This window comes from Anastrepha obliqua, chromosome 5 (genome assembly GCF_027943255.1).
Source record: "Anastrepha obliqua isolate idAnaObli1 chromosome 5, idAnaObli1_1.0, whole genome shotgun sequence".
Taxonomy (NCBI): domain Eukaryota; kingdom Metazoa; phylum Arthropoda; class Insecta; order Diptera; family Tephritidae; genus Anastrepha; species Anastrepha obliqua.
The window spans coordinates 55111177-55233072 of record NC_072896.1 but is presented as its reverse complement, the minus strand read 5'-3'; the positions used below and the strand labels follow the sequence as shown (position 1 = coordinate 55233072).

At 36.7% G+C, this 121896-nt stretch overlaps 3 protein-coding genes across 3 annotated transcripts; 1 reads left to right on the top strand and 2 right to left on the bottom strand.

Moving 5' to 3' along the window:
- Window positions 1-2191: 2191 nt before the first annotated feature.
- On the bottom strand, window positions 2192-3579 carry LOC129248441 (zinc carboxypeptidase A 1-like). The gene has a single exon (XM_054887989.1). It carries the CDS (start codon window positions 3547-3549, stop codon window positions 2263-2265), a length of 1287 nt encoding a protein of 428 aa, XP_054743964.1. The 5' UTR covers window positions 3550-3579; the 3' UTR covers window positions 2192-2262.
- Window positions 3580-11535: 7956 nt separating this feature from the next.
- On the bottom strand, window positions 11536-70177 carry LOC129248440 (lipase 3). Its single transcript, XM_054887988.1, has 4 exons — window positions 70088-70177; window positions 38345-40505; window positions 13994-14737; window positions 11536-12433 (listed from the first exon to the last, which is right to left on the bottom strand). Exons 2-4 carry the CDS (start codon window positions 38483-38485, stop codon window positions 12044-12046), a joined length of 1275 nt encoding a protein of 424 aa, XP_054743963.1. The 5' UTR covers window positions 38486-40505; window positions 70088-70177; the 3' UTR covers window positions 11536-12043.
- Window positions 70178-104533: 34356 nt separating this feature from the next.
- On the top strand, window positions 104534-113013 carry LOC129249018 (lipase 3-like). The gene is made up of 3 exons (XM_054888631.1): window positions 104534-104740; window positions 111650-112387; window positions 112460-113013. The coding sequence occupies exons 1-3, from the start codon at window positions 104642-104644 to the stop codon at window positions 112868-112870; spliced, it is 1248 nt and encodes a 415-aa protein (XP_054744606.1). The 5' UTR covers window positions 104534-104641; the 3' UTR covers window positions 112871-113013.
- Window positions 113014-121896: the final 8883 nt, after the last annotated feature.

Here is a 121896-nt window from a genome sequence, read left to right as displayed (position 1 = left end):
TCTTCTTCTTCTTCCGCGGTTACAGTAAATAGCGAGCATTACCGTGATATGCTCAACGAGTTTTTGTTTCCAAAAATTGAAGAGGATGACATGGACGACATTTGGTTTCAACAGGACGGTTCAACTGGTCACACTGCCAAAGTTACATTCGAACTTTTGGCTACCGTTTTTGAATTCCGATATCAATTGGCCGCCTCGGAGCTGTGATTTCAGCCCGTTGGACTATTTTTTGTGGGGAGCCGTTAAGGATAAATACAATGCGAACCATCCAGAGACGATTGATGCTTTAAAACACAAAATCGAAGTTGCCATTCATGAAATTGGAGCCGAAAATGTGCTTAAAAATTGGGTTGATCGAATGGCCTACTGTAAAGCCAGTCGTGGCAGTCATTTGAACGATATTATTTTTCATTCATAAATGACAATGTTCAATCTTCAAAATAAAAAAAAAAGTTTGAAAAAATATTGATAAGTTTTTTTTTATAGTTGATTCAAAAAGCAAATTTTACATGGCGCACCCTATATGTTTTCTAAGCGCGCGGCAGTCGCAGCGAATGGTAATTGTTTTAGCTGCTCCGTGTCGAGTGCGAGAAGATGTAGTTAGCTTATAAAAAGCTAACGTCTTCGACATTTTGTAGTATTGAAATTTTCAATTGAAACTTCTTTAATATAGTTAATATCTCTGTTTGCTTTTTCCTTTGCGAATCATCTGCTTGTTGTGATAGCGTTAAAGTGCCAATTTGGCCATACAGGGCCAGCACCTTGAACGTCAATTAGCACAGTTTATGGAAAAAAATTCAAAGTTAAAAAAATCGTGGTCCGTGTGATTTCTGGTTATTTAGTAAATTATTATAAAAAAAAAATCCCTCGGAATATCGTTTTGAGCCCACAGGAAAAATTCAAATCGTTGCGTGAACTCAACGTAGATTACGAAACCTCAAAACGTCTTATCGTACACGTCATATAGCACGCAAGCTAGGATTGGCGATAAGACGGCCCTTCGCTCGAATATGAAGGAATGATTCTGCTGAAGTTTAATGAACGCAATAATCGCAGACAAAGAAAAGATTATCGGCACGATGCTTGGACCGGCATAGGTATAGTGTAGCGAATAAATATCCAACGGCTCTACTTTCTTGGTCATGTTGTAGGGATGGATCCCAGTTATAGAGCAAGAGGAGTGCTAGATGTTGTAGCTGTGGATAGCAGCAAGGACAGAGGACGGTATTCTCCATCACAATAGAAGAAAAGAAGAGAGCAAAGCAATAAACTGCTGTGGAATATGTTTTAGCTCAAATTTGGTAAGGGTTTGACTGAGATTCTTCAAATAAAATAGTCGATAGATATCAGTCTGTTCAAAAGTTTTCATATTTTTTGATACTCAGCGCATACAGCGCGTAGCTGCGCGGTACTGTAGGATCCGTTAGAGGAGTTTAACCTAAAACCTTAAAACTTAACTTAAAAACTTAAAGAATGCATGCACCTTACTATATCAATGTTTCTTCATCATCATCATAAATTCCTAGGGTTCCAGTGTGGAACATAGGGCCACAACGAATTTCTTCCATTCGGGTATTTTTTGCGCCAATCTCTTAACTTATTCCAGCTAAGCTACATGTCGCGGATTTCTGATTCCCGCAGTCGTCTCCAGTCGGTATTCGCTGGTCTTCCACGCCTGCGGCTTCCTTGGGGATTCCAGTCAATGGCGGCCCTTGTTAAGTCACCAATTTCTCTGTGTAGAACATGCCCAATTAAACCCCATTTTCGCATTCGGATCTCTAATAGTATTGGCTTTTGCTGGGTTCTGGCCCATAATTTAGCATTCGAGTTAATATAATATTTGGCCAGAATATTTTGAGGATTTTTCAAAGGCATCTGCTTACAATTTTATTTATGTTTATTTATTATCGTCTGCATATTTAAAATTTCATTTCGTATAAGTTAGTTACTACTTTGAGGTGCGTGAATTTTGGTATGTGGACTAAAAGCATTTTTTGTTATGAGCAACTCAAAAAAATCAAAGAAAAAATCAAGAAACCCAATCTACGTCGTTTTGACGTATACTCCGAAGAAAACATGCTTTCGCTTCACGATCGATTCATCATGACTTCCCGAACCAACTGAGTAGTATATTTTAAATAAATAATATGATACAAAAGCTAGATTGCATTAAAATTAAAATGTTGAAATGTAGCGATTTTTAAAGAGCGAAAAAAAAATTTTTATTTGGTTTTATTTAGAACATCCACATTAAATATTTTATTACAACATTGACAAAGTACGTATTTCCTTGACCATAACCAACATAGAATCCATTACCTCCTCACTAGCAGGTATTATTTGTTCGGCTGGTAATCGGAATCCAATCCAGCCTTCTGAAAGCGAAGGACGCATTTTAAAGGCATATGAGTAGGGTATCTCCATCACGCCATAAGCCCAATCATTGCTGTCACCCCCAACTGGATTTACCTCCTCATATATCGGACCACCAGTATAATTGGTGCCATAACGTTTTGAAAGAGCTGCGACTCCAACATCAAAAACGCGCTTCAAGTCGTTGTAGTTGGGCGGCAGCTCACTGGTATACCCGTAAGGGTAGAGTAACTGTTGAGAATATGAATGGAATGTCAAATATAAAATTAATTTTCCCTTCAATGTGCTAATGTATTCAGCGAGCGCGCGCGTTTCAACCTCTGAGAAGGCTCTTGGTCCGGCATACATTTCCCCACAACTAGTATTGCTTGTACCAGCTTCATTCCAATGGAAGTCAAAATTACGATTGGGATCTGCGCCAAAGCAATCGTTGGCGTATGGCGTACGTGTTTTACGCCATATACGATCGGTAGTATGCGTATACACAAAGCCATCAGGGTTAGCATGGGGCACCACATACCAATCAAAACTCTCCGCCATCTTGCGCACATCCGCATTAGTGCTGGTGAGCAACTGATTAATGATGTAAGTTGGGGTAGCGCAGCTGATCCACTCACGGCCATGTGAGCCGCCCTCAATGAAAATACCACGTTTTGTTGCACCATCGACATTGCTGGCATACGAGATCTTTACGCCTAATATTTCACGCCCTTCATACGACTGACCGACAACAAATACACTCACTTGCTCAGGATATTTTTCAGGTAGTGAACGCAACCAAGCATATGTATCGTTCAGCTCATGATATTCCGTCCAAGTGTATTCACCGCTTGGTCGATTGGCATCCGCTACAAGCTCTTCCGTATCTAAACTGTTCTGTGCATTCTCGTCCACCAATTCATATGAAATATCGCTTTCCTTCAATGTAGCTACGAAATCGGTGACACTATGTGGCGCAATGAGGACATAAATTTTAGTATCCACATTATATTCAGGATCCACAAAGCGTAACGAGTCACTAGAACCATCAAGCGCCTTGATGGTCTCTAACTGAGCTGCCGTCTGCGGTTGCAGCTCATAGACCTTATAGTTGTCGTACCGCACGCGCTCTGCGGTCCCGTGTTGGATGGTGGCGGCCAAGCAGCTTAGAACTATCAGTACTAGTTGTTGCCACATGTTGCGTGCATCGAAGGTAAAAGAAGATTGAAGGTGGTAGCAGCTAGAAGCTGTTTTATAGGCGTACCTAAGGGCCACAGGTACATTTACAATGTAATAAGTATCGTGAAGCTAAAATGTGTTTGGTTGCACGAAGCAATTAGAGTTAAAATTTTATTTCGAGCAAACACCTCTGATGCCAATAGCGATTAGACTTGCTCATTTATGTATATGCAGCTATGTGGTCGAACTTAGGGATGTTCTGAATTTGAGTTCAAACATTTAAAATTATATAATCGCCTACATACTCCTTTATGCCAGTAGAGGATATACGTTGATTTTTTGTGAAAGCGGATCTAATTCAAATCATAGTGTAATGATGAAAAATGTGTCAGGTAGAATTGACATTCTATATTCGTATGTGGACATGGCAGTTACAGTCATTACTTTTTATTCTACCCCATTCTTCAAAAAATATTTGACCCATTTAATGCGTACGTTTTTAATGGTGCTTACGTCAAACTGGCTGGCATACTTTACAGTTGCACAGTTTTCATTAAAACAATGCTAATTTTTTTCGACACGTAATTAATTTTTAAGCCTTTTAGCGGCTACAAAGAAATGAAAAATTTGTTTGAAAAAATTTATTGATCGTTGATTGTTTAATCTTTTGAATATTTAGATTAATTTTTACTGCTTATTCTAGAAGCTGTTTTAGTGTAATCTGTTTTGTTGATTCAAATTACTTCCGCTTTTATACTTATCAAAAATTTTTAGATTTACATGAAGGCAAACTCTTTTCCTGCGACACATTTTTCAACTTACTTCCACTTACACATAGGTTATTTAGGTAAAGCAAGGGATAGTACATCACAAAATGTTGATGTAAGTATGATATGAGGACGGTTCACTAAGTATCCGTGTTTGATGACAGAGGGCGTTCCTGAAGTTCACGACATGATTCTCGCTGGTCGACGAACGAAAAAGCACGTAGTAACAGAGGCCATGGGTGTGTCGACCGGAACGGCAATTAATATTTCAATTGATAAGTTGGCGCTAAAAAATGGTCGGACCGATGGGTGCCACGATTGCTCACTGTGGACAACAAGCGGATGCGGCTGTTAACTTCAAAGCAGTGTTTAGAGCAATATCAGCGAGGTCCGAAGGAATTTTTGCATCGAGATGTCTCCGTTGATGAAACCTTGATTTATAATTATGCACCAGAAACTAAGCAAAGAAGACGAAGACACTTCCATCGGCCAGAAAGGCCATGACGACGATTTATTGGAATGCGAACGCCGTCGTCCTCATGGGTTTTTTAGAAAAAAGAAGATCGATCACTGGGCAATACTACAGCGAGTTATTGAAGGAGACACGGCTGCATTTGGCGAAAAAGAAGGTTCTGTTTCACCACGATAACGACCTGCACATTCATCGGGAATTGTCGCCGCCAAACTGCATGAACTGCGTTATGACTTGCTGCCGCACCCCCCGTATTCACCCGATCTCGCTCCTTGAGACTTTTTCTTGTTCCCTAATATGAAGAAATGGCTCGTGGAAAAAAATTTAGTTCAAACGAGGAAGAGGCGTATTTTGGAGAGTTCGATAAATACTATTTTTTGGAGAGGTAAAAAAAAATAGCCAGAACGTTGGGAGGTGTATCTTGAACTATGTTGAAATTTCAAAAAAATTTTGAAAAAATTGTGTCTTCATTTCTTACACAGGTACTTATTGAACCCGCCTCGTAGTTTAATTATTATTATTTTTTTTGCTGAATGCTGATTATTGTTTAATATAAGCACAGCTCATTGTTCTAACAAAATCTATATAAATCCCACTTTCTTAGCTTATACAAAAATTAGAGAAATTCTTCAAACTTTTCAACGTAATTAGTTTCACACTTTTTAATTAGAATCTATAGAAAAAATTGTTGATATGCATTTTTATGTCTTATTAAATTTTGGTGCAATAAAGTTCAAGTACAAAACCCCCGTTGATTTTGTTTTTAATTTCGCCCCTGTTGCTCATTTTCTTCATGGTAAAAAAGTATCGTTAATGTAGGCTGAAAACATAGAACTAATTATAACGCCACAGAATCCAAAATTTGAAACCAAATAAACGTAATTGTGGGCTTAACTGTACTCAGATAGGATTTAAAACTGTTTCTATTTTAAAAAAGGCAGACAACAACATTTGCAGCTCGGAAGTGGCATAAAACTGTAGGTCCCTCAATAGGTAGAAAACATTAAGACGCACGCCTCAAATTTCAGGAGAAACTTGGCCAAACATCTAACGAAGGAAGTGTGCGCCAATTATATATTATATTATCAAATATATTTCTAACGGTATTTTTTGGCATACTACAGCTGCAGCATGCAAAATGAAATGTCTCCCCTCCAATTTAAGCACGTGAATTAACCGAAAAATCTTAACTTTTTGTCATTGACTACCTTAAATTTTGTTGGTTTGTTCTAGTCTTGGCTGGAAAGTAATATCAACGTAAGCGTGGCTTTCTGTTATAATTATATCTCTCCGAATTTTCCACAACGTGACATTTTTTTAATTTTGTCGTGACATTAGCATTAGTCATGACTCAGCCATTAAAAGTTGATTTTCTAAAATTTTAATCTCCAGCACCCAGGGTTGTTTTCCAGAAGCAGAAAAAAAAGAGGTTGTCTGTAAAGTCGGTTTACTGACGATAGTTTAACGTGATAACGTCATAAGAAAATACTAATTGAATGGTTGCATTTTTCAAAAGAAAATTTTAATTTTATTTGTTTGATAGATATTTTGTATGGATATAGAGAATGAGTTAACATTAACATAACATAATACACTTTAACATAACATAACATAACATAACATAACATAACATAACATAACATAACATAACATAACATAACATAACATAACATAACATAACATAACATAACATAACATAACATAACATAAAATAAAATAACATAACATAACATAACATAACATAACATAACATAACATAACATAACATAACATAACATAACATAACATAACATAACATAACATAACATAACATAACATAACATAACATAACATAACATAACATAACATAACATAACATAACATAACATAACATAACATAACATAACATAACAGAACAGAACATAACATAACATAACATAACATAACATAACATAACATAACATAACATAACATAACATATCATACATAACATAATCACGTCAAAAAATAATAATAACATTAAAACAACAGGTATTATTAACAAACTTGGTTTTATTTTAAATTCTTCAAGTAAATCAAATTAATAATAATCAATAAGAAGGCATATGCAAATACAAATACAGGGTGGCTGATGAAAGCCGCTACCAAAAAAAAATTGAATAACTTTTTTTCTTTTTAAGTTATCTGTTCCATTTTTGTTTTAATTTGCAGATTGATCTTTAAAATTTATTAAAATGGATAACTGGGACTCGCAAACAAGAATTTGGATAGTCCGCCGCTATCACGCACTGGAGTCCGTAGTTTTGGTACAGAGAGAGTACAGGCGGATGTTTGGCGGCGATCCCCCGACCAGATGGACCATAATGAGACTGTTGAATAATTTTGCTGAGCAAGGAACAGTCGCAAGAAGGCCTTATCATCGAAACCCACCAGTTCGGACGGAGGAAACGATCGCTGCTGTAGCTGCAGCTATACAAAGCAATCCAAGGGTTTCAACAAGAAGCTTATCTGCTCAACTTGGTGTCAGCCGACAGTCTTTGCAAACAATAATGCACAAAGATTTAGACTTATTTCCCTACAAAATTCAAATGGTTAACAAACTGAATGCAGCAGACTTGCCGATTCGCTTGGAATTTTGCCAGAAGATCCTGCAAATGGTGGAAGAAGACCAAAACATGTTAAATTGCCTTTTCATGTCTGATGAGGCCCATTTCGATTTAAACGGCAATGTGAACAAACAAAATTGTCGAATATGGAGTACTTCTAACCCACAGATACTCCACGAGACGGAATTGTATCCTCTTCCGTGACAGTGTGGTGTGCGGTTTCTTCACGCTGTATTGTCGGGCCTTATTTTTTTGAAGAAAATGGTCACACCGTTACGGTTACTGGAGACCGTTATTTGAAAATGTTGAAAGAATTTTTCTATCCAGAACTACGCCGAAAGAGAATTCCTTTCAACTCTGTGTGGTTTCAACAAGATGGGGCAACGTCTCCCATAGCCCAGACTGTTATGACAGAGTTGCGACGAAAATTTCCCAATAAACTGATTTCAAGAAACTCCGAATTTCGTTGGCCCCCCAGGTCGCCTGACCTTATTGCACCTGACTTTTTCTTGTGGGGTTTATGTAAACAAGAAATTTATAAAACAAAGCCAACAAATTTGGATGAACTAAAACAATCCATTCGGGCAACAATTGCGGCTATTCCTGTCGCAACTCTCAAAGCAGCAATGAACAACTTTTTACTAAGATGCCGCACTTGTGTCAACGAGCATGGGGGGCATTTAAATTCAATTATTTTTAAAACTAGTTAAGCTATATTTAATAAAATTGAATGACCTTCAACTTGAAAAAAAATAAATGAATTCCATACATTAAAAAAAAAGTTATTTGAGTTTCTTAATGTAGCAAAATTCATCAGCCACCCTGTACGTGAATTTATATATGTACATATGCGCATATACATACACATATACGCTCACTTAAGTAGGAGAGGATGTCGAACGTTGCCGTTCGTTTGCTTTGTCGTTCGTTCCGCGCTTTCGCTTCCAGTTCATTCAAGGTAACGGCAATGAGCAAGGTAACACTAATAAGCAAGGTAACGACACATTTTTTCGTGCGTGCATCCTGTTAAATCGAATTATAAGACGTTATCACGTCAAAAAATAATTTTATCCTATTTCGTAAAAAGGTAGTGAAGCTACACGAAAAGGTATTTATAAGAATGCATAATGATACGGGGTGATTCAATAAGATTTTCTTTTACGAATTCAAATTTGTTTTAGTCTAAGGCATTTATGTATGAAATATAATATCTGTTGAAATCCCCACGGCTTTTGTGGCAATAGAGGATGCGAAAATTACAATTATCCATAACTTATTAGCAATGCCAACACAAACATACATTTACTTGTACATATATCGTATTTGACATTGGATCTTCCGACGTCTACTACAGCTGCCATGTAAAGGAGCGCAAATTCAGTGTTGGTTTTGTTGTGGGAGAGAGACTTCGTCGCCAAGTACTGTCGTTCACTCCGTTGGATGAGCGTTTCGCAATAATCCGCATCAAAGCGCGATGTTTTAACATCTCACTCATTTGGGCCCATGCCCCGACGGAAGAGAAGGACGATGCGACCAAAGATTCCTTCTATGAGCGCTTGGAACGTTCCTATGAGTGCTGCCCCGCCACGACATAAATGTCATGCTTGGCGACTTCAACGCCAGGGTGGACAAGTGGGAAATTGTTGGTCCTAAAGTTGGTCGGAAAATTCAGCCTGCACAACGAATCATCCCGTAACGGACAGAGGCTGATCGACTACGCCGGGGCCGAAATATGATAGTCATATGCCGAAATATGATAGTCTGCTGCAGCGATTCCAGCATAAGTAGATACACCAAGCTATGTGGCTGCCTCCTGATCGAAAAACGCGAAACCAGATCGATCATGTGATAGATGGAAGACACGCTTCTAATGTTTTAGATGTACGTACTATTCGAGAACCCAACATCGACTCGGATCGACGTACATCTACGTATCGCAAAAAACGTATCTACCTACGCAAAGAATGTTCAACAGCGAAAAGCTGCAATCACAACAGATAGCCAGAAAATTCACCACTCGACTCTCACTACTGCTCTCAGAGAGTACTACCCAACAAACCGGCATGCACAAGCAATGGAGTAAGAATAAATCGGAACCCGAAAAAGAAATCGGATTCCGACGAGGAAAGCCGCAAAAAGAAAAGGCTGCGATCGGGTGCAATGCGAGCCATGTGAGTTCATTACTGGGAGTTAAAAATGGAAGAGAGACGTATTATCAGAAAGAAAAACGAGATGTCGAAATACGTCAGTGCGAGGAGCTTGATATGCTAGCCAATAGGAACTATGCCCGAAAATTCTACCAGAAAGTTCGGCGGCTTACAGAAGGTTTTAAGACCGGGGCGTTTTCCTGTAAGAACAAAGACGGCGATCTGGTGACTGACGTCCAGAACATACTTAAATTATGGAGGAAACACTTCTCGAACCTGTTAAATTATAACAGCTGCGCATATCACAGAGAATGTGAAGATCCCGATACCCCAATCGTTGACGACGGAATTGCCGTTCCACTACCCGACCATGACGAAATATGGTCGGATGAAAGTATGCCTGCCGATTGGAATTTAAGTGTGATCTGCCCCATCCATAAGAAGTGTGATTCTGCAATCTGGGCCTATTATAGTGAGATTAGTTTGCCTATAAGGTTCTAGCGAACGCATTGTGTGAAAGACTGAAGCCCACCATCAACCAACTGATTGGACCTTATCAGTATGGCTTTAGACCTGGAAAGTCTACCATCGACCAAATATTCACAATTCGCCAAATCTTGGTAAAGATCCATGAAAGGAGAATCGACACACACCATCTTTTCGTCGACTTCAAAGCTGCATTCGACAGTACGAAAAGGAGTTGCAAGATGACGTTGCTCAACACCAGCAGCACCGTCAGAATTGGGAAGGACCTCTCCGAGCCGTTTGATATCAAACGAGGTTTCAGACAGGGTGACTCGCTATGGTGTAACTTCTTTAACCAGTTGTTGGAGTCGTACGAGCCGCAGAACTTAATCGCTCAGGCACAATATTTTATAAGAGCGTACAATTGTTAGAGTATGTGGATGATATTGACTTCCAAACTGGATAAAGAATGGGTCTGGTGGTGAAAGAGGACAAAACGAAGTACCTCCTGTCATCAAACAAACAGTCGGCGCACTCGCGTATCGGCACCCACGTCGCTGTTGACAGTTATGATTTCGAGGTTTTTAAAGACTTCGCTTATTTACGAACCAGCATTAACACCAATAAAAATGTCTGCTTTGAAATCCAACGTAAAATATCTCTTGCCAACAAGTGCTACTTTGGACTAAGTAGGCAATTCAGTAGTAAAGCCCTCCCTCGATGAACAAAACTCACACTCTACAAGATTTTTGGGCTTTTGCACGTTGGCGATGACGAATATCGCAGGCGATAGAACGATGAGCTGTATGAGATTTACGACGACATAGACATAGCGTAGCGAATAAAGGTCCAGCGGCTACGTTGGCCGGGTAATGATATCCGAATGGATACAAATGCCCCGGCTCTGTATGCGGTATCCAGTTGGTTGTAGCAGAGGAAGAAGTAGGTCCTCTCTGCGTTGGAAAGATCAGGCGCAGAAGGACTTGAAGGACTTCACTTGATGTGCCCGATTGGCGCCGGTTAGCACGAGAAAGAAACGATTGGGGCGCTTTGTTAAACTCAACCAAAGTCGCGTGAGCGGCTATCGCGCCAATCAAGAAGAAGAAGAAGAAGTCCACATCAGACGATTGTAAAAACTCTTATTAAACTTTTTCATTCATAGGTTTTTAGAACAGCGTTTCTGCAAGAAAAATCACGGCCACCTTAGGTATACTACACATAGTAAGTACTGTTAGAATATTTGTAAATCAATTGTTTTTAAAAGTTTTTATTCGCAGTTAATCACAGACGCGCAAGTGTAGCGGTCCAACACCTACACGAGCAAGTCCTCACACTTTACGTCTCCAATTACACGTAAATTGTAGCCATACATATATTTGTGGTTTAACAATTTTGAAGAATTTTGGTTTACAGATTTTTTATTTCTGCGCAAGTGCAACGTCCCCACATCTGCACGAATAAATGCACCCAACACCCACTTTCCTCAGTTTTCCGCCACGGCGCTTTGCAGGCAATCAACGGAAATTTACAAACAATTACAATTACTTTTTATTAAGAAAAAATGCCCGTTAAATCAACAAAACTTAATTTTTTGTTTATTTTATTTATTATTTACTCGTAAAAAGCGTTTCGTTTAGTCAGCGTAGGTACTTATAGCTAATTTTTATTGCACATCAGTGCATACAGTCCACACACACATATATATATTTATAGATATATTACTTTGTAATATTTAATAAACGTTAAATTATTGTCTAATTACTTAAGCGAAAAATTCACAAACCTTTGAGTATTTGCGTATATAAAACGCCATTCTTTTGTTAAGTTTTTGTTTTTTCTTTTTGGTTTCACAGCATATCGAAGGTACAATTGTATGTACATACATAAATGTTATTATAATTTTTTTTTTAAATAATATTGTTTTGTTTTTCATTCTCCTTTCTTTAAATAGTGCAATAATACTAAAATGCTAGTTTTAGAATAAAAATAAAAATATTTACATTCAGCACTTAAAGTAAAACTCCAAATATTATATGATATTTTGACTACGAGCCTGTACAAAATGAAAATCCAATTTCACAAATTCTCCATTTCATGCCTAGCTATTTTATCGATAATTCGATCGTTTATCACTTCTTTCACGTTGATTGACCACAAAAAGTCGTAATGATTCCAGTCTTCATAGGGTATGCGGTAGAGTTCTACGCAAGGCAACAGTGTCGCCAAATATTCTACATCCTCGACAGCGGACATGTAATCGTTGTCGCTATAGAACATATTTACACAACTGGAGATCTCATGAACATTGTATGAAGGAGGTGTCTCTTGCTGATAATATTTCTTATTCAACTCTATGCCATGGTCGTATTGGCGGAAATCACCCGAAGTGTACAGTTGCAGGTAGTGAATGATTTGGGTTGTGGAGGCACCGGCCGGATGAGTCTCACAAACGTGGGGCAGCAGAGTCTGAAGGGAGAAATAAAAGAGGGTGAAATTGAGAATTAGATACATATAATTTTAATACTTTTGTGGTATACACAAGTTTGATAGTAAAATTTTGAATTTATTGTAGTTCGGGTATAGAAAATATAAAAAAAAATATGCTGAAAAGCATCAGTTAGTCCCCTTTATTCTTTAACCTACTGCTTCTTATGTAAGCCATTTGTCCTCTTAGACCGGCTTTTTTTTGTCGGGACAACTAGCAAGTACATCAATTAGACACAATTAAGTTCATTATACTACACTCAGATTGCTTTTTAATTTTCTTTAAATCTACCCGACCTCCGAAGAAATCTGAGTAGATCGTGTGGTGCCAAGGAGTTAAGATGGTCGCTTCTTAACACTTCAGTGCCAAAGACCTCAAGCCTGATTCCAGCGAAGGCGGGGCTGATGAACAGAAAGTGGTGCGCCGTCTCATCTTCCTCTTCACAAGCTGGGCAAAGTACAATGTATGAGATGGCTACCATTTCCAATTGCTTCGCCCACAGAAAGTGGCCCGTCATCAGTCCAACCAGCTGTCTGCAGTCCCTTCTGCTTAATGACAGGGGGATTTGCGACAGTCGATCGGACATGACAGGTAACATCAGTCTCGTCCATCTCTCAGCCTGCCAAGCTCGCTTGTGGGTTGTAGTAACTCATTTGCTAGCCGGTGGTAAGAGATATTTGCCAAATTGCTCTCTCTGTCACTCATCTCAAGAGTAGAAACGTGGTTTCATTACATCCTCTACTCTCGTTATTCCCTACCCGAATTCGAGCGTTATGAATCGATTAATCTTTCCAATGTATGTTACATGCGACACGGCCCAACTTTACTTATTCATATTCTTATGCTCTTAACAATCGCCTGGGGTTGAAGTTGGCCATTCAAGTAATAGAGATGGCGTTAGTGTCTTTTCATCCTTTCAACGTATAAGGATCATACGATCGGCGATTTCGACCCCTTTCTCTACCAAAGCTACAAATTGGATTCTAATTAGTTACGATTGAGAATATTTACCCCATCTAGCCGCCGAATGTCCTCAAAAAATTTACGAAGCCACAATATCATATTTTTCTCCAAATTACGTTAGTTTGTTTGGTAGAGTCGGTTAAATTTCGTCTAGCACTTTGAGAGAAATGAGGTTCAACTTTTTTATTTATAGGTGTCCATAAATTTATTAGTGAAATAGCGCTCAAAAAATTTATATTGAATATAGAAGCCGTTCGCCAACAAAAGGCACGTTAAGTGAACATCTCGGAAGCCTATTTTTTAGAATATTCTCTCCGTTTTCCCACTTTTTTTCGTTGTAGAGGGTTTGCGATTCCCTTGACTATCTCCAACTAAACGAGTTGCACCGTTCTCACCCGGCTGGCTCGGTACATGAACTCAGGCCTACCACATCCATAGCGCCTTATCCCCTACAATCGGCAAAAATATAGCTAAAACGATGATAATTGAAACAATGAACGTTAGCCACGCTCGCTCACAGCCCGCCACAGTTCTCTTCGGATGCCTATACATATACATTTGCAGGTATTTGTACTTACATGATTCAAATGCCGCGTACCCCAACCGCCGAGAAAATCCAAAATCCCCGAACACAGGAACCGGAACGTGGACTCCGCCGAGCACACATATTCACATAGTAGCTTCTGTACACTGGTAATTGGCAGCAGTTCCATGCCGCCTAGCACCCAACTTAAGAACGAAGGGTAACCCAAAAAGAGTCCACCCAATTTCGATAGCATGAACGAATGATTGCGCATAAAGGCGATGGGCGCCAACAAATGCACCGTTTTCACCTTGTCATTATACCAAGGCAATGTAGACATGAGCACAAAGAAGGTGGTTGTGCCTTGTGAATGGGCGACAAAATGCACAGCCGTATCATTTGTCTCGACTAGCACATAATCCAACATTGAAGCCAAATCGTAGACGCCGATCTCATGCCAGCTGAAATTCCAGAAATCTGAAGAATCTGGATGCTTGTGTTTGTGTTGGCGTGAGTAGGTGTTGCCACGCGCATTACCGAGCCACACATCGTAACCGGAATCGGCGAACATGTACGCCAGCGATGTGTCGGGACCGTTGAGTATCCAATCGTCGGAGGCACAGAGGATGCCATGCTGGAGAAAGACCACCGGTTTGGAGGTGCGCGCAATGGCGGTTGAGTTGGGTGCGCCACGCAGCTTTGGTGAATCGGGTATTCGATAAATTGTGAGGATGTAATCATCTGGTGTGTGCACTGTGTGTTCTTCAACTGGATAATTGTGATTGGATATCATCTTGGCCTGGAAAATGGAAAAGAGAAAATTAATGAGAATTTACTAGGGTGGTGGCAAATTTTATCACTTTGGAACTTTACAAATAGCAAAATGTGTGTTAGTAAAAAATGCAAGTAAAAACATACCTAAATACATACATTAAAGATGCAGTTTGTTTTTTGAGTGGTTTCTTATATGGAGAAGCTTTTATTAAAACAGTTAATCTGGCAAATTATACCACCCTGTTTGTCAGTATAGTTTTATAATACTTAATCTTGCCAAAATTATAAAAAAATTTCAAAATCGGTATTCAGAAAAACTTTTTCACAGATGGTTTCCCCAATTGATGAGGTCGACTTCTGGTTTAAGCTGGCCACAAACAGGGCACTATTTCCTGCGATTTGTGCCTAGTCCGTAAGTAAGTTGTTAGGAAATATGGAAATGAGTGCTCCAAAGAGTACACAATTTTTTTCTTAACACTTGTAATTTTTCCGCTCACTTTTATCTCGGCGATGGTCAGTAAACAAATGAGAAAATCCATAAACTGCGCCACAAACTAGCAACAAATACCAAGTAAATAAAAATTATTATTACTTGGGATTTGTGCCCGCACTTCGCCATACACGATGGATTTTCTCCGAATTGTAACAAGTCGCTGGGAATTGTACCCTGTTTTTGGCCAGCTTTAGTGGCCTTTTTCACATTTGAACTGTTTCTAATTTATGTGTGAACGACTCCTCATTGTACACCAATTAGTAGAGTAGTGCCACAGATAAAGCAATGCCTTTATTAATACCCGCCAATAAAACGGATTATACGAGTAATACCTCCTGTTCCTCCCACATTTCCTGCATAAGCTGAGCTCAGTAGCATATAATACGTCTTCAGTAAAGAGCACAGCAAACCCGAAACTCTGAGAACTTTTATTTTGAAACTACGTGAAAGTTGCGAGCGCAATTGTCTGAGTGAATACTTCCCAGCAATATTTAGAACTTAAAGCTCAAAGCCGATAATAAATCAACAGGCGGTACCGAAATGCGGAGTTATCTCCCCGTTGTTGTTTGACTTCTAAATTTTGGGACAACACTACCTACTAGCAGGCTTTTTCTTGACCTCATATGTTAATGACTTGCTCGCTTCTCCATCGCTAGTAGCCTCACAGACTTAACTACAAAATCAACGGCTGCCTCATTCGCAAAATGGACGGAGTTCAAGGTTGAACTAAGTATCTAAGGGTACAGAAACTGCCATCAAATGTGGGCAAATGGGGCTGGTGATGCGAATACATAGCATATCCATCCCAAATGTCAACCTCACCTTCACGCAGTACTCCCTGTTTCAAAACTAACGAGGCTTTGACGACCGAGTATAGGCGGTATGACTTATCCTAGAGGAAATGATGGTACAAACAAAGCTGGCAGCACGTTCTTAAACTCAAACCCAAAAAATAAGTGTGGCCCTTTGTGTGTTTCGCGGAACCTATATACATATTTGGTATTTGAGCCAAAGAAAAATAAATCTTCTTGGCGAAATACAAGGCGATTGTTTGCCTGGTTTTATGTAAACTTTATCTTAGCAGCATCAATTCGATCGCTAGAGATTAACACGATGCAGCAGATGAAGCTGCAAACCCATTATAATAACGTATTAGGCCACCACGTGGGGTTCTCAGATGTTGGCTGAAGAGGAACTATAATATTTATAAGGAAGGCACCTGTTGGAAACTGAGCCACCTCCTAAACATATCACAGAAACCGTATCCTTGAGTTTAAATACTAGGTTCACTAATCGCACAGCCAAACGGTGAAGAATTCAGAAGGTGTTTTAACGAACATCAGGCAGTTAACCGGCTCTCAGTGATTTTGAAGGAATCAGCTGATTTGCTGACGTAACTTTGCTGATTTAAGTAAAAATCTACGCATCCATTGCTCATGCTACTGAGTAACGACTAATTGGACGAGTGTATTAAGTGGTCTAAAAATTTCAAAAAATCGATTTTTTGGTTTTTCGATATTTTGAAAGTATAGTATCTTAAGAATATACTGTGAAATTTTCATGCGGAAATTAACATTATTAAAGCTTTTATGGACCATTAAATGTACCTCAAATTTCAAACTATTTTTTTCGGGTTGGTATTGTCAAAAAAAAAAAAAAACGACTCAACCGAATCGTCTGCAATTTAAATGTGTAGTTCACAACATCAATCGCTATCGCCCGTACTAGAATCATATTATTATTTCAATTATTTCGTAATTTTTGATTAAAAAACTGAAAAAAGCCGACTTTTAGAGTGTCAAATTCAAAACCGCGCTATTTCGTAAATTTTTTTTATTCTAGTAGCGGGAGGAGCTACAGTCATACTGATTAATAATTTTTTTTGGTTTTTGTGTTTCAGATAAATAGAAGAGCCAAAATGGACAACACCGTCCAGGTCCAATTTTTCGGGAGGATCAACTTTAGCGTCTTTTTTAAAATTATTAAAATTAAAAAAAAAAAAACTTTTTTCATTTTTGTATGTAAAAGTAAAAAAAGTATGTAAAGTTAAATAAAAAGCTTTCAAAATTTAAATATCGTTTTAATTTTTTTATTGTAAGAAAAAAATCCTGAAAAGGCCCTAAATTCTCGAGCTCTACCGGGACCCCTTAATACGTGTGAAATGAACGGACAGAGTTTTGTCGTCGAGCCCCCGATGATGAGGCAGCTCTCACAATTTTGCTTCGGTTGGCCAAACCTTGGTTGGATCCGACGGACTATCGCAATTAACCGCATTCACTAAGATACAATTCATACCTCTATCAATTTTCGCCCTATGAATGCTGTAATCAGAAACTAACCGCAACCCATCTCTGGAAAAAGAGCTCGAGTTACCTCTTTAGAGCGATTAGACACTGGAGCAATTACGTTTTGGATTTGTAACAAATTAATTTCTTACCTTCCTCGGATAGACTCTGACATAGCAAATATAGGGTGGGCAATGTAAAATTTGCTTTTTGAATCGGCTATAAAAAAAAACTTATCAATATTTAATAAAAAATAATATCGTTCAAATGACTGCCACGACTGGCTTTACAGTAGGCCATTCGATCAACCCAATTTTTAAGCACATTTTCGATTGTTTGGGCTCCAATTTCATGAATGACAACTTCGATTTCGTGTTTTAAAGCATCAATCGTCTCTGGATGGTTCGCATAGCATTTGTCCTTACGGGCTCCCCACAAAATATAGTCCAACGGGCTTAAATCACAGCTCCGAGGCGGCCAATTGAAATCGGAATTTCGGCTGATTATTCGGTTTTCAAAAACGGTAGCCAAAAGTTCGAGTGTGACTTTGGCAGTGTGACAAGTTGCACCGTCCTGTTGAAACCAAATGTCGTCCATGTCATCCTCTTCAATTTTTGGAAACAACTCGTTGAGCATGTCACGGTAACGCTCGCTATTTACTGTAACCGCGGCTCCTCGCTCATTTTCGAAAAAAAATGGCCCGATGATGCCGCCAAACCAAAAACCGCACCAAACAGTGACTCGTTGTGGATGCATTTGCTTCTCTACAGTAACGTGTGGATTTTTTGAGCCCCAAATCCGACAATTTTGCTTATTGACGTAGCCACCGATGTGAAAATCAGAAAAAAGAAGAAGACTCACCACTTTGGAAATAGGTTTTCCATATTTTTCAATTTTGTTCAAGCGTATGGCGTCCCATTTCGTAAATTATGAACACATTTGACATGTCAGTTGTTTTACCATTCTCAAAAAAATAGGTGGTTCAAAAAGCAAACGCAATATGGCCCACCCTGTACATATCCAGTAAATGGAGGCGTCCCGAAGGTACTAAATACCTCTTGACATGCCCACCTAAGCCAAATCATCGAATAACTTTCTCGCTCTGGTCCGTATCTCCCTTGGTTAAGTAGTCTTCGCGAGCATACCCGTTATAAGCAATACATATAAATTCTCAATGAATCATCGGTTCACTCGAGTATCCAAAAAGCATTTACCTCTTAAGGGATTTACTTTATTTTTACTTATTTTTTTATTTCTATTATCATTTCAGACGTAATTTATTTGTAATAGAAGTTAAAGTAACCTTTGGGAGCGAAGTCCAGAAAATTAATTTTGCCTATTAACTTTTAATGAGAACATTAAACTTTGCAGAAAGTAAAATATGTCAATAGCCTCAGGTTGGCATGACGTAAAAATTATATGAGATTAATAATTTTAGTCTACAAGCGCCGCATATTTAGTCAAACATGAAGTAATAAAAAATACGATACAACAAAATATAACACGTAATGTTATAGAACTAATAAGAACAACTTTTACAAATTTCGCGTGAATGTATTTTTCGTCTACTAACATGTAATTAAATTGTTTTGCCTCCTCAGGTGACGTGAAACTTCACACAAAGACAAGGAATGAAAATTATTCTTAAAGTGCACTAACCTTTTAGTAACCGCATTTACTATGCCCCACTAATAAATTTGCGAATCACTAGACGAACTTTATGAAATGCTGTTCATGTCCCACATATCGTACGTAGCAGTGTATTGCTTTATGACGTGTTTACACGCACATGACGGGCAGAGATGATCGCCTGTAGGTTACGATACTTAAACTCTTTGAAATCTTTCTACTACATTTATTCTATTTGGCAAAAAGTTTTTGTACGAAAAAAAGTGTTACGAAGAAAGGCACCTAAAATCTTGTAACAAACTTATTATAAAACTAAGTTCTATTCGTAATGAATAGACAAATATTTCTTAATTTTCTTTACTTTTGACATATCACCTCTACTTCACGTAATTGTCTACATTTTTTTAAATAAAGTTGAAATATATGTGCATATGTACGCACATGTGCATATGTACTAATCGCAGAATGCTTCTATTTTGGAGCTAATCTCTCGTGGAAGGTTTTTTCGCCATAAATTACGTAAATTGCAAATGAGATGTGTCTATAAGCCAAAATGTGTTAAAAATTATAAAATTAATTTTCAAACTAGCAAAGATCAAAAATGACTCAACCCATTGGAGTATTGTTGTTTACCCATAAAACTTTGAAGTGTTTGTTATCATTCTGCGATAATCAAATTTATCAACTATTTCTTTTTACTATGAAAATTTGGAAAGCAAAAGAAAATATTTTTACAAAAAATGTAAAAATAAAGTTGCCTAGAATAAAATACAAAAAAAGCAGTCTAAGATAATTTCACTAGTTTATCTACAGAATATTTTAATAGAGCTATTCAGACAGTGCTCCAAAACAATTTCCTACATATGCACGATTTAATATTATTCTTTCTGACTTATTTTTTTCTCTTCTCGGTACAACCTATTTAAAATAATGACTGATAAATAACGTTAATTGATTTTAAAATGCAATTGGGATGAACGTAGTTGAAGTCCAAATGGGCTTTCAGAGAAATCCTTCTGTGCAAATCTAAAGGGTGGTTAAGTTTCAAGGGCAAGTGTTGATTTTGAATAAAATACAATTTTTTTAAGAAATTGTTGTCATTTCTCTTTATTATGATAATATTGGTATGGCTCAATTACGTATGGAACAAAATATCGGCCGAATGGCCGCCGCGGCCTCGGCGGCACACCTCCAACCGATGATCCAAATTTTCGATGACGCTGAGGCATAATTGAGGTTCTATGCCGTTAATGTGCCAAATTATCTCATCCTTTAGCTCTTGAATTGTTGCTGGCTTATCGATGTACACCTTTACTTTCAAATAACCCCAAAGAAAGAAGTCCAACGGTGTCAAATCACATGATCTTGGCGGCCATTTGACATCGCCGCGACGTAAGATTATTCGGCCATGAAATTTTACGCGCAAAAGAGCCATTGTTTCGTTAGCTGTGTGACAAGTGGCACCGTCTTGTTGAAACCACATATCGTACACATCCATATCTTCCATAAAAAGTTCGTTATCATCTCACGAAAGCGAACACTATTCACAGTAACTGCCTGACCGGCCTCATTTTGGAAAAAATACGGCCCAATGATGCCGCCGGCCCATAAACCGCACGAAACAGTTACACTTTGTGGGTGCATTGGTTTTTCGGCAATCACTCTTGGATTATCACTCACCCAAATGCGGCACTTCCGCTTATTGACGAATCCACTGAGGTAAAAATGTACCTTATCACTGAAGATGATTTTCTTCGAACGCCCGTTTTGATTTGAACGCCTGTTTTCATAATAAGCCTGAATAACTTTAACGCGTTGTTCGATTATCTATCTTTCCATGGTTCAAATTGAATTAGTCTGAAATTTAAAATTGTCAAATGAAATGCAGAAAAAATCTTGAAGTTTAGGTGTGGTTCACATTCAACATCGGCCCTTGAAATTTAACCACCCTTTATAACGGCATCAGTAGCAGGTGATGGGTTGGTGTCGAAATTCTGTATGTACAATATTCTAAAAACAAAATTCTGCTTTTTAAAATTCTGCTTTTCAAAATTCTGCTTTTTTAAATTTCTGCTTTTTTAAAATTCTGCTTTCTAAAATTCTGCTTTCAAAATTCTGTATTACAAAATTCTGTATTACAAAATTCTGTATTACAAAATTCTGTATTAAAATATAATGTTAACAATGTTAAAGAGGTAATGTAATTATTTAATTTATTATTATTATTTTTTTTATTATTATTCGAGATATTAAATAAAAAATAAAAATAATAATAATAATAATTTTTTCTTCAGTTTCGATAGAATCCACAGTATTTTTGCGTAGAACTTCTTTTCGCGTGGGCGGCCTTCGGCCGCGCTTCAAAAAAATAATCCTCATCAGTCCAACTCTAATTGGCTAAACTAAAATATTGTTATCGCTTAAACATATTCATATGTATATTTATGGAATAAATGTTTATTTTGTTACTTCTTGTATGACGAAAATCACAAAACTTGAATAAAGCAGAATTTTTCGCATTAAAAATGCAGAATTTTGAAAAAGTAGAATTTGGAAAGCAGAATTTTAAAAAGCAGAATTTTAAAAAAGCAAAATTTTAAAAAGCAGAATTTTTTTGCAATTTACAGAATTTTGTCACCCAGAATTTTGTAATACAGAATAATGACACGCTCCCGCAGCTGATTTGTTTTTGTTTTTCCTTTCGCCTTGCACATGTGGTGTTAGCGCTCAATGAAATGACGAAAAACCGTTCTGTTTTATTACTACTCTAGTTTATTTTGCTGTGAAATTCTAATGTACAATTAGTTGCTGTTGATCTGTTACCACCACCTTAAATGTGCAACCAACCACCTTAAATACATTCGCCACAACGAAGTAACAAAAGCATTGACTGCGTTGTTTTGTTTTTTGCTAATATCACCAATACAATCTCAGTTTTTTCGTAAACAAACCGTCGTCATATCCCCTTTTATGCCAACAAATCAGCAATCAGATTCCTTCAAATTCGCAGGGAGTCGGTAAACGGTGTGATATTGACCACACCTTCGGCATAAGCGGGTACTGCTCTCTGCTCTGGTGCCAAATTCTCTTTGACGTGGCAGCCGAAGTTACTCTCACAATTTTGCTTCGGATTGCCAATCATTGCAATCTGTTATTCTCGGACGAGACTATTGCAGATTTCCACAGATACTTTTCTGGGCAAATAGCATCACAAGAGAAAAATAAGTGAGTACTGGAAACTTATCGCGAGACTTCAAGAAAATTTCTTCGGCTAACAGTGCGTGTGGTAGGCATTTCAAAAATGGGTTGGTGCCCAATGAGCATTTGAGATAACTAAACATTTTTATTTAATTATTTATATGAAATATAATTATAACTAAATAACTGCATTACATTAGTAAGGCAACTAGCAGCTGAGGCTATCGGCCTGACGAACTAAATAAATTGTACATCTATGTTCTTTAACTTGTACTTTCAGTCTCTAATCCATTTAATATATACGTAATGTTTGGTCTATGGATAAGTTCGTGCGGTTTTACAACAGATGGCGTAACTTGATTATTATTCCATCGATCCACATTTCCAAACATTCATTGGAGAGCTACTGTCGTAATGCACAAACGTCAGTATAAGTTTTTTATTTGAAGCGTAAACAACAATATTTTTACCACACTTGAAAATGTCGAATTTCGTGCCAAATAATGTGTTTTTGCGGGGAATTCTTTAATATGAAGAAAAAAGCAGCCGAAAGTCATCGTATCTTGGTGGAAGTTTATGGTGAGCATGCTCTAGCTGAGCGAACGTGCCAGAAGTGGTTTGCACGCTTTAAAAGTGGTGATTTTGGCTTGGAAGACGAAGAACGCGAGGGTGCGCCGCCAAAGTTCATGGATACCGAATTGGAGGAATTGCTCGATCAAGATCCGGCTCAAACGCAAGAAGAGGTTGCAAAAACTTTGGGAGTTGATCAATCAACCATTTCCAAACGTTTAAAAGCCATGGGAATGATCCGAAATTCAAATTTCGAAAAAAACCGCACGAACTTATTCATAGACCTATTATTATTTTTTTTTTTTTTTTGTTTTTTGTAATGCATGATATTTCGAAAACGAGTGCGTTATGAAAATTTCCTAATTTTTAACTGGTAACGAAACATACATAATTATTTGGTTATGTTTTCGAAACTAAATCCAAGTTAGAAGAGGCAAGAATGAAAAAAGTGCACCAAGTTCAGTCAAATGCAAAGGTGTTACTCACTGTTTTCTTCGCTTAAAATGATGTGGTGTATCGAGAGTTCTTGCAAGAAGATTGTCTCAGTAAAAATTGCGTGGCTATAGGTGGTGTCAAGCCCCTTACATAAACCTATTTTTATGTTCTTATCATAAACACGGCTGTCATGGCAATAATGCAGCGAAATTTTGTTCGATTCCGACCATCGAGTTAGGCCGCTACTTGGAATATATGCACCTGCAGGCATACGAAACCATATAGTCGATGTTTTGTTTAAAATTATACAATACACTTACATATAAACATATTTCTTATTTACATTTGAGCTCAGTAATTCACTTACTGCGGTAAAATTTACGCTCAATTTTCGAATTATTCCACTAATGTTCGCGTAATATTTTTTTATGCACTACTTTTTGTATCAATGAACGTTCCACTGCCTTCGAACAGCCTCTGCCAGTTACAGGGGCAAAAGTTAATGACCTTGTAATTGATTTAAAACGTTCAATAAAAATCGATGAAGCGTCACAATTTAATTGAAAATTCACAAGCACCATTAACTTGTATATATAAGAATAAATATATGAATTTGCTAGCCCACTATTACAACATAATAAAATATGAATGGTGTATACAAAAAATTGAAGAAATAAGTAAACAAAATTCAGTCCAACTAAAAGTAACTGATACTGGAACTAATTGTATAATACAGCAAGAAAATCAGAGAAAAACTACAATTGAGGGGAACGAAACATTTTTATTTCACACTACGAGTATATATGGGTGCACATACAAAAATATTTTTAATTATTTATATGTATGTATGTTTGTGCATAATATTCGCAACAAAGGCGCACGCCGTAAATTGTTCGCGCAATAACAATTTCCCATTGCCGATTACTAATCAAAAGCAACCCAAGTGCGAAGTCTACGCAAGCAACAAAAATACGCCTCACATGGCGCGCTATATAGTATACGGAAACAGGAGGGGAGAGGGAGGGGGTTCGGCCAAAGTCCAAACAGCGCGCCATTAAGTAGATTATGGTAAAGGTGCCAACACGTTTGTAATAATTAAGGGGTAGACTGACGAAAGGCAGCCCCCATATGCGAGCTACCATATGTGAGTATGTGTGCATAGTCGTGTGCATGAATGTATAAAGGCGTAAGCGTACATAGCTGCGGATTTTTGACAAAACCACTGGAATTGACTTAAACTTAGACACTTGACAAAACTGAAGCTGTTAAAAATTCATATCGGTAGTTCAAGAATTCATGTTAATAAAAATTAAATGAAAATAATATTTATTTTCTATAAAATATTAGAATTTATCGATGTAAATGGAAGATTTATTAAAATCATAAGTTCTTTGCCAAATGTTCACTAATGCATTTGAATGAACCCTACAGTGCAAAGCTAAACCAGGCATTCTATTTAGTTCAACTGGTCTTTGGGAAAGAAGATAAACTAGTTCGAAAGGAACTATAGAATTGTAGAATTGAAACAGCTGGAAAATGACTAGTTAGAGGTGTATGCGACACAAATATTATTTCAGTATGTTTGCCGTTTACATCGCTGCTATGTTTTTAAAAAACAATTAATCAAAAAATGTGTAATTAGAGTGGATTCCATTTAATTTCGGTATAAATGAAAATTTGGGAAATGTAATTTTCAAAAATAAAATAATTTTAGTCGAACAACAAATGTAAAGATAAGACAACTTTGTGTAATATTTTAATTCATAATAAGTTTTTTTTTAATTTTAGTTAATTTTTTTTTATTTACTTTTCAAACTCCTCCAAAACTGATGATTTTGTCCACAAATCGGATTAGAATTTTTTTGAAGAAACACTTTGGTGTAATATTTTAATTTATAATACAAGTTTTTTCAAATATTTATTTATCAATTTTTATTTCCCTTTTAATTTCCTGGTGATTTTCGTCAAAAATGTGCGTTAATATTTTAATTCAAACACAGAATCTTGGAAAAGGTTTTTTATAAAGAATAGCGGAAGTGGCAAGGCTCCGTGTGCATTCCTGCTGTGAAACAGCTCCTTATAAAAACCATCTGCCGTTCGGAGGCGGCATAAAATTGCAGGCGCCTCCACTTGCGGAACAATTTCAAGATGCATGTCAGAAATTATATCGAGTATCTGTTAGGTGTTTGGTCGAGCTTCTCTTCCTATGGGTTTGAAAAATTTAAAGTAAGTCGCACAAACATTGATGACGGACAACATGCAAGGCGTCCTGTTGAGGCCACCACTGCGAAAGTATCGAACAAATTCATCAAATCTTGCTGGAAAATAAAAGATTGAAAGTGAGTGAGATCGCTGAGGCTACTGGGATTTTAACTGATTGAGTTGACTGTGAACCAATTGGGAGTAGTTAGGATACATTTTGGACAGTTTCGCAGTTCTTTGTGTGGTTAAATCAGGTGGCAGAGTTTTGATTGCGGCAAGGACTGGAAACTATACCTTCTAGCCTTTATATTCTTCTTACTAAATGTCAGCAGCTGCTTTGGCTAAGATCTACGCAAGGATGATCGATTTACAAGGTTTGCTTCTTAACTATAGTGAAAAAGAAAATTATGAGGGGAACTTCGGTTGACTCGTCACAAGGGAGATTCGGCAGCTGTATTCTACACGATAATTTCACATGTATTGACACACTCGTCCAATCAGTCGTTGTTCAACTGGCAACAATATGTCATTGGTTGATTTTTTCGTATACCACCAACACAATCTAGGTTTTTTCGTAAACAAACCGATTTATTATCCCGGCTACGTCAGCCCGTCAGCGCATGCTATCGAATTCGCTCAGAGCCGAATAACGGTCTGTTAAAGAGCACCATAAAATCTCTTCAGCATAAGATCTACAAATTGAAGTTCTAATTACAACTCAACCAGCATTTTCACCACATTTAGTTCCAAGCGGCTATCATTTGTGGCCTAAACTCAAAAATTGGTACGGAGGTGAATCATAATGAGGAGTCAAGTCAAGTCATCAAGTCATCAGGCTGGAAACTTCTCACCCCCATACGTTCATATGTATGCATGTACCAGTACACATTTTTTCAAAACTCACATACATATGTACATATATATGTGGGTATGTATGTGTATAAATCGATCTCTCTTATTGTCAGCTGCTCAGATTGACGATTTGCTCTGTAAGTTTATAATAATTTTAATTGAAATGCATTGCAGACCTTTCGCTCGCTATCACTTATCCAATTTTTATGAGGAAATTACTATTTTTTTCCTTTTCCATATTTTTTCTTACCATACATGAATATGTACTCGTATGCACGTATTTTTAAAACAAAGTGAGTAGTGCTTCCTAGATCTCCATTTTTGTTTACAAATGCTTCTCCTTGCTTGGAATTTTTCGTAGAAAATGCATACATACATACATACTCGTATACATATGTACATATGCCCCTCGCTCACTGCAAAAGTGCACACTTCTTGGCAGCGGATTCATACAAATCCATACATATTTTCTCTACGTGATTTGCGCAGAAATAAAATTCAATATCAAATAAAAATCAATATCAAGGAACCAACCAGAATTCGCCAAAAGAGATAAACAAATTAAAACTTTTGGTCTCAGCTGTTTAATTTCAAAGTGAGTTATTGCTGAAAAATATTTTGTATCTGTGTATGCTTGTACCACTTAACATATACATATGCATATTAATATACACATGCACACACATACATATTACGTACCTCTATTGAATTGTCGTCAGCAATCATCGGTAGACAAAAAAAATTTAAGTCTTTTGGCAAAATATCTTCTAATTTCTTAAAATAGATATCAAGTTTTCAAAAATACTTAGAGGATTGCCGAGGTTTTTGAAAATGGAAAAGTTGGACAAAAATATACATACATACATACATATAATATAATATACATAATATATCACCTAATGTTTTAAATACGAAATACAAGGAGACTGATATGGAAATAAGCTTTGCTACTGAAAAATCTAAAGGAACATTTTGAATTCATGTATCGGGTGCTTTTCTGTTCAGTAATGTCCAAAATGACGCTTCTAAAATTTTGCAATTTACTTCGAAAAAAATAAATCTGTTTATAAGGCATAAGTTTATAAGACATTGGCAGAATCATCGAATCTTATTTCTTTTGAAACGAGGAAGGAGCTGCCCTTTTTTATTTCCAAAAATTAATCATTTCCAATCAATTAATCAACATTGACCATACGAACAGATTTATTGGAAAAAAGAATCATTGGCAGAATCATCGAATCTTATTTCTTTTGAAACGAGGAAGGAGCTGCCCTTGTTTATTTCCAAAAATTAATCATTTCCAATCAATTAATCAACACTGACCATAGGACAGATTTATTGAAAAAAAGAGGTTGTCTGTAAAGTCGGTGTACTGACTATAGTTTAACGTGACAACGTCATAAGAAAATACTGATGGAATGGTTGCGATTTTCAAAACAAAATTTTAATTTTATTTGTTTGATAGATATTTTGTATGGATATAGAGAAGGAGCTAAATGGAATCGCAATGGAATAGGTCAAGTTACATTTACACAAACGTGAGAAATGACGAAACATTTATCAAATTCATGAAAGATATGTTCAATTTCGATTGTGCATTAGACGTTAATAAGTCAACAACACTAAGACGCACCATCATCGATTTGCCTTTTTCAAGACACATTACACTCGAAATACCCCCTTTCATTTCCTACTTTTCCTATCATCGTCTTATTCTCAACAGAGAAATGGTTCATTACCATGCACACAGGAAGAAGGCATATGCAAAGACAAATATGTGAATTTATATACATATGCGCATATACATACATACATATATATGCCTACTCAAGTAGGAGAGAGCCAGATGCCGAACGCGGGGGCCGATTGTGCCTCATTCCGCGCTCTCGCTTGCAGTTCAAGCAAGGTACATTAGCTTACATTTGCTTGCGTACAGAATAGATTCGTACATTTGATATGTCCATATGATTTGTATGCATCTTTACATATAGATTTGTTCTTTTTGTTTGAGGATTGCGCGAAATTGTATATATGCATGTTTATATGAATTGGCATAGGACATATGTATGTATATTAGTCTATGAAAATTGCACCAAAGTATATGTATGCATATATTATATTAGTATACAACATATCTTATAAGGTATGTGGTAAATATTACCATACATTTTTTCTTTCATATATAATAATAAATTAATAATAAAAACATTAAAACAAGAGGTATTATTAACAACTAGTCGTCACTAATTATAAATTCGGTATATATGTATACATATATCATTATTTATATTTTTATATTTACATATACCTACAAATAACCCATTATATAAATATTATTGTTATATTTATTTGTCCTAAACATAATAATAACATATATAAACATCATTTTTATATTTATTTTTATATAAACATAACTATAATATATAAATATAATAAACACATCATTGGTATGTATATAAACATAATAACGCACACGCTCACACACACGCACACAACCCAAAATATAACAAAACACAACATAACATAACATACCATAAAATAACATAACATAACATAATATAACATAACATAACATAACATAACATAACATAACATAACATAACATAACATAACATAACATAACATAACATAACATAACATAACATAACATAACATAACATAACATAACATAACATAACATAACATAACATAACATAACATAACATAACATAACATAACATAACATAACATAACATAACATAACATAACATAACATAACATAACATAACATAACATAGCATAACATGACATAACATAACATACCATAACATAACATAACATAACATAACAAAACATGCAGTTCAAGCATTAACGTCGCATGAGCAAGATAACGACGCATTTTTTCGTGCATGCAGCCGGCTACATTGAATTATAAGACGTTATCAAGTCAAAAGTGGTAAAAAATTGGACTGATCGAATGATCCATGTCACTCGTAGCCGCGGCGGCCATATGTATATGTACATATCATATCCAAAAAATAAATGCCATGAAATTATCTACCAGATTATAATACAAACAAATTCATTCCAATAATATTTCTGTTTTCTATTAACATTTTAAGTTCTCAAGCTCATAAAACAACTGATACAGGGTGCCAAAAAATTAATCACCTTATTTGACACTTACATATGTACTAAGCAGCTCCAGTATACAAACAAACAAGCAATGGAGTGCGTAAAAGTCAAAATAGAGATTTCCTAAAAATCATTTTTTTATTTAGTAAAAAACGTGTTCAAAAACAAAATTGGATGATTAATTTTGCACTACCTGTACATGAGATCATGATTTAATAGATTTACTTTGTACAGTTTTTGGGTTAAAATCGATGAAGAAAATACTGCTATGCACAGTGGCGTGAAAAGTAATAGTATCGCGGTTTATGACGAAGTTTTGACTACTTATTACTTTGTTGTTTCTTTTTCTTTTTTTATCAAAATATACATATTTCTTACTACAATAAGACTCATATAATTAAAAATTTCAAAATTTCAAGATTTGTAAAACATAAAAAAATAAAAATCAACCAATTTTCATGAAAATGTCAAATTGTCTATGCAGAATTTTTAGTAAAGTTCTTGGCCCATTCAATTTTGGTATATAGTACAATTATGTAAGTTTAATGTGTCTTAAGATCCGCGTAGATTTTTGGTAATTTTTTTTATCGACAGATTTATGCATTTTGTAGCATATAAGGAATGCCAGACATTTTTTTATATAAAATGCGCAGCACCGTCTACAACAAAGAAAAATCAATGGGAATTTTTAGCAAATTCAAGCTTGCATTATTTTCACCGCCACTGTATAAGTGATAAAACAATTTAAGTCTACTTAGGATATTTTACGTGCCAAGCATTAAATTTCATTGTTCTGGTGCAAAACCCAGAACTTGTTTTATATGGAAAATCCGGAATATTGATTGAAAGCTAAAACCAGCTAAAGTCAGATTGCTTTATCGAAAGTCTTAACCTCAAACTTAGAATCATGCAAGTGTCCTAGGTAATTCTAGTCTGCGTTTTTAGTTCTAATTTTCTTGGTAATGAGACAACAGATACATACCCACTTCTCGTACGATAGGTTTGTGAGAATGTGAGAATCAAATTCTTAAGTATTGCTAGATGTATCGTCATCATCGTCTCTAATCCCAAGGCTCCTTCTTCCTTCCCTTCTCCTTTCTCCTCTCCCATATATGGCACCACAACGGACGAATTTTTAGTGCCCTTAGCTAGGGCAGCCATTTAACCTAACCTAACCTAGATCTGTGGCGAGTTAAGACGCCTCAATAGAACTGAATCTCTAAACAACTGAGTTTTGTTAGCGGAAAGGACTGCGGTAATATATTCCTGTCTTTGCCAAATCGAGGGCTCTACCATCTTTGGGCTTGTTCATGAAAAATTATCCAGTAACTTGCCAGTAACTTAATTTCCGAGAATCCGCTCTTAAAGAGAAAAATATTTAGAAAAAGTAAGTGAACTAGTAATATTGCAAGTTTTACGAAAAAAGCGTAACGTTTTTTTCAGTGGAGCTACCTCGCATTAAATTTAAAAAAGTATAAAGCAAATAAAACTCAAAATAATGAGCTTAGGTTCACTTAAATTTTGATCTAAAATATATTTACTTACGTGCTCCATTTAATCGCCAGTTTTATTTAAATTTAGAACTTTGACTCAATTTGCAAATTCTAATTCGTGTTTATTTTTACTTTGCGATCAGCTGTTTTTCTCACTTGCATATTCTTACAAGTAAAAATTTATCCTGTAAAAACTTACAACTTCCACTCAAAATGATGCAAGGTCATTTTGCTCTCTCTATTTCCCCTACTTTGCAAGGTTTTTGGATACGTGAACACCAAAACTTAAATTTGAATTTGACTTGGTGCAAATTATTTGCTGCACGATTAGACCTAATGTTTTATGGTATTACAACAACAACAGTTGACCAACGAGGATGATAAATTTCTAGGTTTGCTTGGTAGCTATGGTAAAAAAAAAATCTTTGAGTCTCACAGGGAGTCTCCGATAGGCGAAGTTATTTGGTTAACCGATCAGTAGAAAGAACTTTAAGGCTTTGGTCCGGGTTAACATTAGGTTATTTACTGGTCATAAGGTGTTTTCCCATGAACCAGCTAAACTTTTATACAGAGAAGGAGTACTGACTACGCCTGGAGGCTGATGAGGCGTCTGAGCATATTTTATGTGAATTTCTGTTGTTGATCAGGCAGATATTGTAACTAGCATTTTATAATAACTCCTGTACAGTCCACACATCTTCGGAGCTTTTAACATTCATTAGGGGGGTTGAATGCCTCTTGTTTTTAACTATTAATTAAAATAATGTTAATATTAATAATGGCGCGTAGCCGACTGTTGCTTCGCGATTTGAATGCCTCTTGAGAACACTGGTTAGTGCCGTATTATGGGATTATAAAAAGCCTTATAGGTCGTGGTGCTACACTCGATTTTCTATTTACTTATTTACTTAACTACATATGTAAATTTTTAAGCTTTTGAAAACTTCTCAAGCATAATACATAGAGGGTGGCTGATGAAAGCCGCTACCAAAAAAAAAAATTTAATAACTTTTTTTCTTTTTAAGTTATCTGTTCCATTTTTATTTTAATTTGCAGATTGATCTTTAAAATTTATTAAAATGGATAACTGGGACACGCAAACAAGAATTTGGATAGTCCGCCGCTATCACACACTGGAGTCCGTAGTTTTGGTACAGAGAGAGTACAGGCGGAACAAAATTGTCGAATATGAACAAACAAAATTGTCGAATATGCAGTACTTCTAACCCACAGATACTCCACGAGACGGAATTGCATCCTCTTCCCGTGACAGTGTGGTGTGCGGTTTCTTCACGCTGTATTGTCGGGCCTTACTTTTTTGAAGAAAATGGTCACACCGTTACGGTTACTGGAGACCGTTATTTGAAAATGCTGGAAGAATTTTTCTATCCAGAACTACGCCGAAAGAGAATTCCTTTCAACTCTGTGTGGTTTCAACAAGATGGGGCAACGTCTCACATAGCCCAGACTGTTATGACAGAGTTGCGACGAAAATTTCCCAATAAACTGATTTCAAGAAACTCCGAATTTCATTGGCCCCGCAGGTCGCCTGACCTTACTGCACTTGACTTTCTCTTGTGGGGTTTATGTAAACAAGAAGTTTATAAAACAAAGCCAACAAATTTGGATGAACTAAAACAATCCACTCGGGCAACAATTGCGGCTATTCCTGTCGCAACTCTCAAAGCAGCAATGAACAACTTTTTACTAAGATGCCGCACTTGTGTCAACGAGCATGGGGGGCATTTAAATTCAATTATTTTTAAAACTATTATAGTTAAGCTACATTTAATAAAATTTAATGACCTTCAACTTGAAAAAAAAATAAATGAATTCCATACACTAAAAAAAAGTTATTTGAGTTTCTTAATGTAGCAAAATTCATCAGCCACCCTGTACATACATACATAAATGATATTTGGAATATATTATTTTTCAATACATTTTTTTTTTAATAATTAAATTTTTTGATAGTTGACAACAGTTGCTAACTGCGACTAATGATAAATATTTACATTTTATTTATACAAAATAATAAACAAAAAATCACAATTAATTAATTCCACACTAATGAGTTCTATGTACTTCCAAAGTCATCACGGTTGACATTTGTCATTTTCTATTAGTTAGCAAATATTTTTAATTGTTGTGTTTGTGTTTTTGGTTACCAATGATAGTATTTTGATTCGAGCAATTGGAACGAAATCTGAAGTTATTGTTAAGCTTTGCAAGATTACAATGCAGCAAATGTTTTCTTTCTTAAGGGGTTAGGTGGGTTTGAAAATTTCAAAAAATCGATTTTTGTTTTTTTGCCTCATTAAATAGTACAGTATGTTTAAAATACTCTCCTAAAATTTTAAGTCGATCCGAGTAAAATTCTAAGAGATAGACCCTTCAGAAGTTCCGCCAATTAGGCCACGTCAGTTGAGCGCTTCGCAGGTATACGTGTTTATCTCAAAACTCCATTTTTTAAGTCGGTGAACACGATATCTCGAAAAGTTATGAAGCGATTTACTTCAAATTTTGTACAAATCTTTGAAATAACATTATCTAGTTATTGAACGAAGGATTTTGTTTTTTATTTATTACAAATATTTTTTTGAGCCAATGTATGTCGAAAATTTCACTAAAAAATGTGTTTTTTGGTTCAAAGCATGTAAAAAATTCAAATTTGGATTTTTTTTTCCTTCGTATAGCAACGAGATTTATCCATGTACCCTCGAAATTCTTTTGGTTTTTTGATTTTAGATGAACCAATAATGAGTTATGCTGTCCACGGCAAGAGCATTTTTTTTTTGAGACGTCAAGGAAAATGAGGTACCAACGGCTGAGTTTTCGAAATTTTTAAACAAAAATTTCACAAGATACTGTTTATATATGTATCTTAGATATAGTGAATTGTTTAAATAAAATATATGATTTTCTATACTAAAAAAAATAGTCAAAATCTTCTTTTTTCAACCTCTGAGACCCACCTAACCCCTTAATTAAAAAAAAAATAACTTGCATGGAAAGCATTCAAAAACTTGCATTTGAAAAGAAAGTTAAACAATTCATACTTTTGTACTAAACTGTTTCATGTTTTCTTTATGATATAAATTTACACTTCAGTTGTAACAGTTTTGTCACGAAATTTTGCAATGAAAGTGCATATGTCTGCACGTTAATATTATATGTTAATTGGTTTTCTTCGAGCTATGTTTTCACATTAATGGTTTGTTTTCTACGTACACAAAAGCTTCAAATTAATCAATTGATTTTTGTTTTTTTAAAGAAAACGCGTTTAGCAATATGTTGGTAAATTTAACTTTCAACTTCACTCACATTCGTGATGCATATTTTTGATATTATATGACATATTCGTATACGAGTATAACTATATATAATATACATACATATGTGTACAAATATTTTCGTGCGGTGTGCGTAGACCATTCGTCATTCTGAGTAAAATTAATGCAGCTCGCCTTATAAGTTGGAAAAGGTTGGATAATTTAATTGTCCCTTTACATAAAGCGGTTCGTAATGTAAAAGATTATTCGGCAAAACATAGGAACTGTCAAATGGAGGGGTACTATTAAAAGATTATCGATTGCCCAGATGTTATGCACTAATATAGTGACAATATCCTAATAAGCAGGAGTGCACTCACACGGAATCTAAAGAGCGGCGAGCAGGCCTGAAATTTAGGTGTATTGGCTTGTTAGAAGTTGAGTAAAATACGTATGCAGTTACTTTATATCAATACTTGCAATGTGTCTGGAGATTAGGCCACTGCTGCTTTACGGTGGGTGTAACTTAGGCCGGGTCGATTTGTGGGAGGCAAAAAAATCGTCCGTTGCTCTGTGAAAATCATATTCTAGGTATCAAAATAAGAAGCTTTGCCGAAGGAACCATACCTCTAAAACGAATTCTGCTGTTTCCTAATTTGGGTCGAACTTTTTAGTTTCTTTTCTCATGTAAAGGCCAAAAATGGTGATATTTTGAAATGATTGTATGGGGAACCCCCCAGGGGAGTTTCAGGGGGTGTCCCACTGGCATGGGTGGATCGGCCGTCCAAAGTTAGTGGGGGTCGGTCATACATTTGGACTCGATTGGAGCACTCTAAATGGGTCAAAGTGGGATTTTTCGTTCGACCCAAATTGGGGGACATCAGAATTCGGTTTAGAGGTATGGTTCCTTCGGCAAAGTTTCTTATTTTGATCCCTAGAATACGATTTTCACAGAGCAATGGGCGATTTTTAAATCGACCCGCCCTAGTGTAACTACAACAATTCAGGGTGTTACCGCGACATAGAAGATTAACAACATAGAAGTTTTAAAAGCATTTTAAAATGAAATGATCATGAAATATGAATTTCCTTTTGAGTCGCACTCTCTCAGCATTTTAAAAGTCCATACAATCAAAGTCCTAAAATAAAATCGAATCACTACTTGCCAAGGTCTAGATTCAAATAATTTTACGCAGAAATAAATGGACTTTGAAATGCCGCAAGACGCAAATTAAGCGCTTAGTCAAAACATAATCAGCAGAAGGTTAAAAAAGTATTTCCAGACATTAGTTAGTGAACATCTGACAGTTAAGGGGTTATATACCTTGTGTTGGACTAAAAAATCGAAAATTTTTTTATGGTAGGTACATTCTAAAAGTACATCATCTTAAAAGTATAAATTCAAAAAATCATAAAGATCGGAGTACTAGAACGAAAGTTACAGACCGTGGAAGCGCGACCTTATCCCTAAATGAAGTGCACGCAAAACTTTAGACGCGATTATCTCGAAGTCGTGTTTTTTGAAAATTACCGTCGCGGTGATCATTATTTATCAAAAACTATTTGATCGATTTGCATAAACTTTTTTTTAATTATTCGAAGTTACAGCCTCGTTAACCTGAACGGTTCACTTTTAATAAATATGTCCATAGTTCGCTAGAATTAACTGTTTGTTTAATTTTTCAACCCCTCATAAATCGTTTTTTTGGTGCAAAGCGGTTTTCATATCGAGACAAATTTTTTTTGGGTAAATAAACCGTTCAGATTCACTAAAAAACATTTTTCTACAATAATCATTTAATTGTTTTGATTTCAGTTGAGCTGCTCATGCGCTACCGTGATCACCGCAAGCCTCTTCTAAAAAACGCTGTTTCGGAGGAGGGGCGATATCAACAATAAATAATAGCATTTTTTTTTTAATAAAAACACCAAATGTCGAGAGTTATCCTTCAGTATGATATATGCCTCATTTGAATAAAAGTTCTAAAACATATTTAAAAAAAATTATGACAATCGTCCATCCGGCTCACAAGGTATATAACCCCCTAACTGCTGATAAAGTTTATCCGAAGATGAGATTATAACCAACCAAAACCTGTTTTGGAAGCGGTGAAAGAAATTAATAAAATTTACCTTATTTCCACCCATCTCTTAATGATTAATACTCATACTCATATAATATAAGCTACGGGTCATTGAAAAGGTACAAAGCTAGAAAGCTAAGCTTAAAACAAAAACGAGCCCAAACCGAAGAGGAAATTACAAGATCGATTTTAACGAAAATAAAAGAAAGTTGGTGGATGTCATGAAATAATCCAGCAATGAATCTTGTAACAGGTACGAGGGTCGTTTGAAAAGCCCGTGCAAGGTCAGGGAGATGACACTGTTAGCGCATATCGAGGTTATGTTTAAAACTCTCTTAAAAACCATACACAAAGTTTCAGCCAGATCGGCCTATTTCTTTGAGTTTGGCATTCATCTGAATCGAGCAAGTCGAGTGATTTTCTTTTTTCATCACGCCATCACTCCACAGCAGTTATGGTCGCAAAATTATTGGAAATCGTTTCACAGCCTCTCAATTCTTCAAACTTGGCTCCCTCGGACTACTATTTGTTCCACAATTTGAAGAAATGGCGAAAAAAATTGCTTTCAAACGAGGAGGTCATTGCAGGAACGAATGGCTATCTTTCAGACTGGCACAAATCCTATTATTCGGAAGAGATTAACAAATTATAACAGCGTTGGATGAAGTGTATTAGCCTAAAAGGAAACTATGTAGAATAATAAAATCCCTCGTAGGATTATAGCTCACTGTATCTATTTTCTACAAGGTGGCGCAAAATTAATCCTCCATTTTTAATAGCTTTTTGATTGAGTTAAAGAAAACCCAAGATGAACCCAAGTTTCTACTCTCCCTAAAGAATCTTCCAACATTTTCACTAACGTCTACTTGCAAGGACCCAGAATTTTATATAATATGCATATTCAACTAATGTATCCTTGTTGTTATTGTTGCAGTAAGAACTTCGGTTTTGTTTGTCACCTTTTACCTGGAAGCCCCGATAACCAATGTATCACAAGAAAGTTTGTATTTTCAGCACATTTGCTAAGACACCGCATCTCATTTCTTTATTTTCTGACAGAAGAGTAGATACACAGCCCTCCGCGAAAACTGGTAAGGCGCCCGATAAGTTTACTCTTTTCCAGTTCATCTCATTTTGAAAGTTTTTTGCCTATCTTCAAGATTCATGATTCAAGTCTGCCTTCGCACCCACTCGAAAGCCAAATAGGAAACCGTTAATTTTTAGAAGTCATTACAATTTGTTTGCTTTTCAATACCAAGTAAATAATTTTCTATATATTGTATGTACTTTAGTGTGTTGCTTTTATGCATACCAATTTGGTGATTGGTATTGAAAATAGCGTTCAATGGTTTAATGCAAATGACCCATTGTGTTGCATTTCTAAAGACAAAATTAACTCAAGAAATGAAGTCTCTTGAAAACCATTAACACCCTGTAACTCACAATTGAATAGAACAAACAAAAAACAGTAAAAGAATTTGTTTAGTATGAAATGTCACCTTGATAATGAGCGTAAACTCTAAATCGATCACTACAGCCATCTACCGAGAAAAAAACTCTTCGCGCCTTACTACAACTTATTCCACTACAACTTTGCTTCTCAATTATCTACAACAATCAAAATTCATTTATTCTTTTCTATGTATGTATGTACACGTGCTTACAACATTTTTCTAGAGCATTCGACCTTTTTCTCATGCATACGCTCTCGCGCAACCAGCGATATCTATGACTGTCATACATAAACATACGAGTATGAAGACGGGCCCCCAAAAACAACCAATAAAAACAACGCGGCTAAACATACAACAGGAAGTGTGATAATTTAATTCTACATATTTTGTTTTTCTGCTCTATTTTTATTTTTGTAATATATTTTATCTCTACTGTTTGGGCTGTTCGTTGAGCACAATGTCTTTCATGCATGCATATGCATATACATATATGTACATGCATATGTATATGTACCCATAAATAAATTCAAATGATTTTGTTTGTAACTCACCGTCACTTTGAGTGCTTCCGCTCTCTTGAACTGCATATCGAAGAGCATCAGTAACATAGTGAGGAATGTCGGCCAGGTAACATTTTGTGTGTTGTTGTGTTTGGCAAGCAAGCGGTGCAGCAGACTGCTTGATGGCAACATCGCGCACTTTTTCGTTTTTGGTAGAGTAGAGACAGAAACAAATATAAAAATAAAAAAAAAAAATAGCAGAATGTGCAACAATTGCCAATCACTTCACGCTTTCAAAGAAGTAGCTGCAAATGTTCATGAAGTTTGTAACGATTTTTAGCGTATTTTAGCTATTTTGTTACAGTTCTTGTTATTTTTATTTTTAATAACAATCACAAGATTTGCTTATTTTAGTACTTTTAACTTTTTTTGTTGCAATTTTACGTGTTAACACCATTTGGTTATTACTTTATTTTGTAACTTGGCGCGCGTTTCGTTTTTTGTTCGCACAGTTATTTATTTTGTAACCTGCAAAATAATCGGCGTTTACACGAAACGTATTTTTCGATTTTTTTCTATTTACTTTTTCATTCACGTTTTTTTTGGCGGCTACACGCAGGTTGAACACAAAATTTCTTGTAATATAATGACGAGTTTTTCTCGTATTTTCTCGCGCGTTGCTGACGATCAGCTGTTGAAGGCGCGCTTAACTGCAGGTAGTTGCGTGCGTCAATAGCCTGGCTGGTATACTATGGAGTGATTAATTTTTAACGTTTGCCAAGTTGGCGTTGCAAGCATTGGTTTTTGGCTGTAGAGTTGTACCTTGGCGGTATGGCCCTCCAACAATTGCTGTTTATGTATTTATTCTTTGTTGATATCGTTAATTTCTGGTCAGTTGTAGATGTACTTGAAGTTAATTTTTTATTTGATCAAAGACTCGTTTTCTATTGATAGATTAGCTTAATCTGAAGCGTGTCAATATTGTGAAACTTCTGAGAAGGTTAATCTGTCAATCAATGATTTCTCTTAACTTAAATTTTTATCAATCCAGCCTGTAGCGTCAACTTTAACTCGCTGAATCTCCGAGCTACGACGGCTTATTTGCAAGCAACTGCGCTTTTTAGTAATTGTAAACTGCTTTTTAGTAATGTAAAACTTTGCGGTGCGTACTTAATTTTCTTCTTCTGTTTTTGCTTTTTTTGGTATCCTTAATCGATTATTCGTTAGAAAATATCTAATCCTTCTAAAACTGCTGACCACTTTTCGCCTCCTTACGCAACTCACTCGCCTTTGGTGAGCTAACGCGGGCAGCTGTTCTCCACTTCACAGCTTATGTCTTACTTCCCAACCAGTTGGCTGCGCAATCTCCAAAACCAATTCCAATAGATTCCTTAGCTGCTGCGTCCAAGCAATTGACCTACTTTATTTTGCTCAGTCCAGTTTGGTGAGCACCTCCGTTGGCTAAGTGTTTAGCGCGACTCAACGGAATACTGAATTGTAGCACTATGTACACGACACGAATATTTTCTAAATTTAAGTGGTATGCCCGCACTCTAGCGCTTGCCGTGTTGTGTGACTATTTGGCACGGCCGGACTTGTTCGACTGTTGCGTGCTAATAGCGAGCGCTGTTGTTTTGGCTTCAGTCAAATCGCTTGGCAGCGCCGACGTCTCTCATACTGAGACTTGTTGACTTGTTGTTTTTCCTTCTATTGCTCCGCTTCAATGTTTTTTTTATTTTTTTGCTTAGTCACATTTGATTATTTATTATTTGTTTTGTTTATTTCTGCGTTTTGTTTCCTTTTTAATGTTTTTGAATTGCTTGATTCTGTTTTTTTTGGTACTAAATTTTTTTGTTTGACTTTTTCAAGTGTGTTATCTGCCTTTTTTGTTGCTAGTTGTTGCTGCAATAATCTGTATTATGTTGTTGCTCAGTTGATTAGCTTTATTTTGAAGTACTTCTTTGCCTTACATTCGATTTTACTAATTTATGACTGAGAATTTCGTGTTGCTTTACTCCGACTACTGTTTGGTGTTGCTCTTTTTTGTTGATGCGAAATGCGATGTTGTTATTGTTTCTTCATTTTGGATCAATTAAACTATCGCTGCTGACACTTTAAATAGTATTGAAAAGTTCCAGTTATTTATTAATAGTTGCGTACAGAAAAGTAGCAGTAACGTGGCAGGCTTATATAGAAGGTATGCATATCTTTGCTGTGATAAAAAATAAAATAAAAATAAATACGTAGTGATTAAAATATATTATACGCATATATATATACATATAATATATATAAAATATAAAATACTTTTATATATGTAATTAAAAATTATTTTATCAGATTTAAAACATATATTATTGCCCCTGACACATTTTTATATGGAATAGATGGTGTAGCCGTATTTAGTAGTGTATATACGAGGCGTAGCTGTTATGTAAATAACGAGACTTGCACTGACATAAAGGAGGTATGTAAACGTTAAACGCCAACTATTTCTGAAACCTTATCTTTCGAATGCATTCAATCTCGCTTTTAAAAACAAATCAGCATAGCCATAAACTGGACTTGCATTATTTTAGCATTGGTTTTTGGTTTTCTCGGGCAGATGCCAAGTGGAGGTTAGGTTAGGTTTTTGTGGCAGTCGGCTTAGAGTGGAAACCTTATTGTTTATTCATCATAAAATCATTTAGAAGCTCTTATGAAACGTAGAATAGGTTTCATCCCAACACCGGATAGTTCCGTAAGTGAGTCAAAATAGTATTTTCCCAACAACCTTGCTCTACTCCTAGCTAGGGCTGGACAATTACAGATAAAGTGTTCTACTGTTTTTTCTGCAGTATTCATGCGAGAATATTCCTAGCCTAGAAGAGTGGCTACCTAACAGCCAATGATCAGAACACAAGCCACGACCATCCAGATGTTCTCTCTTGAGAGGTTAAGCGATTCTCCTGATCTTTTCCTATCTATTTGCGGCCAAATTAGACTGGTTGTAACACAATTATTTTCTTCTCCCCACGACCTATTGAGCTCCTGTCAAAAATTATATTTTAACCTCAATTCACAAGTAGCCAGAGGAATTCCAATATTGGCTCTGTTTTCATGCATTGGATGATTAGTTCTTTCTGTCTAGTTCATCGGCCTTGCAATTTGCTTCAATATCTCTATGTCCGAAACTGATATAAGACTGACCTTGAAGAGGGTGCTAATCTCATTTAGAGCAGCCAGACATTCCTCAGTAACCTTTGGTCTTAGTATAACTACTTCCACTGATTCGGTGGCCGCCTGGCTGTCCGAAAAGATATTTATCGTAGTTTTTGTCGTGGCGTGCGCATTAAGGTACATAGTTGTCTCCTGGTAGACGCACCAGTAATCCTGAAGTCTGACAGATAATTATAATCCTAATTCTTTTGAAAAAACCCCATAACCTACTTTATTTTCTAACTTGGAACCATCCGTGTAAAAATTTAATTCCCCTTTTCTCCATGGTCTTAGAGTTTGCCAATTTCTTTTTGACGGGAAGTTAGTCTTGAAGAGCCGGTCAAAGGTGGGTTTAGGGAAAGAGTAGTCGATTTTTTGATTATAACTACTCAGAGTTTGTAGTATTGATGTATGGCCGAACCGCCAGGTCTTCCATTGCGCCATACTATTAAGTCTAAGCGCTTAAGCTGCAGCCACGTCTTTTCCTACCAGATTTAGAGGGAGCAAGTTGACTAGCCCCTTGAGCGCTTTATTAAGGGTGGTCCTTAAAGCGCCGGTGATGCATAAAAACGCAGTTCTTTGGACCTTGCTCAGCATTTTCGTATACTTTGCCTTTTGAGTTGATAGCCATCGGCCAAGTGTAACAACGTAACAAGTCGTCGCTCCGCCAAAGGGCTTTCTTGAAATTATACTATACTTATGTAACATTGACTATAATATTTCTATCAGAAGTCGACCTAATATTAGAATTTCTGCTCGAAAAATTAGGAGACTTTAAACCACTTACCGTAAAAAATGTAGATGGGGTGAACCAAAACTTGGTTCTACGCAAATGGCCAACTCATATTTATTAAATTTGAGATTATTAGCTACCCGCTGTATAAATGGGGATGAAATTATATTAATGCAATAATATAATATTGTAATTCTTTTACTAATAATAACTTGCTTAGTTTTGAAAAATATTAAATCTCATTAAACATTGAAGAAAAATTTACAGTGTTTTTTCCCCTAACTAACCCGTTTGGACCGTGCGTCTCGATGTTGGTCCGCAAATGTAGTTGTAAGCCGGATCCGAACGACGGATATTTTTTCAGGAGGAGCTTTTTCATGGCAGAAATACACTCGGAGGTTTGCCATTGCCTTCTGAGTGGCGACCGCTATTAGAAACAACTTCTTTATTTTGATGTTTCGTGCACGGTGATTCGAACCTACTCACTCTCGAACGGTAGTCATGCACCAACCCATTCGGCTACGACGGCCTCCGGCGGTCGGTATTTTTTGAAACTCAGCCAAAAAATCTTCATCTCACGTTTTGTATCTGGTCTATCACTTACAAACATCAATTATTTCAGTGACGTTTTGCCTGCTATACCATAAGTTTGATCCTTCGTGCAAGGGGATGGTTTCTTAATCTAAATGCAAGGCTTTTTGAATGAGTAACTGCTACCGCTTGTACAGGTTGCAACTTGGATATCCCAGAAAATATTCTGCATGCCACTGGTACCTGCCCTGTCCATACAAATTTTCGTTGAGTGCATTTTGGTGAAAAGACATTGGATCTCTTAAATATAACATAATTGTGAACGGTAGTGATCACTCAGGTTACTTCTTGACGCCCTTTTTCCGACAAATTCGGACTCGCTTAATATCGGCTCGGGGACGCTCAAGAAAACTCCTAAGGCTAACAAAGCCCCAGCTCTCGAATTTGGTGAGCATCCTTACCGGACATTGTCCGTTAGGTTCATGCCATGAGACTTGGGATTGCCTCAAGTCCGTTCTGCAGAGACTGTCTGGAGGACGAGGTGGAATCATCTCAACACCTTCTTCTCAGCTGCCCTGCTCTCGTCTGACAAAGACTTAGACATCTGGGCTCTCACTTTTTCGCTACGCCTACGCATATAGCCGGTGTAAATACCATAAATTTGGTGAAGTTCATTAGTGGTGTGTTGCGGCTAACTACGAACGCAAATCAGCCACCGTCGGCATCGTCGTAAAATGTATGGTCATCATCGTTTCTAATCCCAAGGCTCCTTCTTCCTTCCCTTCTCCTTTCTCCTCTACCATGTATGGCACCACAACGGACGAATTTTTAATATTTGTCCTTAGCTAGAGCAGCCATTTAACCTAACCTAACCTAACCTAACCTAACCTAACCTAACGGTAGTGATTATAAAGCTCTGTACAAATTGTTATCTAATTGCCTCAAATACAGGGAGCATATCCTTAATGAATTCTCGTAATCTGCTTGTTATTTCCATTGTACTGATTAAATTTTATTTTCATCGTATTTCATTAAATCGTTATATGAAAATGTGCCTTGCTTTAAATTGAAAACTTGGATTTTTTTTGGATTATGACACCACTAATTCTAATAATAATAATAATTGGAGCGTACGTCCTTCCCTATTTTAGAAGGCTTTATCTTCACTAATGTAAATACAGAAATTAATGAAGAAAAATTATTAACTCCATGTTCAACTCATTTTCCCCAAGTATTTTCTTGTAGTAGAAAGACTTGCGCGAAACTGCACTTATGGAAGTTCCAAACAAAACTTCGGCTATACTGGCATTTTAGTGTAATGTATATTTTTGTTTCATATAGTTGTTGCTATATGTTTTAACAACTATGTATGTAGTTGCTGGTTAGCGGAATTGGGCTGAGCGGCCAGTCAAGACTTTGCTACTCTCTCCACTCTCGCACACAGAGAATGTCTAAAAAGCGAACATATTGTATTTTTAAACGTTTTCGATACACACCCACTACTCTCTGCTCTAAAGTGGGTGTGTATGATGCGGCTGTGTGTTTTTTGTGTTATATAATACATTGTTGATCACTCAATTACACTCGGACTATTATATTTTGTTGTTCTTGTTTTTGTTTTCAATTGGTATGTCTTTACTCCAACAAGTTTCTCATTAATATGCACATACATATACATAAATACGTAAATATCTACATGTATTCTAGTGTTTTTAGTTTTCCTTACTACATACATATTTAAATTTTTGTCACGTTATTGTTTTTGTTGCGAAATACCCACTCACTGTATTTTTAATCGCTTATTTTGAATAAATATGTACATACGTATTGCATACGTTTGTGTTGTTGCTTTGCCTTTTATCAATAATAAATATTACGCATTAACAATGCATGAAAGCCTGTAATATAGGAACATGCGTAATAATTTATGATTAGAATAATAGAATTAATAAGTACGCCAATATGTCTTTTTTTTGTTTGAGGATATGGACATTTTCTAAGACAAGATAGGCATATACATATGTACCCGAGGTGTGTTCAAAAAGTATCGCGAATTTTGTGTTTTTTCAAAAATTGTTTATTTATTCATTAATATCTATTTTGTCCGCTTCAAAGGAATCCCCATGAGATATTATGCACTTGTGCCAACTTTTTTTCCAATCTTCGAAGCACTTCAAAAAATCATTTTTTTATCTTGTTCAGCTCCTCCTACGATGCCGTCTTTATCTCGTCAATCGTAGCGTAGCGTCCGTCGTCTTTTCATGGGCCTCTTCAGTTTCGGGGAAAAGAAAAAGTCACAGGGGGCCAGATCTGGAGAATACGGTGGCTGTGGCATCATTAGTATGTTGTTTTTTGCCAAAAAGTCGCGCACAAGCAACGATGTGTGAGCAGGGGCGTTATCGTGATGCAAGAGCCAATTTTTGTTCTTCCACAAATCCGGGCCTTTCTGGCGGATTGTTTCGCGCAAATTGCGCATGACTTGCAGGTAATATTCCTTATTGACCATTTTACCCTGTGGCAAAAACTTATGATGCACAACGCCTTTACAATCGAAGAGAATGGTAAGTAAAACTTTTACATCCGACCGAGCTTGGCGCGCTTTTTTCGGTCTTGGTTCGTGCGCCCGCTTCCATTGAAATGATTGAGCTTTGGTTTCCACGTTATAACTATAAACCCACGATTCGTCACCAGTTATGAGCCTCTGGAGCAAATTTGGGTTGTCGCGGGCAGAGTCCAACATCTCATTAGCAATGTTCATGCGATGCTGCTTTTGGTCGAAATTGAGCAGTTTTGGTACGAATTTTGCCGCGACCCGTCTCATGCTAAATCATTGAAAAAAATCGAATGGCTCGAGCCCATCGATGTGTCTAGGTCCTCAGCAACTTCTCTAACGGTGATTCGACGATTGGCCAATACCATTTTCTTCACTTCATCAATTTTTTCGGTTATTGTTGAAGTGCTCGGGCGTAGGGCACGCTTTTCGTCGTTCACACCTTCTCGAGAACATTTTGTACCACCGATAAACGTTGCTTTGGTCCAAAGTAGCTTCTCCGTATGACACAGTCAATATTCGTAATGCATCCGCGCACTTAATTTCGGTTTTCACACAAAATTTGATACAGGTTCTTTGATCCATCTTTTTGAATAGGTAAAAATCGAAGACGAGCCGAAGCACGTGCAAGCAAAGCAGCTGTCAACAATTAACTGAACATTCAAAATGGCCGAACTCGTCGGCATAAGTGAGAGACATGAGTACCAACATATCGCCACAAAAAAATCGAAATTCGAATGTACGTAAGCTGCGAAAATTCAAAATTCGTGATACTTTTTGAACACACCTCGTATGTTTGTAGTATTGACCAAAACTTAAGCATATCATTAACATTTTTTTTTTTCATTTCGCACATTTTTTTTCATTTCGCACATTGTAAGAGAGAGATAGTTGAATAGTATCCTAAGAATAGTCGATGTCCAATCATGGAAAAGAAGATGGGGAAACAGAATTTTTCTTGTAATATTTATCTCTAAATTTAGGGAAATTAGGGAAACAGATTGGGGTAAACACTCAACGATTCTAAGGAAGAATTAAGTGCAGTTAGCTTTGGATGAGAAGAGTAGCAGTACAATACAGTTGGAAACCACTATCGGTAGTGTTAATAGTCATTATGAATGCATATGAGTGCAGTTGTCGAATAGGTAAAGTAAATTCTCCAAAGAAGTTCCTTGGTGGAATAATGACCTGGATGATTTGAGAACCACTGTTTGCAGGCCTTAAAGTAGGTCAAAAAGAATCAGAAACAGGCGACTTGGGTTCCTTATGAGTTATAAACAAGGGATGTTGAACTTCGTTTTTTTGCTTGTGAACAACTGCTCCAGCGGCAAAAAAAGGAAGGGGTTTCTTCATCGCATCGTAACGGGTGATGAAAAATGGATTCAGTACAGCAATCCAAAGAAAAGAAAGTCATGGGACTGAGCGGTCATGCTCCTACGTCGTCGCCTCGGCCGAATATTCACGCTGCCAAGGCTATGCTATGTATTTGGTGGGACCAAGTTGGTGTTATTTACTATTATGAACTGTTAAAACCAAGCGAAACCATCACTGGAGATCGGTATCGACTTCAATTGATGCGATTGAGCCGAACACTGCGCGAGAAGCGGCCGCAATACGCGGATAGGCATGAAAAAGTGATTCTACAGCATGAGAACGTTCGGCCTCCCGTTGCCAAACCCGTTAAAACCTACCTGGAAACACTGAAATGGGAAATTTTACCTATCCGCCATATTCTCCATATATTGCACCGTCCGATTATCACCTGTTCCGATCGATGGCACATGGTCTAGCTGACCAGCTGTTCCATTCATATGAAGACATCAAAAAATGGCTTGATCTGTGGATATCCTCAAAAGATGAACAATTTTACCGCGACGGTATACGAGATCTACCAGAAAGATGGGGAAAAGTAGTAGCCAGCGATGGGCAATGCTTTCAATGACCACTTTCATGAAACATTTTTTCAGAATAAAGTTGTATTTTCAGCAAAAAAACAGCGATAACTTAGTTGCGCACCTAATATATCAAAAAAAAAAAAAAAAAAAAAAAACACAAGCTTTTAAGAGACAATTTATGAGAATAAGTTTAAGAAAATATTTCTATTAATAATACACTTATTACATTACTTTTATCAAAAAAGTATTACATATTGCGAAACAAAAAAAAAATCAAAAATAGCTAATCGAAAAAAATTTAGCAATCCTATAAAAAATGTCTTATCAATACCTATTTTTAATCACATTTCATTGCTCATATAAATTTTTACAGAAAAAAAGGCAAAAAAAAAAAGAGTATTTCGCTTTCATTCAATACTTTCATAAGAAGACTAGTCAGTTTTTCTTACATGAAATTTATATATACATACATACATATGCCTGCATACATACTTACCCATGCTTTAGTAACACAAAACTACTAACAGTTAGTGATCGCCATCTAACGAATTGCATTATTTCAGCTTTAATGAGCAAATCAAGATGCAATGAACTCTGCGCACAGCAAAATACACCTACGTATGAATGAATGTATAGATGTGTGCGTGTATGTGTGTACAGAAACAGATTCGTAAGGCCATGGTGTTATCAGTAACAAACAGAAAACGTTCAAAAAAAACCGGCTGCAATTTTCCCCACACTTGATTTGTCATTTATTTCTTTCACACACTGAGGAATGTCTGCATTTCAACATATGGCAGACTCTGTGTCTGCCGGTTAGCAAGCAGGTACTTATGTGTGTGTACATGTGTGTATGTACCATACATATGAATGCATTTAGTTGTTAGCTGTATCGAAAGTTGTATTTATATTCACCTACAAATGTGAAGATTTAAATAGCTGTTTACGGTGGCTTTAGCAATTAGAGCGTCTAACTAGAGACCAGAGGCTGCTGCCTGAACTCCCGCACAAAATTGAAATATTAAAGGCATTTCTATTACTCGATATTTTTATATTATTTGTTGCACTCTCAAGCACGATTTTTCATAATTAAATAACTGCTTAATTTAGTATTTGAATAAAGTAAAGAAATTATTAACTTAAAATCTTAAAAATTTACTGAGATATACGAGATAGATGCATGCAGAACTATTGAACACGCAATGAAAACTTTAAACGCTTATTTCTCAAAACGACTGTTTTTGATACGGTGGCAACGATTTCTCGAAGACTAATGGATATCGCATTGGATATCATTGAACGTAGCCGATTTTCAAAATTTTGAAAATAACTATTTTTTAGGGCCTGTTAAAAATTAAAAAAATGGTGAAAAATACACATCAAAATTCAAATCACCACCATTTTGTCAAAAAAAAAACAAAAAAAAAAAATGGCTATGTACAACGATAGCCTTTATTGTGTAGATTAATACAATTTTTGGTGTTTTGATTTTAGATGATTATTCATTGCTGTATCGCTGCCACCAGGTGACGTCATTTTATGTTTAACTCGTTACGTTTATTAACATAAATTTGTCAATTTTTAATATTTTTCAATAAAAATTTACATCAACATGGTTTAATATATATATATATATATATATATATATATATATATATAATTGGCGCGTACACCCTTTTTGGGTGGGAGGGACAGTTTTAAGCCGACTCCGAACGGCAGATATTTTTTGAGGAGCTTTTTCATGGCAGAAATACACTCGGAGGTTTGCCATTGTTTGCCGAGGGGCGACCGCTATTAGAAAAATGTTTTTCTTAATTTTGGTGTTTCACCGAGATTCGAACCGAGCGTCTGGAGGTTGCTTGTTTGGAGTCAAAAAAGAGTTGCAAAAAAGGGCAAACGACATAGTTTCAAAGTCGAAAATGGAGTAGATGTGATAAGATTCCACGTAAAGGATGACATAATAACATTTATACCATTGGTTCGAAGAAATTGAGGTGGTAAAGGAATTTCTCAAGAGCTCAAGAGACGCGGTATTAAATAATAAAGGCAAAAATTTTATGGATTTCTGTGAAGTGGTCTAATTATATTGAATGGCTGAACAACCGGTGATGAGGAAGGTAATTTGACTTACATAAGTGCAGTTGGTAACTCTGTAAACGATATATGTACAGTTTCCTAAGAACCCTAAAGTAATGCAATCCATGATTAATAACCTGGAGAAATACTGCGCTAAATGGAATATGGAAGTAAACCCAAATAAATCAGAGATGATGGTCTTTAGAAGAGGTAGACGACTTTCTAAGACAGAAAAATGGTACTTGGAACGATTTTTTAGCGAAGCTGTTCCAGACGGTATGCAGAGCGATACAAACCTACGCAGCGCAAGTTTAGGGGTATGCCTTATTCGATGCAGTAAATAAACATCAACGTTACTTTATTAAAAAAATCCTCAAACTACCCGAGTTTACTCCGAACTATGCAATAACACTAGAAACTAATTTAGAAGATAGCCAGAAGATAGATAGTTCTTTAGAACTACACATGAAGTATATCTGGAAAACCATTTATAAATACAATTGCAACAAACTCCCACACAAACGAACACAAGGCATCTTAAGTAAAAATGGGTTTTGGCTTAAGGGAACAGATACTTGTAAAATTTCGAAAAAAATTTTTTAATATAATATATTCTTTTAAGAATATGTCAAACAATTTTTAGAACGTAAGTTTAAGTATTTCTTATATTATATTTAGATCGCCAACCGTGACGACTCTATTCTTTGGGTTCGAACTTTAGACGCGTTTTTCTCAAAACTGTATTTTCCGAATTGGCGTACACGATAACTCGAAAAGTTTTTGACTGATCTCCCTGAAATTTTGCACACATCTGTTTTATGATATTACTTTCTATGTGCTTCAAGTTTTCGAAAATGTTTCGAGAAAATAATTTTTTCGAAGCAAAAATAGTAGGAAAATTCGCCCCAAAATTCATTTTTTTAAGCATTTTATTCCGCGAATTTTTTTTTCCATTTTTGTTTGATTCATGTAGAAATTATGACAATAATAAACAAAAAACATTTTGGTTTTTTGTATTCAGGTCACTGACGCTGATGCTTCAATGTCCGCCGATTGAGAAGCCCCGTTGCGACCTTCCTGGAAGAATTGAGTGTACATCCGCCATTTTAAATGATTAAAATAAAAAAAAAAATTATATTATTTTAATGTATAAATAAGCTGTATGCCAATTTTGAAAAAAAATATATTGACTTCTTCATTATAAATAATTTCCCCTTAAGCATCTGAACGACATGGGAAGGAGGTTCGGTCAGAAGTTTGAAGATCTCTTGAAAATAAAAGATCTCAACATGGCAAGGCAAAAAGCGCAGTCAAGCGCGACGTTAATTTATAAACAATTAGACTACTCAAAAGGAGAATCATATCTTAAAGAAGATATGCGACTAGCTGACATTACGACAATTTTCAAAGCAAGGTGTGGTTCACTGAAGCTAAATGCAACAACGTATGGAAATGCCCAGAAAATATACACCCCGGGAAAAAGTTAAGCAGCACTTCTTAGGTACTGAAGGAGATCAGAACAAGATACTTAAACGCAACGAAGCTAAATAAAGCAGAAGTAACAGATATACTTAATGGGCAAAATTTGAAAAGCCTAACTTGGTATACTCAGCCTTACGCTATAGAGAATTTATTGTTGCGGTGTTTAACTTTTGATTAATTTTTTAGCTGTGACAGACAACATTGTTGTTGCCACAAATTTATTATTTCTTTCTTTATGTATTTATACATTTAAATGACTTATTGTATAAATTATTGAAATGCAAGATGCAATATTAGTAAATAAATAAAGAATTATTACTACTACTAGAAGAAATTTTATAGTTTTTGATAGATTTTTGAAATTTTATAGAAATTTTGTGTGCTTTAATAGGTTTGAAGAGTTATTTTATTTATATTTAGCAACCGTTATGTGGCGCAAAATAAATCACCCTATCTGAAGATTTATAATTTTTGCGTCATATGTCAATCATATTTGACACTTGTGGGCTTAATTTTTTTTATTCGGTAAAAAAGTTATGGAAAACCGAAATTGCATGATTCATTTTGCGCCACCTTGTATTTATGCTTAAAACTATTTTGCTCTTTTGCTGGAAGAATGTCATAACCCAAAACCATATTTATTAACAGTATCATAGTAGATGATTATGTGTATTTACTTATACTTAGGGAGGCATACAGGGTTTGATTGAAAAGTAATGAGCCTTATTTTTATTAAGCAGTTTTAAGTTTTAAGTTTTATTAAACCTTTTGGCTTATACAACTAATATTCTTCAAAATAGGACCCTTGAGCGTCAATACACCGCTGGTAGCGGTCCTTCCACTGCAGGAAACATTTTTTAAACTCATCCGCCGGAATCGCGTTCAATTCGGCTGTTACAGTTTTGGGATCGCCTCGATGGAGTCGAAACGCCTCCCTTCAGCTTTCTTTTCAGGCCGCGGGAACAAGAAAAAGTCCGGAGGGGACAGGTCTGGGCAGTAGGGAGGGTGGGGAAGCACCGGAACCCCCATCTTGGCCAATGCAGAGGTGCAGAGGAAGGCGGTATGCGCCGGCGCATTGTCGTGATGAAGGGTCCAATTGCTGACGAGGTCGGGCCGAAAACGGGCGACGCGGTTTTTCAGCCGAAGGAGTACTTCTTTGTAAAATGCCAGAGATTGATTCCCGTAAGCCTCCTTGAGTAGCCCAATGGTTTCGGTGCTCTACCCAAAATTTGATCGAGTAACGTTGCTCCAACAATCGCTGCATTTTCGCCACTGCAAAATCCTAACACACTTTTAAAACAGCTTTCACGCGCGGAGCGATGTTGACTGCACCGCTGTTGCCAGCGAACTGGGACCGGTTTTTAGTGGAAGGGGAAGATCCAACGATCATTTTCCCTCACCAGCCGATTCGGTTGATCGCTTGGCAGACGCTCCGCGTGGGAAGGCTCATTACTTTTCAATCAAATCCTGTAGTCAATTGAAAACTTTGAAGCTCTTTTTCTCAACTTTGCAATTTTTTGAGCTATGACATTCTTCCAGCAAACGAATGGCTTACACATCGCTTTAGGCAGCAGTAACTCACAGTGATAGTGTCTAAAAGTGCCTAGAGGTCTCTAGTGGCTGCTGTCTGAATACTGAGCTTAATACCTTTGGGCGAATTCTTAAATTTTAAAAACATTTTCAAAATCATTCCAAGCTATAATCTGTTGCTTAGTTAAATTTTTCTGCACTTATTTTATATGTATGCACATTTGTGTATATGTTTTAAAGAAAGTCATTATAACTAACTACTTCATTGATTAGAAAGCAAAAACAAATAATTTTCACACACATAACAGAATAAATTACAAAAGTGGTTTAGTTGTCACTCAGTTCCAAACTTGCTTCAGCTACTTTCGGTTGTGTTACGTCGCACTGGTTAGTGCAAGTGAAGTTGAAGCACTTACACAAGCACTCGCTTATGTTACAAAATATAATTTTCTTAGCATCGATTTTCAAAGTGAAGGCAACTATCAGATTTTTAATCGGCAGCCAATCGATCTAAGCAGTGACTTACTTGATATTATCATAAATGTACGCAAAAATCTATTGAAGTCTTTTGGAGAAGCAATCTGATTCAAGGCAAATATGATGGATGATATATTGGAGGTGTCGGATTTTAAATTAAAATAAAACAACGAAAATTCAAATTGATTGACATGACATGCCATTATTTTTTAAAGATAATCCCTTTCAATTGTTGTCGGCAACTGCGCCGTAATTCGGCCATTCGTAAACACTAATTTTGAATGACTCCCTTAAGGACTTCGGTCGGTATCTCGTGAATAACTTTAGTAAGGTGGGCTTTTTACAATAAAAAAATGAAAAACGATATTTAAATTTTTTACGTTTTTTATTTAACTTCGTCTACATCCAATAATGGACATTTTTTTTTAATTTTAATAATTGTAAAAATGGCGCTGAAGTTGATGCTCCCGAAAAATTGGACCTGGACGGTGTTGCCCCTTTTAGTTCTTCTATTTATCTGAAACACAAAAACAAAAAAAAAAAAACATTATTAATCCGTATGACTGTAGCTATGTCCCGTATTAGAATAAAAAAAAAATTGACAAAATGGGGCGGTTTTGATCGGTTTTTCGGTAAAAATCGGTTTTTTTCAGTTTTTTAATAAAAAACTACGAAATAATTGAAATAAAAATTGATTCTAGTATGGGCAATAGCCATTGATGTTGTGAACAACATATTAAAATTAAAAATTTGAGACGATTCGGTTAAATAGTCGAACCGGTGGAAAAAAGTCGTTTCGTGGTAAATGAGTTTAAAGTTTGAGGTAAACGAGCGCGCGGACCCCTCTCTACCTAGTTAATGGGCTGTAGAAGCTATAATATTGGGAATTTCCGCATGAAAATTTGACAGTATATTCTAAGATACCATACCTTCGAAATATCGAAAAAACAAAAAATCGATGTTTTAAAATTTCTAGACCACCGGGTCCCCTTAAGAGAATTTATAGTAGATATTTTTAAAATGATAAATGTTGATAAACGAATAAATTAAGTATATGTAAAAATGCACCTTTAACAAAGAATATTCAACATTTTAAACACAGTTAGTAAATAAATCCTTAAAAAAGCGCTCTTCGCTCAAGCTCTGCTGACGGATACTTCCTTTAAGTGACACTTTTTTCAGTATGTACCACAAATCTTTAAGAATTCTTTTTTCTCGAGCGGAAAACCCTCTCCTAACATATTATTAAATTTTTTTACACGTTTTTGTAAGCGGATACCTCCCATAAGCGCACACATTTTTCAGTTCCTTAGGTGTCCGCTCAAGAGAGAGTACACTGTATTCCCTTTAGAGTTACAACCAAATCCCACAAGGCTGTATAAACAGAAAATCTGTGTTAATAGTCTTAAACAGTGAAGAAAAATGGTTGTCTGTCATAGAGTTCCAGCACAAAAATATTTATCAGGCGACGAGGCTGTCTCTTGGTAAAATAAAAAACTGGAAACCGAAACGATCTGATAGAGAGAAACCGCGCTTTCAAGGTTTCATATATACATAAACTAAGGATACATGACCTAACAACCAAAACCTGCACACTGCTACGAGCAGCAAAAATCTTTCTCTTAACATAACAAGAAAAGTTCAACGCCGAATGCCTGCTGTCCCATTTGACATCCAGAAAATTCATTTCACTGATTCATTGAAGAAAAAATCAGACTTCGTTTAGACGAAAAAGATAACTGATACAATAAGCATTTTCAATATTCCGTGGTAATGCGAGCCGTGTAGGAGCGTTACCCAGAGTTAAGGAAAGAAGAGAGTCTTGGATTTTCTCTCGCATTGTCTCAAAGGGGCACTGCCTGACGTATGGGCACTGCTTAATCACCCGCCGATCTAATTCTTTAAAATTTATAGATGAAAGGACAAATTGTAGCCTTTATAGGACGCCCACGGATACCATAAATTGGACGTAGCGAGTGGCTAGTTTGGCGAATAAATGTTAATGATTTCAATTTTCATTGCTTAAAGGTATCCCAGCCCCTGCGACTGACAACGAACCCATTTCGTGGTCTATGTGGCATCGCTGTTCCTAGGTATGTACGATGCGGCTGCCAAACCTAACCTAACCTTGCTTAAATGTACATCCTGATTTTACAGATGCAGCTTTACCAGGATGGTCGCCAATGATTGTCAAAGTTCGAGCTCACCTATTGAAAAAACCTATTACTGTGCGAAGAAATAGGAGAAAGATCAACATATAGTGCTTGGTATGTTAGCCGATAGACAGGCTTACAGAAGATTTCAAGCCCGGAACGAACTCTTTTAAGAGTAATTCAGCTAAGCGGTCAGCAGCGGTAATATCATAAAGAATAAAAATCTCGATCTATCGAAAGTTTCAAGTCCGGAGCGAACTTCCATAAGAATATTTTTGCAGCGGTAATCACAGAAAGGATAAAAATCCCGAGCTTGCAATGACCAAAATGAATTACATACATAGAAGTTCTCTTGCGAACATTCGACAGTAGAAGAGTACATGTGGCGCAAGGTTGGGAATGAGTTCGTGTATCCAGTGGCCTTTAGTAGAAAGAACCCAACTTCGCTGTCATTCGTTAAATGATGCAATTCGCTCTTCCAACTTTTGGTCCCTTGTTGAAACGGCTTGGATAGAAACGGTTTAGTTCACATGCTCGCATATCCAGTGGGATTTTTCCCGCAATCACGCAAATTGTCCGGTATGCACAGGCTACTCGCAAATCACTCACCCTATAAACCTGCCAGGCCTCTCGGGGGTGTGATTCTCGGACTTGGGACCAAATGGGAACGGCATATAACAGAATGGAGTCTGTCACAGTAGATAGAAGCCTTCTCCTAGTATCTTGAGCTTCCTCCATGCTCGGCAGCAAACGTGTTAGATAATTTATAACTACAGTGCCTTTCGTGCTGACTTTCATCGCGCGCTCTGTGAAGGTCATGCGTGAGTCAGTCATAACCCCTAAGTGCTGTATAACCGGTTTAGACTGGATATTGAGATTGAGCAGTTATATGAGCTTTACGGCGGCATAAACATAGTGCAGCGAATTAAGATTCATCGGTTTCGCTCCCGATGGCTTTCGATCCAGTTCTGAAAGTACTCAAATCGGTATTTGTTGGTGGTAGCAGTGAGAGAAAGAAAGCTAATCAAAGAGAAAGAGAGAGAAAGCCAACCACAGAGGGAGAGAGAGAGAAAGCTAACCAAAGAGAAAGAGAGAGAAAGCCAACCACAGAGAGAGAGAGAGACAGAGAAAGTGCTGGAAAGATTAAGTGGGGAATAACTTTAACTCACTTGGTGTGCCGAATTGGCGCCAGTTATTTATTTCTATTAACGAAAAGTGTTGTCAAACCAATTAACCCCTCGCTAGATGCTTTATATTGTTATGTAAATATATTAAAATCTATTTATGCCCCAATGTGCGTCAGAGATATGAGATTACTTCCTGTAACGCATAGTTTTAATTACTTTCATTGAAAAATAACTAAACAAATTAAAGTAATAAAAAAACAATCAGGCTATTTGAAATGAAGAAAAATTAATATATATAATTTATTATCATAATAAGCCACTTAGTTGCTTTGAAATAGAAAAGGCTTTGTTCAAATTGCCTTATCAGATTTGACACATGCAATAAATTTGCTTCCTGCATATTGAAACTGCTGCTGATAGCAGGGGCAAGGTTAAGGGCCAATAAAAAAATGTATTATAAAAAATTAGAAATTAATTGTTGATGAAAGCGCTTTGACGTGTATGATTTTATAGTCGATTAAGTGAATTTAATCGTAGAAATTGTGAGGAAAAAGTTGAAAGGAATAGACTAAAAATAAATACAGCAACTCACTTTATCATAGCGACGTTTGAAAAAGTGGTGTGACAAGTTTATTGAACTTCGGCCGTAGCCGAATGGGTTGGTGCGTGATTACCATTCGGAATTCACAGAGAGGTCGTTGGTTCGAATCTCGGTGAAAGCAAAATTAATAAAAACATTTTTCTAATAGCGGTCGCCCCTCGGCAGGCAACGGCAAACCTCCGAGTGTATTTCTGCCATGAAAAAGCTCCTCATAAAAATATCTGCCCTTCGGAGTCGGCTTGAAACTGTAGGTCCCTCCATTTGTGGAACAACATCAAGACGCACACCACAAATAGGAGGAGGAGCTCGGCCAAACACCTAACAGAAGCGTACGCGCCAATTTATTTTTTATTATTGTATATAATAGCAAAACACAATGAACATGTTTTTATATTAAAAAAACTGCAGTTCCAATTAAAATAAATGGCAAAGCAATTGCAATTAAACCAACTACTAAATACCTTGGAATAAATTTGGATTCGAAACTAAATTGGAATCCCCACATAAAGCAAAAGATCAAACAAATAAAAGAAAAACTTCGACAACTTCATTGGTTTGTCAGCACAAAATCCAGATTTACTATACAGAACAAGCTATTAGTGTACAAAGCTATGATTAAACCAATCTGGCTATACGGACTACAGGTGTGGGGAACGGCTAAAAAGTCTGATATAGTAAAAATTCAACGACAACAATCGAAGATTCTTCGAATTTTGACCATGTCTGACAGGTGCACGAAAAATGATGACATCCACAGGACTTTTAATATAGCAACAGTAGACGAAGAGACCAAAAAAATAGCAAGAAGGCACTTTGAAGAAATACAGGAACACAATAATGCAGAAATCAACAAACTTCTGATGAGCAAAGGGGTTAAATTGCTGTTATATTGTTGTATAGGGTTTTTCAATAAGGGCGGGTAGATGTTGAAATGGAATAAAATGGCGTTTGCTGTGTGGCACGTAGCGCCGTCCTGCTGGAACCACATGTCGTCTAGGTTCATATGGTTCAATATCGGCCATAAGGAATTGGAAGGGCCACCACGTCTACCGAAAAATGGGCGCAATGCGCGCAACGTTTGCGTTAATGAACACTCATTTTGATAATAAAGTTTTATCATTTGAACGTGCTGTTCAATCGTGTAACTTGCCATGATGATTTGGCATAAACAACTGAATAATAAACAAAAGATTTGACAGATGTCACCAAAACAAAATGGCTGCCACAGGGCGCCAAAATCAACCCGCGCCAATTGAAAACCCCTTTACTATTGTAACTATGTAGAGTCAAACTTGTATTGAATATTATTTAATTGTATATTATTTCGTTTATTTTAATTTTTATCGCTTTGGCACTGGTCATTAAGCGATGTATGTAAATCCTGGCCAAAAAAAGTAGAAACAACAACTTACAAAATACGTAGCTTTTATTTTGTATTTTTTTTTTATTGAAATTATACTCCTACACAAAAGAGTGGGATTTTACAGCGATACAAAACTGAGCTCATACTCTCAAAAATAGTATTATACAACTACTGATATGGGCATACAGTAAGTGAAAATAATATGCACATATGTATGTGCGTAAGTTTCTGTGCAGTACTTATTTTTGTTGCTCAGCTCCAGATACTTAGATGCATATGTGTACATATGTGTATGTATAAAAAAAAACTGCATTTGTTTTTTCCATATTTTTTTTTCCTTGTTCACTCTTTTCTGGAGCATAGGGTCTCGGCAAGACTTGTCTTGCGTTGGTTTCTCTAATCTAATTCATATACAGTTGCTAAAATTACTACTCGGGTATTGGCATATTTGTATGTGGCATCAAGAGTACTAAACTAGAATTATATTTAAAATGCCGTCTTTAACATTTTTGAGAACTAAAAAGAATGTAATTGTTCCAAAGTTTCCAGGTCAGGTTGACCCGACCATCTGAAAGCCATCACATGGACCTATTGATCCTTAGTATTACCAGATGGAGCTAGACCTTTACGTTTCTTCTTCAGCGAAGTCATTGTATACCGTATTTAAAGGTTTCAGTATGTCGTTTTCTTGTTCGAATTGGATGTAAACAGCGCTTTTGGTAACCTCATCTACAATTTCGTTTCCTGCAATGCCCTTATGTCCGGGTACCCAATAGATGTGTAGGCGTCTGTCTGCGGTTAGTCTCTCTTTGGCTTTTCTGGTCCTAAGAACGTTTTTCGATGAAATTTCATAAGAGTTATTGCCTTTATTGCCGCTTGATTGTCAACGTATATATTTATGTTGAAGTTGCTCGATGCCCTTGCTAGTGCTACTTCTGCAGCCTTTCCTACCGCAAAGACTTCTGCTTGAAAAATATTGCAGTAGTCTGGAGCTTAACAGGCCGCTTGATGTCCAGCTCTGCGCAATAAATCCCTGCACCTACTCCGTCCATCATTTTCGAGCCGTCGGTAAATATGTATGTGAAGCGTATTGTGGCTAGGTTTCATACCTCTTTCCCACCCCTCTTCTTCTATTGTTGTTCGGAATCTTTTCACTCAATTGCATTTCGGAGTCATATAGTCCGATAACTCGTACCTATGTTATATGTATTGAGCTATGTCCGATTATTTTACAGGTAAATTCACCCGTTGCGTTAAGTCTTGCGGCAGATTTAGTTGCTAGAGCTTTTACCGCAATGTCAGTTGGTGGTAGGTTGAGTATTCTTTTAAGTGCTGCCCTATGAATAGTTATATGTAATAGGAAGTTAGAATGCAGTAGTTTGTTAATTTTTGTTGCTCTAAACGGCAGTAACTCGTGTACGTTAACTTTCCCTTGGTGCATTCAGATGTGCATTTATTCTATGGATGCAAGAACGCTATTGGCAAAAGATGGGGCATCTCGCCAATAGTTGTATTTTAGCTCTATAATACCATTATAAAGTCAATTTCGTTATATGGAGTCATAATCTGGTGGAACTCACTGGAGAGGACGATATCGGTGAAGTAACTAGAGAGAGTTAAAAGTACTGCACTCATTGGAATCAGTTGGGTGCTTCGACTCAAGTATTCTCAGAAACTTTGGGTTCATCTCCCTGCCCACGGATCAATGTATTCTCCACTCACATTGCATTAAGAGAGGAGCGGAGGGGGACTGCACTTGGAGACAGGATCCGGTGAACATGTTCATGGACGGCTCGAAGTTAGAAGAAAGGCTTCGCAGAGGAGGAATTGGACAAAAGGGTTGCGAGGAGCCACCCAAGTTCAGGTTACCGAACCACTGCAGTGTGTTTCAAGCGGAGGTAGCTGCGATCAAAGAAGCAGCTGATTAGCTACTCATTTACGTATTAACGGCCAAGAAAATGATTAATTCCAATGCCAAAGCGGCAATTAGGGCCCTTGCCTTAATGATGGTGCATTCAAAATTGGTCAGGGAATGCTTGACTTTACTTTCGATTGCATCTGAGTTCTTTAACATCAGGCTCATCTGACTTCCAGTGAAAGCTTGATGACATTCGATTCAGTGGAAGCGAAGTTATTGTGTCTAAAGTGTTAGTATGTTTGTGTCATCGGTACAAAAATGAGTTTCGAACAACAAAGAACTAATATCAAATTTTTGTTTTAAAATCGGTAAAACGTTTACCGAAATATTTGAATTGATGAAAAAAGTGTACAGCAATGATTGCCTATGTCGTGCCAGAGTTCATGGGTGGTTACAAGTTTCAGAGATGGTTGTGAGAACATACAATATATGACAATGAACATATGGGCCCAAATCACCCAAAATCAGTAATCACCGAAATCTCCATCGAAATTGTTCGTAAATTTATCAAAAATTAACCGAAATCATAGCTGAAATTCATGGAGTCGGAGTTGCATATCTCCAAAACATCGACTTATCGCATTTTAGCTGATAATTTGGGCTTACAAATTCTGTGCACGCTTTATTCTGCACAAGTTAACTGAGGAACAAAAATTGCTCAGAATTCAACATTCGAAAGACCTCGTTAATTAGGCCCCAGACGAGCAACCACCAAAAAATCGAGTTTGAAGAAGTCAAAAATCAAGTCGATGCTCATTTGTGTTTACGATTCCAAGGGAATTGTCTCCAAGGAGTTCGTGCCAACGGTCCAAACCGTCAATGCAATTTTATATTTTGGCGTTTTGAAGGGTTTGTTGCATCGCATTCGTCGTATTCGACCTGAATACCGCGAAGGAGGAAGCTGGCGCTTATAGCATGATAATTCACCATCTCATCGATCCACTCTTGTGACAGATATTTTGACTAGAAATCGCATTTTAACCATCAATCACTTACCGTATTCGCCTGATATGGCTCCTATTCGGAAAATTGCATTTGGCCATGAAAGCGGCGAAACGTTTTGCGTTCGCAGAGGCCATCCAAAAGGCTTGAACTGACATCCTGAAGGACATTCCGGTTAATGACTTGAAACACTCTTTCGAAAAGCATTTAGATCGCGCGAGGCCATTATTTATTATTTTGAATAAATAAACTCGAAGTTATCAAAACAAAGCTCCTTTTGTTTCTATTTTAGCTAAGCCTTGTTTATTTTGGACTTCACCTTGTGTTTTTGGGCTGCATTTTAGCTCGGTAAATCCATCTGTTATGAGTATTTTTGGCTCTTTCCAACAAAAGATGCATAGTACATACCTAATGAGGAGTTGGAGGGTTAAAATGTTTCAAAAAAATATTCTCCATTATTTTTACATAGAACTGCTAACCACACAATATACCTAAACTGTGAGGATGACATAGTTTTCTATGCCAATTTACCATAAGAAGGGTGACAACTTTGACTCGCACTAAAAAAATGTAGAAGCAAACTTTGAAATCACCAATGCACGAATGTTTTTTTGTCATTGTCGAAAACTGGTCGTTTGTTTTGTGTTGTACAGTCTAATTGATGAAATGAGTTTCATATTATGCAAGGAATGCCAAAATCTGGGATGGGATCACGAAAAAAATTTAAAAGGACAAACCTAAACATTTGAAAATTTCGTGTACACTCGATCAATCTTTGGAGGAACTGTAAGTGTTCATTATCATCAAATTAATTACTTTACAATATATTCTGCATCATTCATTGCTCCTTAGCTACTCTTTATTATGCCGCGCAATAATATTTCTACTCAAGTTCTTTATAATTGCATACTTTTTAAGTTGAATTGCTTATATTACTTTACAATCGGTGTGGAACTTGTTTTGTGTTTTCTTTTGCTTATATTCCATGCAATTATAGCTTTCATCACGACTCAGCTGCGCCCATGTGCTTGTGGAAGCGCTCATCTAATCAAAATCCATGCTATACAGAAAATGTGACTCATGGATTAAAATGTATTGTGGGCATAATTTCAAAAATATCGATGACAAATTAGCAAAGCAAGATAAGGTAATGGAAGCAGCTGTATTAAACATTGGCCGGCGGAGTTCTATAGGCATACATAAATGTAAGGTAAACTACTATATGTAACTGGTAAATTACTTCTACGAATTAAGATAAATTCTGATACTTATTTTCAAAGCTATCGACCCTTTCATTAAGCGCGCAACTAAGTTCTCCAAGTTTGATGAAAATACAACTTTATTCTGAAAAAAAAGGTTACAAATGAAGCATTGAAAGTATTGCCCATCGCTGGCTACTACTTTTTCCCATCTTTCTGGTAGATATCGTATACCGTCGCGGTAAAACTGTTCATCTTTTGAGGCTATCCACAGATCAAGCTATTTTTTGATGTCTTCATATGAATGGAACTGCTGGTCAGCTAGACCATGTGCCATTGATCGGAACAGGTGATAATCGGACGGTGCAATATCTGTAGAATATGGCGGGTGGGGTAGGATTTCCCATATCAGTGCTTCCAGGTAGGTTTTAACGCGTTTGGCAACGTGAGGCCGAGCGTTGTCATGCTGTAGAATCACTTTTTCATGCTTCTCCGCGTATTGCGGCCGCTTCTCGCGCAGTGCTCGGCTCAATCGCATCAATTGAACTCGATACCGATCCCCAGTGATGGTTTCGCTTGGTTTCAACAGCTTATAATAAATAACACCAACTTGGTCCCACCTTCGCAGCGTGAATAATCGACCGAGGCGACGACGTAGAAGCATGGGCGGGCAATCGGGCAGTCCCCATGACTTTCTTTTCTTTGGATTGCTGTAATTAATCCATTTTTCACCACCCGTCACGATGCGATGAGGAAAACCCTTCCTTTTTTTGCCGCTGCAGCAGTTGTCCACAGGCGGAAAAACGAAGTTCAACATCCCTTGGTTTTCACTCATAAGGAACCCAAGTCCCCTGTTTCTGAATCATTCCCAAAGCATGCAATCGCTTGGGAATGGATTGGCGGGTAACTCCTAATACTGAAGCAAGCTCTTCTTCCGTTTGACACGGATCCCCATTGAGCAATGCCTCCAATTCAGCGTCTTCGAAGGTTTTTGGCCTTCCTTCACGTAGACGGTCGTCAACATTAAAATCACCGTTTTTGAAGCGACAGAATCAATACGTGCCGAGCGATATTGTTTCACTTAAAGCAGTATCTCCATAAACTATTTGTAGCTCTCGATGCGCTTCAGCCGTCGTTTTTTCGAATGAAAGAGGAAAAGCAATACTTCCCGCAAATGATGATTATTCGGCATGAAATCAGACATTTTCACAAAACCAAAAGTATAACAAAATCACCACAAAAGCCAAAACAAAATCACTAATGTGTCGAAGCAGTTTGTTTACCATATGTCTAAGCTTGGTTTATGACGTTTAGGTTATGTTAGAATCGACTAGAATGCACTGCTGGCGGCATCTATTGACAAACAGCGCGAATTTAATAGCGCATACATATATGATAAAAATTAAAATTAGACAAAAATTTTTATAAAATTTCCTCAGTGCTCTAAAAAGCACTAATAATAAGAAACAAACAAAAAAATGTAAAAGAAACTAATTAAATTCAAATTACTATGGAGTAAATAAAGACATTTACTCGCGTGAAAATAAAAACAAAAAAATTTAAATTTTATTTTGGGCTCTCTTTTGTTTTCAGCAAATTCTCAAATTCTTTCCACATTGTGAGTTTGACGCTCCATGGATATAAAAAAGTGTTGCCCCATTCAATCGCTCTTGTGACATCGTATTTCTTAAATGGTCTCTCACTTGATAGGCCACTCAAGCACCCCTAAACTGTTTGAATGCAGTGTAAAGGATACAATTTATTTTGCGGTTAAGTCTTTAAATAACATGGCTTTTTAACTGGCCGTTCTACAGATACTAATCTTGTTGTTTTTAGTAAATTCTGTCTGTCATCGTTTTCTGAAGACTCCAAGTTGATTGGTTTTATACTGACTTCACTAAAATATCTTGCAAAGTGTCGCATGAGATGCTAATAAAAAAGTTGACTTCCTTGAGTTTGGCATCTTAGGGCTACTTCTTTTTGTCATTTTTGGCATAAGCCAATGTTTTACTGATTCTAATTTCTTCCTCTTCGCGGATGATTAAAAAATTTTCTCATCTGTCAATAGATGCCAGAAGCTTCAGCTCAACTTGAACAATCTTCATCGTTGGTGCATGAAGTGGCGTCTGTCTTTGAATATTAAAACATATTTTCATTTAACATTTACGAGGCGTCAATACATTTTTAACACATCCTACACCATTTCTAATAGAGCACTACAAAGTGTAACAGAGTTTAAGGATCTTGAATTTTTTATTCAATACGAAATTTTCCTTTGGTGGCCTCATTAAGGGTACCCGGTGGTATAGAGCACGAAAATTTCACTTATTTTCACGTTTTTTTTTTGCCATTAAAAATTTAAAAAACGATGCTTCAACTTTTCGGGCTTTATTAATACGTTTATTGAGCATACAAAAAATTTTTTTTTTTACTTTTGAAACAATATTTATTATTATAAAAATGCCGCTGAAGATGACCCTCTCGAAAAATCGAATCCGGACGACGTAGATGATTTCGAGACTTTTACCCATCTGAAACACAAAATTCAAGAAGATTCTTAATCAGAAAGAGTGCAGTTATGGTCGGAACTAGAACAAATCGAAAAAATGAAAAATTTACAAAATGGCGCGCTTTTGAAAAAAAGTTCGTAAAATCGGGTTTATTTCACCAGTTTTTTAGTTTAAAAAATAGGAAATTATTTCAATAAAATTATGATTCTAGTTTCGACGATAGCGATACATGATGTGAACAACATATCCAAATTCCAAGGGATTCGGTTGAATAGTTTTTTTGTTTTCATCCCCGCCGTGCCGAAAAAACTCGTTTCGAGATAAATGAGTTTAAAGTTTGAGGTACAGGAGCGTGCGGAGCGCTCTCTACCTAGTTAATGGGATGTAGAAGCTATAATATTGGGGATTTCCGCATGAAAATTTCACAGTATATTCTTAAGATACCATACCTTCGAAATATTGAAAAAACTAAAAATCGATGTTTTGAAATTTCTAGACCACCAGGTCCCTTTAATTCACTTTCCACTTAGTGTAGTTAATGGCATCCTCCACTGTCCAGATCTACTTGAGCAAATAAGTTTTAATGTTCCACAAGGAAGTCTTCGCAAGTTTTGCCCTTTTTATGGCGAAAACTTTAAAATTAAATTTGTGAGTTTTAGAGACTTCAACTCATAATCTAATACCAGCCTGCTTGATTTTGCTTTATCTAGATCTAATTTTGTAAGAAATTTAAATTGAATTACTTAACTTACTTGCTTTTCTTTACATTTTTGTCTTGCCTGTAAGGGAATTTGCACTATACTAAATATTCTGTACAGAGTCGTAAAAACAAAATAGTTTGGTCAATAATTTAATTATGTTCTAAGAACCGTGATTGCCAAAAAATCCTCCTCTCTGATTGGTGATTCTAAAGTAAATCCTATTTTATCTTAACAAATAATTTTTCATTTACTTGATTAAGGCTGCAGAGCAAAATCTTTATTAAGATGTAAAGGCGTATCGGCTGTTAGGTTAGGTTAGGTTGACCTGGCTGGCTGAAAGCCATCACATAGACCTATTGATCCTTAGGGTTACCAGATGGAGTTAGACCCTTACGCTTCTTTGTAGTAGACATCTTGTAATACGTCTGCGTCTTTTGCGAATCTAAGTAAACTTTGGAGCTCTATCCCCGAGAGGTATTCGAACTTCGCATATTGTAAAGCTCCTAAGCATTTCGGCTGTGAACTATTATTTGTTTTTATTTTTATTTTTTAATAATATGTGCCTATAATTATGAAAGTGGTCTAAGTTATATATTAATTGTTTCGAGATATTTAATGAATTGCGTTTGACCGAGCTAAAAAATATTTTTATATTATACGACATTTTAATTCTTAATTTTCTTAGTCTTGATGAATGGAAATTTATTATTAATATGAAGTCTTAGCGTGAAGTCAGCGCGGGGACGTTCGGCATGAACCTGTCCTCCACTTAGAGGATTCAAAGAATCCATTGATGGTGCAAACCTACTGGATATGCCGAGTTTTTTAAGCACTTGCCCTCTGCACTTTTTCAATGCAATCACCGCGCTGCGATTTTCTTTGTACACTCCATATAAATCACGTGAATTGAATTGGAATAAAACATATGAATAACATAAACATTCAATTTAAGTTTAAAACTGCTTTGCCTATTTCTTCCAAAATCTTATAACAGAACTTAAGACCCTTCCAGATAATACTCGTATGTATGTAAATATTTATTTTGCATCATTGCACTTGTCAATCTAAACGCACTTAATTTTTCAACGCCTTTGTCGGTTTCATAAACTTTCAGTGCTGTACATGCATACATATGTACATATATTTATTTATAATATACAATTTACAATTACTTGCATTTTACAGCGGGAGCCATTATCATGCACATAAATTGAAATCAGTAAGGGCCTACTTGTATTATATAATAGAAATTGAGTTGGTGTAAAGAAAAAATGCTCTCGTTTCATACCGACAAAAAGTTGCTGAGTCATGTAAGAAGCAGAATGGAAGAAGAAAGAAAAATTGATATGCATAAATACAAGGTGGCGCAAAATTAGGCAATTTTGTGTTGAATAACTTTTTTTTAAATAATAAAAAAAATGATTTTGAGTGATGGAAATCTTTATTTTGACCTTTGCGCGCTCCATTATTTGTACAAGGTGAGGTCCAACGTAAACAAGACTGGCATCATAAAACATGTTTTTGATGGCGCCATCTTTTTAATGAGTTAGTGCGTTGGAAGTTACATCCCTAACTGACTTCCAGAGAAAGCTTGGTGACATTCGATTCAGTGGAAGTGAAGTTACTGCGCCTAAAGTGTCAGTATGTTTGAGTCATAGTGTCATCATGAGAATATGGGAATATGCACAGATTTGATTTAAATAAATATTTTTACACGTAGTAAAAAGATTAACACCATATTCCATTAAAGACTAAATTTAAGATTTGGAGCCATATTTTGTGTGGGTGGTGGACTCTTCCAGGAACTAATGAACTTTTGAGTTCATATAAGAGTTCAAATACTTTGGCGTAGTACTCAGCATAAATAAGGATATGTCCTTATCTATACATGACCGTATTCAGGTAGCTAACAGAACATATTTTGGTCATATGAAGACTTCATTGATATCAAAGAAACAAAAATTACAGATGTACAAAATTATAATAAGACAGGTTCTTACCTCTTCTTCTTCTTAATTGGCGCTTTAACCGCTTACGCGATTTTGGCCGAGTTTAACAAAGCGCGTCAGTCGTTTCTTTCTCGTGCTAACCGGCGCCAGTTGGACACACCACGTGAAGCCAAGTCCTTCTCCACCTGATCTTTCCAACGCAGAGGAGGCCGTCCTCTTCCTCTGCTACCACCAGCTGGTACCGCATCGAATACTTTCAAAGCCGGAGCGTTTGTATCCATTCGGACGACATGACTCAGCCAACGAAGCCGCTGGATCTTTATTCGCTGCGCTATGTCTATGTCGTCGTAAAGCTCATACAGCTCATCGTTCCATCGTCTGCGATATTCGCCGTTGCCAACGTGCAAAGGTCCAAAAATCTTACGCAGAATCTTTCTCTCGAACACTCCAAGCGTCGCTTCATCGGATGTTGTCAACGTCCAAGCTTCTGCGCCATACGTTAGGACGGGCATGATGAGAGTCTTGTAGAGTGTTAGTTTTGTTCGTCGAGAGAGGACTTTACTGCTCAGTTGCCTACTTAGTCCAAAGTAGCACTTGTTGGCAAGAGAGATTCTACGTTGGATTTTAAGGCTGACAATGTTATCGGTGTTAATGCTGGTTCCTAAATAAACGAAGTCTTTTACAACCTCGAAATTATAACTGTCTACAGTGACGTGGGTGCCGATACGTGAGTGCGCCGACTGTTTGTTTGAAGGCAGGAGGTACTTCGTTTTGTCCTCGTTCACCACCAGACCCATTCGCTTTGCCTCTTTATCCAGTTTGGAGAAGGCAGAACTAACAGCGCGGTTGTTAAGGCCGATGATATCGATATCATACCGGTTCTTACCTACGGCTGTGAAATATGGGTCCTTAAAGTTAATGCCGTGAACTTACTGATACAATTTCGGTCGCTGTAGCCGAATGGGTTGGCGCGTGACTACCATTCGGAATTCACAAAGAGAACGTAGGTTCGAATCTCGGTGAAGCACCAAAATTAAGAAAAACATTTTTCTAATAGCGGTCGCCGCTCGGCAGGCAATGGCAAACCTCCGAGTGTATTTCTGCCATGCAAGAGCTCCTCATAAAAATATCTGCCGTTCGGAGTCGGCTTGAAACTGTAGCTCTCTCCATTTGTGGAACAACATCAAGACGCATACCACAAATAGGAGGAGGAGCTCGGCCAAACTCCCAAAAAGGGTGTACGCGCCAATTACATTGTATGTAATTTGAAAGAGAAGACGGCACATACCGTATACGGTATAACTACGAGCTCAGTGTTTTAATAGCGGGAGGAAATGTAACGCGGTTTATAAAGTCCCAAAGATTACGGTAGATTGGACACGTTTTAAAAATGAGCAGCGAAAGAATGACTAAAACGGTATTTGAAGCAAACCCTGAAGGAGCAAGAAGAAGTGGCCGACCAAGTTGGTTGCAAGACGTAGAAGACGATATACGAAAAATGGAAATCTCACAACATAGAGCGAAAGCGGACTGTCAAGAAGAATGAAGGCGTATTGTAGAAGAGGCAATGGTCTACCCCGGACTGTAACGCCAAGATGATGATGAGGTGGACTCTCCCGTATACCAAACAACACCATATTTCAGAGTTATGCTTTTATCGGCAAAGCACACATGTAAATCCACTTTACTAAAAATCGCATAACTTTTAACACTTTAGCACACAATGATAGGAAGCATGGCAGAAAGCAAATTCTCAACATATTTCATATTTCTTCTTTCCTAAGCAAAAGTTGAGTATATTCATAATTTCATTAAAATTGGATCATTTTTTGCAGCCGATCAAATGTGGACGTCAAAATGGGAAACTTAATGCCGTTTTTCAATCGCCGATTAGCATGTAACGAAGCAGTGCACATGCAAGGGGCGCAAAATTTGTCGTCCTATAGGAAGATTTATATTTTTTGCAAATGACGTTGTACGTCAGTTATATTTGATACTTGTGAACTAAGCAGCTGCAGGATACAAACACACAAGCAAAGGAGCGCGTAAAAATCAAAATAAAGATCTCCATCACGCAAAATATTTTTTTTTGTATTATTAGTAAAAAAGTTATTCAAACTCAGAATTGGTATCTTGAGATATGGCTGACTAAAGATAAAGCGGAAAATGGTTAAAACTTTTCACTCTATTTCTATTTATTTATTTACTTTACTTCAATTTGATCTCAAATAATATAATATAATATTATTTACGATTTTCATTGCGAAGTTTTTTGTTTTTTTTTTGTTTTTTTGTTTTTTTGTTTTTTTGTTTTTTTGTTTCTTTGTTTTTTATTTTGCTTTTGATTTAAGTGAACTCGATTTATTTTTACCTCCACACACACCCCACCTCCTTTCATCACAGCACAAATACGTAGGTATGTGTGTTTGCCATTAACAAAGAAATTCACCTTGAGTGCAATAACAAAATTACGCTCCCATTCGTACTTTGATCTTTGGACTCAAGTCCCCTCAAAAGCTCCTAGAACAAGAATACATTTTGTTGTTTTTATTTTATCTTCTCGAATTTATGTAACTGTATTTGTATTTTTCGTGCAATTATGTCAAACCAGCTTAAGCTAATTAATAATGCCGGTTAGTAAGCACAAATACATATGTAAAACACGCATATAAAAGACTTTTGCCATACAAAAACAACAGTTACATATTTGGCGGTATCCTCAACTAAGTTTAGAAGCTGAAATGGGTTGCATTGCCGTTTTTGTATTTTATGATTATCGTTATTTTTAAACAGCGACAAATTTATTTATTATTTTAAAATTTATTTTTTATTTAAAAAAGTAAAATATGTGTACGTACGTGTGCACGCCTCTTATTTACATTTAATATTTTGCGCACAATTATATTTTAAGCATTTAATGTTACTTTTTGTTCGAAATCTGCATTGAATTCCATTTATGTTCATACGGGAAATTTATGTGTATTTGTTTATATGTATATTTGTATATTGATTCTACTATAACTTTTTATCGATTCTAGAACTTTTTAATGTTTCTCGTGGTACTTTGTATACCCGCCTTGACCATAACACAAACGAGACTGAACCACAAATTGGCACCGTCTATGCGAATTGGCGTGCCCAGCGATTTATCATTGAAACCGTTATGGGTTACTAAGGCCCGGCTTCCGTCTGAGCTTAGCTTGTGGTTTAACATTGAAAAATATGCAGCTCAGCTATTGACTTGAGGTGTGCGTAATTACAGGCACACACACCTTCACCAGTACCAGCGCCAGTGCATACTCGTACTGTGCATATTTGCGTATTGAATTGTTTACTTGTTTTTTTTTTTTGCTTATGCCCACTGAATAAGTACATAGTTGCTTAGAAGCTGTTTATTCGTGCAATATCCACGATTATATGTAATTATTTGCTTTGTTTAATGTCACGCGTTGCAACCGGTTTTGAATTACGGTATGTGAGACTATAAAAAAAATGTGTAAATAAATAATTTCTGTTCAACATATTTAATAGAAATATAATTTAAGAACTTGTTTATAGTAAAAATAAACTTGAAACTCTAGCGCAGAAGTGAACATACGAGTATTTTTGTACTGAAAATAAACTAAGCTCACGTTTTAAGCACGCGACAAGCCGTAGGCTGATTTATAATCAGCTTTAAAAAATCAAATTATCAATGAAAACAAAATAAATAATTATTTATGTATACGTATTTGCAAATTCCTACGTTTGCTTAATTAATGGGTCACAGTATTGTAATGTCCGAATTTTAATTGGGGGACTACATGCAGACACACATATATACATACATACACATATACACATACATGTTTAACTTGATTTGATTAGTTGGTCAATTGTTTTTATATAAATAAACGAGGAATAGGTGATTAGAGGTACATAAATACATGGCGAGTTCGCAAATGCACAAGAAATTTGTAAAGTAAAAAAAATGCTAGTAATTAGCCTAATTTAAAGTTGTATTTGTAATTGCCAGAACTAAAACATGCAAAGCTCGAAACAGATTTCGTCGCATACTCATTATTCAGGAAAACAAAAAAAAAAAAGTAAAGGGGACAATGAAACAAATCAATTTCGTCAAACTGAGCAAAGTCCTTTATTGCAATTCCCATAGATTTTATAATTATTTTCTATTTTTTCAATGTAATACCCAAAGTGGTCAAAAAGTTTCCGGAATATTAGGTTGTTCAATTAGTTTTGAGATTCTAAAAGCAGAGGGTGTTGCAACTAGCCTAATTTTTGTTGTTGTTGTGTTGGTACACTCTTCATAGGAACGTTTGTGAAGCTTCATTTCAATCTAAATCCATTCATTCTTTGATTAGATTAGATTCGATTTGTGGGGGGTTGGACAAGTTCAATCACTCAGTCAGAAGACCATTATACTACCCCCGGATAGTTTTCAGTAGAAAGAATAGATATAGGAAAGATAAAACGTGGGTGGTAAGACGGAAAAATTAGTTTGAGGTCACTCTTCCACAAATCTCTTGGATTCATAGATGAATCTTAAGAGATCCGGAAGAGAAAGAGTATGAACTTTATCCATCCTCAGTATATCGTAACCGAATATCCTCAATTAGATTCTGGAAAACGTCGAACAGCTATAGAGAAAATGCTTTGCAGTGTCGTTATCCTCAAGGCAGGATAGGCATATCAGGCTGTCTACGACCCGCATGGCAGCCATATGCTGACAACAGGTGTTGTGCCCTGTGATTACACCCACCTGTACTCTCAGGTCCCTTCTGCTGAGTTTTAGGAGAAAGGTCGCTATTTTCCTGTTTGGTTCTTTCACAAAGTACTTGGCTACTCCGCACGAGTTCAACCCAGACCAACGTCCTCATGTAGTCGTCAATCCATAGTTGAATCGATGCAGAATTGACACTTAGAAAGGGTTCAGGGCCTAGTAGCATACTTGCAGAGCCTTCATTAGCCAAATTAGAGATTGAATTTTAATTTTTGGAAGGTTGGGTTGGTTTAAGTGGTGATTTGTCCAAAATCCAACTAACGTGTTCGAACCATTTTATTGCCACATCCAAGCAAGGTTGTTGACATCTAAGCCGGACAGTTGTTTGCAGCTCTCGAACAGCGGTTTGCCCAGGGTTGACATTCTGTCCTTCCATAAGGCAGGGCATTCACACAGGAAATGGAAGATTGTTTCCTTTTACTCCGGTTGTTTACAACTGTGACAGTATGTGTTGTGAGGGATGCCCATTTTGGCTGCTTTTTCTTCAACAGACCAAAAGCCGGTTATGACTGCCTTGAGTCTCCAGGCGTTCTGTCGTTTCATCTTTGCCAATGTCGACATTTGTTTGAGGTTGTAGGTGGACCATAACGTTTTGCTAATTTTGCATGTAGTCTGGTCTCTCCATCTACAATCCGCGATTCACATGTATTTTTTTTTTTAATTGCCGCGTGTAAAGGGTGTACTTTTTGGGTGTTCGGCCGAGCTCCTCCTCCTATTTGTCGTGTGCGTCTTGATGTTGTTCCACAAATAGAGGGACCTACAGGTTCAAGCCGACTCCGAACGGCAGAAATTTTTATGCGGAGCTTTTTCATGGCAGAAATACACTCGGAGGTTCGCCATTGTCTGCCGAGGGGCGACCGCTATTAGAAAAATGTTTTTATTAATTTTAGTGTTTCGCCGAGATTCGAACCAACGTTCTCTCTGTGAATTATTTTAGGGAAATTATATTCTTGACTACATCGAATGGTGTGAATACCGATTCTGCAAGATCGTTATTCATGGTAGATCCCCTCTTACCAGTTCATCTTCTTGTACGTTAACTTCAATGTTCTGATGTCCCGGGATCCAGAGTAAGGCAATTTTATGGTTTTCATTCAAGGTGGTAAAGCTATTCCTACTTTGTTCCACCAGTTTTGAGCTTGTTGTAGCCGAACCCAGTGCCTGGATTGCAGCTAGTCTATCTGAAAGAATAGCGATATTGCTTTTAAAAGAGAAATCTGTGATTAGTAGCCTACAAGCTTCCTCAATTGCCAGTAATTCCGCCTGAAAGGCACTGCAGGCATTAGGAAGACGTTCAGATTTTTCAATTTGAAGTCTATTCGAATATATACCAGCTTCAACACCACAATCTAGTATTTTACTGCCATCTGTAGTATCGAAGTTGTTTAGTGAGAAACCGTTATTCCATTCCTCCTTAGATGGAAAGAGAGTGGCAGAATTTCAATTGAATGTTACCGTCGAGACGATGTAGTTAGTCCTCTTCGAGGCATACTGGCATACTTTTTCCTTCCAGCGAACCGCTTCATTTAACCTAAAAGCACTCATGGTTGCCATCTTTTCGATATGTAGATCTACGGGAATAACGTGTGTCAGTGCGTTGGGAGCCTGCCTAGGAATGATCTGATTGCACCGATTCTTATGCACAGGCTGATCTTTGTATTCTGCCAAGTAATTTGATGCTATATTCTCTCTTTAGAGCTTTCCACCAAACCACTGAGCCATAAGATAAAATTTGTCGTATAACCGCCTTATACAGCCATAATGTATCCTTGAGTTGAATACCCCATCTTCTTCCAAGCGTACGTTCACAGACATATAAAGCAATTTCTATTTTCTTTCCACGTTCTTCAATGTTTAGTTCTAGCTAAGTTTGGAGTCCAGAATTAGCCCTAAGTACTTTGCACTGGTTGAAAGAGGGAGAGTTTGTCCGTTAGTATTTTGTAGGGTAACAATGGGTACCTTACTTGTATATCTGGTGTTAATAGCATTAGTTATTTTTTACGCGCCGCAGCATGTGGTCCAAGAGTTAAGCCCGCCTAGCACCCTTTGAATGATGCCACTTCTCGTATTGGGATACAGTCCTGATGCCATCATCAACGTACGCAACCACTTTTACCCCACTTCCATTAAGTTTTATTAAGATTTTGCTAATCATACATAACCAAAGAAGTGAAGATAATACTCCTCCCTGTGGTCCATCTTAGTTATGTTGATATTACCCATACAGGGTGCGTCATCTTTTATGTCGGTATGTAAACGCTGAATAACTTTGTCAACTTCAACATATGTACATGTTTTCGATACGTCAATTCGGTACAATTTTAACCATGGATCGCTTTACATCGAAACAACGCGCTGAAATAGTGACGCTATATATCAAAAATATTCGTTCTATTGTTCTAACTCAACGCGCATATCACAAAAAGTATCGCGGCAAACAGGCACCGCCTGACAATACTATTCGTTGTTTGGTGTCGAATTTCTTTGAGTACGGGACAGTAGGATATCGTCAACATGCCGTTCATTAACGACCAAGACGTTCCAATGAACTTGTTGAAGTAGTGAGGGGAGCGTTGCCAGGAGCCAACAGTGTCGTATCGTCGTCGCGCTCAGCATTTTGGCGTCAGTGAAACCACAATGAGGCTCATTTTAATGGATGAGTTAAATTTGTTTCCATATAAAGTCCAATTGACACAAAGAATATTGCCGACAGACCAATCACGTCGCTTGGAATACGGCCAAACAGTCGCTCGTATGGTTGGCACTGAACCCTATTTTTGGAAGCAAATTTTAATGACTAACGAGGCACATTTTAACCTCTCTGGCGGCGTGAATAAACAGAATTGCCGCATTTGGTGAACTAAGAATCCACACGAGATCCATGAAACGCCATTGCATGACTGGAAAGTAACTGTTTGGGCCAGCATTTGCGCCAAACCCATGATTGGGCCACATTTTTACCGAAAAACGACACGATAGATGTGAACCGATATCGATGGATGTTGGCTCATTATGTCTGCCCGCAAATGCGTGAGAAAGGTTTAGACGGTTACTGTTTTCAACAAGACGGTGCGCCATGCCACACTGCGAATGCAACAATTGACGTTCTGCAACGAAAATTCCCAGGACGTCTAGAGTCAAAAAGAGGCGACATCGACTGGCCCCTCAGATCACCTGACTTAACCCCCCGACTTCTTTTTGTGGGGTTATCTGAAAAGTAAGGTTTACGCCAACAAGCCGCAGACTATTGACCAGCTTAAGGCTAACATTCGTGCCGTAATCGGCGCTATAAAACCCGAACTGCTTGACAAGGTGATGACAAACGCAGGAAAAAGATCGCAGTTTGTGATTAGCTCTAATGATCCTTGTTTCTAGCACAGAGATGATCCAATCGCTGATACAATTTTCCACTCCTAAGTCTACTAACGCCCGGTAGATGGCATCAGTGGTAACGTTGTTAAATGCGCCTTCTATGTCTAGAAAAGCTGCCTTCGTGTAAAAGCAAAGGAAATTTAGAGCTTAGTACAGTAGAAAGATGGGTTTCTGAATTTAAACGTGCAAGCTTGTAAACATTGGTTCCAACCACACTGATTTCACTGTACTGTGTTAACCTATGCTGTTTTTTCTAAGAATTTCTCAAATATTAACTCTAAGTCTATCACACCCAGCATGGCAAACATTCGAATCAGTTAAGCGCATGTAAACAGTAACTGTAAATACAATAAATATATAAACAACACATATACACACATACAAATAAACATATATACAAACACAACTCTGCACTTTTGAAAAACGAATTTAAATAAGCTTAGCTGGGTTTTAATGCAATATTTATATTATTGATTATTCACAGTTACAGCTTTTCAATGCATTTGAATCAAGTGAAGTGAAAAAAGATTTGTTTTAGAGCTATCAGAATACCCTGAATATATTGAACTGAAAGCAAAACTGATAGAGTCAAATTCAAACAATCAACCGAAACTGTGATGTCTATTGACCTTACCAGGTCTGGAAGTTTGGATGTTGCTTCATTAGACGAGGCTGTTACCTCTGTCTTCACTGATGCTCCAAATCAGCCAATTTGTATATTTCCTTGAAACTACCGAATACTGCAGTGCTTTTCAGACTTAAGTTTTTGCGATCCTGCAGGCATGCAAAATGCTTGTGGAGCGTGACACCGCATCATTCAACATTTTTACCGATTTTTACCGATAGTCAAGCCGCGATCAAGGCTTTGACGACGCCATGGGTCAGATCCAAACTGGTAAACTCCTATAAGAAGGAGACCAAATCGCCTGGCTGTGTAGGTAACATTTCTCTTATCTGCGATCCAGGACATAGGTCATCATATAGGGAAAATAAAAATTCTGATGAGCTTGCCAGAAAGGGGTCGACTGAATTGGTGCCAGAGGTTGCCCAGCCGTCATCAACATCCCCCTGACCTTTGTTAAAGGGAAATCACAAATCAGATGGATCTCCATTTTTTTTTGTGTTATTTGGAAAATTCTATGGTCTCAGTAAAATATACTCAGAACGCAGATAGTCCTGAGGACTCCACGTCATTCAATTTTCAAACATGTAGTTGTGCTTGCCGGCCTTTGGACGATCGGTACTCACGCAGAAAAGATGATTTTAACAATTAGTCCATATAGCAGAAGCTGTGGGGACCTTTCAAAGGAGGAAACTATTGAGCACTTTCTCTATAAAATGTCCACGTTTGGCAGCAAGACGATTAATACCACTGGGTACTCCCCTCTTCCACAGCCTGCGGCAGTGCTACAACCTAATACACATCAATCTTCTCCGTTGCATCAACAGCTCTGGCTGGCTGTAGATATCTGCCCGTTGGATATCTCATAATGGTATCAAAACGGAGCTTTAGTGATATTTGGGAAGTCTCAGAGTCGTAGTCGCCGTGATGTGAGAGACGGCTTAAAGAGAAATATTATGGCAACCCTCCGGAGATGATTCAAGAGTTGAAAAATTAAAGGTGTCGAAATTCGCGAAAATGTATATTATGAAAAAAAAAGCCATAGACTGTAAAGAAACTCGTAGACGTCATTTGAATAAGCTTATATTCCATATTTAATGCCACATTTTCCCCTTCCAAAACAAAAAAATCATTATAAAAAATGTATAATGATTTATTCATAGCCAAAATAAATTAAATTTCAAGTACTACTCGTAGATAGACCACCCTGTAGTATTTGCCACATACTCGTAATTGATAGCAAGATTTTATTTACAGAAAGTATCGCTCTTTTCTTCTGTATAGTTTGTCCGTGTCATTATTGCCTTGGTTTGGAGGCGTGGGAATCAATTTGCAAGCAATTTGTGGAGTCATTATGCGCTTAATGGAATGTTTAATCAATTTTGTGTTGACCTAATCTTAAAAACTCACTTTGACGTTGAATAAACTAATATTTTATTTTCGAGCTCAATATTCGAACATCAAATGGGTGTGAAGATAATTATAATCAGTGTGTGTTGAGTTGTAGACTACTGGGAGTCGAATTACCCTGCTTTGTGCTAAATAGGGCTGCCAGTTTGCGTGATTTTATTTATTCCGGAAAATTGGGATCTCGAAATACCAATACAGTCGCCCTAGTACTAATACATCATAACATATCATTCTAATAACGGGTGATTTTTTAGCTATTATTTTTTTAAACAGTTGGTTTAAACAGCTGACGTACGTTTCGTGTTTTGTTTCACTGTCGAGCATCTTCAGTTTGGTCTATAATTTAACCATGAATCGTCTTACAAACGAACAACGCTTGCAAATCATTGAATTTTATTATAAAAATGCGTGTTCTGTTAAGAAAGTTTAAGATCCACTTTTTTATCGAAAAATTGTGTTCAGCGACGAAGCTCATTTTTGGATCAATGGGTACGTAAAGAAGCAGCATTGTCGATTTTGGAGTGAAGATCAGCCAGAAGAATTGCAAGAGCTACCAATGTATCCACAAAAGGTCACAGTTTGGTGGGGTTTATGGGCTGGAAGTATCATTGGACAGTACTTCTTCAAAGATGCTGCGAGTCGTGACGTAACTGTGAATGGTGAGCGCTACCGTGAAATGATATCCAACTTTTTTTGCCCAAAATGCAAGAGCTTGACGTGCATGACATGTGGTTTCAGCAAGACGGTGCCACATGCAACACAGCACGCGTAACAATGGACTTGTTGAGAGGCGAGTTCGGTGAACATTTATTATATTTCACGCTCGGGACCTTTCAATTGGCCACCCAGATAGTGCGATATAACGCCTTTAGATTATTTTTTGTGGGGCTATGTTAAAGCTCATGTCTATTCAGACAAGTCTGCTTCAATTAACGCATTGGAAGACAACATTAAAGCATTTATATGTGAGATACCGGCCGAAACATTGGAAGGAGTATGCCAAAATTGGACTAAGCGGATGGACCATTTAAAGCGCAGTCGAGGTCAAAATTTGCATGAAATAATCTTCAAACATTAAATTATATGGACTGTAGATACTATCGATTTAAATAAAAATTTCATGCATTTTTCTGAATTTTACGTGTGTTTTTTTTGAAAAACTTTCTTATAGCTCTTAAAAAATCACCCTTTACTTAATTTCAGGGCTAAACGAGATAATTTCAAGGTAAACAACGGGATGGATCCGCCAAGAAATGGGTTAAATGTGCAAGAGGCCAAAGCTCATACAGAGCTGTAGCGCTAGACGATGATGGTGATATAATTCGTGCACACCTGGGCTGCTTGGCCGAACCTTATAAGCACAAAAGAAGTTTGCAGTAGACTCCTCAGCCTAAAGTATTTTTGCAGGGCAATTTCGGAAAAACAAATTTTTTCTTGGTCGAAAATTTTATCTAAACTCGAGTGTCCCCAGAAATGCAGTAAACTAAAATCGCGCCGAAATATGATCGATTAAAATTTCCATTAAAAATAATCTTTATTTGATTTTATTTTTTTTTTAATTCATTTTTTCTATATAATTATAATAAAAATTTAGCCTAAAACGTTATTCTGAAGACTCGTTTTATTAAACAAATTAAATTTCATAAGATATGCTTTGCTATTCTAGTGCTGTGGTATACAATAGTAAAATCGAATTTTGCTGACAGTCCCCAGCTGTATATTGTGTGCATTTAAAATAAAATAATGGAACAATAAATTTGAAAGTGTAACCCATTGAAGGCCAAGAAAATAAAGAAAAAATTGGTAGTTGTATGCCAACAGAATCGAAGCGATCCTTTTCAACTGCCTGAAGAAGAATTCAAAAAATAATAATTTCTGAATGAACAAATTTTTATGCAGACAGATTTAAGCGGTCATACCTCACGGTTCATATCAATGGTATTTGGTAAATTATGGTGATTTGCCTCAAGGATGACGGATTACCAGATTTGGCCATCAGCTATGCTGAAAAACAAAAATGGGCGAGCAACTTCGGCTACCACTTGACCGGGTACTCGGTTGTCGCATTCTGCCCGGTAATTTCTCACGTATTCACACACTCGTCCAATTAATCGTTGTTTATAGGACAACGGAGTAAGAAGAGTGAAAGCTGTTTTCATTTTCTTCATATATCACTAAAACAATCTCAGTTTTTTCGTAAATAAACCTCTGTCGTGACCACGGCGAAGTTTGTTAATCAGCTGATTATTTAAAAATCGCTGAGAGCCGGTTAACGGCCCGATCTTGGCCGCACCTTCCGAATTCTTTTCGCCATGAGCGATTTGCGCGATTGCCAAATTGATTATATTGTGTCAAGTCAGAGAAGTTAGATTTTCTCTTATTGAGGAGGAAAAAACTCGCGCAAAGGCAGGATAATGTACCATTAAACTCCTACCATTAAACTCCACTGACTTGAAATTTTCAAAGATTTAGTCTTTGTTATCGATTTTTTACTGCAGCTTTCTCAAAGCTGAAAAGCATTTTTGGCAAGTCATCTTCAGCTAGCAACACAGCATCGTCTGCGCACCATTTATTTCAAATTCTGTGTTTAATAATTTATAACCATTTACCCTTGGGTTTTTTTTTCAAAAGTATCGTACTGAGACTATCTCCTTACCGTAGGTTATGCTTGGTTGACCTGGCTATCTGAAAGCCATCACATAGACCTATTGATCCTTAGTGTTACCAGATGGAGCTAGACCTTTCCGTTTCTTTGTAGTAGACATCTTGTAATACGTATGCGTCTTTTGCAAATTTAAGTGAGCTCTGAAGCCCTAACCCGGAGAAGCATTATAACTTATCATATTGTAAAGCTCCTAAGCATTTTAATCTGGCTCTAACTAACGCAGGGCAAGAACATAGAAGTTGTTCTAGCGTTTCCCTCTCTTCCAGCTCATTGCATAATCCGCAGCTATCGTTGTTTGTAATTCCTATCTTGTATGCGTGCGCCGTTAGCTAATTGTGGCCTGTCAGCATACCGAGGTTAACTCTGCTTTCCTTTCTAGACAGAGCTAGTACGAATTAGACGTATTTATCTGCATTCTATCCACACATGATTTTCGCGGTTTTGCAAGTGGCTAGACTATTCCACCTCCAGTCTATCCGTGTTTTCATGTCCGCAGCGAAGTCGTTGTATATCGTATTTAAAGGTTTCAGTATGTCGTTTTCTTGTTCGAATTGTCTGTAAACAGCGCTTTTGGCAATCTCATATGCAATTTCGTTTCCTGCAATGGCCTTACGTCTGGGTACCCAATAGATGTGTAGGCGTCTGTCTGCGGCTAATCTCTCTATGGCTTCCCTGATCTCCTTACCTTACACCTGATGAAATTTTTAGTTTGATTGACATGATTTTGTTTGCTCTAATACAGGGTGGGCCATATAGCGTTTGCTTTTTGAACCACCTATGTTTTTGAGAATGGTAACACAAATGACATGCCAAATGTATTCATAATTTACTTAAAGGTTTGACATTTACGAAATGGGACGCTATACGCTTGAACAAAATTGGGAAATATTAAAAAATTATTTCCAAAGTGGTGAGTCTTCTTCTTCTTTTCTGATTTTCAAATCGGTGGCTGCGTCAATAAGCAAAATTGTCGGATTTGGGGCTCAGAAAATCCACACGTTACTGTAGAGAAGCAAATGCATCCACAACGAGTCACTGTTTGATGCGGTTTTTGGTCTGGCGGCATCATCGGGCCATTTTTTTTCGGAAATGAGCGTGGAGCCGCGGTTACAGTAAATGGCGGGCGTTACCTTGACATGCTCAACGAGTTGCTTCCAAAAATTGAAGAGGATGACATGGACGACATTTGGTTTCAAGAGGACTTGTCACACTGGCAAAGTTTCACTCGAACTTTTGGCTAGCGTTTTTGAAAACCGAATATTCAGTCGAAATTTAAGCGCGTTGGACTATTTTTTGTGGGGAGCCGTTAAGGACAAATGCTATGCGAACCATCCAGAAAAACCTAGGACAAATGCTATGCGAACCATCCAGAAACGATTGATGTCTTAAAAAATTTTTGTTTTTATAGCCGATTCAAAAAGCAAATTTTACATGGCCGACCCTATAAAATTTGAAGCCCTGGTCTTAAAACCTAGTTAAACTCATTTTTATGACAATAAAAGGAGATTTTAGATTAAGAAAATTTCTATATATTTCTTCATTTTTTTTTATATGTATACGTATTCTTATTTATATAAAAATTCTGTACAATACTAAGTGAGAATATTCGAAAACACTTAAGCTAAATCCACTTAGACTTTGTCGAACTTTTTTCATACAAAACCATTTCCGCCCCATTATACTAAACAACTCGATAAAAAAAAATATCTCTATAACAAATTATTTTTTTACAGTTTTGCATCAGATGACCCTTTAATGAGGGTAAGTAATTATTTTTTAGTGCAAAAAGTAGTGCAGTTTTAAGTTAAAAGCTCATGCAATTAATTTTATAATTTTAACAATTTCTCTCACCTTTTGGACTATTGTAACACGCGATAACTAGCAGGCGATAAGCGCACATATACATATATATGAGTATATGTATATGCATGACAGCCGCCGTAGCCGAATGGGTTGGTGCGTGATTACCATTCAGAATTCACAGAGAGAACGTAGCTTCGAATCTCGGTGAAACACCAAATTAAGAAAAACATTTTTCTAATAGCGGTCGCCCCTCGGCAGGCAATGGCAAACCTCCGAGTGTATTTCTGCCATGAAAAAGCTCCTCATAAAAATATCTGCCGTTCGGAGTCGGCTTGAAACTGTAGGTCCCTCCATTTGTGGAACAACATCAAGACGAACACCACAAATAGGAGGAGGAGCTCGGCCAAACACTCAAAAAGGGTGTACGCGCCATTTACATATATATATACATATATGCAAGCACGATTGCGTACAATACGTATAATGGCTTAAAATCATCACTCAATGAGGTATTTATTTTCTAGTGCTCTGGTGATGGCTCTTTATGAAATCTTTGACGCATATTTTTCCCCAAAAAATATATAATATGTGTTAAATTTGAACTGTCTGCCGAGTCGAGAAAATATATTAAGCCTACACTTAAATTTATAAAACTGAAATATGTAAATTTAAAATAAGTATTTTATTAAGTACTTTACTTTATGTATATAAATACAAATGTATATTAAAATCACTTTACTTTTCAGAATAATACAAAACAATGTACATACGTAGATATTTGACCTACAGCCTTGAAATACTAAAGGTCCACTTTGTATAGTGGGCAAAATCAAATATATGTATTTATAAGTTCTGTTATAAGTTAACTTCGTCATAGATATGATATTACATATAATACCTTTTTTTAATGAAGTTAGTTTTATTTAATCATGTAAATATTTAAAAAAATTTAAAATTTTTATTCGAAATGGTCACAAGTTTTCAAACAATTAGGCAATTTAGCTATTGCAGCACGCATGGTTTCCATTGATATTGTCGTCGCTGCTCGAACCAAGGATTGTTTGAGACTTTCGAAATTTCTGCGAGACCTTCGACTGGCCATGTTCTCCAATTCTGAGCACAAACTGTAGTCCAATGGATTCAGATCTGAACTTCCGGCGGCCAATCTTCTGCGGCTATGAACCCAGGAATAATATTTTTTAGCCACTGCTGGGTGGTTTTTGCCTTATGGGCAGGAGCGGAATCTTGCTGGAAGATCCAACTTTCTCCATTGAAATGAGTACTGCTTAATTATGCCTTCTAAGATATCCTCCTGGTACACTCTTGCCCCGGTCTTAACCCCTTTTCGCAGAAATGAAGAGATGAAAAGCCTTTAAAAGACACTCACACGCGGAACTCTTAGCACAACCTTTTTGGTGTCTTTAGAAGTTTAAGCGTAGATTTGGTCGTGTTGTTTATTAAAAACTCCTTCTACAGTTAAAATTTTCTCATCCGTGAAAAGAATGTTTTCATGGCCGTTGCATCTGTCGAATCTAATTTTCTTCAAGAGCGTTGTCAGAAGATGATCAGTTGAGCGATGGAAGGCTTTTCATTTTCATTCAGCAATTTTTTAGTTAGGATTTTCTTGGTCGGGAGGCAATTATCTTTTCCCTTTCAGATTTTGGTGCCCTGATTTTCGTGATTTGGAGGTTGAACTATATAAGAAGAGCAAAAAGGCAGTTCTGCATTGTACGAGAAAATCAAAATTTTTCCAAATGAATATAAAAATTTTAGCAAAACAATTTTTTCTATATACGCTATCGAAAAAAATTTAACTTTGATCTGATGGAAATCTTTATTTTGGCATTTACGCGCTTCATTGCTTGTGTGTACGTAGTTTCCAAGACAAAGCCATTTGCTAGAGTTATCAATTCTGCGATAGGGTGATTAATTTTGTGCCATCTTGTGCATATGTTTGTACATTTTGTACAATTGTCATACTGAAAAGTAGTAGTTTTTGAAGTTCAAACAATTTCCAAAAATATTTTATATGTTTTTCTTCTGCAACTTTTTTCTTTCTTGGATGGAATGATTGCTAATTTCTTTGTCTGATGGGTTGAGTGCAAAGAGTGGTATCCTCTTTTGTACTTTCAATTATTTTATGGTAGAATAGCTATCGAATTGTTATTGCTCATTATTAGTGGCTAAATAAAGTTAGCATTTATTAATTTGATTATCTTGGCTGGTTTGATAATAACCGAAAGCAATTTGTTTAAGTCTGATATGCACAAATTGTACATATGTATAACGGGATTTCATAAACCAAAAATTTTTTTTTCATAGTAAAAGGTTTTCCAATAACAGGTGTTATCAATCGCTATCGAGAGATTATTAGCGATTTTTTATGGCCGGAATTGGATGGTGTTGATCTGGAAAACGTTTATTTTCAACAAGACGGCGCTACGTGCCACACAAGCAACGAAACCATTGATCTTTTACGGGAAAAGTTTCCGGGCCGTGTTATCTCTCGAAGAGGTGATCACAATTGGCTACCGAGATCTTGAGATTTAACACCTTGTGACTTTTTTCTTTGGGACCATGTGAAAGAGGAGGTCTACGCCAACAGCCCAGGGTCGATTCAAGACCTCAAGGATGAAATTCGTGTGACTATCGAGGACATAGGGCAGCCAGTTTGCAATTCGGTTATGAAAAATTTCATGAAAAGGAAATTTTGCTGTAAGCATGGTCATAGTGGTCATTTGCCTGATGTTATTTTCCACTACATATTAACGGCATACCTTCCTCTTTATAATGAAATAAACATCCGATCATTTATATAAAAATGTAACATTTTTCTTTGACATAACACCTCTTATTGCAAAGCCCTTTCTTTACCTACTAAATTTGTTTTATGACCCGAGATACATATTTTTTAATTTTTTATTTTTATTTTTATTTTTATTTTTATAAGTAAGTAAGTATTTTTATTTTTTATTTTAGTTTTTTTAATATTTTTTTATTTTTATTTTTTATTTTATTTTTTTTAATATTTTTTATTTTTATTTTATTTAATACTCACACTTTGAATTTTACCATTGAATTCGAACTGGGACATTCTCGTTTAAGATTAAATAAATAAATAATATCGATCTGTAAAAATTTGAAGCCAAATTTACGAAAAAGAGAATTTTCCCAGTTTGAATTCAATGGCAAAATTCAAAGCTTGTTAATACTCATAAATAAAAATAAAAAAATATTAAAAAAAAATATACAATATATATAAAATAAAAATATTAATATAGCATAGGGTATCATGCTTTGTCCGTTTTTGAATGGAAATTTAATAATATCGATCTGAAAGCATTTTATACCAAATTTACGGAAAAGTGTATTTATTCCAAGGCTACTGAATGGTATTTTTTAAAGCATTGGTAAATATTAAAAAAAAAAAAACAAATAAAAAAGGTATCTAATAGAACAGCCATAGAACAAATAATAAACAATAATACAACAATAAAAAAAAATTTTTGAGCCGCCCTTAAGTATATGCATGTGTATTATAAAAGAATTCGCTACGCAGACGATGCTGCGTTGCCAGTTGAAGATGACTTGCAACGAACGTTTTTCAGCATTGAAAAATCTGCAGTAAAATATCGGTAACAAAGACTAAATCTTTGAACATTTCTAAAAACCCTCTCAGATACTATATTAGTTTGCTGTTTATGGCAAAAGTGTGAAACAGGTCATGGAGTTTAAGTACTTGGGCATCCAAAGGTCTATCAAAAGAAGTAAAGATGCAAACTACAAAAGCATCCTGCATATGTGGCTATTTACGAGATGTAGTATGGAAAAATTAGCATATGAGAACCCGAAGTAAAGTCCGTATTTACAAAACATGCGTCAGGCCCATTATAGTTCATAGTGTAGAGACGCGAGTAGATAAGCTTACAATGCAGCGTATCTAAATGTAAATGTAGGCTTTACCATGTACAGCAGGCTACTTTAGACTTGACCACCTGAGGAGCTACGATATCAGACGCTTATGAAAATTGAGGACGTATCAAATGCAGTAGAAAACGCCGGAAAGAATGGAACAAACACATTTCAAGAATGCCCACAGAACGACTCGTGAAATCAGCCATGTTGGAAGGACCCACCACAACTAGACCACCAGTAAGGCCTCCTAGAAGATGACATGAATGCTGGACATCAGGATCAAGATCCAAATAATAACATTGGCACACTGCGCGCTCGGCCTGCGCTCTAGTGAAGAATAATAATATTATAAAACTTAACAGATGGGCTGAAAAGTCCCGGACCTAACTCATAGATGGCGCTAATTTTATTGACTTCACCTCGTTTTCAATTAGTAATAACCTTAAAAGGACAACTGTTAAAATTTCATGATAATCTGTTCATTAGTTTATGAGTTATTGTGCTAAAAGTGAGGTTACTTTTGTTATTTTTAAAGAAAATTTCGTATTTTAATTTTACACTGCTCTTGATCGAAAAAATACCGTTCAAGTGAAGCACTGGCTTATAAATTACGTGGATTCCGCTCCATCAGAAACAACAATAAAACGATTGTCGGCTGGCTTCAAACATGGTCGTAGAGACTCCGACGCAGTGGATGTCCAAATGAGGCGGTAACACCAGAAAACATCCGCAGAAAAAAAATCCACTAAATCGTTTTGAATGATCGAAAAGTGAAGTTGCGTGTGTTAACTGACATCGTAAAGATATCAAAAGAACGTGTCGGCTTTACACTGCAACAGCATTTGACTATGAGGTGCCACGTTTGCTCACTGTTGACCAAAAACAAGAGCGTGTTGATGATTCTGAGCAGTGTTTGGCCATGTTTAAACATAAGAAACCGGAATTTTTATGTCGATATGTGAGAATGGATGAAACATCGATCCATTACTTCCCTCCGGAATCAAAACGGAGTGCATCTGAGGGCACAGCAACTGCTAAACCTCGTCCAAAGCGTCGGGTCGTGCGTGATGTACTATTATATTCATTGGCTATCTTGAGAAGGGAAATGCCATCAACAGAGAATATTATAGCGCTATTTTAGCATTTGAAGCCGGAAATTGCAAAGAAAAACGATTTTGTTTCATCAAGACATCGCATCGTGTCACAAGTCAATTAAACTACGTGGCAAAACTAGATGAACTGAACTTCGAATTGCACCCACATCCATCGTATTCGCCAGATTTACCTCCCAGCGACTACTGGCTGTCCACAGACCTAAAAAAATGCTCGCCGGTAAGAAATTTCGTTCGAATGAAGAGGTTATCTCTTAAACTGAGGCCTATTTCGAGGCAAAAAATAAATCGTTCTCCAAAAGTGGCATTGGAATGTTAGATCGGCGCTGGAATGATTGAATTATTAACAAAAAACAAAACGTGTTTTTTCTTTCTTAGGCCCGGCAATTTTTAGCCCATGTGCTACATATATATGTTTTGAATTTATATTATGTACTGTAAATTTTATTTATTCAGAGGTAATTAATACAGACCTAATACTTGAAACAAAAGTAGAAGTTGAGGAATTGAGTTGATAAAATAGACAATTGTAAAGTCTGCCGTAGCAGGGAATTGATGGAAACTGTGTTCCATGTATAAGGCAGGATTTAGTCTGTCCACTAAAAAAGAGTATTGAAAAATATCTCTATGCTTTTTATTCATAGCGAAATTAATGGTAACTCCTTGGGGAGTTTAAAAAAAAAAGATTCATTGAAATATTTTTGGATCTTTACAGATCATAGGCTTAAGTGCTATATAAACTTTATCTTGAACAATTTCGGCTGTCACTGTATGCAGTAAATTTTACGCTTTTATTGAGCGCATTTTTTGTATTTTCTTCATCGATGTTTGTATGTTATTAATTACTTGTATAACCGCTAAATTTTTTCAAGGTTCATATTTTTTACTTACATACATATAAACATATTCATATGGATCCATATCCATTTGGCTTGAATATAAATAAAGATAAAGAAATTGGTAAAGAAAAGAAATCAAAAAGCATGAAAAAGTCAGACCACCAGACACAAATACATATGTGATTACATACATACACACCTGTTAGCCGCAAAGTGTCTGGTTGGTAACGGCTTATTAATAGCGATAAATACGAATAAAACAAAAAAAAAAGGTCGACGAGTCATTCGATATATCCCCATAAACAAAATAAGTGGCGGTTAAGGTTGATTTCTTAGAATTTTTTTTCTCACTTTGTAACTTTGAAACAAAATAGAGACTCATGAAATCATTCTCACAGAATTACGTTTTGAGGAACTTCAGATGCTTGAAAATGAAATATATACATAAATAGATGGATAACAATAAACCATAGAAAATCAACCATAAGTGATTTTCTGGAAAACCTATAAAGTCCTAAAAGCGAGAAGACAGAAAAATAACTAGAGTTCGAGTGGCAAATGGTACACTTAGAAGCGATTTAACGCAAATTAAATTAAAAGTAGATAATTTAATGGTTAATATAGTTTTCGAAGCAGATAATTACATATTTTTGCCGCATGTTTTCGAAGTTCACAGTCAGTTAATACCTTCGTCAGTTCGTGTAGTTGCTCCCGAAGGTATGCATAGAGAGCAAAAGTTCGCAGTGACATTACTAGACGAGAGAGAGAGAGAGAGAGAGAGAGAGAGAGAGAGAGAGAGATAAATGATATACGAAAAGAAAAGGAAATGAAAGGAGCATAACAAACAATTTAAGAGGTTAACTAACTAACTACTAACCGGCCAAAGAACACCTGGAGCCCATACATCTTGCCTGGCTTATCCCTCGTAAACACAAACCCTTATAAACAAAGGCGCGGACCGCTCTCTACCTAGTTAATGGGCTGTAGATGCTATAATATTCGGAATTTCTGCATGAAAATGTCACCATGTCTAGGAAGCCTGCTTAAGATTCAATTTGTGTTACAAATTGGTTAACCTGAGAATCTAATTTTGAGATTCCTCCTTCGACTGATTGACCGCTGACTAGGAGCTGGCTTTACGACACTATTTTTTCTGGTATTTTCACAATTGTGAGCTAACTAGAAACTCACTTCAGTCCATAGTTATCTAAACGAACCGAGAGCGCTATGGTTAGCTAATTCACCAATCATGCAACTTCCTATAAAATCACTACATTCTGCTATCCACATTCGCTTGATTAGAAAAGAGGTGGAAGAAACCGAGAAGGAATCAGACATTCCTTGACTAATTTTGAGCTCACTGTCAACGGACCTAAAAGTATATATGTATAATTCGCGCTTCCATGAAAGATGAATAGTAAAGTCCTCTCTCGAAGAACAAAACTAATATTCTATAAGGCTCTCATCATGCCCGTTCTAACGTATGGCGCAGTCGCTTGCACGAAGACAATATCCGATGAGGCGTCACTTGGAGTATTTGAGAAAAAGATTATGCGGCTGATTTTTGGACCTTTGCACATTGGTAACGGGATTTCCATGGGTCATGTCGTCCGAATGGAAACAAAAGCTCCGGATCTGAAAGCTAGTGGTAGCAGAGGATGAGCAGGGCCTCCTATGCGTTGAAGAGATCAGGTGGAGAAGGACTTAGCTTCACTTGGTGTCGGTTAGTCGGTTAGTACGAGAGAGAAACGACTGGGGTGCATTGCTAAACTCTATCAAAATCGCATAAGCGGTTATCACGATACTCAAAAAGAAGAAGATTTTGGAATACCAAAATTTAGGTGGAATCTAAAAACGGCTGTCAAAATACGTTCCCGAGCAATGACAGTTTAGAGAACCAACTATTAATTACACCTTTTCAAAGTCCGTTTGTGTTAACAAGCCGAAGATACCTTTGGTCTACTGGGCTGCCTGCTTATTGAGCCAATTGATTCTTAAGTGGACGGTTTGGTTTTAAATTTGAGATGGACTTTACGCCAAATAAAAAGATAAAAAAAGGAATGTCTCAATGGGAAGAGTACATTTACCTGGCGCATGCCTGTTTTATTATAAAAAAATTAAACTTTTGTCACTGAACTAGCTTTACGTATAAAGGCTTTCTACGTTATTCGGTTTCAAATAAAAGAAGAATATGAAGACAGATGGGGCTTGGTAAAATAAGAATTCGAAAAGAATGTTTCGGAAATAAATATGAAAATATGAAAGAAAACTTGTTTGGACACACAATTTGTTAAACTTTAAGGTTTAAAACTAAAATCAACGTACGATCGGGCTACTAAAAAGCGAGTGAGTTTGTTTTATTTAATCTTTCTAGCCTAATCTTATTGATTTATGGACAGTCTTGAAATCTTATCTCTCCCTTCTCCACTTTAACCCGTTCGACCGCAGCGATTTCGCCACTTGACCTAAGCTTACCAGTATCTACTAAAAACTCTTATTTTTATTTTTGTTTGATGAATCGTAACGAAAAGGGTAGTCATATGTGTCTGTACTGATTGCCATCATTAATGAATCATTTATCAAAGTAATAAAATATAAAATATATAAAATTTGTCCAAATCATTATAACAAAATAATAAATGTGTAAATGAAATAGTTTTTAGCAATCGTTGATTTAAATATTCACTGAACAAAATACTGTTTCAAGCCAGTTTTAAACCACCATCGCCCGAATGTGGCACAAACAGATGGTTGTGGCAACTTGAAATTTTGCGTAGACACTTCTAGAATAAATGTGATATGATCACAAGTGAAAGAAATGCATGTCAGAGCAAAAAAAAAAAAAAACAAAAACACGGTGTCGAAAAGGTTGAATGACCCTAAGTAGCAAATTGAAAAGCAAAATCCGCACTGCTGACTTTTCATTGGAGTTATACGATTTTATAGCAGTGATGTTTGCACACGAAGATGTTCTTTCGAGTTTTGTTTTTCTTTGAGTTTTTTTTTCTATTAGAGTTTATTTCCTTCCGTTAGCTTTTTTTTATATTTTGGTTTTAGAATTTAGTGACAGCAATCGATGGGCTGCTTGTATTTTTAGTTTTTCTTTAAAAGTAATAGCCTTTTTCAGTGAATCTTATAAGGGAGAGATCATCTATTTTTTCAAAAAAATTCGTAGCGTATGACTACCATTGATTTCCATATATTTTCATTTACACTTCCTTCAATCAATGGGGTTGAAATTTCGCTTACAGACAGAGCGACATATCTCGGAGTAGTTCTAGATCCGAAGCTTAACTGGAGGCACAATGCAGAAAAGCGGGGAGAAAAAGCTTATGTGACTTATTACACTTGCAAAAGGGTTATCAGTAGAAACTGAGGTTTAAAGCCTGAACTGGCATTTTGGATGTATACGGCCACAGTAAAACCGATTACGTCATACGGAGCATTGGTATGGCGGCCTGCATTAAACAAACAGTTGGGCGACTAACAAGCGTACAACGAGCAACCTGCGGGGGAATAACTGGAGCTATGAAATCGCACCCAGCAGAGGCACTTAATGCCATGCTCTATCTGTTACCAATAGACTTACAACTACGGCTAGCAGCAACGAGTACCACCCTCAGAATAAAAGAAGTTGATTTTGGAATGCTAGGATGTTCGGTCATAGACGGTAATTATTTTAGACAGCCAAAGCTTACTAGCAACTCGTCAGATTTCACTACCGCTAACCTAGACTTTAGAATACAGCTTAAGATAAAGTTTCCCACGCGAAAGGAATGGGATTTGAACTCATTAGTCAAAGAGTGCACAACTGCACTTTACGTTGGCGGATCCAAGATGAATAACTTCCAAGTCTTTTCGCCTGGGGAATTCGCATAGTATTTTTGAAGCAGAAATTCTCGGGATAAAGGAAGTTTGCAGGATAATTAAAAACCATCCACAACAAATGTCGGCAGTATGCAGTCGTCTTAGCTTTAAAGTCAGCTACAACCACCCTCATCTGGGTACCTATCATAGGAACATACAAGGAAATGAGAAAGCTGATGAGCTGCTGAACTGGCAAGACAGGGGGCATCCTATAACGGGTTCGAAGCTATAGGAAAAGGCTGTCGCCAAGGCATGCGGTAAAAGGAGATCTTCTGGCTATTCAAGAAGCAGCCGTTGACAGATGAACTAGCACGGATACCAATAAAATAACTAAGCAAACGTGGTCCAATTTTAACAAATCCAGAACTGAGAGTGGTTCAGAAAGCCACGAGCAGAGACATTCAGATTTATATATATATATAATTGGCGCGTACACCCTTTTTGGGTGTTTGGCCGAGCTCTTCCTCCTATTTGTGGTGTGCGTCTTGAAGGCGACTCCGAACGGCAGATATTTTTATGAGAAGCTTTTTCATGGCAGAAATACACTCGGAGGTTTGCCATTGCCTGCCGAGGGGCGACCGCTATTAGAAAAATCTTTTTTTTAATTTTGGTGTTTCACCGAGATTCGGACCTACGGTCTCTCTGTGAATTCCGAATGGTAGTCACGCACCAACCCATTCGGCTACGGCGGCCGCCGACATTCAGATTTACGTCAACAATAACCGGCAACTGGCCTTTGGGAGACCATGCCAGGAAGATGGAGTGGCCGTACAAGAATAAATGTAGAAGCTTCAATCATGAAGATTATAGGGACACAGTCTCTACTATCTGTGTGAGTGCCCAAGTCTGGGTGCTCTACGACATAGAAAGCTGGGGGAATTCTCGATGGGCAACTTGAAAGAAATTGAAAAGAAGGAAATAGGCAGAATCATAGTTAAATCAAGATGTTTCGACTAATAAAAAGGAGTGGTGTATCAAAATGGCATTTTTGTGCTATTTGGGGTTGGGCTGTGCCACTCAAATAACATCTGCAGCACCATGACTACCATTTCTTTCAGTTGATTTACTTGTATAGGCCCATTGGACTGAAAATGGTTTTCAAGTAGTAATTTTAGCTTTTGAAAGTGGCTCCATCTTGCTGAAATCAAGTGTGTGTCCGTGACGTATGTTCTCTCATTACACTACACGACAAAATAAACTTTTTTCTGCATTAAAAGAAATTATCGTTGCCATCCCAGCATCACTCTTCCAGCGAGTGGTGTTCCGTGCCGTACTCCTTGGAGGCCAGACTCCAGGAGTGTTTTCTTAGCAATAATTATTAAAATAATAAGTAATTCTTTTTTAATTTAGCTTTTGTGTAATTTCTAATTCTGCCACCGGCCATCCTGTATTAGACTCAAAGCTTTTCTAGCTCACTTACTTACGACAGCCCATAGGCAAGAACTGCCATCATCGTCAGGTAGTGTTTCTCACTTTGGAGCATAGCGCCTCGATAAAAAATCTTCATCTTGATCTGTTCTTAGGCAGTAGCTTAATTTCGTTCAACGTCTTTCCAGACTATTCGACTTCCTTTTGAACCGTTCTCCCCCATGACATTTTTGGGCGACCATCGTTGCGAGCACCTTGTGGGTTCCAGTCCAGGACTTGGCGACAAATTTCACTTGCGTCTTTGCGAAGCGTTGGGTCCACCTCCACGTTCGTAGATTTATCAAGTCAGCTATCGGTCATGGGTCATTTTGGTCATGATCCAGATGTTTATAGGCCACATTTGACTAGAAAATTCGGAGTTTTGTGTACACATGGAAGACACTCGGTGACCATATAGAACGTAGTTGTGCGAACCCTCCGCTTGATTTACTTATTCTGGCGGTAGCGTCTAACTTAGCACTATCTTCAGTGGCTATGATACTGCCTAAGTATGAAAAAGTGTCAACGCTCTCAATTTTTATCATTATTCGAAGAGAATGAGCCATTATATGAAGGCCGAATCTTCATCTCCTAAGTTTTTTCGAACCTACCTTAGTGATGTTGAGAATAAATCGTCAATTTTGTTTTGCTTATTGGCGTGTTTGACGGATAAGAGGGATATGTCATCGGCGTAAACGAGATCTTCAAGGTGCCCATGGAAGTTCCAATGCTTACCTCTCCTTTCTCCTCAATGCAGCTTTTCAGAATATCATCAATCACAATCAGGAATAACAACGGAGACAAAAGGCATCCTTGTGGTACTCCAGTACTGGTGGGTATACTTTGGGTCAAGTTACCATCATACAAAATTTGGCATCTAAAGTTGGTATTAGTGGCCGCGAATGTGCGTAACCAATTTCGTTGGGATATTCTGAGCGGGCAACGCATCCCATATGCTGTTATGAGGTGCGCTAACAAAAACTCTGCTGTAGTCAACAAACGTTCGTTGGAGGATTGTGTGCCATTCTTGTGCTTGTTCCGCAATGATACGCAGAGTATAATTTGATAGACGCTGGATCGGTAGCTTCTAAAGCCTGCTTGCTGTTTCCTCAAAGTGTTGCCTATGGTGATTCGGATGTGATTTAACGGCACACTGGGCAGGATCTTTGGCTCTATTGGCAGCAGCATTATTCGCCTATAATTTTGCAGAGCGACATGTCACCTGGACGGGTCGCAGCACCACCAGGATGCTTTGTAACCAATCATCGGGGAGCTTCTCTTCATCGCAGATAGTATTAAAAGTGGGTTGAAAAAGATTTGAAATTCGCTCTGGGCAAGCCTTAAAAACCTCTGCTGGAAGTACGTCGCAGCCGGACGCCTTGTTACTTTTAAGAGATTTTATAGCAGTGAGTTTCTCACAATAGGCTGGCGGAGAAGAAGATATTTTGGGCGAGGAGGAGGAATTATGGCAGGAAGGTTCCAACTATCTAAGCCATTTCCTTGATTCAAATTTAGGCTTCGATTAGAGTTTTGCTCACAAAAGTTCAGTTCTTTGATACTGCATATACATAGTTTTCAGATTTGATTCGGTTACACCCGATGTGGTTGGCGACGTGGCTCGTAATTGGCGTAATCACACTATGAGTTCTGAATCAGAATTTTATGTCGCTAGTTCATGTTTTCCCTGCAGGGATGTTTATGCTAACGGACGCTATTGAACAGCCTTATCAATCTCTTCACACAACGCCTTCAAAACGATTAGCGGTGACGCTGCGCGTGGCAGATTTCTTTTATCAAGCGTGTGCGGATTTTATGCGTATGCGAGTAATGATTAACTATCTTTAAGTTCAATGGCGCAGTATCAATGGCCACGCGAATGTAAGTTAAAATTTTGCTACGCCGTTTTTTTGGACTTGTTTACCCCACTGGCACAAATAGCTATGTAGATATGGCATACAAACCGCACTGCCATCATTACTCGGGGGCAAACTATTTTGCCTGTATTATTGGGTACTTACGTAAGTGTCATAAAGAAGTAATAAACATGTTTTCAAAACATCAGTCAATTGAGGAGCCGCTTGCATTATGTACTTATGTATGTTCATGTATACTTCTACAAATACCCGGCCATACATTCCACTTTATATTGAAGGAAATTCCATTGGAAACGTGTAAACACTGTTATCACAAGTAGCTTTGCGTAATGAACTGTTATAAATATCAAAATCATAAAAACATTGCATAGTAATTTCAAACACAAGGGCAAAGTGCATAAGTGTATGAAAAATATATTTAATCAAACTTGGAGGAATGTAAATTGGATAAGCCAAATAAATTTTCAAGCGAAAATAAAGAGATTTTCAAAAAGCATGAAATTATTTTTTGATTCAACAAACGTTTTATTTGATATGTAATGCAGGAAATACATACATACATACATTCGTTTTTGTTAAATTTTTTTCAAGTACGTTTAACCCATAGGGGCTCGATGTCTTTGACAACCCCTATTGAAATTTTCCAAGAAATCGTTTTGTAGAACATATTAACCCTTTAATACCCAGTTTAAGAGGGCCTTTGAACAACTTTTGAAAGCATGGGTTAAATAGTCACATAACTGTGGGATTCAACGGGTTAAAATGTGCAACAAAAAATGTATCATTGCACTTTACTTAAAGTCTTCAAAGACGTAATTTAAGAAAAATTAATATTTGTACAGGATTTACCATGTTATTTAATATGGCATTTGATCAATATTGCGAAACTTTAAAAAATTGTGACCCGGTAAATCAAAACCCAGTTGGGGTTTTACTACTCTACATGAGTACTTTCATTTGCAATTGGCTTGGTTTAGGCCCGAGCCGATGACCTGAAAATTGTCGCACTGTGTCATAAGTTCCATGTTGGGTAGTTGTTTGGTAAAGTGGTGGCCAAAAATGCAAGAAAATCTTTAAATAAACAGTTTAATTTGTGTGAAAGACATTGCCTTTAAACGAGGTGCTATACTTTTAGGCGCTTCACAAAAGACTTTTGTACTACGAGTGGATTTGAATTTTGAATAAAAACTATTGAATTTCGATTTGTAGCTCCTTTTGTGCAAGGAGAAGGATTTGGTATTAAAAAAGTCGTTTTCAACTCTTTCTAAAGTGGCGGTTATTTCTGTTGACTTGTGGTTGCTTATAAGTTACAGTAAGGTCACATAGTACAAGAACAATTAACTATCGCTTAATTTAATGAAATTCAAAGCAGTACAGAATAAACTTTTTAACATATTTTTAGGCGCGAATAAAATCATTAAATTACAAGAGCCGTTATCAGAAATTGTCAAGAGAAGTAGTGCAAAAACATTATACATATGTACATACTTAGTTGAGTGCCGGCTGATTGATAAGCGGTTTCGGTTTCATTTGCTAAAGCAAAATTTATAAATACAGTAACAGAAATAAAAATTCGAAAAAAATTATTTAGTGGGCTTACATTGAAAAAGTTGAACGATTCTTAAACAAACTGTAGGCCACATATTTACAATAAATATGAGTATAATTTAGTAGTTTAAATGAATTCTTTTTCATAAAAATAATTAATTTTTTTCAAAACTAAAATCATTTTTGTTTTTTGGAAAACCCAAAACATGTACATGGAAAATCCAAAACAAGTTTTAGCTTTCCACAAACAATATTAAAATTTTCCAAAAAAAAAATTTTGTGATTTAAATTTTCCAAAAATTTTTTTTTTAATTTTAATTTTTGAAGAAAAATTGTTTTAATTGTTTGGTATTTGTTTCTTTAATTTTTTTAATTTTAATTTTCAAAAAAAAATTTTTTTAGTTTGGTGTTTGTTTCTCTCTTTAATTTGAAGCTCACTGAAAGCTAAAAAGGTCACCTTGAGAAGATTTTAGTGGTATTGAAAATTTGTTTATTCTTATAAAATTAGATTTTTGAAAGTGGTAATTTCATTTTTTGTTCCTTTTGAGGTAATGTGGAATTTTGGATCTTTTTCTCTGAACTCTTCTTAATATTTGAAATATTTTTATAAATTTTAAAATGCCTTTGAACTTATTGAATACGAATAAAAGCTGAATTTTAGTCGAATTAAAGACGAATGTTCTCAAACAAATAATTAATTTGTTTCTATTTTTTTTAATTAATTTTTTTCCGCAAAAAGAATTAATTTTTCCAAAAAATTATTGAAAATAATTTATTATTCCAAAAAATTATTTTTTTTAAAATAATTAATTTTTCCAAAAAATTATTTATTTCTTTCCAAAAAAATTATTTATTTTTAATAATGAACATTAAATTACCTCAAATGTCTAACGTGTACTGAAAATTGCATGTTTTTGAATAAAATAAATTTTAGTGCCAATACAGCACAAACAATAATTATATACCAGGATCGCCCATACGTCTAAATTTCGACGTTATTCAACGTTATATAAATACGGAGAGCAAAATTTAGTCATACCTTTTTTAGTATTTATAGTCATAGAAAAGAGTTGAAACATATATAAATGGATAGCTTATGTTGAAACTTTTTACATGCTATATGTGAATAGATATACATACATATTATTAAAATTAAATGTGAAAAATATCCCATTTTACCTGTATTAAGCGATTCTATATTTGTGTATTTCAAATATCATAATTTTTTTTATTCATGTATGGGAAACATTTAATTTCATGTACTACGGAAAAAAAATTATTTTTTTTTTTGAAAAACCACAATAAAAAACAATCATTCATTAAGGGGTTAGGCCACTCTAGGATTTTCAAAATATCGAAATTTTTTTTTTTTGCTTAAAAGATGCTTTAAACTCTTTAGAATATAAAACAAAAAGTCCTATGCGTGAAAAAAATGTTTATCTCTAATATTTCGCACTTTTGCGCGAGCGCCTCTGACGTCTCTGAACCGACTATTCAAATTTAAAGCGTGTTTATCTCAAAACGTTTTTTTTTCAAAACGGCAAGCAGCATAACACAAACAATTTTTAATATTTTCACTTGTAATTGTACAAGGATCTTTAGAACATTATTCCGCACTGAAATACGTACGGATTTTTTTATTAATTAATTAGAAAAATTTTTATAAACAATTAACGGTTCCATTTTAGACGAAAAATTCTACTTTTGACTTCAAACATCTGCAAAATACACAAATTTCAATATTTCTAAAATCCCGTACGTATTTCTACAGCTATACTCACGTCGATTGAGAAGAATGTTTTTAATTTGGTTTAGGTGGACATTTACGTCAGTTGTACTGCTTGCCGTGAAGTGCCTTTTTCGCAGGGCGCGTTCAGAGATTCACTCCAAAGGCGCCATTTTGTAATATTTTTCAATAAAAATATTTGTAATTACACTTAAATACATGCTTAATAATATACTTAAAAAGTTTTTTCCTGGCACCTTTCTTTCAATGTAAAAAAAATCCTTAAAAAACTGCTTTTTTACAGTAGCTAGAGTGGCGTAACCCCTTAATCCACGATCATCATAATTTCTGTAATAAATTTATAATAGTATTGATTCACAATATATAAGTTTTCATTTGTTTCATCAAATTTTATATCATGATACATATAATATTATAACATGATGTATCTTAATACAGGTAAAATAGTTTGATTACCTGCACCTGTTCACTTATGTATCTATTTTAATACATTGTGCTAACCGTCTCCACATATGCTATCCATTGGTATATGTTTCAACTTTTTTCTCTGATTATAAATACTAAAAAAAGGTACGACAAAATTTTGCTCTCCGTATTAATTTATAGATAGCGCGTTAAAAATGTATGAAAACCAGTTTGTGCAATCCATTGTACAAACTAAGTAAATAGCCGAATACATAAATTTTGAGGAATTAAAAATAAATTTTTAATAAATTATACACAAAGAGCTGGCCATTTCATAGACACCTGTATAAAATTTTTCTCTTCTGCTTGCACATGCACACGACCAAAAATGCGTTGCTCTCGCATATAGCACATGGGCTGAAAAGTACTGGACCTAACAAAGAAAACAAGTCTTTTTTTTGTTCAAAATTAGCTTTATTCATCAACGTAATTTCCATCAAGAACAACGCAATCATTCCAGCGCCGCTCTAACATTATCATTTTTTATTTTTTGCCTCAAAATACATACATATGTCTCAGTTTCGGCGATAACCTCTTCATTCGAGCAAAATTTCTTACCGGCGAAAATTTTTTTTTAGATCTGCGAACAGCCACTAGTCGCTGGGAGCCAAATCTGGCGAATACGTTGGATGTGCGAGCAATACGAATTTCAATTCATGTAGTTTTGCCATCATCAACACGTTTTGGTTTTTGGTAAACAGTAAGCAAACGCGGCATCCACTTTGAACACAGCTTTCTTATAGTCAAATGCTCGTGCAATATAAAGACAACTCGTTCTTTTTATATTTTTACGATGTCAGCTGACTCACGCATCTTTACTTTTCGATCATTCAAAACGATTTTGTGATTTTTTTATGTTTTCTGGTGTTACCGCCTCATTTGGACGTCCACTGCGTTGTGTACCATGGGTGTCTTTACGACCACGTTTGAAGTTAGCAATCCATCGTTCTATTGTTGTTTCTGATGGAGTGGAGTCCCCATAACACTTTTCAAGACATTGCCTCATTTGAAAGGTATTTTTCCCATTAAGAAGCAGAAGAAGTGAAATTAAAACACGAAATTCTTTTTGACTCATTGTTTTGAAAATAACAAAAGTAGCGTCAGTCTTAGCACAATAGCTCACGAACTAATAAATAGAATATCATGAAATTTTAACAGCTGCCTTTTTAAGGTTAGTACTAACTGAAAAAGAGGTGAATACAATGAAACTAGTGCCATCTAAGTGTTACGCCTGGTACTTCTCAGGCCATGTGTACTCTATGAAGCAGTCATGCAGAGACTTATTGTCTTATGATCTGTAATCGGATTCAATTGATACTCGTATGTCACTTTCACGCAAACAAGTCGCAGCAACAGTCTAATGGACGGATACTCACAAGATCTGTTAAGAATTAGTAGATATGAGTATAAACTAAAGAACTGAAAGACTGAAGAATTAAAAATGAATAAATTTTATTTCCATTATTTTTTATATATTACAAATATTACATTAACAAAATATCGGGTGTTTTTTAGCTCCGTGAGAACTATCGATATCTTTAATAGATTGACAGCTCAAAGTAAGAAACTGTGTTCACATTTCTGTTCAGTAAGGTTTGGAAAGTCGACGTTGCTATATGAAAGTGAATCGTGTTTCAATCACGCAGACACTTCATTGGTTCACCAACAAATGCTTCACGATAATATACAGAATATTCTGGAATAACCTAATAAGAAACGTAGAACTCTAGAGACAAACGAACGAGGAGCCCATCTTATGCCAGCCAATACGTAGGAAATGCAGTTCGATGGGCCACGCTTTTAGAAAACCACCCCCGCAGCGTCACAATAATGGTCCTAAATTGGAATCCTCAGGGTAGTAGAAACCGCTGTCGTCCAAAGATCAACTGGAACAGATCCATTCTGCATGACTTATCCTCCATAAACGCAATTTGGGACAATCGTAAGACGAAAGCATCTAACTACGCACGTTGGAGAACACTTGTAGAGGCCCTATACTCCTCAAAGGAGTGATCAGGCAAAAAAGGCCAGAACGACGCTTCTAAATTATGGAAGGAACGGCCTTTGTGCTGAATGTTGTTTCTAAAAATTAATCAGCGAAACATCGACGACCTTTGGTTCCAACAAGATGGCTTGCCGTCTTGTACCCTGTTACTGAAAACTAAACTTAAAATCTTCAATACCAGCGTTAAATCGGTTCTCATATGTCTATTTCTCTGAGACCTGGCTTGTGTCTGACCACAAAAGTCGACGTCTTCACACGTTTTTTTACAATTGCCTCAGAATTATTTATATGCCGTATCTTTTGGCCGAGAACCATCTCCAATATGGACCTTCTTCTGCTTACTAAAAGCTATCCAATTAATTCCGAAATAAAAAGGCGAAAATGGAATTTGTGTGGACATAATCTCCGCAGAGAAGATATTAAAAAGTTTGCCAAAATGGCATTTCAATGGAATTCGCAAGGAAATCGACGCAGAGGTCGCCCACGTCAAACTTGGATGCGCACAATCTCCCCCGAGATCCCTTCAACCACCATCTGAAACCAAATCAGACACATAGCGGATGACAGAATTCGTTGGGGAACATTTGTTTCCGCCCTATGTTCCGACTAGGAACAATATAATATGCATTATGATGTTTTTCTTATATATGGGGTTGCCAATTAAGAATATGGAGATTTTTTTTTAGAAAATCAAAGACAATTTTTTCATGGAACTAAATAACTTTATTCTGTAATGTAGTGTCCATTTTGATCAATGATCATTTGCCATCTTTCAGGCAGCATCATGATCACACGTTCATAAAACTTGGTAAAAACTGGTTTTTATTAGCAAAAAACTGAATCAGGCAGGTACGATTTGACATCATCATCATTATTGAAATTTTTACCATTCAAGGAGTTTTGTAAAGATCGAAACAAAAAGTAATCACATGCTGCAAGGTCATTACTATATGGCGGATGTGGCAAAACATCCCAACCAAGCTCCCATAATTTTTGCCGAGTGGCCAAAGATGTGTGTGGCCTTGCATTGCCATGATGGAATACAATACTTTTTCGATTTGTCAATTCGGGCCGCTTTTCTTCCGCTGCATTGTTTAATTTCGTTAGTTGCACAATGTAGACATCAGAATTGATCGTTCGGTTGCGTGGTAAGAAGTAGACAATTCCTTTGTAATCAAACCAAATTGATAACAAAACCTTCTTTTGAGGAATATCAGCTTTTGATGTTGTTTGAATTGGTTCACCCGGACTGCTTCACGATCTTTTCCGCTTGATATTTTTGTAAACAACACATTTTTCAGTCGCCAGTTATCAGTCGTTTTGAAAGTGGATCATTTTTATTACGTTTCTTTAGCAAATCGCAGCTTTTAATGCGTCAAGTTAAATGCGTTTTTTTTTTCAGTTCGTGAGGAACCGATATAACGAGCTTTTGAACATAGCCAAGTTGTTTTAAGTGATTTTCAATCCATGAAGCTTCTCTGCAATCTCAGGTGTTGTACTGTGACGATCCGAATCGATTATTGCTTTGATTAGGGCGCCATCTGCTTCAACTGAACGACCAGAGCGTTTTTCAACTTTGAGTGAAAAATCACTAGAACGAAATTTTGCAAACCAATTTTGACACAATAAACAGCATATGACTGCGGAAATAAAAAAGAAAAATATGACGAAAATGTTCCTTTTGAATTTCCAGTTTTCTACGAACGCCAAAGGAAAACTACGCAATCGATCAAACAACTTTTTTACTGATTGACGGCTATAATAAATAACAATAAATAACAGCTATCAAATAACAAAATATGTTTTACATTTGCACTACGTCTGCAAAGCTAAAAACTGAGCTGAAACTATCTATGAGTGAAATCCGCAATTGCTTAGTTGCCAACGCAATATTTTGTTTATTTTCAATTGAGAATGCCATCTAAATGTATAATTTATCAATGAATAAAAAAAAATATTCAAGAAATAAATGCCATGAAATTATCTACCAGATTATAATAAAAAAAATCATTCTCAGTTCTCAAGCTCTTAAAAAAACACCCATTATATACGCATATAAATAAAAAATATGAATTTAACTACCTAAAAAGTACTTTTTTTATTATAATCTTAAGCTTTTATATTTACATATTTAAAAGTCAATATTCATTTAATTTTCTAATTTGAGTTTCAAGAGTTAATTGAATCTAATCATGAATCTAAGCAAGACATTTAATTTAGATTATATATATCTTACTGAATTTAGTTCTGCATATCTTAACGTTCAATATAATCTCTACCTTTTATATTATTAACATAACAAAAAATCCCCTTGAAAATATATAAATTTATAACCGTACGAATTTTTACGTACGCCACTGTTTGTTTACGTGAACATACTTAAATACACCCGTAATAGGTAATACAGTAGATTCTGTTTTCATGCGGTATATACGTTCCGCAAGAAACTGCATAAAAACAAAACAGCATAAAAAAGCTACCAGTTCTATAGTAAAACTATAGATACGTTTAAAAAGTGCTAAGAACCGCATAAATCTGAAATAATGTAATAAAATCGAATAAAAAAAGAGTACTAAAATAAAAAAAATAAATAATTGGCGCGTACACTTCTGTTAGGTGTTTGGCCGAGCTCCTCCTCCTATTTGTGGTGTGCGTCTTGATGTTGTTCCACAAATGGAGGGACCTACAGTTTCAAGCCGACTCCGAACGGCAGATATTTTTATGAGGAGCTTTTTCATGGCAGAAATACACTCGGAGGTTTGCCATTGCCTGCCGAGGGGCGACCGCTATTAGAAAAATGTTTTTATTAATTTTGCTTTCACCGAGATTCGAACCAACGACCTCTCAGTGAATTCCGAATGGTGATCACGCACCAACCCATCCGGCTACGGCGGCCGCCGTAAGAGTACTAGTCCCATATTATAACTATAGATACGTTCCATAGACCGCATGAATGTGAAATAATTAAATAAAATCGCATAAACAAAAAATTGTATTTTTGAAAATTATATCTTTATTTAAGAAACGGCAGAATCGAAAAATAAATTTACATCGTCAGAAATAGAGTCAGAAATACCCGCATGTTGCGCATTCGTTTAGGATTTGGCGTAAAATCACTTCCGTCACTTGAGGAAATGTACACGTCTGATCTGGATGGTGATGCAGGCGGTTCCATACTTGTAGGGTAAGCATTTTTGATATAATCTGTGATGAGTTTTTGCTTAGCTGGTTTAGAATCTTGTTTATATGTACAATTCCCGATAGGTCGACATGCATTTTTAAATTTAAAAAAAAACCGCACTATTTCAATACCGCATAAAAAAAACGCATAAAAACAGAATCTACTGTACTTAGTGGGCAGAGACACCACAACAGCTGATGCACGAAAAGGCTAACAAGTTCGAGTAGTTAGAAACAAGTTATAAAAATTAAATAAGACAATTTAATAAGCTGAGTGCGAATAAGTGTGTGGATAAGTTTAGCAGTCTGACAAGTGATGTTAAATTCGAAGTAATTAAATATTAAATCGAGGGAGAGTGAAGCCGAAATATTTACTAAGTATGTAAAGCCGTAGACAATATCAAATGAGCTAAAGCCTCTAAAATTTTCTACCCTGAAAATTATGGAACTTTGCTATCCCTAACGAAAAAAAAGTGCTTTTTAAAGTTATATTAGACAGTTAATTGCTTGAACTTTTGACTTCATTTCATTTAAGAAAAAAGTAAATCGCATGCGAATATAAGTAAATGAATATTTTATTTGTGTACCATAAGCCTGCTTCGCCTTCGCATTGTTGTGCTGCGGGGCTTAGTGATAAGATTCATGCATTCTATTGACCATATGATTTTTTTACAGTTTAGTACGTAAATTGAAGCAGCGCGTGAAAGTGAAGCTCATACGCGCGATTAGAAAGTTATAGAATTTTAATAAAATATTTTTTACATGTTGTTATTCAACAGAAACAAACTTAGTAATTAAGAAATGTGTGGATGTACGCCTGCAATTGGGAAAATCTATCTTCCTGTGATATTTATTGTAGTGTTAAACACGCTTGTGTCGCCGAGTAATAGCCATTTAACGGTAAAGTGGGAAATAAAACAAGAACAAAAAAAAATTGTAATAAGTAAAGCCATGTCAAGTGATCCTCGAAAATTTCACTAAGTCACGGATTTGAGCGCAAGATGTCTCGTTGTGTAGTCAAAGTCATGTTAACGCTGTTCTATAAATATTTCGCGCAAATTCCAATTTTAGCAATTGTTATTAACAATCAAAGTTTTAAGCAAAATTAAATTGAAAAATTAATTACTCCAAAACTACAATAGATAATGACGTGAAATTTTGCATACCAGTCAAGTATTGTCTGTACTATTTTTTAAGTGTTAATAACTCTTTTTATTGTGACAAATAGATAAATAAATAATAACTTTTTGTAATCAGTTGCATTTTTTCATGTTTTCTTCACGCTGTTAAACAATCGGACTTACGAATAATTGTGCGGAAAACGTTTACCTTCAATAATCTGAAATTAGAATTTTGTACTTTTACTCCATTCCCGAGATATTGACTGTTTTGTAACTTGATGCGCTCGACGGTGGCATTGCTGCCATCGGCTGATCGGTCGCGCGGCGGCTTGAGGGACCGCGCAAACTGAAGCAGCGTACAACTACGTCTCACTTTCTGCACTTTGAGTAGGACTGAAAAGTCGGTAAGACTTAATTTGGGATTGTCTCAGCAATTAAGTGCAACTAATGCGGATTGACAATAATGATGACTAAGATGTTTTATGAGGTATTCACTTCGACCTAATGGTCTTTTGTGCTCTCTACTCATTACAGTACCTCATCCAGACCGAGTTTCCTTATTAAACTCAGGATAGAGCTGGGTTGGATTGAGCGTATGTGCCTTTTTTTTGGCTGCAGTTGGCCAAGATGTCTCAATCTACTCCATGTTTTAGCGCTGCATTCCAGGAGAAGGTGCATTGGAACCTCCTGAGACTGGTTGCAGAAACGACAGGAGTCCATGGACCAAATCTCGATCATTAGCAGACGACTTCGCAGTCTGGAGTGGCCTGGGAGATCGTGATCATTTTCAATTTATTCTTGGCGAGGGTTATGAGTTTCTTAAACCTCTATTGGTTGTACCCTCCCGGTAGGGATTTTGCTTGGCGTAGCCCCATAGTTTCTCTCTCAGCCCTAGCTATTCGCTCCTAAGCTTCTCCTTGATAGTGTGTTGTCCCATAGCAAGGAAGGGCTTGGATTGTATTAAAGCCGGGCCGCAGCCTCTCTCGCCAGTGCGTCCGCTATTTCATTGCCAGTTATCCCCTGTGTCCTGGGATTCAAGTTAGCCGGATGTGATTGTGTGTTCCTAGTAGATTAAGTTTCGCAATACAGGATGGTAGAGCCATGAGTGCCGCCTGACTGTCGCTCAGAATGGCGATTTGCTCATTGCGGAAATTTCTGCCCAAGTTTATCTCAGTACATAGACACATGGCATACATCTCCGCTTGGAAGATGCTCCGAAAACTACCCATCGGCAGAGAGCGGTTATGTTGGGGCAGTAGATTTTTCCGGGCCATCTGTGTTCCAGTGCAGAGTACAGCCCTGGAGTTTCTTTTCAAATGCAGGTATACTCCAGTTTAACTTATTGTTCAGTCCAATTCGGAACTTCTTTTCGTATTTGATGACTTTAGAGATATCATTTCTGGGTAGCTTGATAAGTGGGAGCTGCAACCTTTCATGTTTTTGGATGATATCATTTTTCCTCTCCCGAAGCCTTCGCTGGTAATAGTCAGCAGGTTACGCTTGGCTGATTGCTGAACAAATGTATAAAGCGGTGACAGTTCAAGCATCCCCTCCAGCGCTGCTGAGGGAAAGTACGCATCGCCCCCTTGATGCACACACATATAGATGATGACTTAAAATGATACTTAATTCTCATAATTTAAGCGGATTAGTGTAAACTTCGACGGCAACATTGCCGAAAAATGACAGTTAACATCTATTGGGAATGAAAAATAATGACATCTTTAAAGAGAAGAACAAGAAAGACTGGATGCAATGCTAGTTTGTACGAACATGTGAGAAAATACATTAATTGTTTTGATATTTCGATATTTTATTTAACAAATTGAAATTTAAGATATTTCTTTAACTAATAATAATTTCTTAGTATTAGGGCAGCTAAAACCCGTATTCAAGCCGTGGTTCATCTTTTACTGACAAAACTGTCTAATAAGCAAATCAGCTGTTCACTAATCCGCGTAACAATCCCGTCTGTCACACTACAATTTTAATCAGAATCAATTGAACTGGTAATCCCGATTAACAACGCCGTCTGTCTAGGCTATAAAGGTCAAGATAAAGATTTTCATCACTCAAATACATTTTTTTTATTAAAAAAAAAGTAATTTAAAAAACAAAAAACAAAAACAAAAAACAAAAACAAAAATGGATTACTAAATTTGCGCCACCTAAATAATAAGGAAACATCAATGAAAAGTAAAATATCTCTCAACAAGTTAATAAATTATTGCAAGAATCACAGCATTTTCTATAATAATTTCAAATCTCTATAACATAGCAACCCTGCCTTTTACAGACCACATTAAACGTCAAAAAAAAATCATTTCATTCAAATATTGAATAATTGTGAGCAATACGCCTGTCTCAACAACCCAAGAGTCTGTATTCTACACGCCGGTCAACTTCGATTATTTCTGTATTATTCGGTATTATCGACATTTTCTGTAAACATCAAAAATGCCTGAATAGAATCGACGAAACCAAAATTGCACGTAATTTCCTGTTATAAACACCGTTCACAATTTCAGCGGCCTGGCTTGCATTTTCGCCTTTATCAAAAAAAACTGTAAAATTTTCTCTTCACTGACTTCCATTATTAACACCCTGTAACTGACTAGTGAATGGAACAAACAAAAACCAGCAAACGAGTTTATTAGTGTGAAATGTCACCTTGATAAGCAGTATAGACTTTACGAAGGGCATTTTAGCGCGTATTTGTATCCAAAACTAAGCAACAGAGAGAGTGGGATTAAACTGCAAAATTGCCACTTTTTCCCCCCAACATATATCTTTCGACACGGCATCACTATCATGAACGACGAACGTGAATCTGAACAACGACTGATTGGACGGTCGTAAGAACATGTGAAATGAGCGAGTAGAATTTCCCTTTCGAATGTCCGATAACGTGGCAACCAAAGTTACTCCAACCTTATAATCTATCATCCTTGGGTGTTAAAGTGCCGTCGCTCACCTATGGCTTAAACAACTTAAAACTTAGTTTACTAAAAAGCCACCGAGATGGGCTGACTAGCACTTTTAAGGTCTTGGCTTCAATGTCCACTGTGAACTCGAAGGTCAAATGAAGTAAAAAGCGTTTTGCCTCCGCTATTCCACACATAAACACACAGAATTTGTCTGATTTTTCAAATTCATCGCACGAGCCTCACTAATATAAAAAATTTCATCATATTGACATATGTAATTCACGTACGGATTTTATAAATATCTATGAATACTAATTTCAAATGAGGCGTCGTATTTCAATTGTTTACAAAGCTAGCTGTCTGTTGTTTATTCTCTGCTTCACTTATTCGTACTCAGGCTGGTTTACTTGTAACAAGTTTTTTCATATGTAAAGTATGTAGGTATATTTGCAAACAAATTGTCAAAGTAAAGCTTTCTGAATGAACAGGTGACTCATAAACTGTTTTGTGTGGGCAAACGCCAAACTAAACTCGGAGCCAAAAAATCTAAACACGGAGCCAACAATACCGTAAATGGTGCGCACAACTGACACATAATTTACAGCTTCTTGGTTACCTGTATCAAGACTAACCTTCTAAGTGTCAAATTATTGCAATATTATTATACTAAATTACATACGAGGGTTTCCTTTTATATTTTGCGCCTTTGTGACACTATGCGTGATGAGCTGTAATCCGATATTTTGATCGTATTTTTTAGCATAAACTTATTTTTTCACTTACGAGCTTTATTTTTTCTTTTTTCAGTGAGTTGAAAAATTTATCTCGCCCAAATAATTCGTGGAAATTTTTGGCTGTAGAATGAATTTCGTGAAAGTCGTACAAAAACTGTTTTTGTGCAACAAGCAATTGATGCTATGCATGAGATAGAGGCATCTTTGGATATTCGTGGGATCAGCCTGCACTCAATATTGTATAAACATTTCGACGTCAAGAAGATTTGTTTTCGCTGAATACCACATAATTTGGCAATTGCCCAAAAAAAGAAGTTGCCGTCACCGTTACAGCTCATATTGCAACCTAACTATTAAGGAAACTTAAAATAGTCAATTCAGAGTGGTAAACAATGATTTGTCTGACAAAAGTTTTCAGAGAGTTAAGGAAAACTAACCGCCGAACAAGAATCATCCTTCCCAAGGCAAGGCAAGCTCTTACGTATCTGCATACAACTCACACAAGCTTTGAGATTTTGAGCACTCAAAAGATCCAATCAATAGGTCATCCGTCTTACTGCCCTCATCCCTCATCTGGCACCCAATGATTTATTTTTGTTTCCGAAAATTAAAAATAAAATATGAAGTCAACGTTTTCAAAGCCTGGAAAAGCTGTTGAAACCTTTAAACAGCTCGTTTTGGAGGTATCCACTGCTGAGTGGCAAAAGTGCTTTGAAAATTGATTCAAGTGAATGCAGAAGTGACTCGACTTCCAAGGAGAATAGTTTTAAAAACAATAAAATCATTTGCATTAGGCAACTCTCGAATGAAGCAATGAATTTATTGGGGAAGTTTTGAGTGACCGAGACAACTCCAGCAATGAACCATATGCTTGACTATTTAGAACTACATTTTCAGTGGTCTAGAGAGGGTGGTTAAAGATACTTACACATATTTCTTAATTTCTTTTTGAATACTATTCCTTTACTTTCCGATACAACTCGCAAACTTCTGCCAAAATTGTACAACAAATATACGAAAAATATACAGTGGTCACACAATTTATTCGTACACTCACAGTTATAAACAGATACACCTGATACTTAGCACGATTTATACAAAAGAACCAAATTCGGATATATTCGTAAAAAATAACATAATTATTCAATACTTAAGGAACAAAAACTTCCAAATTCATCATCAATAAAAACATTTTTCCTACTACAGATGCAGATATGCAACCCCAAACCATTACATTTCCTCCTCCATGCTTGACGGTAGGAATGAAATTTTTCCATTTAGTTCTGCATTTTCTTTTCGCCAAACTTTTGGAGGGCCATCTGATCCGGAAACATTCAATTTCGACTCATCACTGAATATGACGTTTTCCCAAAATTAATCTGGCTCATTTATATAGCGTTTAGCGAACTCCAATCTCTTCTTTCTGTTACTTTTTTATGAAAAGACTCTTGAATATTTCGGCATAGTATCGTGGAGGTTATTTTTGGATTTTGTGCGATGCTACTTTGTTGCGTTCCTCTCGTGGAGTCAATATTTGTCGCTTTCCGGCTTGGTGGTGATTAGCTTCCAATTTACCAGTATTAACGTAATTACCACTAACACTTTGCATCGTAGAATGCGATTTGCCAATTGTTTTGCCGATTTCGCGCAGATACTTGTTTTCCAAGTACAATTTAATAACAATTATACGCATTTCTAATGGTAAATTCGCATTTCGTCCCATTTTGTCACTTTCACACTCTGGATTTCACAAAGGACCTGCAGACAACCATCAACATAAGCATACCCGCAATGGTTGATTAACAACGTCAAACCAAAACTTTCCAAAGCAGGCACTCCAATGAAGAAGTAGGTACATAAAACTCTTCGCCGCACTCGATATTGTCGGTGTTTACGGCGAAAGCTGCTGCGCTGCTCGAAGCAGTTATCAACGTCAAGTTAAATAAAATAAAATGCATTCTGTGCTCAGATAGTCACTCGTGTATTGACGCCGTCGTATCACCAACCAATACTCAGAGTGGAATGGTGACCATCCGCAACACAATATGCTGGCCCAACAAGAAAGTAGTTAATCAAACCATATCATATCGTATTGGAATTCTTCTTGAATTGGTGCTGCAGTTTATTATCTACACATGACAATAAAATTGATTTGCTGCAGCACCACGCATTACCGCACGTTACAGGAAAGGTTATCACAAAGTTACGAATCGCTTAGTCGCATGTAACGCGAGCGTTATTTTTATATGACTTTCAGTTACTTCACTAATATGGAAAAATTCTTTTAGAGCCGATTTAAACAAATACTCCATGCGAGTTTTACTAAATGATGCAAAAGAGCAAAAGAACACAACGAGAAAAAGGAACCGAACAGCAAAATGATACGAGTATATGCAGTTGAGGATGACGATGAAATTTTCTTAATTAAATCAAAAGGGCACGATAATGCAGTGGCCGATCGAGTGAGAACGAGGTGGAGATTGATGGCGAAAGCAGAACTGAGTGACGATTCAAGATAATAAAGGGTTTTCCAATATCAGGTGTTATTTTGAATAGCCCGCTATTTCGGTAGATGTCACTTTTGAAGCTGTAATTTTTTGGTAGTTGACAAGTAGAAACTACGGCATTGATAAAAATGGAACGATACATGCTTAAACAACGCATTGAAACTATAAAACTCACTATAGAAATGATGAAAATTTGGCAGAGTTGGTTCGTAAAACTCGCACATTTTTGGGTCATCCGGAAGCACCTTGTCGGACCGCAATACAGAAATTGGTGACAAAATTCGAGCAGTAGGGACAAGTTAGTGATGTGAAAAAATGTCGATGCATGTCAGTAGTCGTATCATCGCCGAAGAGCTAAGGTTCGACCATAAAACTGTTTTAAACCATTTGCGCATTGCCATTTGCAAATTTTGGGCAAAAATATGGATTTCTTTTTCCCCAAATTAATATTTATTTGTATTGTGTATTTCATATCATAGTTAAAAAATATTAAATATAAACAGATATTTCTTTTCCGCAGCCCAGAAATATAGCCCACCACAATTATCCAGTGGAGGAACACTTAGTCCACACCAGCGATGGATACTTGCTTAACATTTATCGCATACCAGCCCCCGCTCAATCACTACCCATCGAAAGAAACAAAGTGGTACTACTACAGCACGGTTTTACACTCTCCTCCGATGTTTGGCTGTTGCGCGGCCCCAGCGCCGATCTGCCCTATCTACTGGCCGATGCCGGCTATGATGTTTGGCTGGGCAACCACCGCGGAAATCATTATGGGCGCAGACACAGCAGCTTAGATCCCAACATCGACACACACCACTTCTGGAACTTCACTTGGCATGAGATGGGTTACTATGATCTAGCCGATACGGTGGATTATATACTCGCGCAAACTGCGCAAGAAGCATTGCACTATGTGGGTTACTCACAAGGCGGAATGGTTGCGTTGGTGCTCTTGGCAACACGTCCCGAGTATGCGTCGAAATTTAAAACGTTGCAATTTACTGCGCCCACCATATATATGAATGATATCTACGTACCGCTGCTGACCACTTGGAGCTACAAACTAGTGGAATATTTCGGTAGTTTATTGGACTGGTGGGGCTATGCTGAAATGTTGCATTTTGGGCGTTGGAGTGCGCATCAGCGGTTGTGCAAGACGTTATGTGACGACGGTGGGTGGTTGAGGTCGGTCTACATAAAAATATATGGCTTGATCGCAGGTAATGTGGATGCAGATGAGAATTATGAGGTGAGGAGAGTGTGAATTTAGAGTGCATTGTTCGTATGCCAGTTTACATAATATATTATTTATGCCCTCTAGCATATTCTGACCGACATGTGTGGCACGGTTCCCGTGGGTGCTTCGAACAAACAGCTGCTGCATTATATTCAATTGCACCCCTCCGATGGCTTCCAGCAATTTGATTACGGCAGTGCGGTTACAAATCTACGTCGATATGGTCAACCTTCACCGCCCATCTACAATTTGAGTTCTATTAAAAATTGTGTAACGATCTACTATAGCGAAACGGATTTTATGTGCCCAGCGAAAGGTGTACGTAGGCTTGGCAAGGAGCTACAATGCGCGGAATTGTATCAAATGCCTTATGCGGCTTGGAATCACGGCGACTTTGTATGGTCCCGACATGTGCGAGAGGCATTACATGAACGTATCATAGCGAAGATAATTGGATGGGAGGAAAATGAGGAGCAGGAAATTATGAATGCGTAAAATTAACAAAAATGTATGTAGTAACTAACATATTAGAACAAATAATGGTTTATCTAAGTGCGTATGTATGTAGATATGTATTGTAAATAGTAAATTTATATGTAACATTTATTTTTATTGTTTTAGATTTTTATTGAATTTGACTGGAATAAATCTATATATATAAAATTCTATAATTGCGTCCTAAACGCATAAACCGATCGTAACCAAATTTGAAACACGAACTGGATACCTTACCGGGATGGTCATAGGCTAAAAAATATTTTGATAAATATAGGGGGCGTGGCACCTCCCATACAAATGGAGTTTTTAACAGTCCGTATTTCTGAAAGTATTTACGTTAGGCCACTGAAATTTGGTAAGGGGTTATATGACATTAATCCTTACCACATCCACAAAAACTGCGTATAACGAAAAAGGGGGTGTGGCACCTCCCATACAACTGGAATTTTTAACAGTCCGTATTTCTGGAAGTATTTACGTTAGACTACTGGAATTTGGTAAGGGGTTATATGACATTAATCCTTACCACATTCACAAAAACTGCGTATATCTAAAGAGGGGGCGTGGCACCTCCCATGCAAATGGATTTTTTAACAATCCGTATTTCTGGAAGTATTTACGTTAGACTACTGGAATTTGGTAAGGGGTTATATGACATTAATCCTTACCACATCCAGAAAAATTGCATATAACGAAAAAGGGGGCATGGCACCTCCCAAGAAAACTGAGAAAAACGAAAAAGGGGGCTTGGCACCTCCCATATAAATGCAATTTTTCATTGTCCATATCTCCGGAAGTATTTGGGCTAGACAACTGAAATTTGGTAAGAGATTATATAAGGTTAATACCTGCAGGTGCAGATGAAAACTGGTGATAGCTAGAAATGGGGCGTGACACCTCCTATACAAATGGGATTTTTCATACTGCATATTACTGGACGCATTTATGGTAGAATACCAAAAATTGGTAAAAAGTTTAATGAAGTTAGTATTTAGTACTCCTAGAAAAAATTTGAGCTTAGAGAAAAATGGGGGTTAGACCATTTGATATAGAAACGAATTTATATTATCAACGATAGAGGTTACGGATCAAAAAGTCGCGTACGAAACTATTCAAGGAATGATTATTGAAAATAAGGGAGGATTAATTTTTTTGGATGCACCTGGAGGAACCGGCAAAACATTTCCGCTTAATTTGATATTGGCTGATGTAAGAGAAAAGAAAGAAATCGCTGTGGCAGTTGCTTCTTCAGGAATAGCGGCTACCCTTTTGTGTGGCGGACGAACAGCTCACTCAGCTTTTAAGTTACCACTGTCTATGCAAATATCTGACACACCGATGTGCAATATAAGCAAAAACTCAGGTCAAGGTAGGGTTCTAAAGACTTGTAAGCTAATCGTGTGGGATGAGTGCACAATGGCCCATAAAAAGTCGCTGGAAGCTTTAGACCGATCTCTGAGAGACTTGAGGGGTAATGATCAACCCATGGGTGGTGCCTTACTCTTAATGGCAGGGGATTTTCGACAAATTCTTCCAGTTATTCCGAAAGGAACCGCCGCAGATGAAGTGAATGATTGCTTAAAATCGTCATACCTATGGGACTACGTTCAAAAATTGACTCTTTCTACAAATATGAGAGCACATTTGGGAGGAGAAGTTTTTTCTGAACAACTACTTACAATAGGCAATGGAAAAATACCAGTTTCTTTACCACCAAATTTAATTTCTTTTCCTCCAGGTTTTTGTCAACTTATGTTATCAGCCAATGCTTTGATAGAAAGGGTATTTCCAAATATTTCAGCCAATCACACAAACTAGAGATGGCTTCGAGAAAGGGCAATTTTGGCACCTAAGAATGACGATGTAAATGTCATTAATTCCAAAATTCAAGAAATACTACCAGGAACTGTCACAACTTATCATTCCATTGACACAGTCGTCGAAGAATCCCAGGCTGTTCATTATCCCGTTGAGTTTCTTAACTCCTTGGACCCATCAGGAATTCCTCCTCATCGACTGATGCTTAAAAAGGGGGCCATGATAATTATGCTGCGTAATTTGGATCCTCCACGTTTATGCAATGGCACAAGGCTAATAATCACGAAACTTTTACCGAATGTTATAGAAGCTATGGTTTTATCAGGAAATTTTGAAAACCACAAAGTTTTCATACCAAGAATTCCAATGATACCGACGGATAACCTTTCAATTTTAAACGCCTCCAATTTCCTATTAGACTGGCTTTCGCCATGTCCATAAGTAAAGCTCAGGGACAATCATTAGCTGTAGTAGGAGTCAATCTAACCAACTCATGTTTTACCCATGGCCAATTATATGTAGCCTGCTCCAGAGTTGTCGCACCGAAAAACCTTTTTATTTATATTCAAAATAATATAACAAAAAATGTCGTACATCCGATCGTTTTAAATAATACCTAAACTGACTTAAAAAAGTTAAAGTTGTTTTATTTACATTGCATACTTTTTGATAGAAACCCACGGGTATAAGCTAGTTAAAAATAAAATCGAATATTGCAAAACTGTAAGCACTACTAAAAATAATAGACTACTATATACAGGGTGGTCCATGTAGTCTTTTTTGTTCATATGTTATTTTGACACTGACAGCTCTTTCTCGCTCGAAATTTTGACAGAAAGTCAATCCACATCTGAGCATCGGAAAACCCGCACGTGATCGCCAAGAAGCCTATGCATTCTCAGAGAGAGCGACAAATTTAGTGCGAATTTCGGAGCGGTAGATTGACCACTTCGGAGCTGTGATTTGACGTCATTCGACTTGTTTGTAAGGTGTCATGAAGTACCCATGTTATGCGCATGAATGTGGGATTACAAAATTTGTCTATGTGGAGTAAAATTATGGGAGGCGAGGGGACCTCGACAATTCAACTGTGCTCGCTCAAATCACACGTATTCTTACACTCTTCTAAACAGTCGCTGGTAGATGGCAAAAAAAAACCGATTGATTTCTTCGTAAATTACCAACACAATCGCAAACAAACCGTTGTGATATTCCTTATTACGTCAACAAATTATTTGATTCCTTGAAATGCGCTGTTTGTTGTTGGTTACACTTTTGCTTTCTGCACATCATGTGTTATGTGAACAATCCATTAACGATTCAGGCCTTTAAAGCGTATATTGAGCACGTCATTCGAGAGATAGAGCGAGAAACGGTCACAGAAGTTTTGGGAAACTGGCTTAATAGGTTGGGGTGCTATGAAGGCAGTCGAGGCAGCTATATGAATGAAAACGCATTTCAAAAACAATGATAATGCTTTATCTTTTGAATGAACCAAAAATATACCGCAAAAATTTATCTTTCATTAAATTATTAATATATAATACTAAAACTAATACGAAAACGAGTACTATCTGCCAGGGCTTACAACTCAATAGTTGAATAAAAGAGTCTGTGCTATTATTAGCAAATCATATTAAATCACAGTTAATTTACAATATTTTAAAAAATTATTTAAAGCAGTAATCAGGAGAACAGTAGGTTTGCTGGATTCGTAGTGTTTCTTCCTGATACTTTCTAAGGCGCAACAATCGGTTAAAAGATGGTCAGCTAAAGGGTTATTACCGCAAAACGAGCATTGTTGTTGGGTACTACCTGTAAAGAATATCTTTCGAATAAACCAAAAATATACCCAATATATTTTTTTGGAATTTTTAAGGCGAAACTACTTATACGTACTACATATATGGATCCATCCGTACTTCAAGTTGACGTGCTTAGCTCAAGCTTTGCCTCCAATTTTCGGCGTGTATGTCAATCTTGTTCTACAAATGATGATCGCTACAACTTCAAGTTATCTCCAAATGGCCGATTGTGTTTTGTGAAAACGGGGCTTGCCATTGCACATTGCAGACTTTAACAACTGTCTAGGAAGTTGAAATGGCTGATCGATCAGAAGCAAGCAGAATTGGTAAATGGAAAGGATGTTGTCTTCTATCAAAACAACACAAGGTCAAGCATGAAGCTCTAGAAGCTCGCATAGCAGGTTCTATTGCATACCCCGTATACACCTGTCACCAAGCGATTATCACCTTTCCAAGCATTAAGCAAATGTTCTTAAAGGAGTGGGTGTACAACTTTGCTCCCGTTATTTTGTCTCAACGTGTTATTGTAAAAAAATTGATTACGTATTTACGCTGCGAAATACACTCCGTCAATTGTTTTTACGTTTTTCTGTCTTTGGGGTAGGGTACGTACTCCATGGTGATTCATTAAACGATCCATTTTTTTGACTTCTTGACAAGAGCGAAAATATCAGCCACAGATCTTACTATGTATCGAAACCACTGAAAATCCCAAGAGAGAGAGTAGGGCGGGAGAGGCACGACTTCTCCGTTTAATGCGACTAAATATGTCGTCCTATCTTTTGTGACAGGAGGTTAACTTTGCCGTGTCTCGCTAATTAGATACAATGACAATTTTTTTTTTCGATGCTCGGCTCAAACGCATTAATTGCAATCGAAACTGGTCCTGCGCCTTGATTTCTTTCAGTCTCCGAACTCTATCCAATCTTTCGTTCAGTTCTCCGAACTCTATCCAATCAACCCTTTGACAAAAAAAAAAATGAATAAAAATCCGAGCACAGTGTTATAGTCTTATCGTAAGTATTAAAGAGCATTCGCAGAGCTGAGGTTGTAGTTTTCTTTAAATTAAAGAAGAACATCTAAATTTCCCGCAAATGATGAGGATTCGACATGAATGTTGATATATTTGACAGAGAATAAAATTATGAAGAAACCGTAAGGCTGTTTTGAGGTTATACCCATTGATGTCCAGGTATACTGTAAAATATTTGAAATCTGTTTCTATTAGCTCTTACCACTCCAGCTTTCTGTCGAAAAACGGTGGAACAAATGTTGTATTGTAGACCTAAACAAAACTGGCTTGTAAAAATTAGTTGCACGATTTCTCTTTACAAATGTATTCGCAACTGTTTCATAGGCCGAATGGCAATATTTTCGAACATTTTCGTAAGGTCAACATATAATGAGGTGACATAGATATATATTTTGTGCATTTTTTTTCTTCTTCTCGAAATGGCATCGCATTCGAGCAGCAATAATGTTGGTGAACGAGTCGCAGAGCCATACCCCGAGCTGTGTGCAGAAGGCTTCGTAGTCTGCACTGACCCGTGAGATTTTCTATAAACTTTTTTAATTTGCTATTTGGGAGGTTTATAAGTTCTTGAAACTTTTTAAGATTTAGTGCTCCCAGTGAGGTGTTTGAGTGCTCAAACCTACAGAGTAGAGCCAGTGTAAGTTCCGTGTTCTTTGTTCTCTTCTTATGAGCTTTCCTTCGTTGCTGTGTTGTCCCATCACCAAAAAGGGATAAGGTCCCATTTAGAAGCCACAACTTTTTTTGGTCATTCGATCAGCTACTTCTTTTCCTCCCATGGGACCTGCAGAAGCTGAATGCAGTTGCATATCCCTAGAGAGTTTTCTCCTTTGTATGGAGTGATTTTTATTGATTTTTATTTTTGTACAAATTACCAGCCACAACATCCGCACAACTCAATTTACATTACGAAAAAACTATCTTGTTTTTCCATAATATCACGGCGCCAGTTGTAATCCGTCATTGTTTTCCATGACATATTCTTGATCCCAGCAAATACTTGGCATGAATCTCGAACTGTGGATTCGGAATTTATAGAGCTTGACCACCAAACCTACAGTTTGGACTTGGGACCTAATAACTTTTCCTTTTTTTATATTTAAAGAACAAAGATCTTTGGAAGACAGTGAATGGCAGACGGCCGCAATTAAGCAAGGTGGCACAAAATTAATCATCCAAAATTATTTTGAATGATAAAATCGTTTTTTTTTACCTTTACACGCTTCATTGCTTGTCTGTGTGTAACCTGTAATTATTTACTTCAGCAGTGTCAATTATGATCGAAGCCATTTGCAAAAATAATAAATCTTTCGATAGAGTGATAAATTTTGCGCCACTTTGAATAAACTATTCTGAAAGTCTATTTCACTTGACGAGGATTACATTGAAAAAAAAAAAAAATGTATAAAGTATTCATTAAATATCTCAGGTCGTGAACTTATCAGACGCACCTCGTATTCATCAAGCAAATTTATATGTGTATGTAGATTAATTAGAAAAAAGGATAGCATAGAAGCTTCCTTTATTTTGTGTCAGTATTCTAGATTATCTTTAAGGTCAGCAATTGGCTTTAATTTTTCTATTAATATTAAATTTAGTTTATCTATTCGTAGTTCTCATATATTTACATATGCATATACATATATATGTACATATTTATATTTAAACTTTTTTGTCGCGCGTCACTAGTTTTTCAAAGTTCAAGTTCACAATGCGCAATGACGATGGAAAAATAGTAAATACGATTACTAAACTGAATGCGAAAAGCTGACAGAAAGTAAAAAAAAAAATAAATTAAAAAAAAAAAAAATTTAGAAAAAATTCTCACTCGTTAAAAATTTTTTGTAGAAATGTATGGGTATTTGTGTATTGTTCAACAGTGACAAACAATTTTTAACAAGTCTGCAAAAGTAGTTCATTGTCAACGCCATAAACTTTTATTTAAATTTGTCCTCTTTCCGTTTTTGGATATTTGGTTGGTGAAATGGTGGCGTAACGGCTGCAAAGCTGAAGTATGAATGTCGCTGCATTTAGTATTCAGAAGTGTTGACTTTTCAAATAAATACATGCAAGTTTAGAATACAGCAAAAAGGCTACAAGGCACGGTGATCGATCTAGCGAAAATCTTGGTCATAAAAAATAAGTGGGAAGATAGAATTCTATATTTATTGCGACGAACAGATGTAGGGCTCTGCTACCAGTGTCTGGTGAGCTGACGCAGATTGAATGTTTTAAAATGTAATTTGTTAAGTTTCTTGGAAACCCGCGGACCTTCTCCACTCTGCCACGATAACGCATGGTACCAAGATAGAGCGAAACTCATCGCTTGTGAAGACAATAGGTCAGCTCAGCTCTACAGGTTGGCTGTAAGCAAAGTCGGTGAGGTTTGGCCGGGGTCCAAACTCGTAGCAGTCAGCAAGGAAGAAATTCGAAGCATACCAGGAGCTCGAGTATGGATACCGTCCAAGCCGGCGGAGCTGGAGGAAATAGAGCACATCTTTAGATCATGCAATTGTGACCTTCAAACACATTATTGAAGGTCGGGAGGATTAAGAAGCCAGTAAAAGGTAGAAGGCAGGTGTTGTTGAGGCTGTGCAATACTTTTTTTTTGTGCAAAAGCTTTGTGAATACTATTTACGAGGCTGTGCACCTGTTCGATGGTACCGTGTGCCTTTCTGAAGTTGAATTGATGATTTGGCATGAATTTTCGGTTTTCAATTATGGGCATCACTATTTTTCTTTTAATTTATCTGTAACTACCTGAGGTACTTGTGTGTGTTGTTGGATGGTGAAGGAGGATGTTGAGTTCCTTGCAGCAACATGAAATAATTATTTGCTGAAGCGATAGACTTTTTCAAAATAATCGCCTACTAATTTGTATCAGCCATTTAAGTCTTGATTTTTAATTTTGATTGATTTGCAATTAAAAAAAAAAATAACATATTGAAATGATTTTCAGCCCACATTATGCATCTAAAAAATCGTGCGCGATTTTGTTTGTATCATTAAAAATAATAAAATTATAAGTTACGCGAAAATCTCTTTTGGCCAGTTTTTTTTGGTAAAATTACCCACCGTGCAATGAAAGGTGGAACTGTTGAAGCTGTGAAGGAGCATCAATGATGAGTTAGTTGGAAAAAGTTTATACTTGTTTCCACGCGTACTAAAAGTGCGCACATTCCTATTACGGATGGCAATCCCGAGATCCCGGGCTGTTTGGGAGTTTTAGTTTCTTCCGTGGCATATGAAATGGAGGCAGGAAACCTGCTTTTTATATCAACATTGACTCAAATTTTTTAACGGATATTGAAATATACGAATGTTAAAACAATCTACCCCTACTGTAAACAGTTGTACCGACTAAGTTGAATTTTTATTGTAACACAAGTTAATGTGTATTAAAACCTAGTTTTTTCCGCTTATTCTGAGTTTATAAAATATAATATATGAACAGCTTTCAACCACACAATTTGTACATAAATACATTTTTTTACTTCTTTGCACTGAACGTTTTTTGACTTACTTTAAGTTACTTAACAGAGATGTACACACGAGGTGTGTACAAAAAGTATCGGGAATTTTGTGTTTTTTCCAAAACAATTTATTTATTCATGATTTCATCTATTTTGTCCCCTTCAAAGTAATCCTCATGAGATATTATGCACTTGTACCAACGTTTTTTCCAATCTTCGAAGCACTTCAAAAAATCATTGTTTTTATCTTGTTCAGGTCCTCCTTCGATGCAGCAAAACTTTTACATTCGACCGAACCTGGAGCACTTTTTTCGGTCTTTGGTTTCCACGTCATAACCATAAACCCACGATTCGTGACCAGTTATGACCCCCTGGAGCCAATTTGGGTCGTCGCGGACAGAGTTCAACATCTGATTAGCAGTGTTCATGCGATGCTGCCTTTGGTCGAAATTGAGCAGTTTTGATACGAATTTTGCGGCGACCCGTCTCATGCCCAAATCATTGAAAAAAATCGAATGGCATGAGCCAATCGATGTGTCTAGGTCCTCAGCAACTTCTCTAATGGTGATTCGACGATTGGTCAATATCATTTTCTTCACTTCATCAATTTTTTCGTCTGTTGTTGAAGTGCTCAGGCGTGGGACACGCTTTTCGTCGTTCACACCTTCCCGGCCTTCTGTGAACATTTTGTACCACCGATAAACTTTGCTTTGATCCAAAGTAGCTTCTCCGTATGACACAGCCAAAATTCGAAATACATCCGCGCACTTAATTCCGTTTTTCACACAAAATTTGGTACAGGTTCTTTGATCCATCTTTTTGAATAGGTCAAAATTGAAGACGAGCCGAAGCGCGTGCAAGTGAAGCAGCTGTCAACAATTAACTGAACATTCAAAA

What these genes read in the sequence shown, in the direction of transcription:
- LOC129248440 (XM_054887988.1), bottom strand. Translation starts at nt 38,485, where the DNA reads ATGTTGCCATCAAGCAGTCTGCTGCACCGCTTGCTTGCCAAACACAAC. An exon ending in CGGAAGCACTCAAAGTGACG is followed by an intron (nt 14,738 to 38,344) that starts GTGAGTTACAAA and finishes TCCATTTTCCAG; the next exon opens with GCCAAGATGATATCCAATCA. An exon ending in GTACGCGGCATTTGAATCAT is followed by an intron (nt 12,434 to 13,993) that starts GTAAGTACAAAT and finishes TTCTCCCTTCAG; the next exon opens with ACTCTGCTGCCCCACGTTTG.
- LOC129248441 (XM_054887989.1), bottom strand. Translation starts at nt 3,549, where the DNA reads ATGTGGCAACAACTAGTACTGATAGTTCTAAGCTGCTTGGCCGCCACC.
- LOC129249018 (XM_054888631.1), top strand. Translation starts at nt 104,642, where the DNA reads ATGTGTGGATGTACGCCTGCAATTGGGAAAATCTATCTTCCTGTGATA. An exon ending in CGAGTAATAGCCATTTAACG is followed by an intron (nt 104,741 to 111,649) that starts GTAAAGTGGGAA and finishes TCTTTTCCGCAG; the next exon opens with CCCAGAAATATAGCCCACCA. An exon ending in ATGCAGATGAGAATTATGAG is followed by an intron (nt 112,388 to 112,459) that starts GTGAGGAGAGTG and finishes TATGCCCTCTAG; the next exon opens with CATATTCTGACCGACATGTG.